The 135,588-nt window shown below is 35.5% G+C and overlaps 2 protein-coding genes and 1 long non-coding RNA gene across 3 annotated transcripts; 2 read left to right on the forward strand and 1 right to left on the reverse strand.

The window, feature by feature from the left end:
* Window positions 1–4,181: 4,181 nt before the first annotated feature.
* On the forward strand, window positions 4,182–5,441 carry LOC118192664 (TD and POZ domain-containing protein 1-like). The gene has a single exon (XM_035363667.2). The coding sequence runs from the start codon at window positions 4,182–4,184 to the stop codon at window positions 5,439–5,441; it is 1,260 nt and encodes a 419-aa protein (XP_035219558.2).
* A 2,581-nt stretch (window positions 5,442–8,022) lies between these two features.
* Window positions 8,023–104,204, reverse strand: LOC118192662 (uncharacterized). Its single transcript, XM_035363666.2, has 8 exons — window positions 104,051–104,204; window positions 77,052–77,208; window positions 57,416–57,483; window positions 48,312–48,484; window positions 29,121–29,292; window positions 19,967–20,058; window positions 10,767–11,147; window positions 8,023–9,371 (listed from the first exon to the last, which is right to left on the reverse strand). Exons 1-8 carry the CDS (start codon window positions 104,067–104,069, stop codon window positions 8,835–8,837), a joined length of 1,599 nt encoding a protein of 532 aa, XP_035219557.1. The 5' UTR covers window positions 104,070–104,204; the 3' UTR covers window positions 8,023–8,834.
* Window positions 72,648–89,358, forward strand: LOC146992813 (uncharacterized). Its single transcript, XR_015039041.1, has 2 exons — window positions 72,648–72,797; window positions 88,650–89,358. It is a non-coding gene; the product is annotated as an uncharacterized LOC146992813 (long non-coding RNA).
* Window positions 104,205–135,588: the final 31,384 nt, after the last annotated feature.

The raw sequence follows: 135,588 nt of genomic DNA on the forward strand, positions 1-135,588 counted from the left end.
GCAAGTGTAAGTTATTGATTTCCACAATCGATTACGGCATCGGTGGCACGGAAAAAGTCCCATCCAAGTATCATTTGATGACTACATTCAGGAAATACAAGGAATTTAAACGGCTTCTTAGTACCATTCAAATCAACTTTTAATACACAGCGTCCCGAGGCGGCTACAGGTTTACCACAGGCAGTTTTCAATACAGGTCCATTCTCAGCAAACACAGGAGCATTTAGCTGTCGACGTAACTCTTCGGATATGACAGAATAATTGGCACCCGAATCAACAAGGGCTCTCGCACACTGTCCGTTCACGGTGACAAAGATGTTATTCTTTTTCAACTTGGCTGTGGTGCACGTCGGAGGATTTTCTTCAACTGCGGCCTCACCTCCTGTACAGGTCGCTTGAGCTAGTTTTCCTCAATGATTCGCAGTGGGGAACGGCTGGAACTGCGATTGTCGGCGTTTGAGAGAGCGTCGCGGATAAGGTGAACTGCTCCTTATTCAGGAAGAACTAGGTTGTGCATATTCGTCGTCGAAGCTGTATGTAGATTCAGTATCCCTGTCCAGTCGAGGGTTGGACGTCTTTGCGGCTCTTGCATTTTCAAATATCTGGCGTCTCTCCATACAGTACCTCAGAAAATGTCCAGGGCGTCCGCAATGAAAAGAAAGAGGCACGTTATCGTCTGTCCTCCACAGATCTGTCCTACGTTGTGGAGCAGTTCTCTGGCTGGCTTCCCATCTTGGCTCCGACCTAACTGGAAATGAACGTTGGGTAGTGTTTTTGCTTCTCCTTGCTCCTGTGAGTGGTGCCAGTGCCTCTGTAAGCTCTTCCCGGACCACAGATGTTATGTCATTCGGTGCTATGGGTACTATTTCCGTGTAGCCCTGAACTTGCGGCAGGATCTTCTGAATCTCTTCCCTGACGATGGCGCGCACTATAGACCTTAGTTCAACGGCGTCCGCATCGGCTGACACCGCGGAGACATTAGGCAGCCTCTGCAATCGTGATCGAGCGATACGTCTTCGTCGAAGACTTTCTATGCGACGGCAGCGTTTCACGAAGGCATCGACGTTGTCATAGTCCTGGGACGACAGGACCTGGTACAAGTCTTCAGCAATACCTTTCGTGAGATAGGCCACTTTCTCGTCTTCAGACATGGATGGATTTGCTTTTCGGCAGAGAGCGAGAACATCTTGAATGTAAGCTTCAGACGTCTCATCGATTTGCTGGGCACGTGTGAGTAGTACCCGTTCAGCTTGGCGCTTTACATCAGCTGCTCGGGAAAAGGTGTTCTTAAGAGCAGTCCTGAAAACTGTCCAACTGGTAAATATGTCTTCATTATTATCGAAACACTGTGGAGCGGTTCCGCCAAGGTAAAAAATGACGTTCGCCAGACACATTTTTGATCATCCCAGTGGTTATAGTTGGCAATTCGATCAAAGTCCTTGAGCCATCTATTAGTATCTTCTTGGCTGTCCCCGGTAAATATACACGGGCTTCTGGGTAGTTGGTACGTCAGGATCGGTATTGGTGCTATATTACTCGAAGCGGAACTAGCTGCTGCTGAAGGATTCTGCTCCGCTTCCTTCTCATCAACCAACTTTCTCGATCTTTTACGCGAATCCTGTAAGAGCCCAAACTCAGGAGAAAGTCCTCGAATCCGCAGGCTTCTGCGTAACTCTGGCGTAGTAGCTGAGTGATATCCGGCGCCTCCACCAAACTGTCGCGTAGATGAAGGGATACTACAAATGAACAGGCAAGTACTCAAGTCTAAACTCAAGACTTTTTATTAACTCGAACTGAATGAAGAGATACTTATATACAGCTAGTGAACATGCTGGAACATTCCAAACTGGAAATGTTCTGGAAGGAAATTTACACAAATAAGATAACATTAACAAGAAGGAAATTTACATAAAATCCAATTATCAGGCATCTTGCCGTTGATGGGTTTCGAGTCCTGCGTCTTCTCCGCTAGGCTATGAGGAGCTCGGTCGAAAAGAACAATTTTCGCTACAATATATTGCATAATACGTTTTTTTAGTAATGTGTGGAATAATAGTAAGTGTATAGTTGTATAATAGTAAGTCAGTATGATGTATAACTGCAGGCTTGAAATTCCAGTGTTAGTCTTGAATTTTACTGTTTTTGTTTTACCCTAACCAGTTTTGTATCAATGCAGCTCTATACTTCTAAGTATTTTTTTTTTTAATCTATGCAATCAAGAATGTCATATGTATTCAAGGTAGTCCTTTGTATCCCCTATCTAGATGTGACTCTGTAATCTTTTTATTATTATTATTATTTTTTTTATTTAGACTCAATAAATGCTGTTATGGATTCTGCAGGGCGGTCATCATACTCCAAGGGCTTTTTCCCGGTCAGTAGTCCTCCTTAGCAGTGTAAAAGTAAAAGTTTTAGCACCACCACTATATTTTACAGTGATTATTGGTCGATTTCTCAAGAGAAATATTAAAAAATATATATATTTTGTCATTTGAGCAATCTATTGGATATTTGTATTAAATATGCATACATAAAAAGCATATTAGATTAAAGATCGGTTGCCATTTTAATTATCGAAATTTAAGTTATAATACTTTAATTCTAAAATTTACTATGAAATGTGGGCCTGTTTAAAAGAGATCATTTTCTTTATGTCTGGTCTTATTTCACTTAGAACTTATTTAACCGCAAATGAGGATCCACTTTTAATTTTGTTGTGTATTTATTTTTCAAATATAACATGGAAGAAAATATGGCGAGTTCTCTCTCTATATATTTTACTGTGCAAAGTAGTGAAGCTTTTCATTAATTATGAGACGTATTTTTCTGGTATAACTCAGGACTGAGCCCTAATACACTTGAAGGCAACTGTACTGCCTGGCAAATTTCTGAGGATGTCAGTCTTTGCGTAAAGCATTTTACCGACGCAAGGCTTTTTTACGTCTAGTGCAATCTCTGCTTTCCTAAATTCTGTCTTACAACAATCTGCCTAAATTCTAAGTATTTTGGCCGCTTTTAAATTCTCCCCTTTCCCCTTTTTCCAGCCGTACAGGTTCTGGTGGATGATTTGGTCAGAAGTCATCGTTATTCAAAAAGCTGGAATTTTTTGCTTTTCACTTTTTTTTGGTGCGTTGTAAATCAAAGAAGCCCAGAAAATTTGTCACATAGGGATCCATACGGTCAAATTGCGCCATTGATTAGGTCAAATTGCGCCAAGTCTAAAAACGTGCAAGACATACAAATGACCCGGAATGCTAAAGCCGTGAAACGCTGGTAGCTCGATCCGGCTTTTGGACCCGGCTGTGAAATAGTGCGGTTTTTCTTATTTGTAATGGAAATGTTACCAATTGTCCCATAAAAAATATTCCACGAAAGTATTCTTTCCTTTGCCCTTGACCGGCACCGGTGGCGTGGTGTTGTAATCCAGCTGCTTTGGAGGTCTGGGCTGATGGAGTGCGCGAGGCTGGGAGCTCTGTTTTCTTTCCTTTGCCCTGAAAGGGCCCTATGTGATTTGCCATAATGAATTAACTGCAGAATCAACTTATCTTTGACAAACTTGCTTTTAGAGCTAAAATCTGGAAATCCTACTGAGAAGGCTTAGTAATCCATTCTTAGAAATGCTTGTTGCTCTTTTTTAAGTTCTCTTACCGCCTCTCCAGTATATATCTTATTCTTTGTTCATTCAATTTAAGCAAAAATGAAATTTGAAGTTCTTTTATTTGATTATTTGTAAAGGCACAAAAAGAAAATAATTTTTCCCCTATAATTTAAACATACTGTTATTTCAATTTGATAAATACATTCATTAAATCTCCTAACGAATTCAGGAAGCATTCAAAAATATTCTGGTATCTAGAGCCAGTTTGTTAACGAAGACTGACAAATTGGCAAGATGCCAACACACAAATAGGACACACCAAGAAGAGCGTTAACATACTTTTATAAACGAAACCTAAAGCTGTTATCAGTTGCTCGTAGTACTTGAAATGTTATCTGAGAGCGGAATCAGTTTCTTTTATCGCTAGTAAATGTGCAAGGGTGTATTTTTTACAGATAAAGTAGTCTTTCATTGGTAAATCAATGATAGCAGTGTCGCTACAACGTTTAACTCTTTAAGTCATTCGGTATTCTGTAAATTTTCTATTACTTTTTAAAACTAGTTACAAAAATCCTTTGCTATGATGTCTGGAAGTGAAAAGCTATTGAACGTTTCAATCTCGCAAGATGCGGATACTTACGGCAATAGTAAAGTGAAGAAAAGTGAGAATGTTTATGAATGGAGAGTTGAAAATTTTGGTCTCTTCCTTAGCAGGAAATATGAAATACCGAGTCCAGTCTTCATCGCCGATCCATCTGAAGGCACAAAATGGAGATTAATTTTGCTTTCCGAGAACTGCTATCCTAAAGGTCTTCACGTAGGTGTGAGTTTGGTTAGGATGTCTGAGGGTAGTAGACAACCACTTAGTGTAAAATATAAAATTTTAATCACAACCAAGCAAAGTGGTCACATTTGTCTCTTGTCAAGCGAAAAGGTATTTAAAAGCATATCAGATTATGACACAGGTCTACTTATTAGTCATGCCGAATTAAGAGAGAAGAAATTGCTTATAGATACCACCTTAATATTACGTTGTGAAATGGATGTTATAAGAACAGAGAATTCAGATACATACGAAGATTCAACATCCGGCAAGGAAAGCCAAGAAATCGATGATATTAATTCATTATCGGCAGCATTTAATTCTTTAGCACAAAAAGAAAAGAGTTCTTTTTGTGCCAAAGACATTCATAGAGGACCAAAAACATTCATAGAGGACAAATTTAATATTTTGAGCGATTTGCAATTTGGCAGTGTAAATCAGCTGACAGTTTCGAAGTCTATGCATGTTCAAGAGTCTTTAAATCAATTATGCAATGATTTTAAGTCTCTTTATATGAGCAAAAATCTTGCTGATACTATCATAAGTGTGGAAGGCGCTGAAATACGGGCACATAAAGCCGTTCTGGCCGCTCGATCTGAATATTTCAGAATCTGGGAAAGTACTGGGAATAGCAAATTAGTTATTCATGGAATCAAAAGTGCTGTCATGGAAGCAGTTCTCTATTACATATATACAGGGCAAATGCGTGAAATGAGATTGGAAATTGCATTGGATATGTTGACAGCTTCCAGAAAGTTTCATATTCCACATCTTGAATTAATGATTATCGAATTCCTTCAGGATAATATTGATGCCGATAATGTTACCGACATCCTTCTGTGGTCCGAAGAATTGAACCTGAAGGATCTTAAACAAACGGCTTTAAAATTTGTCTCGTCCAATTATTCTGAAGTGGTAAAATCAGATAAGTGGAATGTGATGCTGAGGCTTAATCCTCATATTGCTAGAGAGATTTTAATAGAATCGCCATCTGTTAGAAAAAATAAATTTAACTTTTAAGTCTGGTGGCCTTGTCGATATATATTAGTGTCATTTCAAGTATGCCTTCCTCTTTTCGGTAAGGTATTACGTTTTATAAACTGTTTTATCTTTATAGTTTAAAATGATTTTACAAAATACATTTTGCTATCAGAGTGTAGAAATATCCTTTTCGTTGTTGAGATTGTACTTTTTTTCCTTCAGTTCTTATTGATATACATATTGTGTAAAACATTTATCAAAATAGGTGTATATAGAAAAATTCTTCCTTTTCTGCAGAACTGAGCAGTGGATAAAAGTGAAATTATATCATAATTATATACAACATAATGTGTTAAATGCTACGATAAATGACTTGTAGCTAACAATTATATTGAATAAATAGTAATTATTGAATAATTTATATAAATCTGACATTTTTCACATACTCTTTTAGCATAAAATGAATCGTTAATTCAATGAAAATATTTTATCAGTGATTTACAGTTTCTGATATTTATTTAAAGCCAATCTCAATGATGTTGAATGATATTTGATATTAATGAATGAAAACATGGTATATGATTTTTAAAATTTACATGCAGTAAATAGAAGTAATTATTTTTGTGAAACCATCTGAAGTAAACCTGAATATATATTGAATAACATGCCTATATAAATATGAATATTAAAGCTTACTTTAATGATCGAAATGCATTTCCGAGTTTACATTAGTGCTTTATCTCTTACAAACTTTCAACTAATATATTGATGGAATATTATTTTCACAGACTATTACGCTTACATGCTTAATATGCTTATACTTAACTGCCAGTAGCTAAATAACTAGAAATTTTTAAGTATTTAAATTCACATGTAAACATTCTGATCAGCCACTAAAGATTTATGACCTTATAGTATAGAGCAAAAAAGGCTAAATTTTCAGAAACTCAAATCAGAAATTCAAAAAACATTTTTTATTGATTGTTTTCATATACACCATGCAAAAGTTAAGTTCAATTAGTTTATTGTAACTTGATTAAGTTTCTGGATATTTAAGAAATGGAACTTTGTATGTACACCCAACTGTTGCAATGATAATTTTTAAAAGAATAACTCAAGCGTTTTTCTGATGCACGAACAAGCCCAAGTTATGTTTTACAGTTAGTAGTGCATTCATAAGAATAATTAGAGCTTATTATTGAACTATTGTTCTTAGAATACTGTACTGTAACAATAAGACCACTTATTAGGTTATTAGAAACGTTTGTTTCGGCTGAAAGTAGTTGCTGGAAATTATGATATAAGAAGAATGTTATTCGAGGAATATCGGAAGCTATTCGCTACCATCGCCTAGATTAAAAAATGTTTTGTAAATATTTCATCCTTAAAGTGGCCACGATACACCATTTTTAACTGGGTGATTCAAAGGTCAGGCGATTAGGTTTGCCAGCTTTGACGAAGTCAAAACTGGTAAATTTAATTGCCTAACTTGTGATGTAGAAATTTCTAATATTGTCAAAATCGTGTGAGTTGACCACTTTAACAAGGAATTGCTGTTTTGTGATATACTAATTTAATACCTTATCATTTAAATATTTCTGCTTTTCAAAGGAGACATCCCTAAAAACGTAGCTACCTTTGCTATTAGCGTCATTAACTTACATTTTATTTAAATCGAAAGGGCACTTAGCAGATATGAAATCAAATTCAGAAAATAGCTGTCTGTTTTAAAAGAATCATAATGAAATCAAATTCAGAAAATAGCTGCCTCTTTTGAAGAATCATTACGCATTATTAAATATTAATCTTGTTTATATTAAAATGCAGAAATTACACTTCAGAGACTAAGTTTTTAATGATAATAGGAAGTGTTTAAAATTAATTCTTATAGTTTTATGAAATAACACCATGCAAAAAGCAAGTAAAGTATATCACTGCTATGTTGGACACATATGAAATTTATAGGTAGTAAATGTTACGTTTACTTCAAAATAAAAAGAAAATACATCAAGTAAAAACTTAGAGAAGGAAATACTCACGTAAACTAAATTAAGCAGTAATAATAAACATAACTAAATTTTAAAACAATAATAATAATAATAATAATAATACTAATACTAATAATGCAATCTTAAGTTATTCAATTATGGACCAAAATTATTTCCCTTTCTTTCTTTTTAAGTTCATCTTAGATCTGTTATTTTTTTATATAAATTAATCAAAATCTTATTCATTTGATTTTATAAAACTAAACTAAGAAGATGTCAATCTTTTTCTTTTCATAAAAATATGTAAATGTGAAGTATGTTGCTAAAGAGAAATAAAAAGATTTTGAGACCTACACTTAGAAGTTATAGAAGGCATACTGCTTATGCCTATCACTCATGAAAAATTTGTTTGAAATAATCAGTATTTCCAGTTTTGGTCTAAATTTGTAGAACTGAAAGAAAATCTTTTGTTAGTATTTTTTATTTGTAACCGATATGAAATAATTTTAAGAATAAATGTACAAAAGGTATATATTTTCTAAATTTCAAGTAAAGTAAATTACAAGTATTTAAAGTTTTTTTTTAAGATTCAGTGCATTAATAATGAAAATAATAATAATTAAAAAAATACGAACAATTTAATAATGTTTATTTACTTTTATTCGACAACTTTTCGCATAGAAGTACTTTTGTAAGTAATTTTATGCGTAATTTGGCCTTAATTTGGCATGAAAAAAAGATAAAAGATCTCGATACTTTAAGAAAGGTAAACTGAAGATGTCTCTTTTCGTTGATAGCAATGCGTACTCTTGTTCAGTAGCTTGAAAAATATAAAAATGTATAGCGCCATCTCTTGAGGAAATATAAGAGGAAAGGAAAAGAACTAAAAATTACTTTTCAAGACTATTAACACTTTATTTTTTAATTATTTATGCTCTTCATTTTTGATTAGACAAATTTCATGAAACGCAATAAGCCTTTACCTTTAAAACAACGCCAAACTAAGGCAGAATTTTCCAAATTTTAATCCTTTAAGATTTAAAAGGGAATACAACCTTTTTCGCATTCAAATTAATATTTTTAACATAAGCAGACATTATCAGTTAGAACTCAGTGATTTTCAGGTATAATGGAATAAGAGTACATGATATGTACAATGCAGTTATACGTTTGATACTCGTAAAAATACAAAACTTTTATATGATATATTAAGAAGTATGACAAAATATTGCAGAATGATGCCTCAATCAGATAATGAGTTAATATAATAGTATTTCCCAAGCTGCGACATACATAAGTCTTGAGGTATAGAGTCGCATAGAAATACTACTATAGCAAACTGATGACTATAACTCAGCCATTATGACTTTTAAGTACGTCTTTCTGCCTTGAGATTCTCTTATCTAACTTCTGTATGGCAATTTGTTCAGAGTCTAGAATTTTACTACTGTAAGGATAACGGACAAACTGATGTCAGTGCTTCATCACTATCACTTTTCTTAAGGCTGTCTGTTTTATTTTGGGCAGCTGATGTTTCAACATTATTTGCATGATCCTCAGCTTCTTTAACTACTACATCGATTTTCTCTATAGCATTTTGTTCAGCCTCACGGTCCTCAACTTCCTTTTCTGTCATCTTTTTATTTATCGTCTCGTCTTTTGTTGTGGTTGAACCATCACATGAAGTTGATACGTTATTTTCGGTACAAGTTTCTACCGATCCTTTGCCATTTTGCTCTTCAATATCTTCATTTTCATTAAGCAATCGTTTCAGTTTGGCATCCACGTCAAAATCTGCGAGTTTATTCGTACCATTAGCGATATCAGTTGTAGGAGTTTTGGCAGCCTTATTATCACTCTTCTTCGTGCCATTTTTAAATTTCGTAGGTATAATAACATTATCTACAGTGTCAGTCATTGTTTGGCAGGTACTGTCCCGTCTTAAAAATTTTCTTACTTCTGGCGGTGGTTTCGCATCTATCTGTAAAAGATAATAGAATTTAATTTGTAAACGGTAACATATTAATACTTTGTGAAAGGAAAGAATATTGATTTGTTCTTATTTCTACTTAAGTAGAATCTAGACATTTGTATCATATTTCGATATACAATTCATTAATTTCATGTAAAACAATGGTAAAGAGTTGACTATTTCGGAGAATTTTGAGTGAAATTTTCTGTCTAAAGGCTTTGAATTGTCTTAATGATCAGTTTCTGTTTTATACACCTGAATTTATACATATGGAAAGAATTTCTACTTTATATATCTGATCATTAATTCTTAAGATCAAGTTTTATTAGCTGACACAAAGTTTAGCAGCTGTGATATTTTGTGAATGCCAATATTTGCAAAATATTTGCCTCAGCTATTAAAAGTTTGAAAATCGTTATCAAGAAATACAGCCAACACTCTTTAAAAATCAACAAGAAAAAATTAATTTAAAAGGAATAACTATCTACTGCAATAAAACAGTACTTAACTCACGGAGTTTTGGCATTCGTTTGTAATTCCTTGAAGCAAATTAGTTTTAAGCTATCCCCGGCCCACCATGGTCTACTGAATGAAAACTACTGAAAGTGGTATTTCGATTCAGGTTTGACTGAACTAGCTGCATGGACGATTTCATCACCTCCCCATGTGTGTAACCCGCATACAAGCCACAGCTTTCCTCAGAAAGCCTTTAAAGACAATATCCCTCTCACTTGAGGGAAAAAAAAATTAAACCCCTCTCATGAGAGGAATGTAACCTAGTCTATCTCAACTACGGCTCGTCAAATAGCATGACTTCGTTGGTTACTTAGATTATGACAAAGAACTCAAGAGTTATCTGCGTAAAATAGATGAAATTTTTTGGAAGATTATTGAAGAAATGTGGCTGGCTTTCATATTACATATGGGATAAACCATAAAATCCGTGCAGCCAGCCCGTTCGACAGAATCTGAAACTGGATTGAATTACCAATGTTCGGTGATAATTAGTTAAATGATAATATGCTGATTCTTATGCTATATTTACTTTTATTATATTTTATATTATGAATAATATGCTGATTCTGAATGGAGCGAGCAATAGAGGTGAAAATAAAAAATAGATCGAATAAAAAATTTAAAAAATAACTATTCGCGAAATAAAATCTGTCAAACTTATTATTACCTAAAAATGGATGAAATGAACAATTTGCTATATTTATTTAAATTTTCTGTACAGTATAAGTAGTAAAATATTAATTATTTCATATCATTTGAATCTACATCAATTGATTTGGAGCAATAAAAAATTCAAAAAGAAGCTAAATCTTTCGCAAAATGTTAATTTTCTCAAGCATATCTACAGAAACACTGAAAAGTAAGTAATATTTAAATCAGCTATCTTACCTGACTTCCATTTTGAATTTGAGCTAAGGACATCTTTCTGAGCTCAGGATTATTTTGAATCTGAGCTAAAGACATCTTTCTCAGCTCCGGATTCTTTTGAAGCTGAGCTAATGATAATCTTCTCAATTCAGGATTATTTTGAATCTGAGCTAATGACAACTTTCTAAGATCAGGCATTTGATCTTCTGTTGGTTCGGGCTCGGGATTAGAATGAGTCTCGATGACAATTAACAATGAGTACTCCTGTGCTTCATTGAAAAAGGTGAAAAAGAAACAGCAGAAGAAAAATACGAGAATCCATTCTGTGATTGCACTCGAAATATATGATCCACTTGTATCGATAGGCAGTTTCAAGCTAGCTCCCATCGTCGGAGGGTAAGCCTGGAATATGAATGACGTTTGAGTTCATATTTCTAAAATTTTACCTTAAATAGATGTATTTTAGAATGTTCATATTTTTAATTGTCTCTAGCCTTCTCTCTGAGAACGACTTTTAATTTGGAATTAATATAATATTTGTATGAGGAGTCGTCCAAAGGTGTAAGATCCTTGAACACTGGTGGGTACTCATTGGTTCAATTCTAGATGATAGAAAGTGTTGGATCAAATACCCTTTCCTTCTTTCTTTCTTTCTTTCTTTTTTTTCTTTTCTTTTCTTTTTTTTTTTTTTTGGTTTCATTTTTTTATTTTGGCTCATGTATAGTAATATGGAAATAAGAAAAATGTAATACGAAAAACATTTCTGTAGAAAACCCTTATAAATTCATCCTTTCTAAGGCTTGAGTGTCCGCGAGTGTGTTTTTTTATAATAAAATAATAACCAAATAAAAAATATGTTTTTACATTTCATTTGACTTCAGATTATAAAGTATATATTTTTTCATTAATACTATACATAAGACTTGATGTGAATGACTGAGATGAAATGAATATCGAGTTACTAAAAAATGCTATATTATTGTTTATAATTAGATTAAAGAATTTAGAATGTAAGTAATAATAACAGTAGCACTCTGACTTACCAAAGCATTAGAATGGAAAGTGTCTACTATCATATCCTTAGCAGAGGGTAACGTACCCAAATAAAAATTGTAAACAAGCGAACATTCGGCTTCTCGAAAATGTACCGCGATTAACATAAACAAGTAAATATTGTGGCCTCAGACACCTTAATATTGGAAGTATTGTCACCTAAAGACAGAGGAGCTCATCTGTCTTTGAAATGGCAATATATGTTTTCAAGCGCAGCCATATGAAAGTTCAATCAATACGGTCGACAATAAATAGGTATAAAAGCTCCCACACAGCAAATGTCGATCCCCTGCGTGCCAGACAGATGAAGTCGGCATACGTCTAATCCTTGTGGAGATCGACTGAAGGGAAAAAGTAGCCCATAGGGCAAAATAGGGCCCATAGGGCACTGAAGGGCAAAAGTAGTTTCATATCGAAACTAATACAAAAGTCTAAAATCACCGTCAGAGATGGTAAAGTGCAAATTGCAAGCACTGAGCTATAGAAGCGGATGATTTCCTTTATGTGCCATTGATTGCCATACTTTATAGAGAACTCCGCTCTGGTTAGTGACAAGAATATCAAAACTGGATTTCTTCGGAGTGGTGCCAAGTGGCGTTATTAAGTTAATCCTATTCCCATGAATTGTATTAGTGACAGGAAAGGAAAGCAGGTCGATGATATGAAGTAACAATTCCATCCAAACTACTGCCCAGACGGTATAGTGGTTAGGAGAGCCGACTGCAATACCGAAGGGCCCGGGTTCGAATACCGGAGAAGGCATGGATGTTAATTGTCTGTACCCTCATAGGAGGCAATGGTGGCCACCTATTAGGTGCTTCAACAATAAAATGGCCACCGCTTCTGGCCACTTTGGAGTGGCCAATGATAGAGAGGCAAGCGCCCGATTAAAAAAACTTCCATACAAACTAGTTGGCTTTCTTCAGGGCGGTGGTGGTTTTGCAATAATGTAGGCAGCCTTCTCATTAAATGCATTGTTGTCGCGCGCTGCCTGGTTAGTGGATTCTTAAATTCTGCATCTGCATGTATCGTCCTGCATGGCGTCCTACTTGAGACTTACTAAATGTACGTAAGGGACGCAGTTGAGCAAAACATGAACTCGTTGGATTCGGAATGAACATATAAGGAGTAATTATGGACAATGTTGTAATAATGTAACAATGTAGCATGCAATTCCATTGGCAACCTTGCCTTGTAGAATTCAGGATAACATTTGTGATAGAGAACCTACATATTGTTAGTGTTACATAGAACCAACCAGGGAAAAAGTAAGCGGCAGAGACATATATTAATACAAGACCACACTTATTGACGGCACAGCGCAGAATACAGAACTCCTAAACACAGAATGAACAACTTGTATTTATACATACGCTTACTCAGCTTTGAACCTTATGGAAGCCAAATAGCGCCGGATTTGTCGTGAGCTTAAAGATATCGTTAACATACTGGGGCTCGATGGCCTTTCAAAACATCAAATATTATAGCATTACATGAAATAAAATATACTCACCTATGTAGTTTTACAAATCATTAAATACAGCACTTATACAAACTCAGCGTAGTGAATGAGCGTTTTCCGCATAAATCAGTAATGTAGAAATAATCTAAATTACAAAACAAAACTTAATTGAAATCGCAATAAAGAAATGAAGTAACACATAGTTCAGTTCTCAGACATTAGCAGTACCAGTTTGTGTATTGGTCTAATTAGTTCACCACCGGCAGTTTTGAATTTGACAACTCGAATCTTTTCATTACTGCCGGGATAAACTTGTATAATTCGAGCCACTCTCCATTTTAAGGGAGATAGGTTGTCCTCCTTAATCAAGACTAAATCAAAACTTTTTATGTTAGTCATGAATTTCCTCCATTTATTTCTCAATTGTAACTGTGTTAGATACTCCTTAGATCATTTTTTTCCCCAAAAGGCTTGAGAAAGTTGTATCACCAGCTTCAATCGCTCGCGTATGGTAAGTTTTTCATCTATAATATTAGGTTCAGGCATTCGCTTTATTTTAGTACCAGTGATGAAATGTGCTGGGGTGAGTGCCGATAGATCATCGGACGTTGGAATGAGGGGTCATGAGTTCATTACAGCCTCTATTTCGGCAAGATATGTATTGAACTCCTCGATGGTTAATATCTATGAGCCAATCATTCTTTTCATATGGAATTTCTTGGGTTTTACTGCAGCCTCCCAGAGACGCCAAAATGAGGGGCGGAAGGAGCATTAAGTTTACACTCAACATTTTCACCTGCTAAGAAACGCCCAAAGTTTTTGAAGTCCACATTTCCAATTCATTTTGTGCACGAACATAATTTGATTCAGTCATTATAAATTATTTGTGATGTTCCTCTACATGCAACAAACCGTTTTAGAGCACCAATAAACCCATTGGAACTCAAGTCACTGACAGCTTCCAGACGAACAGCTTTCGTAATGAAGCACACAAACACCTCTGTGGTCGTATTCCTCCGCCACGTTTATGGCAAACTTGAAATGGGCCGGAAAAATCGGTCCCGGTCCGTGAAAACAGTCTTCTTACATTTACTCTAGATGCAGGAAGGTCACTCATAAGTTGTAGAGACAGTTCCCCGCGATATCGAATTCAAATTATACAGTTTTTTTTATAATTCTACGAATTACTGATCATGCTTCAATAATCCAATAATTTTGATGAAGGGCAGAATGTATCAACTGGAAACCTGAGTGTAGATACTTCAAATGATAAGGATTTACAAGTAAGTTCGCTACGTGATTGCGTTTTGGTAGAATAATTGGTTGCTTCGTTTCTTCTGGCAAATTTGCATTTTTTTAATCTTCGGTCAACTCTCAGAAGTCCGTCTTTATCCAAAAAAGAGCTTAAATGATATAACTTATTTGACACATTCAAGGAACTATGGCTTTCTAACTTAGCAATTTCATCGCGAAATTCAGAACTTTGAACTGTTTTAGTGATAATTTTGTGAACCTGATTGAGTTCTCTTACGTCAAGGTAGGGTGTCAGAATTTTAGATTTCCTGGCATTACCGGTAAACCTTAAACACCAAGCTACAACTCTAAGCTATCGATTCCACGAAGGAAATATGTTCCATAATTCTTCAACTAAGCGTAACCTCACCACCAGGCTGTTAACTGTAATCCCTGTTTCCTCCTTTTCCACAATAGCCTTATCTAACTGAGGTCCATTCAACTGTATAGGCCAACATTCTTTACTTTTTGGTAGCCAATAAGGTCTATAAAACCACTTTTCACACGAAATTAAGCCTCCAACTGATATCCTTTTGTCACTAAATCTGCCGGATTATCTTCAGACCTGCAGTGAAACCAACTTTTAGGATCTGTTCTTTTTTTTTTATTTCCCCCCCCCCTGAACTTCCAAAACACGATTAGCGACAAAACTGTTTCCAACATTTAGCACTTTCCTTAACCCAATATAAATCTATTTTCGAGTCAGTCCAATATACCTGGTTAGTGATCAAATCTCCATAAAGACTGAAAATATACTTACCAACTCGAGTACCGATTAAAATTTCCATTAATTTTAAACGAGGCAATGTAATGTACTTCAGAGGAGCAATTTTATTTTTGACATAACAAATGACACCTTTATATTACCACAACTATCCTGATAAGGAAAATAAGCAACGGCTCCATACGCATCTGGAGCCGCATCACAAAATACACGCAATTCAACTTCGGCATCCTGACGATTCACATACCCCCAACAAACAATGCCTTTGTAACTTTATTTGCCCTAACCCTTTTATTTCTGAAGACAACGTTAACCACTTTTCTATGAGATCACCTGATAAATTTTCATCCCAACTTATACCTTTCTTCCAAATCTCTTGCAAAAAACGTTTTATTCTGACCACAAACGGAGCTGAAAGACCAAATAGGTCAAAAACCATGGTAGCTACTTGCAGAACACCACATTTATTACTCTTCACGGAACTCAATTTATTTAACAACGGTTTAACATCAAGGAAAAGGATGTCGTTCTCAAGAATCGAATTCTCACCCAGCACTTTCACCTACCTTTTACCGGAAATAAGCAAGGCCAGATTAAGACTTATAGAACTTAAAAGATTTTGGTGCCTCCACGTACATTTACGTTTGTTCCCTCCCTCTCATTTTTCTGTTGTTTCAGTCTTGGTTAGCCAATACTTTATAGCGTATGGTATGCTTAGAAGGCATACACTAACGAGCTCCAAATGGACTGTAGAAGAATTATCTTCAAGTCTTATGATAGAAACAAAAGTCGGAAGAAGGGTGTGTAAGACCTTTTTGTTCAAACACAAAGACCTTCACAGTTGGCCCCAAGTTGGGCTTACATAAGCCAACACTTCTGGCTAAACTTAAATAAGTAATGGAATTAAAATCAAATATAGTTAGATTAGCCTAACGGCTCATAGGATAAAGTAACACGCAGGAAGGCTGTGGTTTGTAAAAACTGGCGATTGAAGCCTTATGGCTAGAAGCACTTAACGCCACACATAATCACAACGCTATTAGTCATACGAACAACTTGGCATGAAAAGCGTGGGTGAAAAAGAGAGCGACAGAAAAGTTAAGTAACTTTTGTTAGCAAGTGTTAAGTAACACAAAATTTACTATTAGTCAAAAATCTATAAGTAAATCCTCACAACCTTTTAGATAGTTAAATCTAGTCTAGATAGTATTAAACGCAGGCCATGGTAATTGGTTCGCCAAGACCTCTCAAAAGAAAACCTGTAATTAAATTACAGGTGACCTCAATCAAAATAGTCGAACATATGAGGTATTTAGGCCTTGTAATTGATACACGGTTCTCCTGGATACCCCATCTAAAATGTGTCAAAAACAAAATAGGAGCCCTGAATAACAACATGAAGAGAACGGCTGCAACAAAATGGGTAGTCTTCCCGAAATTGCTCAAAGTATGGTACAACACAGTAACAGTGCGGATCGCTCTCTATGGCTCAAGTATTTGGGATTCTTCGCTCACTCAGCATGAACGAAGAGTACTTGTATCAATCAATTCAGCGATCTCATCTGCTACTAATTAGCAAGGAATACCGTGCCACACCCACCACAGCTCTGCAAGTGCTCACTGGTATTCTGCCTTTTGACTTGGTCGCAGAGCAGAAGTATACACTCACCTGTGTTTTGCGTCTTGGGAAAGATACGACTCTATGGAACAGAACATATTTGCATACTAATTAGGAAGGGAAAATACACAGTTATCTCTACGATCCCTTCAAGTAATAATCTTAAGGACAATATTAGATCAAAATTTTCAACAACAACAAATTGTGGGATTACGATATATACTGACGGCTCCAAGACGGAAACCGGAAGTGGCAATGGCCTGTATGTTATGAAAGATGGCGTCTCCATACACAAATGGCGATGAAGGCTGCATCCAAACAAATCAGTCTTCCAAGCGGAGTTAACGCCCTTAAAAAGGCGATTAACCTATCCAGCCGCTTTAATGCACTTGTACAAATTTTGAGCGACTCGAACTCAAGTCTGGAAGCCATTGGCGGTACCAAGTGCAGGAACCCACTTGTTTTTGCAATACAAAAACAACTGCTTCAAATTTCGTCCGACATAAGGCCGGGTTTCAGCGCACACTGGTATTATCGGTAACGAAATTGCAGACGAACTTGCTAAGGAAGCAGCATTGAGTACTTACCTACAAGAACATCCACAATTGTTCCCAAATTCCTACCTCAAGAAGACTACATATGCTCAGCTAATTTCCAAACTGCAAACCATATGGAATAAATCAAGCACCGGAAGACGAACTTTTCGTTTCCTACCGCACCTTTCCACAGATTATCTTCGTTTTCACCAGCGCTAACTACCTTACTCACTGGCCACGGCCCATTTCCGACGTATCTGCACCGTTCTGGAATTGCTGAAAGCGATACATGCGAGTGTGGACAGGAAGGCAATCCTGACCACTGCGCATTCTCCTGCGATTTTACAAAGAGACACCACCTGTCCAAGCTTTCAGAATCATACTGGAAAGAGTGGATATTGCATTTGATGATGCATAAAGGTGAACTCAATAAATTAATCAATATATTTCAGTACTGCAGTACATATCACTGTTAATGTACAATTTCATGAGCGTATATTCTGAATAGTTCATTCCATTTTCATCCTACAATCGTTGTAACTTACTATTTCAAAATTATTATTGTATTTTTGTAAAATTTTTCATTATACCGTATTTAGTAGTATCGGTAATGCTGAATACATGCAACATCAGTACTTATATTCTGCTTATGTACTGTTTTTATGCTAGGTATACCGAATGTGTATATTGTTATACTATGTATTGTTCTTATACTATACAATTATGTTCAAACATGTCTGTATTTAGATACTTAATTTTAATTTATACTTTAGTTTAAGTATTATCTGTTATAACCTAAAGTATTACTGAGGCTACCCATATTAATTTGTTAATAACTGTGGCATGTATCCCATGGAAAGGCCATTGATAATGTATATAATCTATGTGCAGTAACCAAGTTATGTGATAGGTATGCTTAATAGCATAACGGTTTAGTAACGTCTGATCATTGTGTATTATTCTTAGGAATAATTCCACGGAAATATCCACAAAGGCACGATGGTATTTTCCTAGAACTTTGGACTCTCCACTTTTACTTTTACTATGACTATGGACTCATTTAGTGATTCAAACACGATGGCATATTATTGTGAAAAGTAATTCCCCCCACGAATAATCGTAGCATTCCTATGCAAGGTGACTAAGCAACAATAACCTATCATATCCATGAAACTCTTCAGTGAAAACGAATAGCTACGTCCTGCCCTGAGATTCTTCCACCGAACAGTGTAAGTCTGTTCCATGCGGATCCATGCGGCAGTGTAAGAGATCCAGCCGCATGGATCTCTGGGACGAAAGCCGGCTCCGTGGCGTACAGTCTAGATAGTATTCGAGATGGTGTTGGTTTAGTTGTACCATCCCGTTATAAAACTGGCAATAGAAATTTTTTATGGTGCCCCCTTTCCTTGAGTTCCTAATGAACTTTTTGGTTGCCCCTTTGCTTGATGGCCTAAGCTTATGCTTAGTTTGCTTAATAGTTAATCCAGCTCTGGTTATAAGATTTCAAATTTTTGTTCAGAACTCTTTCTGCTGTCTCAGTTTTCTTTCTTATGTATAACATTTATTAATATGAACAAATAAAAAATTTATTCTTGGGTAGGTACACATTTAAACAATTATTAAAATAATTTTTTGCATAACTTAATTATGTTTACTATTTCTTGATTTATATATGCAGTTTTAGTTTGAAAAGCTGCATGGTATTTTTGAGAGTAACTTTTAAAATAACTGCGCTTCCAAAATTAAAAAAAAAAGTTAGATATTTAGAAATAATTAGTACTTTATGTTTGATTGCAATTTAGTAGTTAACTATGAATTATTAAGTATCTGATATAATAGGGATGGTCCATATAACTTGTTTTGCTAGCACGATTTAGACACAGTATATACAAATGACTACAATACGCAGGAGGATTTGACATAAAATAATGTGTTTATAAGGAATTACCATATGCCACCCTTGTTGTCATGGTGTAAGTGGTAAAAATGTCTACCTAGCAAGGGGAAGATCGTGTGGGTATTGATTTTTCTCGTTTCTCTCTCCAAATAATCTAATTTTCTTTTCTGTGGTGCCCTAATTCAAATGTGGCGGATGATAATTCATCAACACCTGGATCTCCAAGTCTGCATATCTTCCTAGTCACCTTTTAAATGGGAGAGATTATAAATAATTATCCCATCCTTATACCTGTGTTTTTGTTGTGTGAACGGTCAGTGGAAGGTCTCGAATGTAGGATTAAAGTGGAAATACCTGGCAAGGAAGTAGTTAATTTTTTTTACGTTTCTTCCTTCGAAAATCCTGGTATTCTCTACATATTATCAAATAATAATAAAAAAAATCAGTTTTGTGTAATTGGAAAGAACATTTATTTTGAGATATCCTGTACTTTCTGTAACGTACATGTTTTAATAAGGATGTGATTTTTTTTAACTTTTTATTTAACAATTTTTCTCTCCAATTTTCTCCTAGTATATATATTATTTGCATACAGTATAAATATTTAAAATTATGTAAGTATGCTAAAAACAGCTTACCATTAGGCCTGTGTAGTTCAATTCATTTTCTGTGCGGTTCACATAATATAGATGTGAAATTCCACCAAAGTTGTCAGGAACTGTTATCATATCTGTGTTGACATCTGTTAAGGATGGTAATATAAGCATAAAATATCACCGACAATTTTTGCTTTAAGAGGGTAAAATAAAGGGTTGAATAAAAGCAGAGGTTCACAAAGCCTTTTTTTGCATAGGTACATATATCATTTGGTTAAGAAAAAGACTAAAAAAATTTTAAAACAATGTGAAACTAAAACACCATGTGAAATTACACGGATAGCATTACTTTAATGGTTTTCTAAATGCCTCTGATGATGATGGAGATGGGCTAACGAACATTCAAATCCTTCAATTAAACACATTTTATTTTAAAACATCACTATGTACACAAAAACGAGACGCATAATCAATGAGCAACCCTCCAGTATGTGGCTTACTGGCGAATTGACTGGGATTAACTTCGCTCAGGGAAAACGAGCATGCTACGCCCACTATCACCCAAATGTTTTTCACTTATTGGGTGGCGCCATTTATTGATATTTTGGTGAACAAATTGATTTTCAGAATGTCCATTGCATGAGTATGTATCCCCTCAGGGAGAGAATTTAGTGAAGAAATGACAGTATGATAGAGCTAATGAGTTGATTGCTATGGAAAATAACTATAAACCTTTTGTTTCGTACATGAGAGTCGGTCACTGAGTATGCTCCAGAAAGCAGATTTTGATTACGTACATGAAAATATAATATGAAAAGAGTATGCAATATGCATTTGACCATTCACTGGACTAAAATGAACACGGAAAAAACCCTAATAATCTGGGGAGGGAAAAAATGATGAAAAACTACCCCGAAGATGATGAACGTACAAAATAATGATGAATCTTCAAAATAAGAAGTAAATGAAAGTATTATGGCAATTGATCATGGAAATAACACTGTTCTACTTTTACTGCTAAAACTGTTCATGCAAAAGTCTGCATTACATGATCTCTGTGATCACTCTTACTAAACTCCATCACTCGACCTGATCGTGTGGTCTTATTTTGTGTACTTTCTGAATTATCAGCTATTTTAGCTGAAGGATCGTTGTGAGGAACGTTTGGTTCATGCGTATAATTAAAAGTAAAAGCTGGTTTAACTCTATACAATGAAACGCAACATATCCTTCCATTTATACCAATTTTCACGGTTTTGTCGCTTCGTGACAGCATTTCATGTGGACCAGTCTATGGCTGAGCTAAGGGTGGAATAATGTTGACTACACGAAGAAAAGCACGTGTGTAGGTTTTTAATTCAGAATGCATAAATACCTTTTCCTTAGCACATACTGTAGGCAAGGTTTTATGCAACTCATCCTTTCTCGCAGCTGTTGAACAATTTTAGAAGTTCAAACAGGTTGTTGCCTAGCTTGTGCATAAAAATCAACTGGAAGTCGTAGAGACAGTCCATACGCTAGGTCAGCACTTGACGCCTCAAAGTCTGTTTTGAAGGCAGCTCCACGTCTCAGAAGAATTACTGGAAAACTTTCTGTCCACCTGGGAATTTCATGAGCTTTAACCAGCTCTTTAAACACTTGGTGGAATCGTTCCACCAAACCATTTGCTTGTGGATGAAAAGCGGCGGTTCTCATTCTCGTGGTGCCCATGAGCTGGGTCAGCTCTAGAGGGAAGACTCAAACTGTCTCCCTGATCCTTGGTTATACTGACAGGGTATTCAAAGTGAGATATCCAACCATTAAGCAGTGCCATTAAGCAGAATTGTTTCTGCGGGAATATCAGAAACAGGTACTATTTCTAGCTATCTTGTATATCTGTCGATGATCGTTAGATAATATGTGCAGGTGAAAGAATCTGGCTTCAGGTGCCGCAAAGGTGTTGTATGTCTATGAATTTTCGATCGTTGACAGGCACTGCAAATTTTGACTCACTCTTGATGTTCTTTCTCATGTTTGACCACATATACGTGGAATAGATCAATAGATCAACCCGATGCACCAGGATGTGAAAGACCATGAAAATGTTCAACCGCAGTCCTTCGGAAGGTTGCAGGCACAAATGGTCTAGGTGATCCCAGCGAGATATCATAGAGAAGTTCTGAAGTTGTTCGGCTTGGCACTGGTTTTATGTCCAATGATCTCTGGCGTTTTAACGCTCCCTTCAACTCTGGATCATATCACTGAACACCACTAAATGCCTCGAAGTCTAGAGCTGTCGAGTTAGAAATAGGACTGATTTCTATTATGGAATGTGCATCCCCTACTATGCTGTTTACTCCACTTATGTGGCGAATATCGGGACTGAATTGAGAGAGGAAACCCAGTTGCCTTGTGCTGCCTTTGTCTAATATTTTCTGAAATGCATAAACCAGAGTTTTTTTGGTAGGTGTAAAATGGTAAAATTCCGACCTTCAAGTATGTGTCGAAATCTCTTTATTACAGTATATATTGATAATAGTTCTCGATAGTATGTGGAGAATCTCCGTTGTCTGCTTGTGAGTTTTACTGACCGGAAGGCAATTGGTTCCCAGTTGTTTTCGCTCAGCTGTATTAAGGAACCATCCACAGCAAAGTCACTAGCATCAACCCATACACTAAGTCTGTGTCCAGGTATAGGGTGTTTAAGAAGGATTGGTCCTGCTAAAGCATTATTGGAATCCGTAAATGCCTGCTCAGCAGTCTCAGTCCACTGAAATGTATCTCGCGGATCTTTGTGTTTGTTGTCTGGATTTTTTTTATTCTGAATTTCCTAAAAATATTTGCTTCAGGGCGCTAGGATGTGTGCAGCGTTTGACACAAACCGAAGGTAGAAATTAAAAAGGCCAGGAAAACGTCTTAGTAGTGTGATGGTGGTAGGTTTTTGAAAACTTAAAAGGCAATCTAATCTGTCTTTTAAGGATTCGATACTATGCTCAGATACTTTGAATCTTAAAAATATTATGAATGAAAATCCGGATGGGCATTTAGGGAGTTTTTATCTCAGATAATAGTTCTGTTGGCGTTGAAATAAAATTTTAAGATGCTCTGTGTGCAGTGGAGATTTGGAAGCTACTAATATGTCATCGAAGAATGCATAAACAAATTTTAGACCTCGAATTACCTCCTCAACGAACCACCGGAAAGTATCTGCAGCATTGCAAAGGCCAAATTGCATGTTGGTTCTTTAGCATAGAAGAATGTTGGTTTGGCATTCTTATGTATATCATCTGAATTTATTGACATCTCATAATAAGCGTTTATACGATCTATATGAGAAAATACTTCTGAGTCGTGTAATTCCGAAGTGAAATCTGAAGTGTTAGGAACTTCATAGTTCTTAACTGTCTAGGCATTAAGAGCTTCTTACTGGTCTCTGTTCTGTGGTATCTTTTATCTGAACTATATGCAGGGAAGACGCATGATTACTCTTTGAAGGACGCATATGACCTTATTCGATCATATTTTGAAATTCGCCCTTAGCAATGCCTAGATGGTCCAGTGCGAGTCGGTGTGCCTTGCTAGTTACAAGAGGCCCATCAGTCAGGATGTGGTCGACTACAGAATGTTTTACTTCCGAAGCACGTATATATACGTTCTTGAAAATTTCCCAAAGCTACTATGAGAAAAAATTAATTTTTTAAAATTTTAATATAAAAACTCTCCTTGAATTTCATACTTGGATTTGTGTACTTTTGATATATTGCCTTAATTTCTTTGACATATTTTAATATGCACGTATATATACGTTCTTACAGATATCACAAAAAATATTCTAGGCCGTATATATTCAGCCTTGTCACTTAGAGGGTTAACAGTTTGTTGTCATTACTGTGAGCTGATACTGTTTTTATCAAGTGAATCTCAGTTTTGTGCAGTGTACAATGACAGCCAATATTAGTAGTAATATCAATTTTCGTACGAAAAGGTTTGGCATTGATTATACAAAAAATCTGCACTTATAACTGGTGTTGCGACATTTCCATCTAGTAAAGTCCACTTAAAAATTTTTCTCAGCGGTCTAAAGAGAGTCAAAGAGGTCAGGTCTAAAGAGAGATTTTGAGTTGTGAATGGTTGTGTGGCAACTGAAAGGGTCATCTGAATAGTTGCATTTGAGAAGCAGGAATTATTGATACAACTGATCTAATGTCAATTAGAAAATTTACGTTTGTTCGACGATGACGAACAAATAGGCGACGTGAGTCTAGCCATTTGTTGCATGTGCCCCTCGTGTATGTCGTTTTTTGAAAATTTACATGGGGAGTGCATTTCTTTGCTTTCTGGACAAATTTGTGATAATACCAGCAGGTATCATGTTTTTGATTTTGTTTTTCTGCGATTCCGCTCGCCAAGACTACGATCTTGATTCTTCCATCTACACCCGAAATGTAATCTATTCTAACACGTAATTTCTGAATTTCAGAAAATAAATGCTTTTCCATGGAGATTGAGGAAACTGAACGGGCTCACACCGTTACAGGTGTGACTTACATCACTCGGTCTGCTACTTCCGCCGTCTTGTCGAGGATTAAGGGTGTTATTGCTGCTAAAATTGTTTGCACTTATGTAAGGAGATGCTGTAAAAATATTTCCAATATTAATTGCTTCGGAGTTTTGTATGATTTTGCCTCCTGCCGCATGACGCGTAGGAGTTCGCTCGGCCGCTGATCTCCCAATTGCTCACCGCCTAGAAGCTTTTTTATTTCTTGGTGTGATGACTCGCCACAGTATTTTATCAATTATGTTTTCACATTGTTTTAAATCCGTTTGATTAAGGTTGGCGATAGCCTCCCTTATGTTTGGGCTGTTTTGGGAGGAAGGTGAGATATGATGTAATTATATTTGGTGCGACTCTCCTTGACAGGCCTTGGGATACCTAATTCAAAAGTCGTTTCGCGCGTCAAAAAACATAATGCTGCATCGGCGAAATTGTAGGGTCGAAACTTAACTGCGCTGACTTGCGTCATGTTCGGAGACTACGTGCGTCGAGAAAAATATACACTTTAAAGCAGTCAAAAAAATAATTGCGTTGATCAACTCCTGTTCGTATAACTCTCCATGGGTCACCATTAGTAACTGTTTCTGATGATAATGGAGATGGACTGATGAAGATTCAAATCCTTACACTAAACATACTTTATTTCAAAACATCACTATGTATAATATACAAAAATCGGACGCACATTCAGTAAGCAACTTCCTGCCACGTGGCTGACGGAAAAACTGACTGTGAAAAACTTTCCTCGGGAAAAACGAGCATGCTACGCTCTCTATCGCCAAAAGTTTGTTCACTTATTTGGTGGTGCTATGTATTGACGTTATGGTGAACAACTTGATCTTCAGAATAACTGCTACAGGTTAAAAGATATCTTAGTACGGCCAATCTTTGCCTGTACATGTTTGTACTGAGTTCAGTTTTTTGTACGCGTTTATGATAAAAATTCTTTTCGGTTGCATGTCTGAGCAATGAATTCAAAGCAAACGTCTATGTTTTAAACATTTATTGCGCAGATGTTCATTTTCTAGTTTTTCTTAAAACCATTTACACTCTGAGCCTCTTCAAATCACTGTGATATTAGTAAGGATGATATGAGTGCTGTGAATGAGAAGAAGACAGAAAGCTGAGGATGATCATTCCTTACATCTACTAACAAATCAAAATGGACTCCCCCAAAAAAACGGATTTTGGTTGAAACCAAAGCTTTGAAAAAATACGAAAGAATTTTTTCCAGTTCGTAGTTGACTACATCGCGGAAAACTTATTTACACAATGCAATCCTTAGACTTATCTTGCTTACAAGTCAAATGAAGTACTCAGTCATAATATTGCAGTAATAAAACCGACAAGAACTAGTCGTAGCTTAGAGAGAAATATGCTGGAAATGTGCTCTACGATTTACTTGTTCTCTGAGAAAAGTGAATATTTTAATTATTGCATGTGTATAAATCTTCTATAACAGATTATACACATTGTGCATGTGTATAAGCTGGACTGGTATTCGAAACTAGGACCAGCGTTTTGTGCAGATATGTATTTGATCACCCTATTACCAAATGCAAGAACAGGCTTCATATATTAAATTCTGCTTGAAAATGAAAATTGGTATACGATTTTTGTAATAAGCTTAATCGAAGTTTAAGTGTTAACTAAAACGATGACTGAGCGCTAGGGAGAAATATCCTTATCGACGACTTTAAAGAATTATTTTACATAAATATTACTAGAAAGTAACTGGGAAAAATCTAGAAACCAAATTACTTGGCTAAAAAATTATGGTGCTGTTAAGTGTATGGTACTTTATTATGTTTTCGATTTAAATACGTGTTTTTTTCAAACACGGCGAGTAGCAGTGGATATCTTTTGTTAGCTTTTACTGTAACTCGTAGCAAATAAATATTTTAGCTTTTGTGAGTTTCAGCTCTTGTGGAGTTATATCAAGTTTAGATATAAACTAGCTAATTGCAGCGCAGAATCGTCTCTTCAGCGGAGGCATAGCTGCCCTCTTTTGCCGTGTTCAAATAATCCTAATAACGAAAAGGTATGGAATAAAAATATGTTTAGGCAGATTAAACCTTATTAATATAAGGTTCCCAAAAATTTCGATTAAGGGAGTCTTGGGTATTTCTGATCTTATAAAAATGATATTTTTTTATATTTATGAGACTATGAAAAATATTGTCGTCGTTCTGTTCTTTTAGAGCAGCTGATGTAAAAATTTTAAGTATAGATAAATTTTCCTAAAAGGTATTGGCGTGACCAAAAGTGTTACAGTCTCAAAAACCTGCCTCATTAATTTCATTATTAAAAGAACCTATTGTGACCACAGGTTTTTTTAACTAGAATCATAAGCTACAACCCGCCATTCAAGAGATGCTCCTTGCAGATTTCAGGAAATAAGTCATGCAAACATTAAGAGCCAACATGTAGGTTTTTTTTTTTACTTATAAATCACTTGTCTTATTATTTTTCCTGCATTATCACTTTCATCGGCTCCCACCAGAATGCAAATTAATGTATATAAAATTAGAGTTTTTGATCTTAGCAAGAGAGCTTTTGCCAGACTGTTTCAATACTATTTTCGCCAGCTTCAAATGTTTACTTGTATCGACTTTTGCTAGCCGTGTTTGCCAGCGTGAGTGGAGGGCTGACTCAAGCTAGCTTATAGGCGGACGTTTCCTTGTGAAATTCATATTCTAATATATGTAAGGTTTGCTTAATCATTTGTATGTATGAAGCTACTGGCTAGAATCTGTACCTAGGCAGTCTCGGCCACGGCGGTATGCAAATTACGAACCTAGTGGTTCTGGAGGCCCCGGAAATGTTATTTTATTGGCAGGCCTGTGGGCCTGGAACGTACTAGAGCAGATGGCTCTAGTGGCACGGGAGATAGCGCCCTGGGTTTGCTGAGTAATGTCCTTCTGCAACTGGCAGTCCAAGAGACTGGCAGGTAGCAAATCATAGACAACGATCAGTGTCGCATAAGCGACTCGTCCCTCTCTCCAACGTGACAGAGCAGGAGTTGAACCCCTGTGCCTGGTTCTGCGGGGTGAGGGGACTCTTAGTGCCATGAGGCGGAAAGAAGAATGCCCATATCGCTAAACTTTATCATTTGTGTTCTGTTAGTGCCGCAAATAGTGGAGCTTTCTGTTATTACACGAGTTATATCAGTTGTTAACCTGAAGATCCAATAAAGCAGGTTTATTAAAACCTTCTTCCAAGCTGTTACTACTTTACTAGAAGATATAGGACAGGGTGATAAGTCACCTGGGTGTCTTTTCGGAGCTAGAATTTAACATTTGAAATAATTAGCTTCCGTTCAATTCTATAAAATAAGCACATATAGTATATATTTATATGCATTCACCGTGAAAAATGATTTTAATCTATATTTGCGATTAGCTTTCTTGATATTTATAAGGTTTACTTGACTTTTCTAATCAGTTTCTATTTCAAGCTCACTTTTCTAGCCTTTCTTCAACTCGCATTCAATGTCTTCTTCGAAAGTAATGTGAATTTTGTAAACAAGGTAATATATAAAATTACCCGTAGAAAAGCAACAATTATGAAATGAATTTCAATAGAGCGAAGCAGTTTAGCGATCGATTTTTCTGCTCTGATAGCCGTTTTACGAAGTGTTTGCTGTAATTGCTAAGAGTAGCTTCAACTGCTGGTACAATTCATGAAAATTAGCAAGGGTTTAGTTTGATGTATGATAAATTCTATTCAGTTTGGATTTAATATTGAGAATCTTAATTAGGTTGAGAGTTAAGACGCTCACTTTTTTTTTTTTTTTTTTTTTTTTTTTTTTTTTTTTTTAGCATTTTGGGTTCTTGCCTCCTCTAAAACAGTTTGAAGACGGAACTAATCACGCTTTTTTAATTTTTCGGTTGTATTTTACGATCTCAGATTTTTTTTATTGTTGAAACGATATCAGAGGAGAAAGGGATCATTGGGGCGTTAGCCTCCCGGAAATCGAGAGGCTTTAGTGACAGACACAGTACAGATCGCTTAAATCCCTTGTAATGTCATTCTTGTAATGACAAGTGGAGCCGTAATTGAACGAACTATTATGCTCCTGCAATGCCAGAGCTTGTCGTCTTACACCAAGTAAGAGCTCGAATATTGCAACCAGTGGAGGACCGCACATATGGAATTTCTTATGTTTGTGTAGTTCATCGATCGCAGTAGCATTTTTACTGTTCCTGCTACTTTTAATGCTTGGCAACTTTTGCGGAATATGCATACGCATCTAGCAAAAGGACTAGATAAACATTATTTGCAGTTGCTAAATGTATTGTTTTAGCAATTCGCTGCTGAAATTATAAAATGCGACAATATGGGAATCTCTTTCTTACATTGTGGAGTATAGACGCACATGACATGAATACACAAAACAATTTCTTTTACGAATTTGCAGAAGGTAAAATGACACCGAATAATAAAATCCTGTAAATCACCAAGACTGCATCAAGGCGAATTTAACTATTCCTTTTGTACATGCCAGTTTATAGAAGATGCTATATATCTAAGTAAACTGCTTATCTTTTCAACTGTCAAATAAGCTATGACCCTTTTGTGTGCTGCAAGAAATGAGGATTAATTTTGCTCCTTCTTATTTGGAACGCCCTGTTTGTGTAGAATGATATAATAAAAGGATACGGTATACGAAAGCGGCAGTACAGATGAAGAGCAATGCAACTCGAACGAAAAGTGTCATCTGATTCTTAGTCTTCAGGAAAAGGGTGAGAACACATTGTAAGGCAATGTAGAGGAGACCCATAGCAAACAGCATAACCCCGCCAATCATATGAGGTAAACCGACGTCCATCAGCTGAAATGATTTTGATACATTAATTAGCACCTATACAAAAAGAATGCATCAGAATATAATAAACAATTAATTTTTCCATTTTTTATACAATGTCACATTTCAGAGACACCAGGTTATTTCGAAGCAAAAGACCCGAAAAATGAGCAATGCTCTCGCCGGGACTCGAACCTTGGACCTTTCGAATACGCGCCGAGTGTGCTGACCACTACACCACAAAAGCATGCTAAGAAGGCGGGAGAAATACTTTACAACATAAAAACTGTTAGTTCTTACAATTCTACAATTCAGTTCTTCACGTGTAATCCGACAGGAAAAAGAAAGATTATGTTCCCTGGTTCATTTATGTTTAGCATATTATATGAACGTAACTGTTCCGCATTATCTGATTCGTTGAAGTACTGAGATGCCTTCATAACAGTACTGCGTCATAAAGGTGCCCGCAACCTTATACAGATTCTGCGCAATTCGAAAAGGCAGAAACCTTCGCAAAGATGAGTGCGCCCATATGAAGATTAATTTCTAATATGACAAGATCGAGATCCTTAAGGACACAAGAACCTCGCAGTCTCACCATATTCGTTCACATTACGATTTTTGTTCTTTAAATATGACCTTTCACAAGGGACTTGCATTACCCCCGAAAAGTGGTCATGTCCTTATGCACGTTGCTTTTAGAAAGTGTTCTTTGTAAGTGTCCACACACTTTTATAGTGAGGCCGTTTTATGAAGATGCCAATCTTTTCGAATAGCGGTTGACCTGCATAACTGTGCGGGAACCTTTATTAAAGCGGCATCATTATGAAGCGGTATCCCCCTCATAATTCAGAAAATGTAATGAAATAAAATCATGTTTAGTCTAAAATAATTGTTGTACAAAATATGAAGAAATTGTAATTACTCTATCAGTATTGCTCCTACGTCGCCCTCATCCCATGCATTTATTACGTATCAACGAAATGAAGAAACTGTTCTAGGTGATCAAAGCGAATGTGCTTGTTTGTAACATGTATAGTTACTATAATAACGTTAAATGGAGTGGGAAAAAAACAGTTTCATTTATCCTTTAAGTTTTATCATCGCATGAGTCGCAAACAAGCTATTCACTGTCGACTTCTTCTTGGAAAAACATTCCCAAGGTCGTTCATATGCAGAATTTTAAACAGGGTGACAAGGAGGATTTTTTTCTAATTACTACATAAAGCTACGCTTCACAGCAGAATAACTGCTGTATTAAAAAAAAAAAAAGGTTAACACAAGACATGTCAGAACCAACCAGCGGCGTGGTTAGAGCTTCTGCCGTCCGTGGTGGTTCCTAAATATGCCGTCTCTCCTGATATACAAAAAAGAAAAAAAAGGGGGAGGGTTGAAAAAACTAAAAGGTTTCAGATTTTAAATTACGTCCAAAGAGGTGTTTATTTAACATTTTGTGCGTTATATTTATTTATTAAACATCACGTAAACTTATCATTTAACATCACTTAACACCATTAACATCACTTTATCACTTAAACGATAAAATTCAATTCAACAGCAATATCGCAAAATAGTTTTAAACTGAGCATACCTTTAGAATTTTCCGATGCAGACGCTCATGCGCTGGAGATACTGTTTTTTCTGTACAACGTTGCCATTGCTCGCTTTGAAATCCTTCAGTTTGTTAATCAAAATTCGTTAAAGTTTTACAAAATAGGAAATCGATAATAATAAAACAATTTCCAAATTTCAAATTTGGTCTTCCACATGCCCATATTCTATGGAAGATTAGTCAAATTTTGATGGTTCTAGGTACCGTTGTTTTATCACAATGCGAGAAACATATATACATTTATGCAGATTCTTCATTATTTAATTTTTTCAGATATAATACAGGGCGATAAAATTTGGTGGTAACAGTTTGAAAGGTGATTCGCCATTTCTAGTGAATCGACGCAAAATCATATAAAGAAAACAATAGTCCTTAGTCCTTCAGGGACAAAGTCCCTTTAGACTTAAAAAAGATTTTAAAAAAACTAAAAAGGGGTAAAAATGAAGGAAATAAATTTTAATTATTTTTTTTGTGAAAAGCTTTAATTCTAGCATTTTAAAGTTATTATAGTATTATTCTGTGTATTTTATTGTTGTTCGCAAAACTCTCAATAACTTTGCAGAGGTCTAATTGATTGCTCCAATTGCTGTTATGTAAACAGCATAAAGAGACGTCTCTTTATGCTGTCTACAAAACAGCACAGAGACAAATAAATGCAAAAATGAACATTTATTGGTCTCTACTTCTTAATTAATTATTTTCTTAGAAAGTTCTTCTTACAACTATTAACACTTAGTACTACAAATGCTAGCAACATTTATAGTGTTACACAATTGAGAGGAAAGTTCGCATTAGTATTAAAATATGTGGAACTTTTTTCCTAGAAATCTTATTTTAAAATAAACAGTTAAAATTAAAAGAGATGTTCTTTCTAAGCTCCTGTTTGGTTTTTCATAGGAATAATAGAAATAAAACCCTGAGGTACTTCTCTTTTAACGAGGAATGCTTCCTTATTAATGTCCATGTTTTCGACTGTAACCGCAAAAAATATGCCGCTCGGGGCGAATCGCCCTCTCAGCTCCCCCTCTTACTACACCACTACACTATAATTCAGCTAATATTGTTTTTAATTATTCTGCTTCTCAGAATACTTATATCTGTCAAAAATGTAATGCTTTTATTGCTTACTTAAGTACATCATCCATTCACACGCAGTGTATTTTGGTTTTTCACCACGTGAATTGATTTCAGTATTTTTTTGTGTGTGCTTCATTTCACATGGCTTCTTATTTCACTGCGTGAAATGGTTTCAGAATGTGTCGATAATACCAAAGTTTCTACTATATTGGCTTACTTATTATCTATTTTTAATGTAATTTATTTTGTTAGTTCAAAGGGGTAATTTACCCTGAAGGACTATTGTTTTCGTTTTGCGATTTTGCGTTGAAACCTTTAAAAGGCTGTATCACTTTTCAAATCGTTGCCATCAAATTTTATCGCCCTGTATTATATCTGAAGAAATTAAATAATGAAGAATCTGCATAAATGTATACATGTTTCTCGCATTGTGATAAAACAAAGGTACCTAGAGCCATCAAAATTTGACTAACATAATCTTCCATAGAATATGGGCATGTGGAAGCTCTAATTTGAATTTGAAATTTGTTTTATTATCGATTTCCTATTTTGTAACAATTCAACGAATTTTTGATTAACAAACTAAACGATTTCAAAACGAGAAATGGCAACGTTGTACAGAAAAAAACATTTTTATCTCCAGCGCGTGAGACTGCGTATCGGAAATTCTAAAGATACGCTCAGTTTAAAATTATTTTGCGATATTGATAACTGAATTTTATGGTTTAAGTGTGAAGAACATGATATTTAATAAATAAAGGTAACACACAAAATCTTAAAAAAACGCCCCTTTGGAGGTAATTTAAAATCTGAAACATTTCAGATTTTCTTTTTTCTTTTTTTCTTTTTCTTTTTTTTTTCTTTTTTTTTTTTTTCCATATTAATTTCATAGTATTTTTGCTTGCTCTGCAAATCTTAACATAGCAGTAAGTGGACGGAAAAATTTATTCGAATACAGCCGAATGTCAAAGCATTAATGAACAGTATGTAAACTCCACTTATAATAATTCTGCGCGAAATAGATGCTTATTCCATAAATTACGTAAAGAACTGCTGTATCTGTAGAGTTCACACATATGCATATACATCTTTCTAAGTAAGATTCCTAATTTTAAACGTCCGAATGCGAAATTGGTGAATAAAGCTTTCATCTTTTATCCTTAATATATGCTCGGAACATTCTTATGGAGTCAGCAGGAGCTGGGATTGCAACTGCCATCAATTTCGCAGGAAGAAAAGGTATAGCCTTTTTTATGCTTTCATGAATTTTGAACTGGCTGCCAAAAGTTGAATAGCAATTTGTGTTTAAAAATATATGAAACTCTGCATTAATAAAGAATTTCTTATATTCTATAAAATTGTTTATAGTGTTATCGTATTTCATATAATAGTACCAGACGAAAATATGAATAAATATTTCTCTATGAAGTAAATGAAATAGTATTTGATAATTAGTTACCGATAACCAAAAACTATAAATCGAGTCATTAAGTATTTAAAAATTAACTCTAAGAATTAGTCTAATCTAACGATGGTTATAGAATAGTTGAAAGATCACAATAATTAATAAAATGCGTAAGCGGTAATAGCAAGGCTTTAAGTGCTATAAAAATTTATTGAGTATTACAAGCACATATGATTTTATTTTATTGCGAGTACCTTTCTCCAGAAATTACAAAATAAAGCCCTGTGAAAGATAATATCTGTGAAAGAACATTCGCCTTCACTACCAAAGATTTAGTTTACATGAAAATTCTTTTACTAAAGGGGATTTTTTTTTTAATATCAAAATTGAATTTTTCTCGTGAAATCGTCTTCTATACAATTTTGCATCCAAATAAAGTATCTTTGTAATCACAAAAACCACACTTACATTTTTATGATTTTATTTGAGTACCTTTACACTACTGCACAGTGATAACTGTCTACTTTTGGTGAAAGAAACTAAAAGCGAACCCAAAACAGCATGATGAACGAGAATTAGAAAATCTAATTATATCGATATTAAAAATACATGAAAACAGGCTCAAGAAGGAATGGAAATGTTATCAGGGTCTTTGTTCCTTCTTACCTTCTTCGGGAACATACAAGGACCTGACTCGGAACAGAGAGCTTACTAAAGCTATGTTCACTAATTGTGGTAAGTAGACAGGATACAGACGAAGGGTATACAAAACCCTTTATTTTTCTCTATATACAATAACTTCCGTACTTCGGAATACACCGACCCGCTACTCGGGGTCTAACGTAAAAGTATAAAAATAAAACTAAACTCTAATTTAACTTTAGAATAATAAACGTGGAAGATTGGCCTTATATTAACAGGAAGGCGTATGTAGTACAGATAACTGAGAACACTACAATACGTTTAAAAGTTTATCAAGAGGATTAAAACCTCTGGCCTGGAAGGCAAACAGCAACTGCGTAACTTCTAAGGTAAGCGGCCTGCTTTGACTCTCAACTGCTTCCTCTCTCTCGCTTGGCAAAAGGCCACAACTTAAATACTTGGCGTTCGCCAGACAACTTTGCATAAAAACCTTAACGCTTATAATTCTGGCCGGAAGTAGAAAATAAGAAGTGATAGTAAAGATTTAAAATAAAATAAACGTTAGTAAAACTTAAGATTCTTACATACTTCCCGCCAGAGTTAATTAGTTTGAAACTGAGGTCTAAAACGACCTTGTTGAAAACTTTTAGCTGTAGAATCTAACGCGAGGCCAACCTTTTACAAACACAACTTAGCTAGAAACTAGAAAATTTAAAAGAAAGAAATATGTTTTTTTTTTTTTTTTTTTTTTTTTTTTTTTTTACAATAGCAGCTTCCAGGATATACAACAATTTTTTTTCATCTGTACTGCATCTAAACAGGAGCTTTTATTCAATTCTGGTTCCTTCCAGAGATCTGGAAGGAAAGCTAGTTTAATGAAATGTTACACAATGAAATGGCAAGTAACATATACAATTATACTTCTCTTAACATTCTTATTTCATTCATGACTATTTTAATTATCTTTCCCCGTGCTCTCTGACATGTGTTGTAAAAGAACACCAAACACGAATGTGTTTCTGTCTACGTGTTCCACACTTCCTCCTACAATCAAAACACTAACGTGTTAAAATTCAACATAACAAGACCTCTTAACACACCCTAATTTCAACTCTAAACCCTGAGGTACTATTCTGAAAGTGTCTAACTCTAAAGTGTAGCGTCAGAGAGCCTAACTACATCATTCAACCTTTAACACATATTCGCCATGCTTTAGTCTTTTTACAGTCACACGAATAAAAAAATTTTAACATTCACTTTTACCATATCACGGTATTTCTTAACATTTAAAATAACAGTTCACACTGTATATAAGAACATATCAACATGCCGTTAATTTTACACATTTGAAAACATACATTAGTAGTACATTTTTAACTTCTATTCTTTTCAAAGCAAGTGCCAATTCTTTCTACATTGAAATACTACATTTCAAAAAGTCTTTCAGACTAAAACTTTTCTCTTGCTAGAATGTTTTAAATAAAATTTATACAATAACTTTTTTTTTCAATATTTAAGTCTTTACACAACGCTATTATACATCAACTTTAGTTTTACGCGCGAGTAATTTAAAAACATAATACGAAAATCGGTAACAACTCATTTCTCGCCCTTTTGGCGATAAAGGTAGACCTCGCATGAGGTAAAACTTCTTGAAATCTGCCACTTGCAGTAAGAATGAAAGATTAACTTAAGTTTGCAAAGTAACATAAAATTTTACTTATCTTTGTGATATTCGGACATCCTTTTCTGGGCCCAGTCTTTAAAGGTATTGCAGATAGTAGTTTGATTTATCCTCCTTCTTGTACGGGCTCGCCCTTCAGTGCTTTCCTCTGGAAGCTTCCTTTTTTCACCAGTTCGGTCACCCTTGAATACCTTCTTTTTCTCCTCTGCTTGTGGTCTTGGCCGTTCGATGGCAGCTGGTCTTGGCGGAACCGGGAAACTTCTGTCGTGTTCCTGCTTGGACCTCGTTGTGGCCGTTCAAATTTTCCTTGTAACTTTTCCTCCGCCGCTGATGGCCCTTCCGCAGTTCGGCTACATTTACTGCGGAGAGTCCTGTCGGATGAGTAAATCTTCCGTTTTAGAGCCGGGTTATAGTTGCCGTCATTTCTCCTGGTTCTCTTCACATACGTCGTCCTTCTCCCTTCTTCATTCTGGGGGTGTTCGTGAACTCTTTTTTCTGGACGGTGGAACGGCTTCTTTTTCTTGCTACCTTCAATTTTTCCGCGGGGCAATTTTCTTTTCACTTGCTCCTGCCTCTTATTGGCTTGCCCTTGTACTTGTCGTTTTTCCACCTCTGGAGCTTGTGCCTGCGGTGTCTGCCGTGCCGGATCCTGCAAAAGATCTGAAAATATTTGCATTTTATTACGATCGAAGTAGGGCTTGATTTGATCAATGTTTGCGGAACAGGTTTCACCATTTCTGGCTTTTAACACTACTACAGCGTGAGTTATTTTTTCTATAACATATGGTCCTTCAAATCGTGGAAAAAATTTGGCAGTTTTATCTTCTGGTGCTGAAGAAAGTGAATGCTTAAATTTTAAAACTTCATCCCCTACTTTATAAGTTACTCCCCGTCGTTTCAAATCATAATAGAGCTTCTGTTTTCTTTGTGCTACTTCCGTATTCTTCTTTGCTTCCTTAATTAGTTTTTCTATATCACCCATTTTAAATTCTGGGGCTCTTTGTTGCACATAAAATAATTTATCTAACGGTGTTATAATCTTTCTGCCTAGAAATAACTCAGCAGGAGTTTTGCCCGTTGTATCATGTTTTGCGGTCCTAAGGGCGAAAGCAAATTCATTGACATAGTTATCCCAGCTTTTATGAAAATTTTTAACATAATTACGGATAATTTTCACTATATTTCTATTGACCCGTTTAGCTATATTTGATTGCGGCCGATACGAGACCATTTTTAAATGACGTATGCCCAGTTTTTGGCACATGTCTTCAAATATATTACTTACAAATTGAGGACCATTATCCGATATAACTTTTAGGGCCGCCCCGTATTTTAAAATATATTTATTTAAAATAGAATCAGTAACTAATTTCGCGGAGGCTCGTTTTATGGGAACAATTTCGGTCCATTTACTAAAATGATCAACCATAACAAGGAGATAGCGACTTTTATTTAACTGACATTTTGGGAAAGGGCCCAATAAATCGATGCCAATTATTTCATTTGGAAATTCGGATTTAATACTATTTAGAAACCCGGCCGGGCGGAAATTAATATAATTAACTGCTTGACATGTTGGCAGGACTGGACATACGCCCTTGTTAACTTTTGCAGTTCAGGAAAGTAGACTGCCTCGCGTACGCGTTGGATAGTTTTTCGAATACCAGCATGAGAAGCTAAAGGGCTGTCATGGAGCTCCTGCAGGATATTTAATCTAAGACTAGCTGGGATAACAGGTCGAAATTCGTTGTTGGAATTCGTAGTTTTTGTATAAAATAATAGACCATCTATTAGTTCGTAATGGGCCGCCCTATTTCTTATCGCCACAATATCTTGGTGGCTAAAATTTTCAGGATCCTTCAAATACTCATAAATGCTTCCAAACTCAGAATCCTTACCCAGTTCAGTTATTACAGTTTCTCGGGAATTTATTGTACATGCTGTGAGCATTGCCACCTTTACGGTATTCCCTTGTTCATCTATTTTAATTCTTGATAGGGCATCTGCTACGATATTTTCCTTTCCGGGGGTATGCTTGATTACCAGATTATATTCTTGCAGCTTGAGTGCCCATCTTATTAACCTTGGGGATAAATTTTTTCCTGAGTACAATCTAGTTACCGCCGCATGATCAGAGTACACTGTTATCGGCGCCTTTCCAAAATAGACTCGGAACTTTTGCACTGCTAACAGAACTGCAAGTGCCTCTCTCTCGGTCGCGGAATAGTTTCTTTGTGTTTGATTTAAAGTTCGGCTAAAAAATGCCACGGGCTGCTGATTTTGCGAAAGTACCGCTCCTACCGCATAATCCGAAGCATCCGCTTAAATTTCTAAATTCTCGTCCTTTTCAGGAAATTTCAACACAGGGGCTTGCGTTAATGCTTGTTTTAATTTTTCGAAAGCACTATTGGCTTCGGCCGTCCACGAGAATCTTGCCTTTTTCCTTTTTAATTTTAACAATGGTTCAGCAATAACTGCAAAATTTTTTATAAAGGACCTATAATATGAACAAAGTCCTAGAAAAGAAGAGAGCTTCTTTGCCGTGTTTGGAGTCGGATACTTTTGTACAGCGATTATTTTTGATTCATCTGTCTCGATCCCTTTTTGAGATATTTTGTAACCTAAATATTTTAATTCAGGGGCTGCAAATTTGCACTTTTCGACATTAACTTTTAGACCGGCCTCATTTAATAAAGAAAACACCTGTCTTAAATCCTGTACATGTTGGTCGAGATTATCACTAGTAATAATGATATCGTCTAAATAGATAAATGTGGACTTTCCAAGAAGAGGTCTTAACACAATGTCCATGCATCGCTGAAATGTTGCCGGGGCCCCTGAAAGGCCAAACGGCATACGCAAAAATGCATAAGTGCCAGACTTGGTTATAAAAGCAGTCTTAGGCACGTCCTCAGGCCTCACCCCTATTTGAAAATAACCAGTCGTTAAGTCTAAAGTCGTCATAAATTTGGTTGATTTTATGTTCCTTAAAATTTCTTCTATGATCGGTAACGGATATACCGGATATTTCGTTATGGAATTTAATTTACGGTAATCAATAGCGAATCTCCACCTCTTTGGATGCTCCAAAGGATAGTCATTATTTTTCTTACATAAAACCTAGCATAACTACTTGAGATGGGCGTTATGATCTTTTTACGTAGCATATCGGTAATATACCATTCTATAATTTTTTCCTTATTCTTATCATACCGGTATGGTTTTTGACGAACTGGCATTGCATCTCCGGTGCCAATACTATGGTTAGTAACCTGAGTAAATCCTGGAATATCACTAAATAACGAAGCAAATTCACTTACCACTTGTCGGATTCTTCCTTGCTCGTCATTAGGGAGGTGGTCAATTTTTAACATCGGCGGTTCAGCGTTTTCTGTACGAACTGGTTTCATTGTCAGCTTCAGCGACGCTTCATTAAAATCCAGCGTAGCTTGGGCTTCTGAAAGAAAATCTATTCCTAAAATTAAATGTGCTTGCAGATTCTTTACTATAAAAAACATCACCTTTATTTGTTCGTCCTTGATACGGATATACAAAGGTACTTTACCTACGCACTTACATTTTTCTCCTTGCGCCGCTAACACTGTCGTATTATCCGCATTATATATGCGGTATTTGCGAAAATACTTCCTAAAAAACTCTTCTGCCACACAGGAACACTGCGCGCCGGTATCCAGGAGTGCGGTGGCTGGGATATTATTCACCAACACTTCAATCTTCGGAAGAGTCAAATTTTTCACCATTACTGTATTTAACTTGTAGGAAGAGGGGTTTTCGTGGCCTTCGGATTTCCGCACCCTCTCGTCAGCAGAAATCCGTTTTAGTTTAAATTATTTTTCCTTTCCGTGCTTTCCTTCTTTTTCCACTGGCCTTGAGACTTTTTTCCTGGGTTGCTAGGCCCACCAGCGGCCGAGCGGTAAAGTCGCTGAACACTGGTAGTTCGGTCCGAGGTTCGAATCCCGCGAACGGGCTGGCTGCATGGGCGTTTTCGTGGTTTTCCCCATGTGTAACGTGTATACGAGCCAGTTTCCCTTAGAAAGTCCTCCACGAAAGGCATCCCTCCCCTCAGGCAGATAGCCCTCGTGTGCTTTGCCATAATTAAATACACCAACACCTGGGTTGCTATTGAACTGTCGACGTTCGCCGGCTGTTTTTGAATGCTCGGGTTTCCTTGCCCACTGATTCGCTTTTTCTCCGTAGCCATGTGCTTGAGTTTGCTGTAGTCTTGGCGTACCAAATTGGTTTCGCTGTTGATACTGGCGTCTTCTTTCGACGTCCGCCGTTCTTCTACTTTCAAACTGGATTGCTAGCTCAAATAACTTTTCCAGTGTAGTCGGATTTCTTAATTCAATAAAGTCTTGCACTTGGGGTAGTAACCTCGGCAAAATCACTTGAATTATTTCAGGATCCGGACGGTTTCCATACAAGAGCTTGAAAACGTGAATTTTTCTTAAAATAAAGCTCGAGAGGTTTTCAATTCGTTGTTGATATATACTGAAAAGTTCCGTTTCTAATTTCGCACGATCCCTTACAACAGGGAAGGCTCTTAGTAGGGCAGTCTTGAAATTTTCGTAAGTATAGGTGGGACTTCCTGCTTGACCCAAGAGACTTCTGCCTATACATTTGAACCAGTTAAGCGCTTGGCCCCTCAAAGCGCTGGTAGCTAAGGTAACTTTTTGAAACTCGTGCACGGGGTAGAGCATGAAGTGGTCATCCAATTTTTCCAAAAAACTGGTTACCGGTGAGTTTCCATTAAATGATGCTTCTGGTTTCATCGAAGCGCGCATGGTCTGGACGATGTAACCAAATCCTTCCAGGGCGGCAGCTGGCATTTCTGGATTCTGAGCCGTTTCTGCAGGCAGCACAGGTTCTTCTTGAAACTCGGCCATGATTATTATTCTTCGTTGGGCGCCACTATCGGGGTCTTTGTTCCTTCTTACCTTCTTCGGGAACATACAAGGACCTGACTCGGAACAGAGAGCTTACTAAAGCTATGTTCACTAATTGTGGTAAGTAGACAGGATACAGACGAAGGGTATACAAAACCCTTTATTTTTCTCTATATACAATAACTTCCGTACTTCGGAATACACCGACCCGCTACTCGGGGTCTAACGTAAAAGTATAAAAATAAAACTAAACTCTAATTTAACTTTAGAATAATAAACGTGGAAGATTGGCCTTATATTAACAGGAAGGCGTATGTAGTACAGATAACTGAGAACACTACAATACGTTTAAAAGTTTATCAAGAGGATTAAAACCTCTGGCCTGGAAGGCAAACAGCAACTGCGTAACTTCTAAGGTAAGCGGCCTGCTTTGACTCAACTGCTTCCTCTCTCTCGCTTGGGAAAAGGCCACAACTTAAATACTTGGCGTACGCCAGACAACTTTGCATAAAAACCTTAACGCTTATAATTCTGGCCGGAAGTAGAAAATAAGAAGTGATAGTAAAGATTTAAAATAAAAGTAAACGTTAGTAAAACTTAAGATCCTTACAATATAAGTGGGGGAACAAAGAAACAATTAACTCAACATTGCTTTATTAGAGCTTCTAATTTAAATAACTTCACTTATGAAAACTTACAGCACTTCCGAAAGTTTCTTCGTATGAAAAGAGCTTTAACATTTGATTCATATAATTGTCCTCAAAGAAATCTTAGGAGATTTTGGTTTGCTATTCTAAAATACATTTTATTCACTACAGCTACTTAAGCTGTCTTATTTGAATTTTTTTTTAATTCTGGAGGGGGGAGGGCAACCTTAGATTGGCATTGATTTTGAATAAAATTCTTCGGACCTTAAGACCAATGGGTCATAAGCCTCTGAAGAAGTTTGACCACTTTCGAAACCTACGGAGTTTTATTCAATTTAAGGTTCGTTTTTCTATAATTTTAAATTTTACGTCTGTGCATTTTTCCCGCAATTACTTTGCTTGTAAGACGAAAAATCAAGTTGTGTTTTAGGGCTGAAAACAGGTGAGTTATTGAAACGAAAGGCAAGGAAAAATCATCGCGGTATAAAATATTTTGATCGAAATAATGCGGCGACAAATCTTTGCAATCGTAAAACATCATCGAACAATACGTCATGGTGTAAAGCAACTTACAAAACCACAGATATGCGTTTTCAAATTAAAAATATTTCAGCTGTATATTCGCTATTTGCAATGCGCAATGATTTGTGAACGTTAGAAGAAAGAAAAGGTATTTTTCCTCGAAATGAATATGAAATGAAGAAATGAAGAATATTTTTTTATTAATTATTTTACATTTTTTTAGTCGACTAATAATTTTCAACTGAAAAATAAAAAAAGGAAACTTAATCATAAAAACTCGGAAAATGAATTTTTGCTTCCTTTAATTGATATATTTTCTCGACTTTTGTTTCAGCAAACCAGCATTAATTTCCACCAAAATGATCACCTTTTCATAACCCAAACGGACGGCCCACCACCGGCCGAGCGGTAAAGTCGCTGAACACTGGTAGTTCGGTCCGAGGTTCGAATCCCGCGAACGGGCTGGCTGCATGGGTGTTTTCGTGGTTTTCCCCATGTGTAACGTGTATACGAGCCAGTTTCCCTTAGAAAGTCCTCCACGAAGGCATCCCTCCCTTTAGGCAGATAGCCCTAGCGAGCTTTGCCATAATTAAATACGCACATAACCCAAACGGATGTCAGAACCTATCTTCATCACAATCTGTTCCAAAAAGGGTTATTGATGCACCTCACTGAACTACACCGTCACCAGTACGCTGTTCGTCAACATAAGCAAATGAATCCTTAAAATAATTATTTTCTTTTTACTTCTTCATAATATTATGCAGCAAATGTTGTTTTATATGATAAATGAAATGTATAATTCTGTGTCACATAGGCTGTAAAATTTCTTGCTCAACGTTTCTTATACATTTCATTCGAAATAAAATCGAATAACCATAATAAAATTTTTTAATAACGTACAGATTCTAAACTTTATATTCATTTTTTTTGTTTCATTCAAACACATTTTTTTTTTTTTTTTTTAAATTTTTGATGTCTTTCTTTTTGTACCAATTGCCTTCAGAAAAAAATGCAGTTTTGAAACTAAAATTCTTTTTAACTGATTTTAATTTTTATTTACTAGCAAAGTTTTATGAACTGCCAATAACAGATATTATTTTTATTTAAAAATAAAAATTAAGTATTTGTGTGACTTTTTAATACCTGAATTTTTTAATTTTAATTTTATATTATAAATTCTTAAGACTACAATCTGAGCTTCCTGAGACTACAAGTTAATTTCTTTTTCTTCTCCTAAGCTCACCTCAAACAAGAATAAGGCACTCAGGGACACATTAATTTTTATTTATTTAAATGAGCTAGCGTAGAGGCCATCTATTATGAAGGTTAAAGTTTTTTAACAGAAGAAAGGCATAAAAATGTTTCATTGCTCATTCGATTAATTTTTAATTATATTTAATCATAAATTTTGCTGATCCGCTACTGCTTGGGTGGGTAAATCAGCGGAATTTTGGTAGCTCGCCTCGTGTTCGATTCCCAATGAATGAAAAGTCGGCACATTGTGCCTGCGTTTATCTATCTTATGGGATGTAAATACCTCCATATTCTCCCTTGAAAATTCTTCTTATGACAGATAGTTCAAGGGTGTTTGTAAAATTCCTTTTTATTTATTATATCCTCAGTCATTAGGCTCTACATGGAAAGGGATAGATGCCGCGTGGAGGATTTTTAAGGAAAACTATCTCGTATCCACTTTACACATGGGAAAAACGACGAAAACGTTCGTACAGCCAGCCCATTCGCCAGGACTCGAATTCCGAACCGAACTACCACTGTTCAGCGACTTTTACCGCTCGGCCTCTGGTGGGCTTGTAATATCACTGAACACCGGTATTTCGAAGGATTTTAATCATGGCAGTGGTCTGTCTGCCTGTGAGTTTTCGTGGCTTTTCTCACGTGTAATACAAATATGAGTCAGTTATCCTTAAAGAGAATTTCTCGAAGGCATTTCTCACTTTGGGCAAACAGCCCTCGAGTTCTTTGTCGCGACCCGAATAATCATAATCATAAGCTCGAGTTTTCTGCCGTTATTAATCAAACTACCAAAAATTTTCCAATTAAATATTGTGGTTAAAACTGTTGTCTTCGTAATTTGTTTTCTTTTAATTTTGGAGGAAAAATTTCTGTTTTTTAAACTAAGTTTTTGAAATACTAGTAAGGCAAAAGAAGGATCTAAAAAAGAATTCGGCCAAATAATGGAATCAAATGATGTAATATTTAAGGAAACTTAAAAAAAATTGCAAAGACAAAATTTAATAAACATGATCTTTAGTCACTCCCTGTCTACTATAATCTAAAAAATTTTAAATCTAGGCACTGATGAACAAGAAATATAGAAAATCTTCCCGTTTTAACATGTTTAAGTTAGTCATAATAATAATGCTGCATGCGTACGGGCTCGTAATCGACTGAATACACACAGAACGACGATAACTTGATAAAATTTATTTCACCAAAAGAAACACCAAAAGAAACTAGAATTTTTCACAAAAATACCCGTACAGCTCTTCTCGGTATCACAGAGAGCAGTGAGTAGTTACACTTCAGACTATTAAGAAGGTTAAACACAGCGCAATGCAAAGCGCATTTAAAAGGCGAACACCTCACGGATATCTCAGTACTCCGAATGTCGAACGTGTCATACAAGAATTTCAAGATGTTTTCTCTCGCTTATCTTCTAACATAGGTCGAAACAGTTTGACACAGTATAGAATTGATACAGGGGATCGTCCAGCAATCAAGCGACATCCAAGACGTCGACCGATTGCTAAACAAGATAAGGTAGGAAAACTTCTAAAGAACATGCAAGAAAGCAACGTATCGATCCTTCAACAAGTCTTTGGGCCTCTCCAATCGCCCTGGTCAGTAGAAGGATAATTCAACCAAATTTTGCGTTGACGACATTCTGAACACTCTGGAAACAAGTGTGCTTCGATGCTTGACTTAGAGTGGATATTGGCAGGTAGAGGCACACCCTAATGACTGAGAAAAGACTGCATTTATTATCGAACAAGCACTTTGGCTGTGTGATGCCGATTGTATTATGTAATGCGTTGGCAACATTCGAACGCCTTATGGAGACCGGGTTTGAGAGATCTTTCCTAGGAAACCCCTCTGACATTCCTGAATGACAAAATCATCGTCGAGAAAACAGAAAACTTTTGAAGAACATTTAAAAAATCTCAGAAAGTGAAACAAGCCAATAAGTACCGCCAAATGGAAATTATTCAGAAAGGAAATGCCTTACCACGCACATGTCATATCTGCAGAAGGTGTGCTTACGGATCCAGAAAACGTGTCAGTAGTTAAAGACTGGAGACGCCCCGAAAATGTCGATCAACTGAGAAGTTTACAGGGGGTTTGCAGCTACAATAGGAGATTTGTGAAGGACTTTTCTTCCATCGCAAGACCCCCTTTACAAGCTGATAGGAAGCAAACAAAAGTTCTTGTGAACAAAAGAATGTGAGGATGCATTTAACAAACTGAAGGAAGCCTTATCATCTGCGACAATCCTGATGTATCCTTATCTCGACAAACAATTTATTCTTGATATAGATGCAATGAGAGAGTCGGTGCTGTTTTGTCTCAAGAAATAAACAGTTGAGAACGTATCGTAGCACACTGGAGCAAGTGTCTTTCTAAACCGGAGAAGAATTATTGTCACTAGAAAAGAGTTACTCGCCATAGTTAAAGCCGTATAACATTTCCATCATTAACTGTAAGGCAGAAAATTCCTGCTCCGCACAAATCATGCATCGTTGATGTGGCTTTCAAATTTCAAGAATACCGATGGCCAAATAACCAGATAGATACAGAGACTCCAGTGGTATGACATCATTATCTGTCATCGAAAGAGATCATCACATGTAAATGCCAATGCCCTAACTAGAAGACCCTGCTGAGAAAGCTGCTGATATTGTTCCAATGTCGAAGGAAAAAATACGAGCTGCTTAATCAGGCTGTAGATCAGGTTACGAATTCAATCTTGTCTGATCCAAACCCATGGAATAACGAAGAAATCAGGAAAGACCAGTTAGAAGGCGGCGACATTAAACCCATAATTGACTTAATGGAATTTTCAAATAGGAAACCTACCTGGAAGGACATTTCGATCTATAAATCTGCGACGAAATAGTATTGGACTCTCTGGAACTCACTCCATATTCGAAAGGGCGTATATACCAGATGTTCGAATCAGATGATGCAGAGGCATTCCAATGGCAGCTGATACTTCCAAGATCCCTGTTTTCGGACGTTCTTAAAGAACTAATTTCATAGCAGCCCGACAGGAGGCCACTTAGGAATAATGAAGATTTTGCATAGAGTTCGAGAGCGCTTCTACTAGAGTAATGCAAGGGCTGACGTGGAAAATTGGTGTGCCAATCCTTCGATGCATGTACGAGTCAAAAAATACCGAAGAAATGCAGCCGAGGGAAGCTGGAACGTTACAATATATATGAGCACCTTTTGAACGCATCGCCTTTGATATCCTAGTACTTCTGCCTCGAATTGCTGATGGCAATAAACACTTCCCTGTTGTCGCTGATTACTTCACGAAGTGGCCTGATGCGTATTCTATCCCGATCAAGAAGTTGTCACGGTAGCAGAGGTAATGATACAGCACAGTATTTTTAGGTTCGGAGTGTCTTTTCTGTTTCATTGCGGTCAAGGAAGAAAATTTACCTCGGCTTAATTAAAGAACATCGACCGACCCAAAAGACACTCTTACATCCCCAGTCAGACGGCATGGTAGAGAGGTTTAATCGAACTATCCTTAACAACTTCTCGCTGGTGGTATCCAGAAACCAACAGGACTGGGAACAGAAGTTACCTCAGTTCTTACTGGCCTATCGCAACGCTGTCTACGAGACTACCAGCTATTTTCTATCTTCGATGCTGTTCCGTAAGTGACCTTCGTCTGCCTTGTTATCTCTTGTTTCGTCGCATCCTGATGCCCCTTCATCGCCTGAAGTATCTCCAGTCACAGTTTCCAAGTGATGTACAATTTTGCTCGAGAGCGAGTGAACTTAGCAACGGAGAAGATTAAGACCCGATACGATACGAGAGCTACAGGACATCAGTTCAACGAAGGTTACAAGGTATTGTTATGGAATCCTATTCGCTTCTTATTTGGAAGTGCGTACGGGGGAAAAGAGTGCTGCTTTAAAAATAAAATCACAAATTAAAGAAAAAAGTATGCTTTATTTTGGAGAAATAACATAGTATCGTTTTTTTAATTTTGTTTAAATGTTTCAAGCAAATTATTTATTTAGCCTAGTTTATCCACCACCGATAAGTGAAAACGATTCACTAATATATCATAAAACTTTTAACTACTACAATTAAGAGCTTGCTAGACATAGTGAATAAACTGAGTTATTGTAGTTACTTGCCACTGTCGATTCTTATTCCACAATATTGTGGCAATTGGCTTGCAGTATGGAAATGTTTCGTGACTGTCACGCATAACTCATATACTCTCCCAAGGCGAACAACTGTCAAAAGTTTTACAATAGTAAGGTACCTAAACATATTTACTTATTTTCCCAATAATAAATCAACAGATGAAATCATCTTTTGGGTGTATAAGAATTTTTAAAATTTCAGCAATCACAGCTTCCTACGAGATAATCCACAGTAGAAGCTTCGGTAACTATTCTTATAAAGAGCTACAGCATTCAACATGAAATTCCACAGATGTTAAATTACTTATACCTTGTGTATGTTTAAATCTTAAATGTGAGGATGTAAATGACATACTTTATTAAACATGTAGACTATTAATAAAATTTCCTAGCCTCAGGAATCCCAGGTTTCCAGCATAACAATGTACTTTGGTTAAGTAACTTGCGAAACATTTAGTCGGGTGATCTAGGGAGAATTCTATTGACAAATCGAATGAGAAATCTTTAAAAAATATATATAAATAATAAAAATAATTAAAAAATCCTCTTTAAGGATAAATTAAGCTCGATTGAAACATTCATAGTAATTTAAAATTTCCGGTTGTAAAATAATGAATTTCAGAATACATATTAAAGAACTTCACATTAAATAAAAGGGCTGTATGGCACACCTCCTTTTCGCGTGCCTTCGTGGTGTAACTGGATAACACGTTCAACTAGCAGTCGGGAGGTCCAGTGTTCGAATCTAGGTGAAGGTATTGCACATTTTTCACGTCTGCTGCATCGATATAAAATAATGGTATCTACAATGCCATTACACAATTTTTCTCCTTCTAAACATTTTATTCTGGACTCCATTATTACTAACTCATGTCTGTATGATGCAAAAGTTTCTGTCAATATTTTTACTAAGGGCAGCTGCATTTGTCTGTGTGAATTGAAAATATTGACACAAACTTTTATAACATATAAAAGCGCGTCAGTAAAAATGTACTCAAGAATAATTGCATATAATATGTAATTAAGTCAAAAAGATATCACATCATAAGTTGAAAGGGACTACGATGTTGTGGTCAAGAATATTGACTACAATAGTAGAACTCTGAAGTATTTACTTACCGTAATTTAACTGAAAAACTTACCCAGACGTCTCTGTTCCTGTAGAAGTTTACAGGATATCCCGTGACTAAAGTAATTCCAAGCATTGATGTGATGCCAGCAAAGAGACTGAGTTTGTTGACAATAGTTACCACGTTACTCTTCTCTCGATTCTGCTCTAGGACAATCATATACCTCAGAATCATAAAAGCAACACCTATAGAATCATAAAATGTAATTCTAGTATAGTTCATATGACATTCCAAAAGCTGTAAATAAGATACTTAACAGTAATTACTTATTCAAATGGGTGGATATTTTAAATAAGTTACTTTAATTTAGGAGGCAGCATTTAAGCAAGCAAGTTCTTGTCTACCTACCCCCCGAAAAAAGAGACATAAAAGTTATATTGTGATCTTACGTAAAAAAATTCTTTCTTTCTTAAAGCTTTACGTTAACCAATAGTTAGTATTAAATATTAATATTTATATATGTTTACTTAATATTACTGCATCATTACAATATTTTCTTTTAGAACTTTCCTCCCCCACAGCAACTATATACTCTGGGCCATGAGACTACATAATTTGGTTGATACTGCTGCCTGGAACTGAGCTGCTTTTCTTTCTTTAATAAAAATTTATACGTCATATTCTAATTATTCTAAAATTCTATATTCATGCAGCTTATTACTCAGGTTATCATTTATTACAGGCTCCGTCATTAAGCATTACATGATAAGGAGGGATGCTCCGTGGAGGGCGTTTTAAGAGAAACTGGTTCATATCCACGTTCCACATCGGGAAAACCACAAAACCGTCCATGCAGCCAGGCCGTTCTCGCCAGGACTCGAGCCCCGAACCGACTGACTAGTGTTTAGCGGTTTTTACCGCTCCGCCGCTGATGGACTATTATTCATCTTTGAAAATAATATAAGAGTGAAAATTGAAACATTTAAAAAAGCTTAACTGGGCGTATATCCTAATGAAATCTTTAACGTAAGCTTTCAAGCTTAAACTCCTATTAGTCTAAAACAAATAGTTGAACCCTAAAGGATTAGAAATTTTAACACTCAAAACGTTTGGAGAAATGATTCTTCCTGTGCTTCCATATCTCAGAAGACGTTCAGAGACGTTTTTATATGCTTAGAAAAATTAGTATGCAAAATAAAGGCAAGAGAGAAAGAAATTCACATAATTATTATTAATAATAATGCAATACCATACTTTGAGAAGCTTATTAGTAAGTATAAGTCTCTTCGTTAAATTTGCTAAAATTTACCCTTTTCTGAGCAGATGCATAATGTTATATGAGGGAATCTTTTGACAAACAGAGTGCTAGTATTTCATCACGAAGTCATGAAATATGACACATGTGATTATTTCAACTGTAAAGTAAATTTTTGCAGAACGTGCTTAAGAGTCGTTTTGTCGAATTCGATTTTGCTAAGCTATAATCTTGAAGAGCACCAAATGAATGATCCTCTAAATCAATGTATATAGCAGTAAATATTATGAAACAGAAACTGGAAATGATTTGAAGTTATGGAAAATAATGACTAAGAAGGCAAATTTCCTAAACTTTAAAGAAATAAATAAAAATTCTGGCTATCATTGAGTTCGGAGATTCCGCTGACCTACGATTCCTCAAATTTTGTATGTAAACAGGGGGTGAAATAGCTATTCCACTGCATATTATTGATAAAGCTTGTTCGTAGATATGTAGAAAAATGACAACAAGTAAATTCATAGGCATGGTGTTTGGTGTATTTAATTATGGCAAAGCACACTAGGGCTATCTGCCTAAGAGGAGGGATGCCTTTCGTGGAGGACTTTCTAAGGGAAACTGGCTCGTATACACGTTACACATGGGGAAAACCACGAAAACACCCATGCAGCCAGCCCGTTCGCGGGATTCGAATCTCGGACCGAACTACCAGTGTTCAGCGACTTTACCGCTCGGCCGCTGGTGGGCGCTCATAGGCATGGAAACAATGGTTTATCTTAATATAATTGCCTAATAGTATGACTTATAAAATAACTTATGTCATATTATAAATCATACTATTAAATAAGTGTATTAAAATGACTTAGGTCTTATAATATGACTAATGTCTTCTGTAAAAACTTAAGTGACAAGTTAACTCTGAGTTTTTATTTAAAAAACAGAAGTATATATACAGCGTTCGACAGAGAGGTTCAGAGGAGTGATAGCACGCATCAAAAGGATGAAAAATCGCCATATAACAGGGGATTACAAAATAACGTTTAGTGGGAGAAAATCACAAAACTACACTCATGTCCATAAATTACGGATAATGCAAAATCAAGCAAAGGAAGAGTTAGAAGCAAAACAAATTTGACTTATTTGTAAAGCTTATTTATTAAACAAAAAGTAAAGAGCAAAAAAAGGTGCTATATGTTTGATATTATTAAAATAATTAGCGATTTTTTCTCCCTGGAGCAAATTAAAAAAAAAAAAAAAAAAAAAAAAAAAAAACCCTATTTACAAAAAACCAACATTACATGGTTGGTATGATTGTTAATACATTGTATGTCTCCCAGACGATGCAATACAGTCCGTACAACGCCTAGGAATGCTGAGTATCAAATTATTATCGATCTGATCTTGGGGGATATTACACCACTCAAAAAGCAGTGCTCTCCGAAGTTCCGGTAGACATGTAGGAGGAGATTGACGGGCTGCAACTCGTCGGCCAAGCATGTCCCACACGTGCTCTACTGGAATCAAGTCCGGTGAGAATGCTGGACAGTCCATACGGGTGATATCCTCCGATTGAAAGCATTCGCTTACGATGTTTGCACGGTGAGGACGGGCGTTGTCCTCCATAAACACAAATTGTGCGCCCATGGCGCCCCGAAACAAACGTGCATGTTGTTCCAGAATGACGTCCCGATAGATTTGGCTTGTCATGGTTCCAATTTAAACATGCAGGTCAGTTCTGGAACCTAGAATAACTCCACCCCAAACGAGCATTCCTGCACCACCGTAACGGTGTCGTCCAATGATATTTTCTTGGTGGTAACGGGTACCTGGAGATCTCCATATAAAAGTCCGGCGAGAATAAGACAGCAAGCTAAACCTGGACTCTTCGGAAAACATCACACAAGCCCACTGTTGCGGTATACACAATGCATGCTCTCTACTCCAGGCTAACCGCAGGCGACAGTGAGTTGCAGTAAGTGGAACGCATCTGACAGGTCTGCGACCATGTAGACCAATCTGCCCTAAGCGTCTGTATACGGTCTGCCTTGAAATTGTCGTACAAGTGGCTGAAGAGAGCTGACGAGACAGGCCCGAGGCTGTGCTCCGCCTGTTTCTTTTGGCAGTAACTGTCAAATACCGGTCCTCATTCGGCGTTGTAACTCTGGGGCGACCTATGCTGTAACGTCTACTCACATTACCATCATCTTGGAATCGTTGCCAAAGCCTGGAAATGACACTCTGGGCAATTCCAAGTTCGTCTGATACTTCCAGTTGGGTACGCCCACATTCCAGCCAGCCGATAATTCTACCACGTAAAAAATCATCCAAATGCATCCTTTGTGTCATAACTATTCGGTTATTTCACTGAAATGCTTATTTAGCGCCTGCGAACAATTTTACTTCTTTGCCTGTATTCCTTATATATCACTCTCTTACACTCTCGTCATTTTGACGTACCATCGGTGTCATCTGGTTACTTCCTGAAAATCGCATATGATTCTTGAAGATGTGTGTAGTGATTTTACAGGTGATATATTTATTTTAGAGTTCGGTTCCGCGTTTCTTAATTTATGGATATGAGTGTAGTTATGAAGGTGAATTGACGTCGATTGGGACAAAAAGGGCCAATAATAAGTAGAAAAACATTTAGTTGATCATAAAGCAGGATTGCGGTGCATCACATTTCACCGTTAGGAAAGAGAAGATATTTTTATAGGAATTGTTCTAAACTGAGGGCGCAAAAGTCATTGCACAGCCGTAACGGAAGGAAGAATTACCGGACGCGTTTCAAACATACTTGGTTGTACTGGCGATGTCTGCTGAAGCGATCCGAGCCGTTAGATCCTCCCGTGCAGCCACAGGCATCTGATATACTACCGATTTCAGATGGCCCTAGAAGGAGAAATCCAAGAGCTTGAGATCCAGTTAGCGTGGACGCCAAGCAACAGGTCCGCCGCGTCCAATCCACGGCCCGAGATATGTAGCATCGAGGTGTTTACGCACCGCAATCGCAAAATGTGTTGGTGCACCATCATGCATGACCCATATGCTTGGGCGCCCAATGACCTGCATTCCCTGCGTCAAATCCGGGAGGAGGACGTGCTGTAGAGGAGCAAGGGAAACCAGGAAATTTGCTTCATTGAGGCGTTCGGGTAGAGGGCATGGTTCCAGCAGATGATATCCGAGAATCCCTGCCTGATGTTAATACCAAACTTGTGTTGCGCTTTCGACGAGATGTTGCTGTGAGGATTTTCGGGCATCCATATACGCGTATTGTGCGGCTGCATTTGAAAATAAAACAATGGGGGGAACTTAATTATTCTGTGTGGCATCAAGCATTCAGCATATGAACTGTACCCGAAAAAGGTAATGGGCATCGCCTAGGAGCTAAACCTTCTGCAGGTGAAAGGAATGTATGTTTTCCTCAAGCAAAACCTTCCACACCATTTTGTGCTGTATAACCAGTTTAGCTGCAATTGATCGTGTGATAATCGATGGAGAAATGGTAAACCGTTGCAATACTCGGTTTTATGTTTCAGCTATGCGAATACTACGTTCTTACTCTGCATTACGTCTTGTTATTTAGAAAGATTCCGGTCTCCTGCAGCCGTCGATCGATGTTTGTTAAGGTGGTGTGGTGCGGACAACACCTCCTTGGGCTACTGCTCTTGGTACTTCCTCTGTGTTAGGCGTTCATTGCCTCCTGCTGAGCCGATCAAATGCATATCCACGTATTTCTTGTTAGTGTAATATGACATGAGCTAACAGGTGAAACTCAAAGACGGTCCAGCAAGTGAAATAAACGAGGGGAGACCATTATCTCCTTTACTGCATATGTGCCAGTCTAAGGGAAAGCGGCGAGAGACAAAAGTCACGCCACGCAAGGAAACAAGTAAACGTTGGCAGTCAAAGTTAGGTTACGAATTTGTGATATTTAAGTATCTGAATAGCAAATGGTCTGGTAAAATTATCTTCAGGAATTATTCAGTACTTAAGAACTTCTGAAAAATTTGCAGCATCGCGGCGAAGTCCAGTTTTGAAGAAACGCTTATCAAGTTTAGTAATGTGATCCACTACAGGGTCGATTTTAAAATCGTCAGGAATCCGTTTGTTCCTAATCGGGTAATGGGCATTTACAATTCTTTTTAGAATCTTATTTTGTACTATCTGAAGTTTGTAGAAGTCTGTCTTTGAGGCTGTCGCCTAGGCTGCAGATGCGTAACATAGAATTGCCCTTATAATGTATATGTATAGCCATCTCTTTTTGTTGAGAGACAATCCAGAGTAATTTCCGAGGACTGCAGGTGGGCGATAAGAGAGGCTTTTCCTATGATATGCTTAATATTACAAGTCGATGTGAGCTTTTGGTTAGAGATAACTCCTAGAAAATTTACATTATTTACACAATTCACAACTTGTATAATAAGCACAGGTTTTCAATGCTATATTCCGAATCTTGCGTCTCCTTATCAATAGAAGCTTAGATTTATGCTGATTCTCCATTTTTTACACCAGTCCTCAATATCCAAAATAAAGTCCTGAAGGTAGGAGATGGTATTATTGGGTTGGATAGAGCTCACGACTATCGCGTAATGTTGGCATAGCAATCTAACATAGAGTTATGATCCAGTTTATCTCTGGGAAAATCGATTACGAAATCGAAAAAGATAGAGGATGGGCGCGCGACAAGAACCATGAGGCACTCCTGCAGTGACGTTTCTGAAGCCTGAACAGACATTTCCGTGACTGACACTAAAAGTTCAACCGGTAAGGAAGGAATTGAGGAAAAGAATAATTTTCCTATTAAAGTTCATCTTTGATCATCTTAGTTTGTAGATCAATCCCTTATGCCAGACAAGGTCATACGCTTTCGCCACATCCTTCGTAAGGAGTGACGTATATTTCTATTGGTGCAGAGCTGCCGCTATAAATTTACCTAGTCTGACTGGTTGCTTCGAAGTAGATAGTTGCTTTGAGGAAAGTAGCTGAAAATATGAAGTCATTGTTTTTGAGATAACGCGTTCGTAAATTTTGCGGAGACTGGAAAGAAAACTTATGTGGCGAAAATTCTCTACTTTGGAGGTGTTTCTTTGAGGCTTGGCGAGAACAAAGACTGGCACTCTTCCAAGGATCGGGAAAATAACTTAGGTTAGGCAGGCATTGGAAATTTCAGTGAATTTGGCGATAGTGCTGGAAAGTAAATTCTGTAACATGTTGTTAGTATGTCCGTCAAGACCCGAGGCCTTCTTAATGTCCAACTTATGTATCACATTTTGAGTTTCACCAGGAGTAATGAGGTCAGGTATAGGGTTTTATGAGGGGGCACAGATCCAAGAATCAACAAATTCTCCAACTTGTGTGATACACTCTGGGTCTACCTGTCATATCAGGGGTGAATTTCTGTTCTAGGTGTTCAGAGAAAACTCTCATTTTGTCAATAGCTGTGTATGCAGTAGAGTTCGCCGCAATAATAGACTGATTACACTTATACTTGTTCTTTGCATAAGTGTAGAGATTTGAGATATTTCCAGGAGGATTCATCCTTTAGCTCTACATCTGTAATTTTTTCTTCCTACTTTTAAGTACGGAATTTCTGAAGTTCTTTTTTAAACATCTTGCTACAGCGATTTAACTCTGTTTTGATTGCCCGATCCAACGTAAGCTGCCATGTGCTGCGTAGGTAGTTTCTTATTGTAATAAGTTGCTTAATGTTTGGGGCAAGTTTCCCTTCAAAATTCTTTACAGTTACAATGTTGGTGGCTTCGTGATAAGCATCGTTTAAGCACGTGGTAAATTTTTCAATTGTTTTATCGATATCAAATTTATTTAAGAGACCTTTGCTTTTAGGTGAGTTTTTCTTGAGGATATTATGAAAAAGCAACCACTCTGTACGAGCTTTGCCCTTGGGCGATTTGATTTTTGAGATACTCAAAACACCTGCGCCAGAAAGTGGTCCGAAGTGAGCTCTACCATAGTATCTATTGCAATATGGATGTCAGAGTTAGTAAGTATTAAGACGAGAATGTCAGATTGTCTTCCTAGGTTCTTGGGTGAAATTGTCTGTACGTAACTTCTTTAGGGGTATACATTGAGATGGGATTGTTTCAGGTGAGATGAACTCGTGCAAGGCTTTGCCGTTTATATTAGAGCTTTTCCAACCCAAAGTGTTCTTTGCATTCAGATCTACGCCAACAATGATTGGCAAGCTGTCGGGGAAATGGAGGAGCGGACACTTTCAGTAAGCCTGTTATGACTACGTGAGTAGTTGTCCTTTTTTGCATTTTTTGCTTTAACTTTTTCATCACCTATCGGGATGCCATCATACGGATTTGGTACAGAAACGTTATACTTAGGCATCAGGCTTCTTGGGCTTTTATTGTTGCTCTGCGTTGCTTCATCTTCAATGTGCGCTTGGCTTTTCGTCATCAGATTTGGGAAGTGGTGAAAGTAGCACAGGGAACACAGGCATGGGTTAATTCTCTGAAGGAAGGAACGATCGTCTGTTCAGTAGGTGTTCCAGTATGCTGTCGGTTAAATTCTAAATTAATGAATCCTTTCATTTATTCAGTATGTCCAGTTCGACAGTTTCTTTTACTGTGAAGGTTCCATTTTCCTCCTGCCCCGATTGGATTCTCTAAACTTTCTTTGCGATAAAGTCCAAAATTCGTTCCATAATCCAAATCCATGGAATTTCAGTAGCAGATAGTAAAATGATACAAGTGCCGAAGCACATTATACTCATAAGGTCGCTTTGCACCACGCTTGAACCAAAGTTCCGCGTGCCAACCTTTGATGAGCAATCAATATAAATACGCAGGGTAGAAATAATATCTAGCACCACGTCTAAGATTCTCAGGTACACGCTAACAGAAGACCGCTTTTCTGAAACCAGACTTCAGCTCCTGGAAGCTATCGAAATCACATCACCAAAATCTGCTCAAATAATGGTCCTTCATCCTTGATCATCACTTTATAAGTGGTCTACGATCTTCTGGTCCCATAATTAATACTTGGCCCCTGGTTTTATTTCCCCATACGCATGAGAAATGTGCATACAAGAAGGTTTCTTTTTATCGACCTTTGCTTTTATTTTTCCCATTGGAAATTTGCATATGAGAAGATTTCTTCTTTCGAAGTACTTCTAATTCTCGCATCTGTTTGGCCACTCTCTTCGTTAAGCTCATTGTCCTCTCGACGTATGTTCTTGCGATTTTCACCGAACTAAATGTGGTTTGCGACTGAATATTCTATGGTAATTTTTCTTCCTGTTGATGCCTATTATCACCCTTCTGGATTTGCAACTCGAATTCGACAACATCCTGTACATATACACACACAATTCTCTTAAGATAATAAATGATATCTATGTGAAAATGAGAAAGAAAATGATATGCCAAGTAAAACTGAGTGTATAAAAACACAACGTTGATTGACATAGATTTAGTCAACGCTGAGTTTTTTTTTTTAATATTCAGATGACAGTTATAGTTAAAGAGCAGTATGCCTTTACTGTGAGAAAGATACTAAAGCTAAAACTAAAGCTCACTGTGCATACTTTTGAGAATTCTGATCGGAATTTGTTACCATATCTAATAGTTTTAATAATGTGGTCTGATGTGCAGTTTATTTGAAGAATAATAATATTTTCTTTGTTCCATGATTTGATTGGAGAAGTAAAACTTAACATTCAGAATTTCCCGATTTCGCAGAATTTTTTAATTTGTTACTTTTAATTTTATTTTACAGTTTTATTTTATACAACTAAATTTTATTCTTGACTGTTCATAAATTCGAGTTAAAGTGTATCTATAATATTGTGATAAAATAACCTGCAATCTTTTGTTACGGGATCTAAATTAAGTAATGAAGCTTAATCAAAGGCCTGGCCGGAGATTATCACGGAAATTTAAAAATTACATACCAAACATTCCTCCTATGCAAACCAAAGTTCCGAAAAGGCCATTTTGAGGAGGTGAGCCAGCAGCGTCACTGCAAAATAAAATAACATTATTGTCATGGCACTTAAGTAGATTTAAACTATATTAATAGATTAGTTTCAAATATTCTGAACAGTCCAACCCCATTTGTTTTATTTTTCATTTAGGAATAAATTTCAGCAGTTTTATGTGCATATTTCCCCCCCTTTTCCCTCATTTCTTATGTCTCCCAATGAACTCAAACAATTTTTTTTATCCTTAAATTATTTGGTATCAATTTTGTAATAAAAAATTTAAACAAATTTTCTGATTAATGAAGTTGATTGTGTAGGGTTTCCCTTATTTTGAATAACAAATTTATTTTAAGTTTGATATCTTTAATGAACTTCTCAACTTCCCCTCACATTCTCTCACCAGGATGTGAATTTAAAGTTAAGTGAAGTTGGTGAATCTCTGAGTTTATCCAGAGCATGTTTTCGCTAGCCAGCGCACGTTTCGTTGTTAGCCCCTTGGCCATTTCGGATTTATCATGCTAAAGGTTTTGTGAACCGTTAGGTTTCTGTGAGTTAGCTTGTTAGGCGTAACTTGCTTGCTATCCAGCACTATTTATTTTAGATTTTGACTTAAATTATATTCATTATTTTTAGTTTCACCGCAAGTTTGACGGTGCCATTGTAACACACGAAGTTCCTGCCTTTCTGTTAAGTATTTTGAATCAATAATGGGTTATTTTCACCCTTCTTCTATTCTAGTATTTATTCAGGCCTGTGCGAAAATTCGCCAGGTTCATTGTAGGATCAAATTTAGTTTATGTGGAAAAACAGAGAACGACCCTACAATTGTAAGAAATGTAAAGAAAATATTTATAACTAAAAGTGTGTGAAACTCGCTTTAAGTTAAGTTCCTTTTAAGCCCTCACCCCATCCTCGAAAAAAAAAAAAAAAAAAGATAGAAAGAAAAAAGAGAGGTGAGTTGTTAGGAAAGGTTTACTAAAATTTTTAATGTTTCCTAGCTGCGAATTATTGCGTATAAAATTAATAAACGTTATTTATGGAACGTTATGTTTTACTAATTTTCAAAATATAAGGTATTATTCCACCTTCCTTGGCATGCCTTCGTAGAGTGGTGGTCTGCACGCTGGGCGCGTATTCCAGAGGTCCGCGGTTCTATTCCCGGCGAAGGCGGTTGCTCAATTTTCATCTCTCCGGCTTTTCCAACTAACCTAATATCTCTACAAAAATGCTTAGAGTTCTGCACTATTTTCACTAGTTCGATCAATATAATTCAATTTTTGTAAAATTTATGCAATTTGTCTGGTGTTTGTTGCTGTAATAACACCACTCGTGCTATTAGAATCAATTACTTGTGAATACTATTTGCTGTTTTTCATTAATCACTTAATGGCAAACTGGCTCATAATTTACGACAATAATATTCCCGTGTTTGTGATATGGTACGCAGTGTGTGAAAGGAAGGTCTTAGCCAAAAATGCATCAGTTAGAAGAATTTTGTAGAAAACGAAGAGCAGTTATCAAACAATGAAGTTCTGATGCAAACGTCACGTATCATTTTCTTGGAAAAGTATACTTAAAAATTAAACAAAATCAAATACATAAGGGAAGATATTTTACCAGCAGTTAGATATATTTAGGCCCTCTTCCTCTAACTGGTTGGTTGGTCATTAAATTACGGCAAAAAGAGTAAGTCTGCTTCCCTAGGAACGAATTAATTCCTGGAGAAATTTCTGGAAAAAAGTGGCACGTATTAGCCTAATGGATGAGGAAGTACACGAACCAAATGGAAGAGATCAACCAATCAGACGAACGTTCTGCTTCTGAAGGATCACGAGATACCAATCTGAGCGATAATCTATTACTGTTTAGTAAGTAAAAATTTTAACCCAGCTACGTAGGTTTCGTAGAAATGTACGGGTTCTGAGAAATGTCCCTTTCGACGTCAGATCCCGCGTAGAGGAAACACATGTGATAGGGTCTTTAAATAGCAAGCAGACCCACTGAACCAGAGTCACAACTTCCCTCAACTGCCTATCTCAAGGTGACTGGTGGATACCTTTCGCACCCTCTATAGGTAGGTTGTCAATATATTGCACTATATTTACTCAGTCACTCATTCTTTTCACACATGTTCCATAAGGCCTGGTTTGAAAAACTCGCATTCTATTACCATTTCAAAATATTGATCGCGTCAATTTGCATATTCCATATTCCTAGAGTTGAGCTTCATTGCATAGAGGAATAATAATGCCCTCTACATGGCAGCCCTAGATTTGCATGTATTCGAGTGAAAACTTCGGAGGCCTTTTTCCATGTCTAAGTTTGGGCATAAAGGAGATGCATGTTGATCGTGTATTAATCGTTTAATAAAATCTCAGAGTACATGGAAAATTTTGAGCTTTTACCACACGTGATGCAAATCCGTCTTTAATCATATTTGTGCAAACACATTCTGCAATTTATTTATAATCTATGATACATAACTGATCATTTATTGTGTGTTTATACTTCATTAGATGTCGACAACATACTACATGAGATATTAGATATTGGATGTTCATACTGTTGCGTGTATGTGCGTACGGTTTCGCAATATATTGAATGCAGAAGTACGATGAAAAGTGAATAAAAATTATTATTATCACAACAAATAAAACAAAATGCTTAAATTTCCTCAGATATTAGTAAAATATTTCAATATCTCGCAGTAGTTATCTTTTAAACTACCAAAATGTTCAACAGAACTAATTAAAAATAGAGAAAGCTAATTCGATTTCACCGCTAATTCGCTACAATAAACAACAACAGTTTTCTAAAGAAACTCATAAAACAACTGAGCTGAGATGCCCCTTCTCTGGCTTTTATGAGCTTTTTAATCAGCACAAGCATAGTCTGGTATTTTCTCCATTTTTCCCGAAAAGCAAAAGCGTACAATTACGAGATATCTATTTATTAAATGCGCGTGCTCCTGTATTTTTAATTTTCCCGACATAGCTTTCTCTTCAAATAAGTCGCGTGCAGCATTGTACAGGGAAATGAAACAATTTAATAACAATTCTATTAAAAATATCAAACTAAATAAATCAATACAGAAAACCTAACAATACTAAATATCGGATGTTGATAGTCGATATTGGATGCGATTGGCAACTAGGTAATAGTAATCAATTTCGCAACTTAATTTTTTGGCTACCTCCCCCTTCGTTACTAAATTTAATTTAATAACCTCTTTAAATTCCTAGATGGGACGTTGCAATCGCTTTTATTCGAATAGTTATGCCCAGTTTACGAGACCTAAATTTAACGTGTACAGTCCGAGTTTTTCAATGGTGCATTTTCATATCATGCTTTGTTTAGTGACACATAATTATTTTCTATTAAAATTACTTAACTTTTAGGGGAAAATTCCTTGATTCTGGTGAAAAAGACGATACCTGCCATTTCGGCACTTCTGAAATCTTAGTAATCGATGGAGAAGATAAGAAATGCAAAATATTTCAAGATAAACAGAGCAAAATTGATCATGAAGCTTTAAAAAAAAAAAAAAAAAAAAAAAACTAGAGCAGGTTAAGAACATGACGGTAAAAATGAGGCAGCATTTTTTTGGTACTTTATCGTAATTTGGCAACAATTGAAGTTCCAGGCAGCGGATAATATGGAAGTCTCTTTTTATAAATACATACTTACATACGTATATAAGGTAAAAACATATAAACTAAAATTCTTACTTTAATTTCCAAACATCTCTTGGCTGAAATCCTGAGAACTGCTTATAATAAATCACCCTAAACTGCGTAATTTCAAAATTAATTCGGTTCACGCGATTCCTATATAACTCTCACGACTCAGATACTTACACAACGTTTCAGCCAATAATAATTCCAAATTTGCGAACCGAAACTTAAAATTAATCAATCAGAATAAAGCTGAACTAAAACTAAATCCTACTAAACAGGGTTTTCATCTTAGACACGTCCCATACTTTCACAGGCTTCTCTTATATCACCTCGCTTGCCACCTACTATTCTTTCCTTGATCGAAATTAGCTTATAAAGATGTAGAAAAAGCACATATGTAATCAAGAACGGACTCGCACAATGTGCCCATTACATCGTATAAGTCATGTAACGAAAATTCTTCTCAAGAATAAAAAAGTGAGTGTTAAATCGGACACAACATTTATTGTTTATACACCAAGCTCCGTCATTCTGTAAATCATGCTCTCTTCTTCACTTTTGAATTATATATATATATATATATATATATATTCTCTCTTTTTTTGGGTTCCCTCTTTTTTGATACTTCTAGTAAATTTATATTAGGAAATAATATAATCAATATTTCTTTAGTAAATAAATTATTATTATCTTACTTTGCAGCTATTGCGCAAGTATGCTTTCGAACTAAATTAATTTAAGATCATTCACACACACACACACACACACACATATATATATATATATAGTACAAAATAAATATTTTATATCAATAAGAAGGTAAGGGAATTATAACCTCTTAATTGGGTTTAACACATGTCTAATTTCGTCAATGAATGTAAAAATGCGGGAATTTATTGTTTATATGTACTTTCAGTGTAATTAAAGGTGAACAAAACCTGTAACTTGCGTCAAAACTTCACGATAATAATGGATATTCAACTCAGATACACTAGCTATTAACTGTCAATACTGTAAAATTGATTTAAAATGGTTTCATGACGAAATTAATGTCAATCATTCGAATCAAAAGTTCTTGAGTTCACTTGGAACCTTCGTTGTTTTGAAAACTCACATGATTTCATTTATTGCGAGCATCTCATTAAAACAGTAACTGACTTTCGCTTTAGTAATTTCTCTCCACTCAAACAAGTTTATTATGTCACAAGACTGGTTCCAATTACATGTTTGCATTGCAGACAGGTTCTATAAAGCTTATTATCATTTCTTTTTTTTTTTACCTTTCTTTTCTTTTTTTAAGTGCTTTCACTGACGATCCATGTAAATCACTTGACTAAGTTTTTTCATGTTATACATGATTTTTTTTAACTTCAGCGTACTTAAAAAAAGTTGTAATCGTTTATAAAGTTAACGCTTTGAAGCAGTTGTTCAAATTTCAATGCAAAACAAGGTTCTGCTTTTTAGCATTGCAAATTTCAGCACTTGGATTCCAGTTTAAAAAACTGAAACAATCAAGGAAATTGATTTCCAGTTCCAATTTACTCAATAGTGGATTGTAAACAAATTGGAATTAACATAATCTAAACTGACTAACTTTGCAGTCAAATGAGGATTCTACTCTATCGAACAATTCAGCCATATTTTTTAATGTAAGCTAAGGTCTAGAGAAATTTTCAATTGCTTTAAAGCTTAACTGAGCAATTGTGTTTCACTTCAAAGTCATTCAAACACGTTCAGATTCTTCATTTCCATTAATTTCAATATATATATCAGTTGCTTAAGGACAGTGAATTCTTTGATCTCCTGCATTATACTAGTTTTTTTAAATGGAGCTGTATTATATAATCTACCTTATAATACTTACCTTGCTTCGTTATACGTTATAATGTAACCTGCAGCTTATAGATAACCAGTAGCTGGAAAACAAATTTACGTATAAAATTCTTTCTACTATATTTTTGGTTGTTTATCTCAATATGGCAAAGAATAGGAGGGCTGTTTGCCTAAGGAGAAAGATGCCTTTCCACTTTTTCATTAGAAAGTGTTAGTGAGAGAAATTGGCTAAAAACTCTAAGAGAAATTGGCTCAAATTTACGCGGAAAACTTCTAACACGGAGAAACACAAAAAGCTCGAGAAAAACCAAGAAAACATCTACCCAGCCACACCCCGTTCGCCAGGTACAGAATTGGAATTGAACTATTAGTGTAGCATACGGTGGGCCTTTTTGTTATACCTTGTAGAAATAGGCAGATCTTTTTTTATCACTACATATTGCAACTGTTACAGAATGAAAATTAATAAGGAATCTTAAAAACTTCAAAGTTTGTAGAATTGTGGTTTGAATCAAGATTCACAAATTATTTTCAAGCTTACGTTTGGATGTAAAAGCCGTTGATTTACTGATTCTAACAAATCAAAAAGCTAGACTTTAATCGCGACTTCATTAAAAGCTGTAGGAAAAGTGACAATATTTACACATTTTAATGATATTTAACCATACATATATGTAAAGTCTTAAAATTATTTTTATATAAGAGAATATTTCAAAAACTGAGTTATCTAACTGGTTCTGTTCGGAAATATATTATTTCGCTTTATTTTGCAGCTAAAATTTAACAAGAAAAAGTAAAATACTTACCTATTTTAAGATGTGTAGTCAAAAGCTACAGAACTCGGGAATCCGCAAATAGTTTAACCCGTTCTGAGGAAAGGCAATGACACTTTATTCCAAAAATGCCAAATCTTGAAAATTTCCCACGTGAGCTCTTAAACAAACATATACTAAAATCATACAGCTGGGAATCACAAAGGAAAGATGCTTTCGAAATGTTTATCGTTGTCGAGAGTTCACCCCCCAAAAAAATCTACATATGAACGAAAATAGCAGGAAGAAGCGTCTAATCGTTACATCGAGTATAACTAACTTATTGACTCTTGGAAAGAAGCGCCCACCAGCGGCCGAGCGGTAAAATCGCTGAACACTGGTAGTTCGGTCCGAGGTTCGAATCCCGCGAACGGGCTGGCTGCATGGGCGTTTTCGTGGTTTTCCCCATGTGTAACGTGTGCATGAGCCAGTTTCTCTTAGAAAGTCCTCCACAAAGGCATCCATTCCCTTAGGCAGATAGCCATAGTGTGCTTTGCCGTATTCTCAATACACCACACACCTTGGAAAGAAGCATTATTTATTGATGAGAGAAAATTCAACCTTTATCGCCGAGGTGGCCGTAAAACTGCATTTTACATAAGAACCAGATTTGAAATAACGGGTAAAAATATAACTTCATTTACCCATTAGCCGCTGGTGTTGCGTTGACGCAACGGTCAAAATAAGTGCGTATATAAATATAACTACCAAAGATATTTTATACCAGCAGATGATTTTGTGTAGAGAATATGAAGATTATTTCTGTAAATAAATATTTGCCTTCAACAATCATTTTGTTTTTAATAATCTCATACTTTAAGCAAAATTTTCGACAGGGTATTTTTGCTGAAAATATTTAACGAAAGAATCGCCGTCTTTATAAGTGATCTATTTTTAGTCAAGGTCACCGTTTATCAGAACATTACATCAGTCAGATGTTTATATTTGTGTTGGGAAAGAAAGGAAAACAGGTGTTGCGTTGACGCAACGTCAGCAGGAAGCGGGTAGTTAATCTCCTTTTTCACTCATTCCTTTCGATGTTCTGGTTGTTTAAAAATGCCTAGAACGAGGTATCTTATATTAGAAGAAGCCCTTAAAAGATTTTTTGATGAAGAAACAGATGATGATAATGTTAATAATGACCAGAATGAAACTGATATTGTTGTTGTTCCCCCAGAAATTGCTGAGTCTAGTGACGAAGAAGAAAGGAATGGCAATGTTTTAAATAATGATAATGATATTTTATCAAATGATACTGCTGAGGAAGCTGAAATTCACGTAAGAAGTAAGTTTCAGCCTTGTAAAAGCAGTTATAGTCATACTAAAAAGTTTAAAAAGCAGAAGACTGAAATCTTGAAGTGGATACAAAAGAAACTGTTAGTTATGTCTCAGGAAGAACATGAAGAAAGAGATGGAAGAGAAATTATAAAAGACAAAACACAAGGTAAAACTAGTGCACAGATTTTCGATTTTCTTTTTGGTTGAGACATTTACTCTCTTCTCGTTGAACAGACAAATATATACGCACAGGAAAAAAAAAAAAAAAAAAAAAAAAAAAAAAAAAAGGCCCACAATTTATTGCATCTGAAGCCTATATGAGAAGATTTACTGGAATATTATTGCTTACAGGATATCATTCTTTGCCTCAAGAAAAAATGTATTGGTCTTTTGATAAGGACATTTCTGTTCCTGTTGTACGAGAATTGATATCATGTTTGCACTACAGGAATATGAAGGAGAATTTGCATTTGACAATAGTAAAATTGACAATACTGATAAATTATATGAGGTGAGACCGTATCTAAACTTACTAAATATCATCACGTTTTGCTACTGGAAATATAAAGTCTCTTTTAGATTTCAAACGCGAGAATGCATTATTCCTTTTGCAAACTCCTATTGAGAGTGTAGAATTAGCGAGAAATAGATCAGCAATAGGAAGACCTAGTAAATTCAGTATTCAAAAAACCATTGCATGGAGATGGTAGACATTTTACCGTCCGTAAAGTCCGTTGATAACAAAAGACTTTGTTGTAAAAAGTACCATAGCCAGACTGTTATAGATGCAAAGTATGTAATGTAGCTTTACATTATGATTGTAAACAAGCTTTTCATGCTTGAATCTTTCAAATGAAATAATCTGTATTTGTAAAAGAAATACAATGTATATTTTAATATTAAATTAATTACAAGTAAAGTGATTTGTAGATTTATAAAACGTTATACAGCTAAAAAGTAATCCTGCGCTCCACTCAAAAGAAACATCGCACGAGTACAGTCCTACTCACTAAACATCCGTAGTCTTATTCCGCTGACGTTGCGCGAACGCAACACTCGCTTTTTCCACAGGTAAGAGTATTTTTTTTTTTATTTTCAATGTAAATTTATGTTATAAACGCTTAATTTAATATTTGTTATTATTTTCATGAGAAAAGAAACATTCTTCGTAGTTTTGGCGGTTAATGGGTTAAAAGAAGTATACATTCAAGACCATATAGTTTTCTATATAAATTAAGGATTTGCTGCCTAAAAAAAAATGGGAACTGAAAGCATTTATTATTTCCTACAGGATAATGATTACATTATTCATATCACTCGAAAATGGACATTCCGTAAATTCAGAAAATATTAATTATATTTCTTCTGATACTAATGTCATCGACAAAGTGTAGCATATTCTAAACTTATAAATTCTTAAAGTATTTTATTATTAGTTCAAATATCCAACCGCTGACTGAGTTGGCAATTGTATTGAGTATTGGTAGTTCAATTCGAGTTCGAATCTTAGCAAACGTACTGGCTGCTTGGGCATTTTCGCGGTTTTCCCCAAGTTTTGCATTTTTGTTAAAAAGCTTGTAAAGACCTTATTTTGAACTAATTAATTAATTTTTATTTTAAGAAACTTTCCTTTCCCTTCTGATTTCAATTCCCTGCCACAATGCAAATTTAAATGACGTGTATGCAAATATCAATGAGTTCGGAAATGGTTTAAGTAGCAGAATTTAAGAGTTCGCAATAAAAGAGTTAGCTACGAGTTTATGCAGCGTGTTTGCAAGTAGCTCTGTTGCTGAATATTTTGTGCTAGCTACTTACTTTAATTTATACTGATATTTTAGATTCTGCTGTGTACGGCCAATAAAGTGGATTTAGATTGATGTAGGAGCCAGTCGTGTGGTTAAAATTTAATTTATTCTGATTGTACCTTCTATTTTGTGTTAAGTTGTGGGCTGAGCCACCAGTGGGGGTTAAATTGTGAGCACCGAAAGAGTGCATGTTCTGTTCAGTTAGTTAAAATGAAAAGGTTATTATAACTTTCTTCGGCAGTTATCTGTTTTTTCAAGACATAGTGAGAATTCGCTATTTTGTCTTCAGTAGGGTCTGCAATTTATGCTCCCTAAACGAGTAAAACTCTATATGCTCTCTAAGAAGGCCTCCTCCTGTAAGTAATTTTCTCCCTCCTTATCGCGCTTCTTTGTGATATAACTGGAAGCCGTTCGGCTAGCAATCGGAAGGTCTAGAATTTAATTAACAGCAAGGGCATTGCTGATATTTAATGTTTTCTCCTCCAGCAAATATCTAACGACTCTACAAAGGGCCCTCGAACTATAGAAAGATGGCGAACGAAATTTCGCGAGTTTGTGGGGAAGAATATAAGGGATTTTATTCGAGGTATAAGCACATCCATCTAGCAATAGAGAGGTCCGGAGTTAGAATCCCGGCAAGGGCGTTGCCCTTTTTGGATGTTTCCTACTCCGAGATAAACTTAATGACTCTACACTCAGGCAGATAGCAACTGATTAAATAAATACCAGCACAAATACGCTAGAATCTGAGGTCCCAACTGAGCAGTCAAAAATTGCGAATGAAACAATGAATTAAAAACTTGTTATTCAATGAACAACATATTATCTCTATATTGCTCCTCTAATTAAAGACACTTCAGGCTTCTTCATATAAGGCAGGAAAAGTGTGTCCTTCAAAAGCCTAGATAGCCCTAAATGATGATCGATACTCTGGCCCGACGCCTACCTATATCTACCTGTTGCCAGAGAGAAGGCCACCTTAACACACCTTATAGGTTAGGAAGATATCCTATGAGGTGTGCTAGGATGGACTTCTCTCTTGCATCTCAACACACCTCATAGGATAGCGAGGTGACAGACTGGTTCACCTCGCTACCTTCCTGGAGAAATGAGAACTAAAGAACACTGAACTTGTATTTTATACCCGTAGAGTCGATACTGCTAGAGTATGGACCTATCCAGTACAAAAACGACACCGGGGAATGTTGTTTCTGTGAAGGAAAGAAAGTGGAAGCTATTATTGATGCCAATGGATAACTTAGTAAATTACAATAATTTTGTAAACAACTGAGAAGCATATAAGTATGCAGATTTCTGTGTTCCCCTAAAGTGTAAAGTCCTCCACGAAGGCATCCCTCCCCTTAGGCAGATAGCCCTAGTGTGCCATAATTAAATACACCACACACACACCACCCCTAAAATGTTTTTTCGTATTTTGTTACCATTCAAATATTATTTTACAATTTTCTCTTCAGCAAACGGTTTCTATAGAGCAAAAAACAAATTTTATTATTTATTTTTGTATTATTTTTATTATTTATTTATTCCATCTCAAGATGCATTGTGATATTAAAACGGTTGTTGTGAACACAGCTTACTCATTTTCCTCCTCTAATTCATTCTTGAAATAATACAGTACAAATTCCGAGATCCGGACTCATCGAGACTTCGACGATTCCGAATTTGGAATTTTTCCTGATATTAGATCATCGGTTTAAATCTAGTAAGATGGCAGGCGAAAGTTATAAAATTACAAATATAAAACCGTGATTTATGAAAAAATGAGCATTTATGATCTGAAGGATATCAAAATTAAAAAAAAAATACTTAATATTTATTTGTTTACTTTGTTAAACATTTCTTTCAATGTAAGTAGTTTAAGTTGCTTGTTTTTTTTTTTTTTTTTTTTTTTTTTTTTTTTTTTTTTTTTTTTTTTTGCTAATACTTTCTTTTTAATTCTATAAACAGACATCATTCCTGTTCAGTTACAAACTTCCACTATTCAAGTCCTGTAATTGCTGTGTCGAGAATTCCAACTAAATTGTCAATCGAAATTTTTTTCGTCTTCAATAAGGATAGCGGTAGCGGTATTTTCTGTATCTAGAACTATACTACAGATTAATTAATTGATGATTGGAGCACTGTCATCGCATTTCAAAACTTCTGTCATATCATCTTCATCACCTCTTTTCCACATTTCTTTATAAAATCCATTAATTTGAAAATTTCACTTGTGGTTTGCGACTACCGAAAGCCTTCGAATTGTCGGCTACCATCTTCATTATCCTCACCACGAAATAAGGTAGCTAGCCATAAATTATGCCAAGCTTTTTTAAAATTATATGGAAACACATCCCTCCATGATCTTGCGATGCTCCACACAACAGATTTTATGCTAAAATATTTCAAAAATTCTTGAACAGTCTCGCCATTGTTCAAGAAATTTAGCATGGATTTTAAAAATGCTACTTTATATTTGCATTTAAGCGAGCGCACTATTCCGTTATTCATAGGCTGCATGATGGACGTACAATTTTGGAGGGAAAAATAGGTACTTTTCCATTTCACCGAGCATTCATCTCGCCAAGCAGACTTTATTGGCGACAACACACAGTATACACATAAAAAATTTTGACAAATGCTAGTTCTAATAATTTTTTATTTTGAAGGCATAAACATTTTAATATAGTTTAAAATTTTGTAAAAAGATAATAAATAAAAACAATAAATTTGTAAAAAGACATTAATTTAAGAATTTACTATGCTTTCATGGTACAACATACTGATTCACCGTTTCATATCACGTGACCTCAAGTGACCTCATTTCACGTAAACTACTCTACAAAAATCTAATTGTCTCAGTAATTATCTACAATAATTTGAAGTTAAATTTTAATTTGGAATAAAAATTTAAATGCAAGAATTATTTCAATTCGTGCGAATAGCTTACTCAGAAATTATGTATAACCGTAGTGCTTTATTACTTCGCTAGTGCATTCTCATTAGAATGGATGAATTTAACCCTTGACTTTGCGTTTTCTATATTTTCACCTTCGGCTGAGCGGTGTTATTGCATCCTAATTGACTTAATTACCGTGAATGGCTTTAGGGCATAAAATTGAATTATCTGGTAAAAATTATATGTAATTGAATGCCAGTATTGAAAGAAACAATCAATCTGATAAAAATGGCTGCGACTTATTTTGAAAATTGTAAAAGGTTACCAGCGAGGATATTCCGTTTGTCATCGGTTGTACCCTTTTTGGAGACTTTATCGCCTGATCCGGCAAAATGGAAAAGTACCGAAAAATAATACACATATTATTATCTTTCACTAAAACATTAACTGATGTATGAGCCGAACAGTTAGGAAAATTTTTGCGACATCAGGTAAACCAACGGAATTCAAATGTTGCCGAGCCTCGGGTATAAAACGATTTTCAAACCAATCATTGATTAACTTTCTATGTCTTCCGTGCTCTTTTATTTTCAATATATATAAGAGGAAAAATCGTTACTCTTTTAAATTCTCGAGGTCGAGTATTTTTTTCGATTACGAAAAGTCTGCACTTGTGCGTTCCTGCAGCATCTGCGCATGCTAAAATTATTAGTCTCGCTTTGGAATCTTTGACACCAGTTTTGAGCCTTTCTTGTTGAGGTTTCCAAGGTATTTTATGATACATATTGCCAGAAAAGACCAGTTTCATTAGATTTGTAAATTTGTTCTAGAGATAATATTTTACTAGTAATGAGTTCAATGAATTCATCTGCAAATAGTTCAGCAGCTTCAGTATCAGCTGAAGGTTTTCACATGAAATTTTTAATTGCCTCATACCATGGCGATTTTTAAATTTGGTTAACCAACCTGTCGAATACGTGCACTCAGATTTTAAGTTCATTATTTCATGAAATATTTTGGCTTGAGCCATTAGCATTGGACCCCTTAATGGCAAGCCCTCTCTGCTACGTTGTCTGATCCATTCAATCATCATTTTGTCATGATCGTCACTTTTAGCATAATGAACAATATTTCTGTTATTAATTGCGAGTGTGGTGTCGGAATCCACAAAAAATTCAAAAAGTTCCTTTTTCTCTTCTCTTATGTCATACGCAGTTGACTTTCTAGTGCCATACTCATCGCGTAATTTTGAGACAGATATGCCTTAAATTAAAAGATTAAGGAACAGAGTAATCTCTTCCATCAACTGAAATTCCTTAGAATCAGTAACGTATAATTTTAGCCTAGCATAATAGTGTCCGCTATATATTATTGGCTATGTGATATGAGATTAGCGACGAAAGACAAGTTGTTCCGCTAAATTTTGTCTTGCTTCTATCGCGTACTGAGACAATTAAGCCTGAATTGTATTAGTTATTTATTATACCTTACGTCTATTTCTTGCTCCTGCTTAAGGCTAATCTGAGTATTGAATAAACTCCAGCATATACTTAAGGCTTATCGAGGGCCGGCGCTAGATACCACCTGATATAGTCTTTGCGGGTTCTGCTACAAAGTACTTCCATAAGTTCTAAATTTTTGCCGCCCTAAACTTTGGATCCCGGTACTTTCTCTAAATTATAAAAATCTGCCGCTCGGTGCTTCTATAAATTCTAAAAAATTTTTGTCTTCCCTAAATTCTGCTATCCGGTGCTGCCATACGAGTTCTGACGCTGGTTCTGGGTTTATGTGAATAACATATCGGTTATTCTTAATTCAATTAGCACTAAATGTAATCTTTTCGCCCATGAGTTTCATTAACAAAATCTATGTTTAGCATACGAAAAGAAATTTTTGTTAAATTTTTTCTCGTCAGTATTTCTTAGCGCATTTAACTTAAATCTGTAATCATCGTCAAGTGGTGATGTTAGAATAAAAGGTTGCCATACTCTTTGCTATTGAATTACTAATATAAAAAATGTTTAGACATCGCTGCATGAGTCATTATTCGAGTTGTAATGTGGTGATAAATATGCGGTGATGAAAGCAAAATATAATAAATAATGATTTTCTAAGCTGGGCGTCAGGGATATAAAATACTAATTAGTAGGTATAAAATCAACGATGTTCCTATGTAGAATGTTTCAGTTTGAGATGTATATCAAGCAGATACGCAGCTACAAAGCCAAATTATTGATCTCACAAATTTATGCTAAAATGATTGCTTCTTCAATAATGAGGTGTTTTATTTAGTGCTTAAGTGAAATCAAGAATCCGGACTCTCCGCATGTTTTATTATTGGAAGAAAAAATCATAATACGCATGCGTAAAGTATACAAAAAAAAAGTGTTGTGGCTTTGATCCAGATTTTAGATCATTTCGGATATTGGATGTCCGGATCTCGGACTTTATACTATAATTTCTAAATGATATATCCGTTTCGATGCAATCCTATAAATTTTCTAAATAATTCCTTTACTAATATGCATATCCCATACCGGGCTAAGTAATACTATATTCCCTGAACCAATCGCATTATAATAATTTACATCCCAATTAAAAATATTTGCTCTTAGCGTTTAATCGCAAGAAACTAAAGAAAATTTTATTGGCTGCGATGTAACTTCATTTCTTTAAATAGTTACATCCTTTTTTAACACTTTTTAATAGATTAAGACTTGTTTCATTTATTTATGCATTTATTTCAACTAGAAACTTCTTTACGATAGTCATTTTACTCTTGTATTCACTAACTTGCTATTTACTTAACCTTTGACCACATTCCTGTTGACAGAAGATAATACGTTTACTCTTAGGAATTCCTGCGAGTTGTTTCAAAATAAAGACGAATATGTGAAAGTCGCTTTCGTGCAGCAGCCCTTTTTAGAAATTTGGCTGGCTTTTAAAGAAAACGTATGCGTTTTATACTTGTATGCATTTTATTTTATAAATGTTTGGAAGAACCTTTCGAATTATCTGAATTAGCACCGATTCTCCCAGCAGGAAAAGGTATGTTTATCAGTTTATTATTTTTTAAAATTAGGCATAAATGCTATATCTTATATTTTCCGGTTTATTTTCAACTAAATTTGAATTTTAGTTCAGAGTACTTCTCTTCAGAATATCATTACTGTTATTCCAAACTGATGTGTGCTAGGTTTGTTTCTATGCTATGTTGTTTTCATTCTGTTAAAAAGTCATTCATTTGTTATTATGAGAAACAAATTCTGTCGCTCTTTTGCCTCATCTAACAATGAATCGTCATATTAAGTATTCTCAAGTATATTATTAAACCCTTGCATGCGTTTTCTTTTATTTCAAGTATGATAACAATGTATAATATCATAACATGTATTTGTCCATATAATATGTCTATGTAATATCCATGTATTTATCTGGATGGAACAGTCGGTGCAAGGCAAATTACTGAAAAAAATTGGCCTCTTGAATATGTTTTGTACTTGCACTCAAAAGGTATTCAGAACAACCCACTAGTAGATCTTAAAAAAATTCTTCTACCACTAGTTTACATTAAAATAAGAGCAATGAAACAAAAATTTTAGTTACAGATAATGGTTGTTTTAAACGTCCTTATAATAAGTTTTCTTCTGCAACTGATGCCAAAATTAAAGACGGAATTTTCTGTGCGTGTAACATGTATTTGTCCACATAATATGTCTATGTAATATCCATGTATTTATATGGATGGAACAGTCGGTGCAAGGCGAATTACTGAGAAAAATTGGCCTCTTGAATATGTTTTGTACTTGCACTCAAAAAGTATTCAGAACAACCCACTAGTAGATCTTAAAAAAATTCTTCTACCACTAGTTTACATTAAAATAAGAGCAATGAAACAAAAATTTTAGATACAGATAATAGTTGTTTTAAACGTCCTTATAATAAGTTTTCTTCTGCAACTGATGTCAAAATTAAAGACGGAATTTTCTATGCGTCTTAGATTCGGAAGCTGGGTTCAGATAATATGTTTCGGGATACAGTGAAAAAAACTGTTCACATTATAAAAAGAGGTATGAAAAAAATTTGAAGGTTTTAGGAATAAGAAAAAGAAAGAAAAAAGAAAAATACAAAACATTTATGGAAGGTATGCTATAGAAGTTAAGACTTCTTGATGGAAGCTAAAGACTGATATACTTCTCCAAATACTTTTTAAAGCTGCATTCTAGCTTAACCCGGCCTTTGTTTCAGCAAGAGTGTGAAGCTGTACCTTTTTGCCTTTACACAGTACTTAGAACTTTTCAGAAAGTCTTGGGTTAATTGAAAAAAGTAATAAAACAGCAGGTTAAAAACGTGGCAGATTTTTGTTGGACATTAACTATGAAGCTCAAGTAGACTTAAATCAACAAATAATAAATTCCGCCACATTACATTAGGACTCAAAAGTTTGCAACTCAATTCGGTGCATAGTCATGCATGTTTACTTCATTTTTGTTATTTATAGTATTTTTGTGATTAACTACGTTTTAAGATCATTTGGAAATAAAGAGAAATATATGAAATATCTCAGTATATGTCTGTATGATATGTATCTGCATATTTTTTACCTCAGTATATGTCTCTATAGGAGGGGTCGGCAGCATTTTTTGGCCGCGGGTCAAAATCAAACAAAATGCGAGTATTAAAGAGACGTTTGGGTCAGAGATATTTTCGTATTAAAACAGCATTTTAATAAATAATAAGATATATTTTATTAAGAAAATAATTACAAACATAGTTGAATAAACTTTATTTATAAACTTTCTCTACGATATCAATGGCTCCCCTGATGTTGAACTTGTGACGTCAATTCAGTCAAGTCTGGTTTATAGTTAGTCGTTTTAAGTCGAACACAAGCATCTGAATTTTCAATAGTTAACCTGCTCCTGTTTTTACTTAAAATAAATTTCATTTGTGAAAATATTTGCTCACATTTATAAGTGGACTCGAATGTGGACAAAATGGCAAAGGCAATTTTTTTAATGATGAAAACCTCCTAGGAAGTGATGACTAACATGTTGATATCATGAGAAAATGATTATCTTCTGTATTTTCCAAATCGTTCCGCAATTTCTTGAATTTATCCGTCCATAATGTTGAACTTTTCAAATAAATCATTGCTAAACTAAAATTGTCAATTCTTAGATATTCAAAATACTGCAAATTTATAATATTTTCTTCTATTTCATCGGGCTTTATTATAAATGTAAACATTTCTCCATGTTTCTTAAGACTTTGAAACCGACTTTCATATTCACTTTTAATGACCGAAATCCAAGTTTCGAACATATTTAGATTGCGTTCATCGATATTTTCTTTTTCATGTTCCTTTTTTAACAAGGGAAAGAAATGAAATTTTTTAGTTTTCATGTCAGTTTCAAATAATATCAATTTTGAAGTAAAACTCTTCCATTCCTCATACACTTTCAAAATTGTGTGGTTATTTCCTTGGAGTCGTACGTTGAAATCATTATAATGGTTCATTATGTCTGTTAAGAACAAAAGTCTTAAAAACCATTGTTTATCATTGAGTTCGAGATCATTTTCACCGATTTCGTGAAGAAATATTTGTATATCATCGAAACACTCTACAACTCTATTAAGAACTTTGCCCCGACTTAACCATCGTATTTCAGAATGTAATAACAAATCTCCATATTTCGATTCAATTTCCTCCAAAAAAGCTTTAAAGCGTCTGTGTATTAATGCTGATCGCGCTATTATCATGTTTACGATCTTAACAACTTTTTCCATTACATCCTTAAGTTGTTGTATAGATGCCTTTGGAAATAAATTTTCTTCATGTATGATACAATGAAATGATAAAAGGGAACGGCCAAATTCATTTTCCATTAGTTTTACAAATCCAACAGTTTTTCCTCTCATACTTGGAGCACCTTCAGTTGTTATGGGAAACAATTTACTTTTTAAATCCAATACTTGCCCATTTTTGAAATTTGTAAACTTGACGAAAAATATCAGTGCCTTCGGTGGTGTCATTCATTGAAGCAAGAACGCATAATTCTTCTTTGACATTCGAGCTATTTATTGATGCAAATCTAATAATTATTGCAAGCCTACCAATACTATTTATGTCGGTACTTTCGTCAACTGCAATGCTAATTATGTCACAAGATAACAAATCATTTTTGACCTGTTCATCAATATTCTTGGCCATATCTTCAACGCGACGCTGGACTGTTCTAGCTGACAATGGCATTTCTTTGATTCTCTCAATTATTTGTTTTTTTATTTGCGAAGTCATTAAATAAGTATTCGGAATAATTTATGAATGCGTTTTTCAAAAACTCGCCGTCTATAAATGGTTTTTCGTTGGTACCAACGCTAAGAGCTGCAACAAAGCTGGCAGACGTAGCGTGATTGTTGCTGGTAACAAAACTCTTTAATAATTTATTGTTTTCCAAAATTTAATACACGTTTAGCAATGTATTCAGATTTATCTTCATTTGCCATTTCACTCACATCTTTATGTTTTGAAGGAAAGTGTCGCTCAATATTATAAGTCCTGGCGGTAATTATATCTGTACATAAAGTACATATCAATTTGTCACCATTTTCTGTACACCCATACTTTTCTGTCCACACACCTTGAAATAATCTCTTTTTTGCTTTTTGTTTGTTCATGGTAATTTTTTTAAATAATAATATTTATTTCACTAGGTCACTAGATCAATATTATTGTGCTACTGTACTACACGTCCTATAACTGTGACATACAAGTGAGATAACGACGCGCGCGTCCAGGAATGGTACAATTTGTTCAGACAATGTCGCTACATTCCGCATACTATCGGCCGATTCCATATCCAGTCAGGTGGGGGTGGGGCTTTAACTGATATTTTTATGTTATACTGGTTCATAACTTTGCGACAAAAATTTTTTGGGAAAAAGAAAAAAATGTTTGTATATCTTATACTTTATTTTCGGAACTAAAGTGGGTCACTTGAAATTACCAAATGGGTCACTCGGTGACCCACGGGTCATTGTTTGCCGACCTCTGCTCTATAGCATTACTATTTTTACTTATCAATATAGCATAACACATTACTTATCATAAAAATTTCACAATTCGCGAAAATATTTTGGTTAGTTTTAAATATCATTTTTGGAATCAGCATAAAAAAATAAACGTCAATTACTTTTAAATATTTAGCAAGTTTTCGTAAAATGATGAGGGTGAGTATCAAAGAATTTATGTTCGAACAATTTATACTTGCTACTTAACTTAAAAGTTGTTTCACATACCTTATAAGAGGTAAGAAGGGATCGACATTTCCCCTTGCAACAGCTACCACGTAAGCTGTGATGCAACCAAGGAGCATAAAGCCACCGAAAGCTATAGCAAGGTAACCGCCTTGGTTCAAACTCCATTCCGTCACCTTCGTCATCTTCAGAAGTGCATCTGGAAAAAATGCTTTTTGTTACATAAATTTCAAATGAACTTGATACTTTCATTACACACCTGGGAAAAAATTTCTTCTGTGAAACGTTTAATGCTCAGTTTATTATACTTACATTTCAATACTGATATTTTGTACTACATTACAATTTTTAATCAGTCTTATTGAATTGACTTTGATATTACAGAGATAGCCGAAGTTATTCGCAAAATGTGACTCATAGCACTTAATTTTGTAGTATCGATCTCTAGAGACCATTAGGCATTCTGTTTTGGAGGTTTGGTTTCGTTTATGTGATTACGGCAAAGCCTTGAGGGCTATCTGCTTAAGGGGAGGAAGGACTTTCTAAGGGAAGCTGTCTTGTATACATATTACACACGGCGAAAACCACGAAAACCCCCATACAGCCAGCCATTCGCGGGATTCGAGCCTCGGACCGAATTACCAGTGTTCAGCGATTTTACCGCTCGGCCACTGGTGGTCTATGTATTGGAGGATTGAAATACTTTCTTCGGGACTCGAACTCCTTACCTAGTCGGATGTGATTTCCACCACGAAGATATGCAGCAGGGAGAATGAAAAGTTTTACAGATTTGCTTAGATAGCTTTGGTCTTGATAGTTAGCATTTTTTTAGCTTGATCTTTTCATAGATTCTGTGATTACTTAATTTAAGCAAAGCCACGAGAGCTAACTATTAGAAACTTATATACACGAAAAGCTTTTGTTAGTAGTTATTAACTAATGAAGTATAGTGCACAACAGTTCTGAAAATTAGTGTCTCGCTTTTAAGTATTAATACAATATATAATTTCCATCACATTTATTTTTATGAGTTGATAATCTGACGATTCAAATTTTTTACATTAAAAACAATCTGGAAAATATTACATTTCAGGCTTTTGTTTATACTGTTTGATAATACAATCAGATTTATGAAGAAATGTGATATATGCCAAGATTTTTCAACTTGAAACGACTTTTGATTGGGAACTGAGGGAATTAACCAGTTTGAAACTAGAAGTCCAATCCTTTCTCTGCCTCCACAGGGGAAAAGCCATTGAGATGGAGTAATCTCTCAGACACATCTGTGACCAAAGATTTCTGAGTTCGGTTATCAGACGAAGTAGGATCTTAACCTACACTGCATACACTTTACATTACATAATTCCATTTACGTAATATAAATCTGCTTGCATTTTAACCATGACAGGAAGCACGGCAACAGAGAAGAGAGGAATGAGACCAAGTTGGCAAAACCCAGAACGCGTTAAATAATCTCCCACTACATTTCAATCGGTGCCAGTATAGCTCTCTTCGGGTTTCAATGGGAAAAATCACCTATATTCTTACCGGAATTCGAACCACGGATTTTTCCGATTATTGACGTGACACCACGTGAATATGAATGGGGATCAGCTAATAGTTAATAGCTAATTAGCTAATAGATAATCCCTTATAGTTTCTCTCTTCCACACATTTAAAGGATGACTATGGAAATGTACGAGACCAACTTAATGGAATCCAAGTCTTGACGAGTTATCGTCTGCGACATTTTAGTCTGAGGACAATAGTCAGATCATTCGGTTTTTCGAAGCACGCAATGAGGAAAATCAGCTGTGCTCTGGAATTTGAAACCATGTATATTCCAATTACGTGACCATTTACACCACAACAATACTTGTTGAAGTGTGATAATTCCATCTAACATGTAAATATATGTATTATTTCTCACAAACTTCAATACTGAAGGTAGGCGGAAGTTGGATAAAATTTAAGTCATCATTCTGCTTCGTATATAGGTTAACACTGTGTTCTAAACTAAATATGTGTCTTATATAGAACTAATATTAGATATTATAATGCCTCATGAGAGCAACTGCACTATCATTCGCTGCAACAAACAGAAAACTGATACACAGTTTCTTGTATGGGGTATTCTGAGTGATATACGTATTTTTCTGCATTGTACTCTGTGTGCGTTATAGAGTCCTGTATATTTTGTGCACTTAATTAACATCTATACATGCATAGTAATTTGGTAGAGCGCGAAAAGTGTGATCGAATTGTAAAAAGAAACACTCTCCTATTGCCTGAGCTCAGTAATATATTTTGGCTATACTACGCTCTGTAGTAGCATTTGCTCGTGCAGTAATATGGAAGAAACTAGGAAACTCTTTCATCAGAACAGAAAGCCTTTTATAACCAGCACCCTCTAAATTATGCTCATTATGTGAAGTTGCTGCTGTAGACCACCTGACCTTGCTTTTAAGAATTAACACCTGGTCTATCATGCCAGTGTTGAGCGGAAGTTTGTCACTAATAGGACATAAAGGCTAGAAATGGCATGCGAGACAGTGCAGGGGCAGATGGTTTTGTTTCGTTTCGTTTATTTAACTATGGTAAAGCACACTAGGGCTATCTGCCTAAGGGAAGGGATGCCTTCGTGGAGGACTTTCTGAGGGAAACTGGCTCTTATACACTTTACACATGGGGAAAACCACGAAAACGTTCACGCAGCCAGCCCGTTCGCGGGATTCGAACCTTGGACCGAACTACCAGAGTTCAGCGACTTTACCGCTGGTAGGCCTAACAGGGGCAGATGGAGCCATTGAGAATTCGGGAAATTTTCCGATGCGGCGGTAAACCAAGTCCCCTTTTTCGCCTTGTAACGTAACGTCAATTTCTCTAAAAAGTGTTTCCACAAAATGACCAGTTGCTTTGTACAGATTGTCTTCAGTTCTTTGCTTTATTTAATTATCGAGCTAGCTTTCAAATAATTGGCAGTAGCACTTCACTAATGAATTATTCGTGCTATTTAAAAATTAGTAGAGTCACCACGGAGCACTGCAATTTGGGACATTTGGAATAATTTGCGTCTTGCAGTATAACTTCCCATATAGCAACTGCAGTTAAATGTTACAGTTATATTAATATTTTTGCTATATAATATGTAGTATGAACCATTATCTTTCACATTTATATCATATGGCTTAATGGGTGGCAACAATTTAGTCACAATGCAGTTCGGGTAAAAATGACATTCAAATTCCCTATTATGTGTAATTGCAAATTCTGAATAGTTTAATATTTTTGGTAATGCAAAGTAATTTTAATTACAGTTAAATAGCTTAGACTTAAATAAAACAACGCTTTTCCCCAAACTTGTTTTTGTTTCATGTTCTTATCCTAGAAATCAGAAGACACCTGAGTTAGACAATGTCAGTAGGATTTTATCCCGTTTCTAAATTATTAATTTTATTTTTGTAAGCGAAAACCAGCAGACATATATGGTTCTCGGCATATTTTTGATATCTCTGTCTTTTACTTCAAGGAAATGGTGAAATAAAATTAATTTTCCTAAAGATTGGACAATGACAATCCCGAATAATCATCGTGTGTTTCCCTATCACGCCTTTCCAACTGAAGAAATACGAACCTATAAAGGAAATTCTCATCAGCAAGGTCATCTTGCCTATAGACGATTGATATGTTTATATGTTACCTTTCCTTTGTTCTTCGTTCATCAACTCGCTAAGTGTCATATCTGCATAATTTTTTTTAAAGTGCAGTGTTTGCGGAACTTTTAATTTAAAAATGCTTACAGAAAATTGCAGTGGAAAACGAATTTGGTAAAAAATATATCATTATTGCATTTCTTATGTTATTAGGTTCCTTAGTACGGTAAAGCACGTTCGCGGGAACGCATTTAAATCGAAGTTATAATGATTCAGACAAGGAAATGGATATATCTTACATAATCAACACAGTTGTGTATCGTGAGCCTTTTAGGACGTGTTGTAGGAAATGATGATATTGAAACTGATGCATGAAAATGGAAATGCATTCATGGCCAGCTGATAGAATTACTTAATTACTACACATAGCAAAACTGGCGAAGGAGGCACGACAATTATTCAATATCTGTAAACATAATTTTTACATTTTTACATTTTCACAGGAATACAGTTGAAGGAAAAGAGAGACAGCGGATGTTACGTTAGCAGGCCAAAGGCAGGTGTGAGAAGAGGGAACATTATATTATTAAGGTACTTATTAAAGTACTTAAATCTAACTCAGTACTACCTAAATCTATTACCATACATATATATATATATGTGTGTGTGTGTGTGTGTAAGATACAAAACATGAAAGAAAATTACCAACAAAAATTACGAACTTTAGCAATAGTCCTTGTAATTCGTTTACGTCCACTTCTTGTATAAGAATAAAATGGTCCAACTGAAAATTAATACGTTTATGTAATCATGCCTGCAATGCGATGAAATCTCAGCCAATCAGATTAAACACATTTTTATTATAAATACCACTGACACTAACTGCACATTTTTTTCCCAGCATTGCTTATTGCTACCAAACGCACTTCGGGCCGCTCCGCTTTGTTCAGTGTTAAGATGTAAATTTCTGTTTGCAAAATTTGTGGGGTGCGTCACGTGCCCAAGAATGACGTGGATCGCAAGAATATTCACGAATAAATTAATGAGCTCTTTTCGTCAGATAAAAATATGAAAGCAAACTTCTAATTTTAATTGGCTATAACCTCTTTTATTTTTTATTTAATTTGGGGACATCATCTCTCTAGCTTAAAAATAGCGCTATAAGAGTTATATTTTTAGCGCAGTTAGCGCTAGCGTCATTCAAATTAATCATGCGATCCTACGTAAAGCTTAATGCAGATACCTCTTGCCCAATCAAATAATTCTAAACCAAAACATTTTAACCCAGAACTGAAACTTTTTGACTCCTTCCCTTCTTCCTCTGAATTGCTACGTCCTTTTTCGCTTACGCTTTCCTCCTAGCAAGGCGCTCCTTTCAAGATCTGCAGGTTGCTATGCCCACTTGCTTAAAATGACGTCGTACTTTAAAACCTGTGTACATGGAAATTATTGTATTCAACTATAATTGAAAATATCTGAACAGCAGAAAGATGATTTGATGTGAATTATCATGTAATAAAATCATGTTTCGAAATGGCCATATCTGGAAGTTTTTGGTTTATGCATTCATCCTTCCAACTATGGAATAAAATGTCTTCGGAGGCCAGAAATTAAAGTACCGGATACCTTCATCTACGCATTAAAACATGGCATATATATAGTATGCACACACACACATATACAGGGGTTGGACAAAAATATGGAAACACCTTTAAAAAACATGTTTCTATGCTTAATATGGTGTGGGATACCCGTTGGCATCCAAAACAGCTTGCAGTCTTCTCGGAATGGATAAATACAGTTCCTGTATGTTTGCCAAGGGAATATTATACCATTCTTTCTGCAAAACGGTGGCAAGTTCAGATAACGATGTTGGCGGTGGATAACGAGAACGCACTTTCCGTTCCAATGTAGACCACAAAGGTTCGATAATATTCAGGTCTGGTGACTGTGGTGGCCAGGGGAGATGGGACAACTCATTCTCGTACTCAGAAAACCTGTCCTGGATAATGTGAGCTGTGTGAACAGGGGCTTTGTCGTCTTGGAAGACACCATCGCCATCGGGGAACAAAGTTTGTACCATGGGATGAACTTGATCGGCCAAAATGTTCACATAAGTCTTGGCAGTCATGTGCCCTGACACAGTTATCATGGGGTTAGCAGAGAACCACGATATGGCTGCCCAAACCATAACAGAACCCCCGCATGTTTCACTCTTGGCAACAAGCAGTCTGTATTATAGGCTTGAGATGGCGATCTCCAGACGTAAACTCGGCCAGAAGTGGGAAACAATGTGAAAGAAGACTCGTCAGACCATATTACTCGCTTCCACTGCTCTATAGTCCAGGCTTTATGACTTAAACACCACCTTTTCCTGTTACGGGCATTAGCATCACTGATGAGTGGCTTCTCGATTGCAGCAATTCCATGTTTATGAAGCTCCCTTCTAATTGTTTTGGTACTCACAGGGTTCGGTAACACAACATTCATTTCAGCAGTAACTTTTGCAGCTGTGGTGTTCTTATTTTTCGTCACAATTGCCCTTAATGATCGTCTGTCACGATCACTCAGGACACACTTTCGTCCGCTCTGTGATTTAGCAGATGATGTTTTTCCGCTTTTCAAATATGCGGAATAAATCTTCGATACAGTACCTCTTGAAACACTAAACACCTCGGCTACCTTGCTTACGGAAGCACCTACCATACGTGCTCCAACAATTTGCCCACGTTCGAAGTCTGTTAGCTCTGACATAATGCAATGACAACCTCACATAACAGTACTCCGACAACAACTGAACTGTTTAGCACATTTACGAATTTGTATAGGTAATGCCAGTAGTCAAAAACGCCAACGCTACCTACATATTTCATTAAAATCAATCTTTCTTTTCAAACATGCATTTCACAAGGTGTTTCCATATTTTTGTCCATCCACTGTATATATATATACTTGTGTGCGTAGGATATAAAATCTGAAAGAAAATGACTAATAAATTACAAACTTAATTGGCATTATCCTTTTTAATTCCTATTTTTATTTTAGCTACGTGCCCTTTCAAAGAATTTATATAGCATCATTTACGTCATTATTTCATCTGTAGTGACCTGCAGTGCGAAAGCTCTCGGCCAATAGCTGTTCAAAATTCAAACAAAAGATTCAGAGCTTATTTCTAGGTCCTGCTGAAGTGCGCATTGGCCTTTTTTATCCCTCCCATCGCATAGTTAGCATCTGTTCTACGCTTTCGAGATTTAATATTGTTTAATTATGTGATTTCCTGACATAAAACTGTGAGCATTGCATCCCAGGTGTCGTACCAGTCAAGCTATGTGCAAACCCAGAACTGAGTTAAATTAAATCATAGAATGATGTAAATAAATGGTGTTTTAAATGTCAAGGATGAAACTATTCTTAGAATGTTAAGCTAGTTGTGCTTTCCAGGATCCATAATTCCACTCATCTAACACGTGGTTTGTGTTTCATCTCTGCAATCATCTAATTGTACAACCAAATCATTATGTATGTATATATGTGTGTGTGTGTAGGTGTATACTATATATGCAATAATATCTATCTATTTATAAATGTCCGTCCAGCATATGTGTGTGTAATATATATGATGATTTAGGATGCGATAGAAGATACAAATACTTCAATGATGGCCAATGTTTGTAGATGCTGATGGCGTGTAGAATGCATAATTTCGTAGTTGAAGCCAACCGCAGCCTTTGGAATGATTCAACATACTTTATTTCTAGACAAAACAATCCTTTTGGAGCATATTCTGATTCAGACATCACTATGGGCGCAATCTGCTAACATTCGTCATCGCATTTTGCAAGTTTTTTACATTTTACGGCAAATGTGATGGGTTTATAATTTTATCCACAACTGAGAAGCAGCATATCATCTACAGCATACTTGTCCAAGCTTCTGAAGTTTCGACACATCTTTGTTGGCTTCAACCTTTAGGAACGAGCAAAAATATTTCCATGATCGTACTATTGGATAAAAATATCGCATTAAATCTCATACACAATTTAATATTTATTAAAGATTCCAATGTAATCTATATTATTATTATGTCTGATGTATTTAATTTTTATCCGAAAGATGTTTATTGGTAAGAGACAGGAACATAATATTTTTAATGTGAAAATTCAGCCTGTCTTGTCTGAGAGACATAGCAGATACTGCAAAGGTAATATTCAAAATTTCGTTTGAAATTTTTGCTCCAGTTTATTTTTTAATGTGCTTCGCTTGAAAATGTTGTTTGAAAATGCACGTGCTTTCGAAAAAAAGACCTGATAAATGGGAAATGCTTATTAAAATTTCTAAATTTCTTCAGAGAGATGCCCTTATAAAGTGGATGTAAATAATATTTCTTATTTATGGTGCTCATGTTATTACAATGCTACATTCCGTTCTCATAGATAAATCTGGTATCAACTGAGAATGGAGTAGCTGATTCAGCTGATTAAATGCGATACTGAGGATTTTTTTGTTTTAAATTTGACTGCATTATCACCAATTCGGTATCAAGTACATTTGCAGTATTAAACCGTCCAGCTTGAACACCGTTACTTATAAAGAAAGCCTTTTTCAGTATAGTTTTAGAAACTTTAAAATGACAGTCTGAATTTTCAACTTCCAAATCAAATCATTCAGTGATTTATTTGGATTCTGTGCATATCCTCTTAAGAGCTTTTTTAGTAATAAAACAGCAAGCTAAATTTTTAAATAACCTTTAGCAGCATCCATTACAGACAATGGAGATGGAATTAAATATTAATGTTTGTATGATTGCATATTTCCGCAGAACCGTTTTTCAGCTCCGGGGGATAATTGAAGATTTTGCGCCTCCTCCTGTTTACAAAGAATGGAAAACATCTCATTTTAAAATTTCGTAACATCACTTTGGCGCCCCTTGTATGCTGCGCCAGGGGACAGATGTCCTCCTTTCTTTCCCTAGCAACGTCACGGAATTTCCGGGTGCCCACGTTTTTAGATATATACACCATGAATCCCCTTCTGTTGGTCGAAACCGATAAGTAATTTCCCCGTCAATGGGCGTTTTATGTTAAAATATTTGCTGTAGTTCTTTCGGACACTTTTACGAAATTGCAGTTTTTTTGATGAAATTTCCATAACAAGTTTCCCACTTATTTATTTCTTTATCTGTAAAGTGACTCTTTGCACTGAGAGTTTTATTGTCACCAAGATTCTTCTCTTTCATTTCTTGCTTTCGCTTTCTTAATCTAAAACATATTCCTCTCTGATAAGCGTTAGACATGGAGTTAGCAATAAAAATGAAAGCAGTATGCGACTGAAAACTTTCGAAACAACTCCGAGGTATAATTTAAAAAGACATCAGGTGATGATTTAAATGCCCCACCCTAGTAATATTTACTTCGGAACCACTTCTTTTACGTCATAATTTTTTATGGTTATAGTTGGAATATTTTGGCGTCATTTATTTTAAACGACTCAAATATGTCTGTAGTTTCTAAAAATGCCAATAAGTAAAATAAAATAAAATGAGTGATAGAAATGAGCAAAGAAAAGATCTAAAAGCCTTCAGATTTTAAAGATCGCTCAAAAGAGCTCTTTTAAAGTTTAATATGGTTTATCAGTAGATATTAGCGATAGAGATGGCCTAGATGGAATAGTGAAATATTTTATAGAAGACTAACATGGGAACGCTATGTCTTTTATATATTTTAAAAAATCAAAAAAAAATATGTAATGTAATTCTCTAAAAGTATTTAATATTTTTAATTAGCTGCATCGTATTAAATGCATTTTTATTTAAATAGATCAGATTAAAAAGTAAAAGAAAATAATATCATTAAGAATTGCATCTATTTCTTTCAAAAAGTTTAGTTTATTAATAATAGCAGACAGATTAAATTTGAAGGAAAAATCTGATTGGACACTACGACTTCCTTGTACAGCCTTGTACAGCCTAACAAAAAATTATACTAATTTTTTGCTACCCTACATTTAAACTTATTTCCTCGAATTATTCTAACTTGATTAACTGATTCCGTTGAGAAAGTTGAAAATGACTTCTAAAATTACAAATTTCGAAATTAAATATCCCTGTCAATTTTTTTATCAACGATCCCCCGACCTCCCTGTGACGGATTTCTGGTTTCCAAGTTATCTGAGACACGCGCATCAAATCTACAAGATATGTCAGAACTGAAAGATTAGACAGATAAAACATGAAGTTATACAGATTCTTTGTGTGATATTGGCTCGTCATTGTTGTCGCAAACTTCCGCATGCAATGCGTTATCCTCTGCGAAGGTGGTCAATTTAAGAACTTGTAATTAAAGCGTTTTCCCTCTCCTCTCTTGTGTTCTCAATAGTTCTTTTCAATGCTCTTTTTTACAAATGTTTTACGGCGGCAAATTTTCTCATACATGCATCGTTCCAATGCCTTTTACGGTTTTTTAGTTCGCTGATTAATTCGCGCAAGGAAAAGGTGGGTGTTGCCATTCGAAAATTTCTGATTCTTCTCACTGTAACCGTAACGCTGAGAGCCCATATTGTAAATCATCACAATCTCTAGCGCATACCTTCAAATAAAAATATCTGAAATTTTATTTCGATTAGTTGAACGGATCGGTGCTAGGGATTTATATATCGGGGAAGTTTTTATGACCACCCTGTTTATACATACATATGTAAGATAAAAATATATAGAAGCTAAATTATAATAATTATAATAACTTAAATTAATTTCCCTTCTTTATTCTAAAAATAGTAATATCTTTTTGCATTGCTTCATTTCTAGACTAATCCATGTCATATTATTCTTACCTAACACTGATAACGTAAATGGAACTAAATAAAACCAATAATAATTTTAAAGCAGTATTAATTATCCAATCAATACTGCACTTGCTTTCTGTACATCGGCCTAGATGGGCTGCTGCCTGCCGCTCTCTTCTTACTGCAAAGCTATCAAAAATATAAACATTTTGAAAATAGGCACAAGTATCGTGCCAAGTTGTTTGTGGTCTCAGCAGGTTTGCTGACATAAAAATGAAGATTTAATCTGCCTTCTTCTAATAAGCTTCGAGTTTCCTATTTATTATGGATGAACATTCTACGCAATCAAAATTCTTGCACTTCACTGTGGATTTACTGTCAACGTTTCTATGCCATCAGGAATTCAACGTACGTGTGCAATCAATTTTTCTACATCATTACTTCTAATTTTGCTTCATCCCAATGACAATCAAAATTCTTGCTGGTAATTACGGATTCAATTTTGGTACTACCCATCAATACTGCTTACTGTGTATATATATCTAATATCTAATATATATATATATATATATATATATATAACATAACACGTTTGGTACTGGTAGATACAGATGTCACGAAAAGGTACCTTCTGAATCCATTTTAAATCCACTTTAAAAACCGTTTTGGAAAAAAGGAGTCCTTTTACTTTTGTCCGTACGTACAGACGTCACTGAAAAATTCGACCAAATGGATTCGGGTATCGTCAAAATGGATATCTCCGCTGCAATATGATACCCGAATTTTTCCGCGATTGCAATACTTCCTTTACTTCGTACAAGGACGTAATAATGCCTTACAATTTTCCGAACAGTAACAGACCTTGAAAGTAAAGTGAAACAACGCAAAATCGTGTTTCGACGCTAATATACCTTTTGGGCTAAAAATAAATGAAATTCGAATTTTTGTAGATGTAAAGATTATCATTCCCCGTTTAAGTTATTATTTTTAGGGAGAGACTGTCGCAATTTCAATTTAGTAAATCCAAAGATTGTTACTATTTCAAACATAACTTATTTTTGTTCTTGGCTTTAAAGATACTTGTATTCATTTAAGAAAGCAGTTCAGACCTGCTAAAATTTTTTTATCCCTTTTCATTTAAAAAATTATCCAATCAACTAACAAAAATTCAACGTCACATGCGATTAACCTTTCATTCATTTTTCAGATATACGAAATAGGACACAAGCCGCAACCTGCTCTGAGGGCCACATGCGATCGGCAAGCTGCACACTGGGCACCCCTGATTTAAAGTTAGCAATTTAGACTCACTGTTGTTGAGCTAATCCATCAGAAAAGATTGTAAAATAAATTTCTAGAATTGCAGGTCTATGTTAACCAATGAAATTGCAAGTGGCATTCGACTTTTGTTTGAGATTAGACAAGCCATAATTTTAGAAAGCAGTAAACATACCAGATGAATGATATCATACTGCTTGCACTGTTATCCATACCACCTGTACTACATCTTTAGAAAACCTGGAATTAGTGGAAAGTTTCAATCCATTTAAAAAAATGCTATTCTGGGGACAACGAGAGTTCCCAGAAATACCGGCTCCTGAAGGACATAGAAGAGAAATACTGATTAACTAAAAGATATGAAAATACGCAAAAAAAAAAAAAAAAAAAAAAAAAAAAAATAACTTTATCATCCAAGAAATATGAAGAGACGTGTTCTAACACTAAAGTAGTGTGCGTTTAGTAATACTTAAGGAGAAATTTTTAATATAAGAATTTAAAAAATGCTATTCTGGGGACAACGAGAGTTCCCAGAAATACCGGCTCCTGAAGGACATAGAAGAGAAATACTGATTAACTAAAAGATATGAAAATACGCAAAAAAAAAAAAAAAAAAAAAAAAAAAAAAAAAAAAATAACTTTATCATCCTATTATTTTTAAATGACCAAATAGAAATATTAAACAATATAACGAATTAAAAAGTTTCTACTCAAAGGTGCATTTTCAGTTGCGCATTCTTGTTAAATATGTTATTACTCAGAAAAAAAAGGAAAAAAGATTTTATGTTTAAAAAGAAATACTGTGTAGCGAGGTCGCGAATTAGACATAAAAGAGGCAAGGAAGCGATCTATGAGTCTGCGGTCAATTATTTTAACACGTTGAGGTCGGCGAAGTTTTTACCATCCATTCCAAACAAATTTATTTTTGTTTCTTTGTTTCAGAATATATTTTGTCAGTCTTTTATTTTTCAAGGTTGGTTTTGATGTGGTACGATTTGGAAAAATGCATACCTTTTCCTGGTATGTAATTTTTTTTTATCATAACCTTTATTGGACTACAAGAAAACAACCATTCACTCACTAGTATGCATCGAATTTTTCTTTCACTGAGATCATATTCATTCTGAATCTATTCGCCATATATAAACGGCCTCTCTCTTGACATACTTCTCTTTTGAGAAGCCATACCCTTACAATCAGGCATGTTTTTCGTATCGCATATCATAAAAATATTCCTTGGGGAGCATCCAACCCATCTGGTAATTTTTTGTGTGATAATTCATTTCCGTGCATCGTTAAAATAATTTATAAATCTTTCCTATCATTATGTTTCCCCTTACCTACTTTCTTCTGTATAATTTGCGTAAAAAAACAATCGTTTGAGGAAACTTTCAGAGTTGAGCAGAAAGAATAACATAATTTTAAATCATTTATTTTTTATCGAAAAGTGGCAAATGCTATTTTTTTAAAGTGTTTCTCTTTGGTCCGATGCATTTTTTGGACTCTTCAGAGGAAAATTTGCTGATACGAAAATACTCCAATAATCGGTGATGATACTTACAGAATCTATAAATTATGCCACTAGCGTCCAAAAATAGACAATAGACATAAATTGAAGAAGTCAAAAATGACATTTTTCTTAAATTTTCAAAAATATAAAAGATTTCAGTTTTTTAAACCGTAGTTGTATTTAAATATCCCCCTTCCCCCAAAAAACTAAATGCATGAAAATAAAAATATTTACGTAATTTATAGATATTAAACAAAAGACAATAAGTATTTTACTATTTGAACAGTGCTTTTCACTTCCAATCGCCGCACCTCTTACAATAATAGCTGTCATACAAGTCCAAACTGCAACTTCTATGTTTCCGTTCTACATGTGAGACTTTATAAATGAATACGTTAGCATAGTATGGAATGACTATCAGCATCATATTTGGTTTCGGACTATACGTTATTACTGTAAATATTTAAAGTGCACCTAAAGCCAAATACGAGTACATTGGTATCGAAAATCATCTTTACGTGCCCAAAAGCCCTGATTGTCCAACTCGGTTTCTTAAGCTTTAGTGAAATAAATAACAAATTAAATAACATTATAATACTAAATTACTGAATTAAATGTCTAATATGAATGCATTTGATACAAAATTCTACTACAAAACAAATAAAACTGAAAATGATGTATGCTAACAAAATTTAGGAAAATGTAAGTAGCACAGAAACAAAAACAGACTTCTTACATTAGTAAGGAATGCGATCTTTCCTAACTCAAAAGTACATACTACAACAGAAATAAGTTTTGTGCTTTAAAGTAAGATGGTTTACTGGAGTTTGTAAGATAAGTTCGACCTTTGCATTAGTCTGGTCTTTCAGGCACTGAGATATCTAGTAAGAGAATGTCGCCATGCAACATTTCTTCATTAATGGTCATGAAATATTCCAAGAATGCTACAATCCCATGAAGTTTTCCGAAAGTTTCGTATGGAATTCAAATCAGCAAATTCATCTGAACAGACTTGCTTATTGCTTTCAGTTTCAAGAAATACGTCAACCATGTTTATATAGTATTGTAACCAAACCTATGTTCTCGCTATCCTATCCTATGTAAAAATTGCTACGTAGGATTGTAAGATTTTATCTCAATATCTATCAGCATGCACGGATAATTTTTCGAACGCTCTGCACCGAAGTATCAGTAATATTCCCTAATATAAGTTGGAATATTTCGTGTATCTAGTTCAATCTGATGGAAAGGGAATGGGAATTCGCCGTCGCCGTTTCGCTGTGGCCGTTTCACCGTCGGGAAGAAAGGTTTTGAATAATATATAAAATGTTTTGTATACAATATTATACAAACGCATCGTTACGCGTGACATATTAATTTTAAGAGATTAATGTGCTGACAAGATTCCAAGGTAATTCCATTTTCAATTCAGATTTCATAAAAATGCAAATTTCCTTTTTGCAGGAGTGATTTCCCTGAAGTAGCCGATTAAAAGTTCGAGAAATTTTGACGAATCATGTAAATATTGTACTTGCATAATTTTAAAATCGATGATATAACTTATGTTGTATCAGAGGTTTAGCCCCGTTCTCTTTGATACTGACAAATTATTCTAACTAACTATGGGTAATTTCTTTATATCTCATATTTGTAAACAACTATACATATGATAAGCAACCTTTATTACGTATACAAAAGGAAAACAGAATTATTATTAAACGAAATAAATTTAATACGAGTATAAAACGGCAAGATATAATACAGTCATGTAAAGAAAAATATGTAAATAAACGGCCATGGTGAAATGGCCACGGTGAAATGGCGACGGCGAAAAATCCTAGACCCGATGAAAATGTATTACGAATTAGTATTGAAATGAACATTGACTTGCGCTTAAGAGAACGGAACCTGTTATTGCAGACCCAAGCTTTTATGTTCCCTACATCAATTCAAGCGGGCCCTCTTTTATTATGACCCGAATGGAACATAGAAACCTTCAGCTGTCTTTCTAATTCTATAATTGTTTGTGCTACTTTTAAACTGTCAGCAGCTCTTCACTTCAAAGATTAGTTCAAAGGCGTTATTAAGATACTGTTTTGACTCGTTGGTAAAACTGAGTTGAAGAAGGAGAGGCGTTTACACATTTTATGGAAAAATAAGTCAGGTTGATTTGTTATATCCAAAAATACGTATGATTATTTTTATTAGTATAAAAACAGTTCTGCATCAATACTAAAAAACGGCGAAATATTGCAGTGCAACCCTCTGGTCGTAATCCAGGGTACTCTTCTGAAAATTGAGGCTCAGCTGTACTGTTAGTACAGTGAAACTGTACCTATACGAGCAAAGATGAAATTCAGATGTTCAGCCCACTTGTACATTATCTGTATTTTGGTTCAATATCAGTACAGCCACTAGAACTAGGTATCTTAATGAAACTTACGTGAAATTAGAACGTACAGTTTAGTAAATACCCAATTTTACGAACAACCTCAAATTGATCCCCAAAAGTTTTTCTTTCTTTCTTTCCGTCCCCGGTGCTTTTTCTATTTACGGCGGGAACAAACTGCTGCCTCTACGAGTTTCTAAAAACGAAAGTGGTTAACGCACAGTAGTACCCTGATTAAAATGGTATGTCACCGGAATCGAGCCAACAGTCTCATGACACACTATCATGGTAGCATGAAAATCTTGCCTAACGCAATTACCTGTTAAAGCACTCTTACGAAATCATGTTCAGTAAAATAATAAACAACAGAAACAGTTATAGTTTCAATTCACCAAGTAGTGGTTTTTTGAAGTAAAAGAAGTTAAAAGTTGTATTAGAAGATAAAATCATAAAATTTAGTAGAATTCGAATTGCTTAAATTTAATTTGGTAGCTGAATATTTAATTCAGCTGCTTTCAAAAAATGATAATAGATGTTTGAATAAAGCTCGATCTTTTCCATCTTGTCTAATAATTTTCTGGCAATCGCTTCGTCAAAAAATGTCGGCTGTTTTCGGATCTGCGTTAGGTGTCAAGATCAGCAACAAACAATATTCTTGTTGTAATTGAGAAATAATTCAAGTTCTTGCTCAGTTGTCTTGTTAGTTTCTAGCTTAGCTGTAGAACTTACTTTTTAAATAATGCGGAACGCTAAAAAAATTGTATCATTCACAGTGAATTATTTCAATTACAAAAGTTATTTTAACTGATTAAACATTCGCTTCAACCGACAACCAGTACTATTTTACTCATTTGAACTTACTGATTGCCTCTCAATTATCTATTAAATATTTACGTTAAGCAGAAATTTCCTGTAGTTTCTATTTTGAAATCTTGTAGTTCTATGATGACTGCACATCTAATTTTAAAATATGTAAAAACGTGAAGCATGTAATCACTTGCAGTGGTTTTCTTTAAAGTGAACAATACTGCTTTATAAATGTGTCAGGAAATAGGAAAAAGACCAGGAGTTTTGATTTCGGGGAGCAGAACTAATGACCTAATTTTTACATGATATTTTAATAAGATTAAATATAATTTATTCTACATCTTAAGTATACCACAGGCTAACCAGCGGTTGAGGATCGCTGAATGGAGATAGTTCGACCGAGTTTCAAATCCCGGCGAACGGAGCTGGTTCCACGAGCTGATGCGTAACGTAGATTATGAGCCAGTTTCTCTAGAATGTCCTCCACGAAGGTTTCTTTGCTTTAGGAAAATAGATTTCACAATTGAAACAAACCAATCAATATATTTCATAAAGAATATCATCACTCTTCGCGTTCCTTCCGAATATCATGGTCATTAAAACAAGATCTTAACTACTTTATATCAAATAGAGGCAAAACAAAATAATTGTATCAGATAGCTGAAAGTAGACATTGACATTTACAACTTCTATCATTAAATGATACAATCTAATCCCACTTGTCATCTGACTGATTAAACGTTGAAATTTTATTATTACCACTAGTAAAATTTTATTATTACTGCTATCATGCCTGCATGTATTTAATATTTTCATTATAAAAAAAATAAAAGAAGGTACTAGGTTTTGGTGTTTCTGGGGAGATAAGCATATATTTATGCTGAGTAAATCGATCCTTTAAATATAATTAATTAATTTAATTATATATTAATATAAAATATTACTTGATTCATAAATATTCTTCTCTTTATATATACCAAATAATAAGAAAGAACAATTACACTATGAAAGAAATGTTTTCTCTTACAAATCCTATTTCAAAAATTCACTAATTATGGTATGAGAGCGCTCCTTCTAAGATATGCCGTAATGCATTCGAATCACAATATTGTCCCAATTCTTCTCAGTTATGTCTCTATCAACCAAAGCTTTGCTGCATTTTGAGCACGTAAAGCTAACCTGAACTCCATTACCTGCTTGTTTACACTATCATACACTATTAGAGCCTTCACGTGAAGGAAATGAAAGAATTGTAGTCAACAGCCTTCATAGCGAAAAGGATAACGAATGTCCCCAGAAATTTGATTCAACTACTGGTTTCGTCCTAACGCAAGTACATGTAAAAGAGTAATGTTCACGACTTCTCGTGTGAGCACGTTGCCTACAATGAAATCACGTTTAGTATTTCTCATTGTCATAGAATGATTACGGGCAATTTCGTTTCAAGATAAATGTTACTATATACGCTCTTCAAAAAATAATTTTTTTCTTTTGAATTCATGTATAATTCGTTTCGCAAATATCAAAAACCCGCATTTGATTTATAAAGTTTCACCAATGTGTTTTGATGGAGTAAAATAGTTTTAAAATCGGTCCAAAATGATATTTTAAGAAACACTTTCTTTCTTGTTCCCAGTGCAAAATAAAAGGAAAGGACACATTATTGAAACTCAAAATAAATTTATCAAAACAGCACATTTAAGGAAAATTATCATTGTACAAGAAGCTTTTGTATTTATTAGAAATATTTTATTGGGTTAGGAAAAAATAATTAATATCTTTTAAATAACTTAAAAATGATGAAATCCATATATGCTAATTAAAAGAAATATTATTTTTAGTTAAAGGTACGGCTTTCAAATGATTTTATTCTTTCTAAATTTATATTGAACTCTTATAAAGATTTAAACAAATTATACAGCTCATAAATGTGCTTTATATATGTTTCCTTATTCGCACCCTTTCCTAAAAAAGTGTCCTGAAATAGCAAAGAAAATAAAATTTACAGCAATAAATTTTTTTCCATTTCTAAAGCCATAGTAATATTACATTAAATCTCTGATTTAAGAGAAATGATAAATAATTTCACAAATACATGTGTAAAATTCAGTATTAATATCCATTCTGTACTAAATAAAATACTGCAAATCTTAATGCATATACAAACAATTTTCAAAGCAGCAGCAGTTTCCTGTGCTAATTCCAGGTGATTATGATTGACGAAAATTCAAAAATAAATAAACTGATTTACGTTAATGGAGGAACAAACAAAAAAGGAACTGTAAAGAATAATTATAATGCGGATGTGACGATTCCTAAATTTTCTTGAATCCGAACCCGAAACGTTTCTCGGAACCTTCACATAAGAATAAGAACCTCTCTCCCCCCCCCAAAAAAAACAGAGTTCTGAAGATTCTAATATCCCGTCTCTAGCAATAACTCAGTAAACATATAATCGATTGGAATAACATTTGACAAAAAGTGGTTTTATCTCAAGTTAGGACTAATTATTCTGGTTTATATAAATACTCATTAGGTTAAAATGTCATTCTTGCAGCTCAAACATACGCTAACAGTTCCAAAACGGTCACTTATATGATAAGGAAAATTTGCTTCTGGTGATATGACATCACCATCTTCATGAATCTCCATTTCTAAGATTTATTGAAATTTTTCATTGTTTTATATATTACTGAATTTTCCGCATTAACTCTACCTAATCTGCTTTTCCATTCAATAAGAAACCACCTTTACTGAACTAAAATAATTCATCGAAGCTTCTCGAATTAATTCTTTTATCTGAAAGCTCATCACTTTTTTCAAGTATCTTTTCTGTTTTATCTGAAATTTGAGAACTATTTCCCTGTTAAAATTTCTTTATTACTGCTTCATTTGCATCGATTAGAGAACAATAGCTTTCCATTTGAATTATTTTTGTTCACGACTTTACTTTTCTATTTTGCTCTACCTTTTTTTTAAATAATTTTTGTTCAGCCTCTTAAGCGCTATTATTAATCGGGCAATTAATCAGCCTCAGCCTGGAAAGATAAGTATTTACAAGAACATGAAATGAATGTTGATAAATTTGACAATGCGTAACTGACACCCCATAAGTTAAATTATCTCCATGGTTTATATTTTACTGTATTACGCAAATATACAGAAGCTGTATTTCCCTTTGTTTTTTTCAAATGTGGGAGGGGGGACAAATAGCTTTGGAAATTTAAAGAATATGGAACAATTCTGCCATTTCTAATTCATACTGTATTTCGCTTTAATTACTAGTTTTACAGTTTTTATTGCACTTTAAGGTTTATAGGATTCAAATGAGAATAGCACAAAGTACCCATTAAATTACTCTCAGGAATTTCGTCTTCCAGGAACACCGAAATTCCAAAACTTAGATAAATTGAAATGCTGTGTTCCATAGTCAGTTAGACAAATGATTTGGAATTTATGTGTGTTATGTTTTGACATCCAGTCCCCTATACGAACACACATGGATAAAACTGTCTGATGTTTCTCATTCAGGATAATTCAAACCAGTAAGAGCTGATGGTGCTCCATACTTAAATAAATGTGAAACACAAAACGCCGAATTGTATACGAAAAGGATAGCTTTCTTGAAAATTAAATAAAGGTAACATTTATAAAGTTTCCTACATCTAAAACGAATGCTTTTTTTTGAAAATTACTTTAAATATGGTTGTCACAGATAATAACAACTACAACTGGAGTTAACGTCTGTCTGGATTGGATTATTTAATTATGGCAAAGCACACGAGGGCTATCTGCCTAAATGGAGGGATACCTTCGTGGAGGACTTTCTAAGGGAAACTGGCTCGATACACGTTACTCATGGGGAAAAGCACGAAAACGCCCATGCAGCCAGCCCGTCCGCGGGATTCGAACCTCAGACCGAACTACCAGCGTTCAGCGTCTTTACCGCTCGACCGCTGGTGGGCTGGCTAACGTCTGTCTGGAAAAGTTTCTTTAAATAAAGATAAAGCATGGAACCATTAATTACATTTAGAGAAATAGATTTTAATGAAATTTTTTTAAATGGGAATGAAAAAGATGGCTGCATTTAGAAATTATGCTTTTCTTGGAAATTCCTTCAAATAAAGATAAAACATGTAAGCACTAATTATGTTTTCAGTATTCGCCTTTTTTGGAACTTTTTCTATTGAGATTTGTTTGTATACATGTTATGGTGGGAATGTTTTAGAACTTTCTTTTAACCTTTTTATTCCGTCCACAATAAAAAATGAAACGAAAGCTACGAATGTTAAGAATTTTAAGTTCTTTTCCATGGCACGCTTCTTGGAAAGATAAGTGAAAAAAACCAGTTTTAACAAGCGAAACAAGATTGATATTTCAATTATTCCTCAGCAATAAAATAATTGACGAGCACTGAATTATAGTAGAAACTTTAAAAGTCTAATCACAAAACAAACCAATCGAACAGATCAGTCCCTTACATTCCGATCCCATTAACTACTTGATTAATAACATTTTCAAACCAAGCTGCGATTCCTTCCCGCTGTATGGGATGGCAAGGTTTTTACTATTTGCCCTCTTGCCAAAAGGGCAGAGAATACGAATCGATTCACCTTAGAAGATCCTTAGGAAAAGGCATCTCAAGCCTGTTCCTTTTAACCTCATCGCTCTCAACGCCTCACAAATACAGTTTAATTTCCCTCCGTGGGTCCACCTTAACAAATGCGACACGGGAGCGAAGTCTCACCAATGGGCCACCGTATCATATTTGATATGCTGAAACAGAACATTTTATTTTAAATTTTAAACGCACATTAATTATGTCAGAATACTGCGAAAGCTTTCGGAATTAAACTTCTAGCTTGTTAGCGTTGTTGTGGTGAATATTATCTGTCATTTTATTATACGAAAGTAAAACCCTCGACCCTAACAACGCGCGTTCCTAATTTAGAAAAGTTTCACTCAGTGCCTGCAGTTTAAAATTTTTGTAGGTAAAATATGGCACTAGATACAATAGACACTGATACTTAATTCTTAAGTTTTTTACTTCATTATTCTGCAGAAGTAATTTAAATATGGGAATATAATCATTATTACTAATATTGCACTTTAAATGCCATAAATACAGGTATAGCTCCTAAAACAGGCAATCCTTTAAGTACTACGTCATCATAAATTACATACTTTTATTTTTGCTGGAAACTACAAATATTGCTTTACTGAACTTTATATACTATTTGAAAAATGTATTCAAAATAAAACAAGCTGTTTGGATAATTAACTGGTACTTGATGATCATAAATTACCTCTTCTTACTTTTGCTGGAAACTACAAATATTAATTGCTAAAGTTAGTTTTATATTTGAAGAAATTTTCGTAAAATAAAGTTGTTTATTTTGGTAATTAATTTATAAAAAAAAACTAAATCTTAAGTACCTTCTAGCTTTATAAGCTACTTTGATGTTATATTTATGAAACTATAGGAAACTGGTAAATTACTACGGCAAAATATTTCATTCATTTTAAGTCCAAAATAATAATACAATAAGGAACATTAAAATATAAGTCAGTACGTTTAAATTACTTACATAGTTTTGTATTTATGGAGAACTTCCTAACGTAATTGATTCATATTTATATTACATATCACAGAGTCGGCTCCAGAACCAATGCAAACGGGCACTAGGCGGCAAAAGTTTTAGAATTTAGAGAAGAATCGAGCAGCTAAATTTAGGGATAGCAAAATTTTTAGAATTTAGAGAAGAATCGAGCGACAAAACTGAGGGATGGCAAAATTTTTAGATTTTAGGGGAAGCACTAGGAAGCAGAGTTTGGCGCAAAAGTTTTAGAATTTAAGGAGACACCGGTCAAGAATAGAGTTTCGGATTCGCAAAGATTTTTTTTTTTTTTTTTTTTGTTTTTTCATCGGGCGGTAAAATGCCTAGCGCTGCCCTACGACACTTGTGGAAAAGTATGGAAACATTATTTAGCCAGCCTTGAAGCATCAAAGCTAGTGGAATAAAATTTCTGCTTTTTTTCCCTATTTGTTCGTTGCTAGCCATTTTTGGAACCTGAAGGAAGGATTAATTCGACTGAGTAGACAAACAGTGTATACGTAAAGTTAGTATGCAAACTAAAACCGCAGAGCTAAAAAAAATTGAAGAATATTGAATATTGCAAAAAATTGCAAAATCAGATATCAGGAAAACTGATCAAAATAAATGTTTCCTTTTAAATAAAATAATCTTTCCTTCTATGATGGCATCCATCTTCTCAGGCCTATGTTCTAATGTTCTTTTAATGAATTAACAGACTGTCCTTTTTGAGTTGAGAAAACAAGAATTTTTTTAAACTTTAAATATCCAACTCCTTTAAACAATCTCGCCATAAAGATGCCGCCAGGTGGTTCATAATATTTCATTACAGCGAAAATCATATATATCATCGTTTATTCCAAATCAGATGCTGATACACCGTCATCTTAAGATTTTCAAATGAAGTAAGCATTAATTGAACAAATAAAAATATAACCAATAGCTGCACTTAAAATCATTTTGGACCCAAAATAATAACTTAACAAGGGGCAATAAAACGTAACTAAGTGCGTTTAACATTACTTTCGTTAATTTTCAAAATCTCCAGATTTTAAAATACAATAAAATCTCTCTTCGAAATACTTATTCAGAAAGTCTTATGCAGTCTTGAAACAGAGTATTATACTTGAAACAGAGTGCAGTCTTACTTCGAAATCTTTCTTCATTTCGAAATCTTTCAACTTACATTATTAAAATTATTCATTGTATGATTGTAAAGAGAGAAAGAGAACTATGTGCATATGCACGCAGGTGTTTTCATTTTATTGTCATTAGAAGAATCCATTTTGTAAATGAAGAATTTGTCCGTGTTCGAGATAGCAAATTATTTAAGTCGTCTCGTCAACTTTGATAACGATCCTGATGCATTGCATTAATTTGACTGTAGGACCATGTGGATTACTTTCTTTCATTAAAAAAAAATCAACAAAAGTTAAATTAAATGATGGAGGAGTTTTATTGGTACAATCTCCACACACTAAGCACAACACATCGATAACAACTGACAGATAGACAGTCTCTCTCTTAACTTCAAAGTTACAGTTAAGAAAACAGAGTGAAAAGTTAGGAACTTGCTAACAAAAATTTTAAAATATATAAAAAAACACTTAACAAATTAATTTGCAATATTTACAATCACACAGTATTTTTTACTTTTCAATTAATCATTACTTTATAATTTAAAGTTCAGAATTCTAATATTTTTTGGTAACAGTTCAAAAGAAGCGGCATATTACGCATCCGATAAGTTAAACTAAAAAGAAAACGTTTTCCAGTAAGTCAGGAATTAACTCATAAGGAATTCTCGCTTTTCAGACTCTATGCACTCGCGGTGCAAATGACAGCACGTTCGGCTAGCAGCGAAAGTTCCGGCGTTTGAATTCCTACGAACACATATCTGATGTTTCATATTTCTTGCTCCTAAAACCTACTAGTTCTACAAACTCACTTATCAGTTATTCGATAATTCATGAATTTTACTTAATATTTATATAAAACTATCCTTTATAATTAACACGCCTTAATTAATCTTTTCACATATATTTTAGATTATGGTTCTAAAACATATTTATAAACAGAAGTGCGATTTATAACATATATAGCAACAGCTCATAGTAAATGAAGACGCAAGAGAAGACAGAATGTTTCTTCAGAGTACTTATTGCGAATGTAAAACAGAAAGTTTAAAAGCAATAAAAATTAATGCATGTTGGATAGAAAGATTGTTTGGAATGCAACAAATTAGTTTTCTGTTCGAAATGATATTAAAATCAAATGTTATTGTATTCTAAAAATGTTGTTAACTAGTGGTATTCTGATGTTTTTAGATAATTGAATAAAAGATAAAATTAGATAGTATACATTCCTGATTACATTTAAGTAACGTCAGAATCAGTGAAATGTACTGCACATTATCTGAGTTTAGTTATATTTCATGAGTAATTAAAATAACTAATGAAAGCTTTTCAGGTGAAAGGTAATATTGCAAAGGAAAAAATAATTTCAAATTCATATTTATTTTCTATAAAAAATCTTAATTTTGGTACCTGTAAAGCATTTTTGTTGAATATATATTGTAATTCAAATATACTGACGGCTAAATATCAAATTCTTAGACTGACATTTCTTTCAAATGACTCTAACGTGTTTTATTAATCATTAAACTATTTGCTTTAGTTTTAAACTAAAAATAAGCAAATTATAAAAAATTTCTAAGTTTTCAGAGAAATTATACCAAGTGGGACAAATCTTGAGAATAAATAATGACAACCTAATCACTTTTTGTTATTTATCAAATTCTTCTTTGACGCATAAATAAAAATGCGTATGTTCGTACGCAAATAATTATAAATTAATATATTTCTTACTACCGCTTGATATTTGATGGCATTTTGATTGTTATAAAGTTGGAGAGAAATTTTTTGAAACTATCTTCATCGCGGATTGTAGATGCTTATCGGTCAATCACGTTTTTTTCTTCTTTCAACTGTGGGAAAAAAAATCGCTCTTCATATATAAACGTATTCCGAAACAAAACAATTATTCTTAGGGCAAACATTCGTAACTAAGCTTATTTATTTTACGACAAGTATGAATAGAAGCTAATAAAGATCTTCCGATTTTTAATAAGGTTTATATACCATTGTAAACTAATTAATTCCAATTATAGATTTTCTGTTGTGTTATTTGTGTTCATTTTTGACGGAAATGAAAATAATGAAAATTCGGACTTCAAGTCAATACAATCTTGAAATCTTTGCAACACAGTATTTGCAACAAATATATAACTGAAATGTCTTAGCGGGTGCATAAAAGTGCTTTGGGGGCCACCATTTTGAGATGCAAAAAATCACTTAACAGTTCCTTTTGGGTGTGGTTCCCAATGAACTGTCTTGCTACATGTTTGCAAGTTGAATATGAGCCAGTTTCCCTTAGAAAGTCCTCCATGAGAGAGAATATCGATAGCTCTTATATGCTATATCACAATCAAGCGAATGTAATTTTCTTTGTCTGTGCTCGAAAATAAACTTTTCTGAATCAATTTACTCATGCAATTCTTCAGAAATTAAAACCGGACACGACCATTCTTTAATATTACAAATCGAAACTGATATAAGACCTGCACGTCAACTTAAAATGTAATGAAGCCAAAGATCAAACAAAATTTAGTTTTAATTTCAGTAGCAAAGATTTGAGAACATTTTGAGAAGGCCGTTCATAGTCCTTTTTTAAGTTAATATTTGGTGTAGCCGAAACTCGTTATCGTGTGGGCTTTGAAGAATTCGAGAAAACAAAAATTATTTAGATGACAATGCTAAATGCCTTAGCATGTCATATTGTACCTTTCATCTCTGAAAACAAGGATGTAGAACAATAATACTCACATTATAGATAAATAGAAAAATCTCAGCTGATAGTCAACAGTTCGCTTGTTTGATTTATAGCAAATCAGGTGAAAACTATTTGTCTAAGGAGAAGAAAGAAGGTGAAATTCCCTTAGGAAGTCCTCCACGAAGAGAGAAATCTTCGTGGAGAACTTTCTAATGAAATTTCGCTCTCGGTGAAGTTGCACACGAGGAAAATTGGGATAATTTCCATCTAGTTTGTCTATTTACTAGGATTTAAGTTTGAGTCAATTCACCAGTGTCGATAAGCTTAATTAATCAATTGTAGGGCCAATAGTCAGCAACCGCCTGTCTTCATGAATTGTTACAACGCAATGATGAATCAACAAGGGAAGATTAATTTCCAATTCTTCTGAAGCGGTAATTGAGACAGATGCATTAATCTTTAACATGTGTCTAGACTGCAGAATATTATTTATTGATGTTACAAATCGCGTAAACGTGTACGCATTCATTGTCATATTCTAAAGCACGGCTGCTGATACTTTTTAAAAGGTCCTTTTTTGCATATTCATATGTATGCTTTGTGCCTTCTTGCCTTTTTCACCCGTGCAATCTAAATACTACTGACTATGCCGTTGATGAATTTCAGTAATACAAATTTTATGTTAGTTTTCCTGTACGTACAGTTTCCTTTATTTATGCTTTTCATTTCTCACAAGGTGTCATGAATCTTCTTAATACGTAAACTTATAATACTTTAAAAACTTGAGCGTTAAATGAATATCATCTGTACCATTTTGAACTAAATGTGCGTACAAAATAACATTATACCAGCACGTTATACTGAAATAATTAACACTTATTTACCGGCAATGTGAAATAATGGCTGTAAACTATGCTTCCATAAATACACATTTACCGCCAATGTGAAATACTGGCTCTAAACTATACTTCCATAATTTTCAGAATTCATTTAGAACTTGAAAGAAAGAAATCCAGATAATAATTTCTATGTTTAATATTAATAATACTACGTAAATGGAAATATGAATAGAAGCTCGACTTTATTTATGCTCATGCAAGATCATGTAGTGTGAGTGAAGTGTTGATAATTATTCACTACTTAAGTTAATAATTATCTAAGCATTATTAATATCGATAGTTATCATAAATGCTACTCACCATTGCCTTTGCTCTCCATGCTTGTGTGAGACAGACTTAATCCTGAACTATGCAATGAAAGGGTTGTTGCAGTACTGAGAAGGAAAAAATGAAGATCGGTCACAAGGCCGTTGGTATGAGATAGGGAAAAGAAACCTGTTTCGTTTTTCCCCAGGCAAGGCCGGGAAAAGCGATTGGTGTGCTCGTATTTACAATAATTTTCTATCAAGTCAATTTGAAGACCTTTAAATCAGCAAGGTCGGGATAGCATCTCCTTTCGTTGATTTGCTGTGTTTACGTATGGAAAGAAACTCTTAATCACAATATACTGCCTTTCCTTATTAGATGAACGAAAGTAGTAGTATATCGGATTTAATTAGAAAGCTGATTTTCAATTGAAATTTCCTGAAAACCATGAGACGAAGAATAAGTATTTGGACAGCACTCAAGAAATGAGCAACACGGGGTTGAAGACATTCATGGATTCTTAGTGTAGTTTGTGTCTTTAGCAACTGACACGGCCCTTCAAAACCAAAGGAAGTGCTATAATTCCAAGACAGTTAAAATAAGATTGTAGATTTTTTTTAACTATGCAACAATAAGTTTGATAAAGTTATTTTATCGATTTAATCAGCTGAGTGCTTATATCTTAGAAAAATTTCGTTACCTAGATTTAATTTAAAGTTGAAACTTCATACTTTTTAATTTAATTAAGTTTAATTTGACTTTTTCATTCTCTGTGTTAGGAATTTAACTGCACTGGTAAGTACTATAAATATCGAAAATAAGCAATTACTTGCTACTAAACAAACGCTTTGCGATTGCTTCTTACGCCTTGACTGCACCTTTTGCTTATTCAACATTTTCTTTGCCGAATTCACAAAAATCATATGTATCAGGAAAGATATTCTAAATTTTGAATCTTCTTGCGGATTCCCCTCATCGGACTCTGATCACTGAATTCATCCACAAAGATAAGTTTTGTCTCTTTGTAGGGACGCAGATAGCCCTGAATTTGGAGGAGTTCCCCATTTGCAGTAACGTAATTTCTCCAAAACAGATTAAATTTTTGCGAAATAAAGTACCTTATTTGAGTTCAAGCTTGTGAAGGAAAAAAAAATTGGGCGTTTTAAACATACATATATCTTTCAAAGTAATACACTCATGTTCGTATTCTGAAGGCAGGTATTAAACACTGCCACTGCATATGTAAACATATTTTACGATTTTGCTGCAATTTTTATTGAGCTGAATACTTCAAGAATCTATAGAAATTAAACGTTAAATTAAAAAAAACATTGAAGGAAATTCAAGTCAAAAAAGTATGATGATGATGATGATGATCCTCAGAAATGATTTAAGAAATTTTTAACTTATTAATTTCTGTTATTTGGGTTCCTCTTCAAAAACCTGTCTCAAAATCGTTATTAATGACCACAAAGTTGAGCTTTGATTATATATTTCTTTAAATGAATTAATGATAAATTAAATTTACGGTATTAATTACATATTACTTTCTAAGGCCTTGTTTAGTTTTACTAACTAATTATTTTATGTTAATTTTCTTTTCTGTCCTTCTTGTTTCCCATTTTCCTGCCAGAATGTAAATTTCTAGCTCAAATGAGAGAGAAGGGAAACATAATTTAAAGAAAGGTTTTAGAGGGTAGAATTAGAGTGTGTTCCGCCTGCTAAAGCAAAGTTGCTAATTTGATCCTCTTAAGAGCTGTATGATGCGGAGTTCCGTTAGTCTTGCTATTAGGCTTGTTACTACTTTTTACAAAACTACTTTTCCAAAGCACCAGTTACTATTTATTCTGATCATGCCGCTTCCAGGGACTTTATACCCAGGAAAGAATTTACGGCATAAATTTAGTAGATGGGCCCTTGAACTTCAAAAATTCAACTTAATTATTAAACGTACTTTCCGGGAAGGAAAATACGATTACCGATGCACTCTCAAGAATTAAGTTGAATAAGGAAGGGAATAGAGTAAAATGTGCTATGCTTACTGGAAAAATCCTTGAGTCAAGGAAGACTACTGTACAAGAATTAGAAAGAAACCCACGAATTTAGAAACCTCTATTCTTATTTGAAATATCCGTATCGTTTCTTGCTATTATCCGTATCATCGTAATCACCGGAACATTACGGTCATCGGAAATAGATCCAAGAACTAGGAAGTTATCCATAATCTTTTATTTTATGAAAAAGCAACAAATTAAAATTATAAGCTTAGACCGGTTATGCAAGCAAATTTAAGGTTAAACATTCTAAATGAATTACACACGTTTGTCATTTCTGCTTACCTGGGAATAACTAAAATAATACAACGAGTTCACGAGGCGGTATATGTTCTGCAGTTGCTAAAGTTTGTAAGCGCGTGTGTCAGGTCGTGCCATACTTGTCAGTTGCATAACGATGTTAATTATAACCGGGCGGGTACTTAAATAGTACGAAGGCTGCGTTTCCAAATTACTTAGTTTGAATAGATTTATTATGCCCACACGCACGTAGTGAAGTTAATAAATATAGATACTTACTTTCGTTATTTTACACCTTTTCTCTAAGTGGGTAGAAATAGCCCCATAAAAAGGGCCTCTGCTAAAATATTTGCAGATTCCTTCTTAAATAAATATATTTTTAAATACGAAGCTCCATTAAAAGCAATATAGGATAACGAAAAACAGTTTGCTAGCAAACTATTTGAGAACCTATATGTAGGACTTCATATGCGACATCTAAAAATGGTGCCTTATCTGCCGTACTCAAACATAGCGGAGCGGATCAATAAGAACATAGTTAAAATTCGACGTTGCTATGTGAAAAACTGTGATAAGCGCTGTGATAGCGATGTCTATGAGTTACCATTTGCCTTAAGATCAGCTAAGCCTGACATGCCAGGAAAGACTCCAGCAGAACTATTAGGCCAAAAACTAATAAATGCCGCTGGATAAATTATTCTTTGTGGAGAAGCGAGCTCCAAACGACAGATATGCAGGAAACAATAAACGAAGCAGTGAAAATTTTGGATATGGCAAGGGAAAAACGAAAATTGTACTCTGATAGAAAAAGGTAAGAAACAAATTATAAAGTGAGAGACCAAGTACTGAAAGCAAAACACTCTTTAACATGTAATGTGGAAGACAGGGTAGCTAAATTTTGTCCACTATTTGAAGGGCCATACGTAATTGAAAGAATTCGAGAAACGGTAGTTTACTTAAAAGATAGAAATGGGGAAAAGACAATGGCGAACGCATACCAGATTAAGCCATGTTATGATTGTACTGAGAAGCAAATCTTCAGAGGTTTCTTACAAGAAGGAAAAAAAAAATCTGAGCAAGCGAGGAATAGAGGCAGAGCACAGTTGACTTCGAAAGTGCAAGTTGATGATAGGAAAATACGGGGAACCAACATTTCGGATGAAAGTCAAAAAGAATAAGCAAGGAATCAGAATCTAGAAAGGACAAGACGCCAAGAAAACAGCCGAAAAAAATGAGTCCAGAAGCGCACGAGAGCGTCCAAAAGATATTCAACTTACATTCGGAATTTGAAAATATATATATATATATATATATATATATATATATATATGTGTGTGTGTGTGTGTGTGTAAAATATAAAAAAAATACGATGGCTTTGCTCTTTGCGAACCAGCAACCTTTAATTAATTTTCTGCAATTCAGCATCTCCCCTTAGACCATTACCTTCTAGAACATTCGCGCCTATTACATAACCTCCTCATATAAATGCTGCGTCATAAGTTTTTCTACATTTTTCTAGAAGCTACTCTGTTACATAACCTTTCATATAAATGCTGCGTCATAAGTTCTCCTACACAGATGCCTTCTCGCCTTCGTTCTGCTAACGCTTCCGTTATGCTCCTCTTTCTTTGTTAGAACGTTATGACGTCTTAAAATTTAAAGTCGTATGTAATAGTTCAATTACTGAATAAGTTTATGTGTCACTAATTGCCGCGTGAAGCGGACAGCACGCAAATATATGATTTTGATATAAAATATAAAAAAGGATCTAGTAATGTTGAAGCTGACATGCTCTCTAGAAATCCTATGTGTCAACATTTAAGATTGCAAGTTAATTTATTATCATTAGAAGAAATAAAAGAATATCAAAATTTAGATAATGTTTGTAATACTAAGTATAGGAAAATGAATGATGTCTTAACTATCAAAAAACAGGGATTGTACAAAATTGTGATACCCATGTCTCTACGTACGAAATTACTTGAAAAGGCCCATATATGTAGAATTTGGTCATATTGGTGTATCATCTATGCTAAATTTGTTATCTCCACAATATTACTGGCCAGGAATTGTTCAAGATGTTAGAAATTATTGTAAACATTGTGAAGTATGTGATTGTGAAGTATGTTTAATAAGAAAAGTAAACAAAAGAAATTTGGTTTAATGCAAAATTTACCATCAGTTAGTGAACCTTTTGAAATATTATCTATTGATACTGTAGGTGGTTTAAATTATTATAATTCTACTAAAATGTATATTCACATAATTATTGATCATGCAACTAGATATATCTGGACTTTTGCTTCTAAAAGTGTAACTACAGATACTTATATAAATTGCTTAAAACAAATTTTCCAAATTCAGGTCCCTAAAAAGATTTTAAGTGATAGGAACGCTGCTTTTACATCTTCAAAATTTTAAGCACTTTTTAAGGAATCATAATGTAAAACAATTGCTAACTACTGCAAATAGACCCCAAACTAATGGTAAAATTGAACGTGTTAATCAAACTACGTAGCGTATTCGGAAACTAAGTACCGTTTCATTCTAGCGCCGTCGCCGCGCCGTGGTAGGCGTCCCGCGCATGCGCACTAGTCTTTCTTGTTCACTGACTTTCAATTGTCGCCATTTTGGTTGCTCTATGTTGTGTTTTCAGTTTGCTGTGCACATTCAAAATGTTTAAGACAATTAGTTCTCCCGCTGACTGTGAGATTCGTGCCGTGATTAAATTTTTGAACGCGAGGAATGTTAAACCGGCCGAAATTTATCGTCAAGTGACACAGGTTTACGGTGAATACGCGATAAGTGATGAAATGGTGAGAAAGTGGGTAAGAATGTTTAATGCAGGTCGAACAAATGTCCACGCCGAGGCTCGGAGTGGTCGGCCTTCTGTTGTCACCGATGATTTGGTAAGGAAAGTTGATGAAGCAATTCATGAGAACAGACGCTTCACAATGACAACTCTTTCAGAGGCATTTTCACAAATTTCACGTACTGTTTTGTTCGAAATTGTGTCTGACCGCTCGAATTATCGCAAACTGTGTTTCCGATGGGTTCCAAAAATGCTCACTGATGTTCACAAAACAAAGCGACTTGGTAGTGCCCTGACATTTCTCACGCGGTACAGTGATGAGGGAGAAAACTTTTTAAACTAAATTGTGACAGGTGATGAAACTGGGGTGTGTCATTTCACACCAGAATCGAAACAACAATCGATGGAGTGGAGACACACTCATTCACCGAAAAGTGTGGAGTCGTGGTTATCGAAACTGGCGGGAAGTTTCTTTGACGATGGTATACAAAAGCTGGTCACCCGCTATGACAAGTGTTTGATCATTGGCGGAAACTATGTTGAAAAATAGTTTAAGACATGTATTTTCATGTAAAAATAAAATTGGATTCGAAAAAATTGTTTTACTACTTTTTTTTTTCAAAACGGTACTTAGTTTCCGAATACGCCTCGTATTATAACTAGATTAAAATGTAAACTAAATTCTTATCAAGGTAATATAGCATGGACAAAATTATTACCCCAAGTAACTGAAGAGTATAATAATACCCCTCATTCTGTAACAAAGTTCCCTCCATCATATTTAATGTATGGAAAATTACCTTATGATTCCTTAATTCAAAATCAAGAATTGTATCCGTCAATAGAAGAAGCTAGAAAAATAGCTCAAAAGAGATCTGATGATTATCATAATGTAAATAAAGAAAGATATGATATTCATTTTAAACCTAGTAATTTTAAAATTGGTGATTTAGTAATGTATGAAGAATTTCAATACCCTAATATACGTAAATTATCTCCTCCATTCTCAGGACCTTATAAAATTTTAAAACAATATTCTGAAGCTACTTATGAAATTGATAAACCTAATCCTTTAACTAAAAATAAATCAGAAATTGTTCATTCAACTAGATTAAGACCTTTTAATCCAGCAAATGAGTTTAAGTTAACTGTCAGAAATAGTAAAATTCCTATCTCTGTTCAAAATTAAAGTTAATTTTTTCAAAATTCTCTATTAAAAATCTTTCTGATTATGACTTTTAATACCTGATTTAGACTTAAACCCTAATTATGACAATTATTTTCCCGACTATGACAAATTATTCTCCTGATCTTGACCTTTTATATTTTTCACATAATTTGAATTATTTTGTAGCAAAAATTTTCTTCTTATTGTAGGATAATATTTGTTTCTAATTTACAAAATTATAAAAAAGACTTTAACTTGATTATACAAGTTATCTGTCTTATAATTTTGATTTTATATGATCTTTTATTTTTCTAAAACCACTTTGAGGTAATGTACAATGCCAAAAACCAGTTACCTTGTATTAGGCAACGGAGGTTTTTCGATATTTGTACCTAGCACCCCCCAACCATCAGCAAGTAGTCACGCTGATCTGTTGGCGAGGACATGCCATAGTTTTAAAGTCAAAGTGTTCATGTTCTAGTGTATAATTGTATTATTTATATCGAATTGTTTTTTGAATAATTATAATATTTTGTATTGAAGTGTAAAATATGGAAATATCAACATGCATCATATTTGTGGACTATCTGGCATTTAGAGATTTTACCTGATATTTTCATTCTATTCGAACTCTTTTTATGAAAAGGACTTTCAAAAAACAAAATGGACATTTTTAACAAAATTGAGGACTTTTGTAATTATAACTTATTTCTTTATCACTTATCTTTATCACTTCCTTTTCATATTTATTATGTTATAGTTTTAAAATTAGTCATATATTGTATATTTATTTATAACTCATAGTTTTAATGTTCAAAATTTCATATGCTATAAAGTCAAAATTTTATATGAGAAAGTCATGAACTATGATAGGCCATAGTTAAAGCTTGTACGCTATGTTCTGGATGTTTTCATGTCTTTTTTCATACTTTTGCTTTACTCCTGTATTAATGCTTTTCTCACCCCGGCCTCTCTTTTCGACGGGGGGGGGGAAGATGTAAAATATAAAAAAAAATACGATGGCTTTGCTCTTTGCGAACCAGCAACCTTTAATTAATTTTCTGCAATTCAGCATCTCCCCTTAGACCATTACCTTCTAGAACATTCGCGCCTATTACATAACCTCCTCATATAAATGCTGCGTCATAAGTTTTCTACATTTTTCTAGAAGCTACTCTGTTACATAACCTTTCATATAAATACTGCGTCATAAGTTCTCCTACACAGATGCCTTCTCGCCTTCGTTCTTCTAACGCTTCCGCTATGCTTCTCTTTCTTTGTTAGAACGTTATGACGTCTTAAAGTCGTATGTAATAGTTCAATTACTGAATAAGTTATTTGATTAACTCCATCTGGAAAAAGTCATCTGCTCTAAAGTAAAATAAAGATATGCTTGCTGTTAAAAGTGAAAAGTTCTGAGTCGTCATTTTTCTCCGTGCTTCAATCATTATAGCTTCGTCAACCATCTGCCAGAACGTGTAATGGAATAGCCTCACCATTCGCCCACGATGTGTTGGAATAACTGAAAACATTACATATATATATACCGCCGTAACCCAAGTAAGTGCAAGAATTATGGAGGTAGGAAGTAGATCCTTTCTTACCTCCATGCCAGGAATCGACACGAACGTTTCTCGCAACAAACGGCCAGCTGAGGAACCGTCAACAACGCAGAGAATACCCGTGGAAATTCAGCGTTCTCGGTTTGCCTAGCTGCGGCCCAGCGCAATCTTCAAGGCCCAGCGGACACGGAGAGATCATTGAAGAAAGGTGCTGAGAGTTCTAGAAACGTCCCAGAAAAGGAAAGCCGAGCCGCACGAGGAGACTCAAACCCGAAGAAGTTTTCGTGTAGGGCAAGCCAATGCTTTTTCCACGTGGCAAGAGCTTGTGAGCAAAAAAATGGAGCACTTCAGGAAAACAAAAAGCTAAGTTAAAATTTATTTTCTTCTTAGTAAGATTCAGTTTTAGGTCCAAAAGTAGAATAGCTGCTATTCCATTTTGAATTTTGATTCAAATAAGGTTATTTTAGTTGTTTTAAGTAACAAGAAGTTCGGAAGTTAAATTGCAAATATTTGTACTCATTCTCATTTAGATTCGAAACAAGAACTCCATTTTAGTCAAGACTAATGTGAGGAGAAGTTAGCAAAAAGATAAAGAAATTCTAAGCAACTTGTGTGTTTTCATGTAAAGTGCAAGCTGAATTTTCTTAATTTAATATATCTTAAATGTCTCATTTAATGTAATATATCTAATGTTTTTCGATAGTAAATGTTTAAATTATTGTTAAATATATGTGTTTAAGTAAATTTAAACTTGCGTATTTGTAAGAATAAAATACTGCATCAATGAGACGTTTAAATGCAAGCTAGCAAATTAAGAGGAAATTTAAGTTAAAAGCAAAAATTTAGCTGTGTGCATTTAAGTTTAAGGTTAGGCAGTATAAGCAACACAAAAGTTTAAACCACGCTCTTGTCAGGACAATAGGTGCGGTTTTGAAAGTAATGTGTTTTTAGGGTTTAGTGAGTTCGAATTTCTAATATGTAGGTTATAAGTTATGGGGTAGAGTTTGTGCCATTTATACCCCCCCCCCCAAAAAAAAAAAAACTGGCATATTTACTGGAGAGCAGTGGGGAAGAGATTTTTTGATAGAATACATGAGTGGTATGAAACTTCGGCTAAATTTAAATAAATTGTTTAAATAAGAAAAAGATTTAGAAGAGATAACTTAAACTGAAGTAATGTACTATGTTTTGAATTTTTTTTTCTAACGTCTTTTTCTTTCCAGGTATCTGGAAGGAGTTCAGCAGCTGAAATACTGTAAATGAAAGAAATATGTGCAAGATCTAGGCCTTTGCTATATAAGTGTAAAATTTAATTAGTTTAGTTTACTTTCTATGTTACTGTAAGGAGCTGGCTCAGAGGTAGTTAGAATTTACATTCTTAAGTAGAACCTCGATTCTAAGCATTTAAATTCTAACAGAGAAAAGATATAAGGATTCATTTGGTTTCACTAATCAGTTATTTTATGTTTATTTATTTATTTATTTATTTATTATTTTTTTTTTCCTTCTCGTTTCTCATTTCCAAGCCAGAATATAAATTTCTAGCCTGCGTTTAGTCAAGTGAAGTAGAATGGCAGTAGTATTTGAAAGAAGGTTTCATAGGGTAGAATCAGGGCGTATTGCATCTGCTGAAGGACACATGGCGAATTTGATTCTCTTGAGAGCTGTATTCTGCTGCGTTAAGTTATTCGTGTCATTAGGCTTGTTACGCCGACTTACGTCAGAGCCAGCTTGCGCCTTTCTCTATCTGTATAGCCGTTGAGCTAAGTTTACAATTACTTAGTTAAGTCAATTTCATTATTTTTGATTTCAGCCATAAAAGCTGGCTATACTTCCAGAAATAGCTGTGCTTTCTGTTAACGTTTATTTGCGTTAAATTAAAGGGTCTTTTACACTCTTTCGCAGTCTCTGTGGTACTTTACAAGACAATGGGATAAGTCGCTTGAGGTCTTTGAGTTCTCGTCTATGCTACCTGTTTTGGCCTCCTCGGTGATTGCGGTGATTTGTGCCCAGAGGGCGCACCGCACAAAAAGTTAGTTGCGTTACAGAACGTAAGGGAAGCGGACACGCCAAAATGTCGGGCGTATTACCGCTAATTGAGGTAATTGCATCGTATCTGTCAGGTGGCAGAAAACTAATATGATGTATCAATTCACATGCCAGGTGGCAGAATATGTCTATCATGTACATGCCAGGAGGCATAACGCTTGTAAACATGCCAGGTGGCATACGACTTGTAAATAAATTGTAAATAAATGTACAGTAAAATATCTTGGTGCAATAGATCAAGGAACAAGCATCAACAACCTTCTGATCATTTGGATACGTACACTACCAAAGAAGACGAGAATCCACAAGCTTCTGGTTCATCCCTCCCATAGATAGAATGATTTTTTTTGTTTTGTTTTGTTTTTGTTTTTGTTTTTTTGTACTTGTTGATTACACTTTACTTATTGATGCATTGATTTTTTTTATACTTATTTTATGTAAAAATGTTACTAGATTTGCATTTATTTTTTAAAAGTTTTACTGTACAATAAACCCTTTCAAAGTGAGTAGATCTGTGGCAGCTGTTAAAAACACCCTTGAAGTTGATGAATTTTTAAAAGTTTAGCGCTAGGTTAGCGTTCTAAAAAGACTCAGCTAGTGTAAAATTTCACCTGACAGTAATTTTAAGCAGTTTTTTGACAAATTTTTCTGAGATAAAGGGTATAATTTTCCAAATGAAGTGTTACTTTTTTGGTCCCCCCCCACCGAAATTATTAAATTATATTAAACAATTTTTTTTATTTACTAATTTTTTTTATTTACTTACTTTATTTACTTACTTTATTTTTTTTAATTTTTTTTATTTTTACTTTCCAATGATGTGTAATTATATGATCCCTCAAAACAGCAAAAGCACTGCCTGTGTTTTCATTAATTTTCGAAGCGTCTGTGTATATTTCAATTTGAGAAGGTAGAGCTGTAGTATCTGGATGGACTTGGATGCGAATACCAACGCCTTTAAATGATGGATGGGTACGCAGATCAGGAGCCAGTATTTCATACTCTTCTGGAAGGAAATATTCATCAGAGAAGGAAGCTGGTCGCCGTAACTGTTTGATGAGTTGGCTGACAACCTCTTCTTCAACCCATAAGTAGTAGGGTAGTAATTCCGCTAAAACAATAATGGCATTAGAAGCTGTTGTGCGATAAACACAAGTTAGGTTTAGATCAAAGGGTCTCTGGATTGCTGACAGATTTCTAATTTTACGACCCTGCATAGGAAATGCCCTCACAGCTGCTGCATACGTAATAATCTTTTTGATCACTCACTGTCTTGAATAAAAATTTCTGAGTATGTGGATTAAGGCCCCATTTATGCCCCTGCAGCTGCTTCAACCGTCTGGCAATGATTGATGTTCTGGTCTTGAGATCAATTACGTGAGGTATCCAGGTCATTTTTTCATCAAAAATAAGACCCAGATATCTCACTTCTTTAACAATTTGAATCCTTTGTTCATTGAGCATAATATGTGGTCTCCGTACCAGTGACTCTCCTTTTTTTTAGAAATAAGCAGCACTCTAGATTTTCGATCGGCTATAGTTAGCTTTAGTGATGTACACAGAGAGTGGAAGAACGTGCATGCTTCATTGCAATTGGATTGCAATTCTTCGCAAGATCTTCCTCGCACTATCAAGGCCATATCATCAGCGTAGATATTTGTATGTGCTGGCCACTCAGCTGTTAAAACGCTGTTGAATGTTATATTCCACAAATAAGGGCAAGCACAAGAACCCTGTGCACAGCCGATAGTTTGTTGACGTTCTATATAGCCATTATTATGAACAACTAAGAGCTTGCGATCAGAGAGGTAGTGACATAAAGTCCGATAGATGTTAATTGTACAGTTAGTATCCCTGAGCGCTTTCCTAATAGCTGGCCACCAAAGGTTATCGAAAGCACTCTCGAGTGCAGTGTGGTAGCTATTGTTTCTATTCTCTAGAATAGACTCTCGTATGTCATAAAGCACATATGTAGTTGAAAAGCCAGTCCTAAAGCCATATTGTCTCGGGCTAAGTTCGTTATGGCTCTGCAGATGGAAACGGAGTCTGTTTATTAAGTGTTTCTCAAATACTTTGCCCATTGCTGATAATAAACAGATAGGACGGAAAGAATATAGATCTGCTGGGTCCCGATTCTTTTTCAAAAATAAAACTACCTGTCCTATCTTGAAGTGCTTGGGAAAGGTGCCTATGCTAAAAAGTTTATTGAAATACACGACAAAAAATGCTGGAGCTGCGTTTATAATAACTTTTACTATTACGTAATCTACGTCATCTGGCCCTGACGCTTTTCTATGTGGTAACCGTCTGAGAACTTGTAATAGTTTTTGTTGCTTAAAATCCAAATCTGGACTGACATATGTTGTGCAATCATTCCTAACTAAAGTATGATATGCTGTGTCATCATTAGCAGAGTCCAGACTAAAGACCAAGTCTAAGATTTGTTAGATGTTTTCTTCTGTATAGTTAGTAGTGGTGGGTAGAGTAGTGGGGACATGAAGATGTGCCGGCTTGATGTGCTGGCAGTATCATTTTCTTATAAATTGCGCGCTCTCGTTGAGAGCGTTGTACTGTTTCTGTTTGTAAATTGAGTCGTCTGCCTTGTTTTAATTTACGGCGAAGGGCTCGACATTTGCTTTGTTGCGTGCGGAAAGCTCCCATCCGCCAATTAACTGGAGTTGTTTGGTACTACGTAGTGGAAGAGATTCATCACATGCCTCTTTGATAGCGTTCTGTAGTGAATCTGTAAATGCTTCCAGATTTTCCTGAGATTGAGTCTGCATTAAATTCGGTTCTAATTCTCTGAGGAGGCTGCAAATCTTACTGGTGAATGAACTGATTTTCTGTCCTGGCAGTTTATAACGTTTGATTATTGGTACTGATGTAATCTTGTCTATTGTGAAAGTTATAAATTTGTGGTTTGATAAACTTCAGGGAGGAAAGAGAAGGCACGGATAAAAATTTAAATCCATCAGAATTGCTCCCTGCCGTCGCTACGAATTTCTTTAAGGCATCAACTTCTGTTACCTAATGCCGTCAATAAACTTCGGGAGATATCCACGAGACTTTGTTTTATGAATAACTTTATTGAATGAACACGAGACTTTTAACGTATTAATGTTTTAATGACGCGAGTTTTATGTATCCTTTTTTTTGTGGATGGCATCAGCTTTCGGAGTTGCCATGCACGTTCTGATCCGTGTTTGCTTAGTGATATATGTGTTCTATGAGTTTAATGTTGATATGAATTGAATTATATTATATTGTATTTTTGTTCTATTTATTGAATAATATCCTAGGTCCTGCTTTAATTCAAGGAAACTGTGAAAATGCTGATGTCAAGTATTAATAAAATTGTTTATTCGTCAAGAAGCATGTGCAGAATCCAAGTAGATAAGATTATTTTCTTTTTCTATAAATACTGAAATTGTAAACAAATATTCTAATAGTAGACTCACTGTGTCTAATTATTATTAAAGTTTATATACTCACTGTGTCTAATTATAGGTGTCTAATTATTATTAAAGTTTATATACTCACTGTGTCTAATTATAGGTGTCTAATTATTTATTAAGGTTATTAAGAACCTGTGCAGAACAACCGTTGGCGGGTAGTCTAGGCGTAGTTCTGATTTTTTGGTATTTTGATAAAATTTTCGTTACAACTTCCTTGGCGACCGAAGAAACCCTGTCGTCAATTTGTTGTTGAACGGCAGAAACTCTTTCTCGAATTTCTCCAACTCTGTTTTCAATCGTGTCAATTCTGTCTTCCATAGCTTCAAATTTGTGTTCTATTATACATGTGACTTCTCTTTTCATTTCCTCTTGGCCCACATTCATTTTTTCTTTAACAACTTCCATCTTTTTTGAAAGGCTTTCATTTCAGGGAAGGTGTTGCTCATTTTTCAAATCTCCCGATTCCAAAAAATTACTTAATGTCTCTACTAAAGGAACCCGAACTAAAAGGGTTGTGGATGATGTTTCTCCACACCCAGGGATTTGGCGACTGGGTCCCCTAAAAACTCAGTCCCTCATTAAAGGGGGAGTGTATAAGGTATTTATTTATTTATTTATTTTTATTTTACAAATGGCGGGCACTTACCTATAATGGCATTGGCCACTACTAAGGCCAGAGGCGGTGACCATTTTAATGTGGAGGCATCTAATAGGTGGCCACCGTTACCTCCTATGAAGGGACAGACAATTTTACATCCATGCCTTCTCCGGGATTCGAACCTAGGCCCTTTGGTATCGCAGACAGAACCACTCATTCCCAAGGTCAAGACAACAATCCAAACTAATAGCAATTACATGACATATTTCCTCACTGGTCATGGACCCTTTCCTTCATACCTCTGCCGCTTTGGCTTGAGAGAGAATGGTAACTGTGAATGTGGGGAGGAGGGTCATCCAGATTATTTTGTGTTCTCCTGCCCACACACAGCACTTAACAGCCTCAAGCAACCAAGGGCCAGATTCTGGCCAAATTGGTTCCAGAATCTACAAAGTAACAGAGTTGCCCAGCGGAAACTGAAAACAATAATTGACTTACTAGCAATTACTCTTCTGACACTGGAAGATAGTAGTCATAAAAGTCTATATAAGCTAGTTCAAGATGTCAGCAACAGAGTATGTGATATGTATGTACAATATGTAATTTTGTATTTATGCTGTGCCAGGTTTTGATACATAAAGTTCGTACTGTATCTGAATGATGTAATGTATCTGTACATGTTTATATCTTTTATTTATGGTACCTAATTTATACTAAGGATCACGCGTACCTCAATGGCATGCTTCTTGTAAACTTTAACTATCATGATAACGTATACGTATGGGTGTATATATTAATATGAGTGAGAGTATGTATACTTATATTTGCTCCAGAATATCTATGTATGTAAGTGTGTATATATCTTGTAGGGTTTATATTTATTTTAACTAACATTTATTTTAAGTTTAAACTATCTTTCCTGTCAAGCGTTACTTTCCCCTGGAACTGCCAATGCCAGAATATGTAAATTTTAGTAGAACGCGCAAGGATTCAAATTATCAGCGGAAGTATTCTGATTTAAATAGAAGGAAACGAGTTCGGTGTGATATTCTTACTGCACGAGCGCGGAGGTAGTTAGCGAGAATTGAAGAACCCCGCGTTGCGGCCTATGTGCTTGGCGGGAAGTAGTGGTAATCGTTCCAGTGAGCTTCAAGTCTCCTGAATTAGCAGCGGTATTGTAAAACGCGGTGAGTTAGTTATTTTAGAGAGCCTCGTAGTTAGAATCTTGTCTTTAGTTTCTTTTCAGGTTATTATTTTTATTTGACTGCCGAGTTGGCACCGTCTGTAAGCGTCAAGAGCACGCAGTTGTAATTTATTACGTTGAATAAAAAGGGACTTAACTCCTTCACAAGGCTCTATCTTTTATACAAGTTTTCACAGTCACCTCTTGGTTGCGTGCAAGTTGGAGGCGCGCAACGTTATATTGGCGCCCGAACACTTATCGAACTGAAATGGCCGAAAATTGGATGGAAGCCGCTGGACAACACCAAGAAATGACAAGTCAGTTAGATACGAGATTTGGATACTCGTAGATTTGGATACCTGGTCCAGACTTTGAGAGCATCAATCAAGCCAAACGTCCATTTCGACGGAAAAAATTCGGTGGCGGTATTTTTAGAAGGTCTAGAAAACCACTTTCAGCTCTACCCTGTGCCTGAAAGACAAAATGTTGCCATCGCCACATCAGCACTAAGAGGACAGGCCGCGCTATGGTGGAAAAACATAGGAAAATTTCTACTAGGTGAATTTGGAAGCCCGACGTATACATTTAAAAATTTCAAAAAATCGTTAGTAAAGGCCTTTCCCATAGTGAAAGATCGCGCACGGCTGGAAGCCGAACTATATAGTTTCTATCAACGGGATACAGCACAACTGACGGACTTTATTTTGCGAAAAATCAAGCTAACGGATATGCTGTATGGAAAAAAACCCGATGCGGAGATAATTGAAATAATATTACCAAGATTGTTACCCGCTGTCCAAGACTACTTTGAAATTAGAAACCCAAGCACATTGCAGGAACTTTTCGAATTGGCGGTGAAGTTTCAAAATCGCAGAATAGCGGAAAAAGCGAGAGGGGAAACATATTCTCAAAGTACCCGAAGGAAGGAGGAAACCAGAAATGGAAATCGCTCTTATGGGGGTAAGAACTATCAAGCTAACGCATCGAAACTCGAAGGTCAAGGCCCAAAAAGAAAATTTGAAAATAAACATCCGCGTACCCAGAAGACACAGATTGAAAGGAAAGCTTTAAACGAGTAGAGGGGCCTGTGAAAGGGAGGGTCCAGACCCCGGAAGTTTTAGAAAAACCCTCAAATAGACATTTAAACACGGTCATTGTAAAAAACTCACAGCTACCAATTATACAAGTCCTGGTTGGCGATGTACCAGTAGAAGCCCTCATAGATACAGGAGCAGAAGGAAATTTTATGAGTGAAAATTTCTTCAAAAAGAATTTTTATAGGATACGACTATTTAAAATCAGAAATACGGAAATTATAGCAGCGCAAGGAAAAACATGTCACTGCATCGGGAAATTATCATTAAACTTACAGGTAAAAGAGGAAAATCTCAAAGTATTAATTTTTGTGGTGAAAGACCTGCAACACTCTCTTATTTTAGGTATGGACTTTCTAAGGGCCGCGAGGGCCAAATTAAATTTTCAAGATAGTTCCGTGGTGTTGGAGATGGACCAGAGGGTGGTGGAACCTGTGGAGACACCTGAAGTGGACCTTAGCCATCTGAATGACCATAAAGTAAAGCAATACAGCAAGTGGTGAGTAATTTTTCTCATTTGTTTTCAGAAAAACCAGGAAACTGCCAGATAGTAACTCACAAGATTCAATTAAATGCTGAAAAACCTTGTAGGACTAAACCGTATCGTTATGATAAACAAAAAGACCTAATCATCGAAGAACATATTCAGGAGATGTTAAAGAATAAAATAATAACGCCCATAAATAGTGAGTACGCGAGTCCAGTCGTACTATGTAGGAAAAAGAACGAGTTTCCTCCTTCGGATAAAAGGGCTTGGAGGTTTGCTATTGATTACAGAAAACTAAATAGTATTACTAAATTTCCAGTTTACCCTTTGCCGGTTATAGACGAGATCATTAGACAAATCAAATCGACAAGATATATGTCTACTTTGGACTTAACGTCTGGCTACTATCAAATAGCTATGAGACCCGAAGATATACACAAAACCGCGTTTATAACAAAATCGGGCACTTATGCATTTTTACGCATGCCCTTTGGGTTCTGTGGGGCCCCATCAACATTCCAGAGAGCTATGGACATTGTTCTAAAGCCTGTCCTAGGAAAATCAACTTTAATTTATCTAGATGATATAATTATAACGAGTAGTACGTTGGAACAACACATTAATGACTTCGAACAAGTTTTTAAATTATTAAAAGAGGCCGGTCTTACAATTAACGCCTCAAAATGCAAGTTCGCAACTAAAGAACTTAAATATCTCGGTTATAAAATTTCGCAAAAGGGTATAGAAACGCAAGATTCAAAAATAAAAGCTATTTAGAATTTCCCACCGCCCAACACCGCCAAGAAACTTTCTTCGTTCCTTGGGTTATGTTCTTACTATCGATCTTTCATAAAAGATTTCGCTAATATTGTTGAACCACTCTTAGTAATCAAAAGAAAAAGGGCTAAATTTACGTGGACAGCGGAAGCTAACACAGCTTTTGAAAGATTAAAAGAAGCGCTTATTAATGCCCCTGTTTTAAAATTCCCTGAGGGGGACGAAAACCTGGAAATTGCAGCAGATGAGTCAGACTATGCGGTGGGTGCGGTTCTTATGCAAAATAACCATCCGCTGGCATTTTTTAGTAAAACATTGAATCAGACACAAAGGAATTATACAGCTACAGAAAGAGAAACATTAGCCGTATTAATGGCTGTACACAAATTTCGAGTTTATTTCGGCAAATCGCCAGTAACAGTCTTTTCGGATCATGCGGCTGTTGGTAGACTTTACTCGGGGAAAAATCTAACGCCCAGGTTAATAAGATGGGCTTTAAAACTCCAAGAATATAATATCACAATAAAATATAAACCGGGTAAGGAAAACAATGTAGCTGACGCACTTTCTCGTATAAAACTGGACGATGAAGGAAATGAACTTAAATGCGCTGTGTTGACTTCAAAAATTTTAGATTCTAGAGATACGGTTATTACTGAACTGAAAGCTGATCCTGAATTTGGAAATATCCATGCTTATTTGAAAGACCCCGAAAGCTTTGAGCATACAGATATCGATGCGATAAGAAATAGAGCAAAAAACTATGAAATAATAGATAATTTATTATTCTATACGAAAACAACAAACGAAAATCTTGAGTATAAGCCAGTCATCCCAGCCTCGCTTCGATTAAGCATTTTGAAGGAGTTGCACGAAGAAAAAACAGCGGGCCACCTCGGGGTCAGAAAGACTATAAAAAGGGTACGCGAGGCGGTATATTTCCCGCAATTATACAAAATAGTAACGGCGTATGTCAGGTCCTGCAATCAATGTCAGTTAATAAATGATATTAATTACAGCCCGGCCGGGTACTTAAATAGCATTCGCGCTACATTTCCGAATGAAATTTTAGGCATAGATCTCCTTGGTCCCTTCCCCCAGAGCGAGTTAAATAAAAATCGTTTTCTTTTAGTAATAGTAGATCATTTTTCAAAATGGATAGAAATTGTTCCACTTAAACGCGCGTCAGCCAAAACAGTCGCAGATGCATTCTTACACAGATACATTTTAAAATACGGTGCACCGATAAAAGTCATTAGCGATAACGGAAAACAATTCATTAGTCAAATATTTGAAAACATATGCAATGGACTTGGCATACGCCATATCAAAATGGTTCCGTATAGACCACAGGCTAACATAGCAGAAAGAGTTAATAAAAATATAGTAAAAATAATTCGCAGTTACGTGAGCACACATCACAAGCGCTGGGATGGCTACATAAATGAATTAGCTTATGCTTTAAGAACGGCACATCATGATACTACGGGAAAAACTCCAGCAGAATTATTTTTAGGCAGAAAGTTAATTACGCCTTTAGATAAATTGTTCTTTGTGCAACAAAGAAAGCAGGAGTTTAAACAAAAAGATGTGCAAAAGCTAATTGATCAGGCACTTAAAACCTCGGATACGGCAAGAAATAGGCAAAAACTATATTACGATAGAAAACGCCGTGAAGCAGATTTTAAAGTTGGGGATAAAGTATTGAAGCGGAAATTTTCTTTATCAAGTGCCCCAGGCAATTTTATGGCAAAGCTAGCTCCAAAGTTTGAAGGCCCCTATGTAATTCAGGAAATCAAAGGAGTAGTCTTATATCTTAAGAACGAGAGAGGGGAAATCTGTAAAGCAAGTCCCGACCAGGTGAAAAAATACTATAATCCAAATGATTTTGAAATCCTTAAAAGTTTCTTGCAGGACTCAAGTCTAAACGAAATAGAAGGGCCAGAGACTACAACAACTATTCCACCACCCAAGAAACAGAGAACTGAAGAGAGACCTAACACTTCTACAACCCGGACGTCGGTATCAAAAAGAAAAAATAATTTTCAAACTCCAGCGTTTAAGAAAAACAAAAATACAGATGCACCGGGTAAAGAAACCGTGGTAAAGAGAAAAACACCACCTACAAAGGATGGCAGGAGAAATTACACATCAAGGAGAACGCGCACACGGCCACAGAGTCAGGTGCCAGCAAGGCCGCCGTTCCGGAAACTGAAACGCCAACAGGAGGCACAAAAATACGAGGAACAGAAGAAATTCAAAAAGGACTCCAGACCGGAGGACGTCAAGACCAGCCGTCCCAGGGAGAAACGGAAAGGACAACAACCAGACGATTACTCCGCCAAGAGGCCAGCATGTAGAGGACGCAAAAGAAAAAGCAACGTGGACGACACTCGGAGATCAATAAGGAGAAGATTGACATCCATGAAACCTCTAACTTGGGATCAATTTTGCCAAAAACGGATGACGGAGTTTCAAGCATCGAAAACTCAAAGATAAGTTAAAACCTTCTATAAATTTTTTTCTCTTTTGTTCCGAAATGTTATGCATAAGTACGAAGTTCTATGTTTTGACGAAAGTCAATATGTATCGGTTGAGACTTAGTTTTGTTTTACTTTATTTAGCTAAGGCAAAAGTATTATTTTCTTTAAGTGTAAAAGCTAAAAACAAGCATTTTCTGTTGGTCGAAAGACTAATTCTGTTATGTTAAAGCCAAAATTTGGCCGAAGATAAAAATAACTTCGTATTCTTGTATTAATAAGAATTTTACTTTCAGTGCCGCCAGCTTGGCGAAGAATGAGTAAAGTAAAAATTTATTTTCTCTTATTCATTTTATGGTAAATTGTAAAAAGCATATGTATTAAACTTTTGTAAATGTATGTAAATTCTTGAATGTTATGTAAAAGTAGAATTTAGTCTAGAAGCATAAAATTGTAGATGCTAAAAGTGAATGCTTAAAAGCAATGAAGTCAAAATTTAAGTATTAAACTGTAAAGTCATGCTTTAGAGCGAAAGCCTGCATGTTTAAAGATGAATGAGGGGGAAGTTAGAATGAATGTGTTTTGTAGGGTTCTCCACCTACATTTGAATTTTTAAGAATATTAAAGTAGCTCATTGAGTTGTAGAATGTCGAGTAAGGTGTGTCTATTTGGTCGTTGAATTCTAACAAATCATGGTGGTTAGGGGAAGTGTTGTAAGACTAAAACACGAATATTCCCGTTTGACACCACACACGGTGGAGAGCCAGGGTAAAGTTAAATTAATGCTTGAAAAATTGAATGAATGTGAAGTAAGCAATAACTAAGAAAAACGAATCGTTTAAAAACAAAAATTTATTGTGTCAAGAAAGTGTAAATTATAATGTATGTAGAAAGATACTGATACTTATTCCTTCCAGATGCTGGAAGGAAAGACCAAGATTGATTGATGAAGTCCAGGAAAAGTTGCTGTAAGAAGAAAGTTATAACGAGCAACAGAATTTTAGTAACAATTTAACAAACTTTATAACAAATGGTTTTTAACCTTTATAACAAATGGTTACATAAGATATTTTTTTTTTGTGTGTAAACGAGGTTCTCGCCAATTAGTTCAGAATTAGAGAAACTTACAACAGGTCGTTTGTAGGACCTGCTTCCAAGTTTTCCAAATTCTGGCAGCGGCAAATGTAGGGTTTATATTTATTTTAACTAACATTTATTTTAAGTTTAAACTATCTTTCCTGTCAAGCCTTACTTTCCCCTGGAACTGCCAATGCCAGAATATGTAAATTTTAGTAGAACGCGCAAGGATTCAAATTATCAGCGGAAGTATTCTGATTTAAATAGAAGGAAACGAGTTCGGTGTGATATTCTTACTGCACGAGCGCGGAGGTAGTTAGCGAGAATTGAAGAACCCCGCGTTGCGGCCTATGTGCTTGGCGGGAAGTAGTGGTAATCGTTCCAGTGAGCTTCAAGTCTGCTGAATTAGCAGCGGTATTGTAAAACGCGGTGAGTTAGTTATTTTAGAGAGCCTCGTAGTTAGAATCTTGTCTTTAGTTTCTTTTCAGGTTATTATTTTTATTTGACTGCCGAGTTGGCACCGTCTGTAAGCGTCAAGAGCACGCAATTGTAATTTATTACGTTGAATAAAAAGGGACTTAACCCCTTCACAAGCTTCTATCTTTTATACAAGTTTTCACAGTCACCTCTTGGTTGCGTGCAAGTTGGAGGCGCGCAACGTTATAATCTGTATATGAGTTTGTATTTATATGTATATACATATATTTTAATTGTGCTCTTCTTCAAGTGCCTTGTATGCATATGTATATCTCTTTTTTGCATTTTATAAATGTCGTCTTCTCAGCCGAGGCTGCCCAGGGATGCGGCCTGGTAGTAGTGGTTGACTCCCGCTGAGTTGGTAACCAATTATGCATGGATATATCTATACCTGGGTCAGAAGCCAACTCAGCGGTTTACCTTCCCTAACCACTATACCGTCTGGACGGCAATTTACGAATTCGGTATATAAGGTATTTCCACAGCCTTCTTAGCGTGCCTTCGCGGTGTAGTGGTCTGCAAGCTAGGCGCGTATTCCAGAGGTCCGTGGTTCTATTCCCGTCGAAGGTGTTGCTCATTTTCATCTTGCCTGCTTCTAAAATACCTAATGTCTCTACAATTTGACCAGCTCCATCATTTCTTAGCCATCTTCCAACTGTTTTTGAACGGCTTTCATATCTCCTTTAACAGATTCTTGGCCTGCTTTCATCTCTGCTTTAAATGAAGCAATGGCTGCAATCAACTGTCTTAACTACTCTTCCATCGCTCTTGTGATTGACATTCAAATCTCACTTGTGACACCAAAAAGTGTTGCGTGCAAACGGATATAATTATTTAAAATATAACTACTGTGAGATATCGCAATATCTCACAGTAGTTATATTTTAAACTACTAAAAAGTTTAACAGAACTCAATTCAAAACAGAGAAAGCTAATCCTATCTTGCCGCGAATTTGCTTCAATAAACTACAAGAATTAAGTAAACAATGAACAACAATTGTATTGAGATGTGCTCCTCTAGCTTTTATAATCTTTTTAATCCTGCACGAGAATACTCTGGTATTTTCTCGATTTTTCTGGATAGCAAAAGAGTACAATTAGAAGATATCGATTTGTTAAAATGTTAAATGCGCGTCCTCCTGTATTTTAATTTTTCCGGCGTAGCTCTGCATTGCACGGGAATATAAAACAACTTTAATTACAAATTCTACTAAAAATAGCTAAATAAATACAAAATCCGTAACAGTATTGATTCACCTTTAAGATATTCATTAATTCACCTGTAATGTAACTGCTATTTGGGAGAGCTTTGAGCTGTCTCAAATAGCAGTTCTTCATAACATAACCAATACATCCATAACATAACCAATATATGCCAATAATAGTGCTTCATTACCATGTATAGTTTAACTCATCCAACTGTATGGGAAAAAAGTTCGTTTGCAGATAATTACACAAAAGCTTTCAGTATCATCACTCACTTCATCAATACGTCTATGAAGTTTGTTGTTTGCTCATCGAAATTCTTTCAAGTGCCTTACATGACTTTTGTGTTTTGTATAGTTTTTAAAACCCTCTTCAGTGGCTGTCAAAATTATCCGTTCTGAGACAGTATGTGGCTCTTCTGATTTTGCCATAAATTTTGAGATATTGTAAAGACGTCTTCAAACCATCGTCGTTTCTTTTTGACGTCGAATTGAACATATTTTCCACTGTAGTTCTTTTCTGAAGTTTTTCTCTCACTGTTTGAAAGTTTTTCAAATCTTTACCTGTTTTATCAGTGGGACCCCTTCCCAGGTGATTTTTTAAGCTTAGATGGTTTTATAAAGGCATTGCTTAAAACTTCGTTGCATAAAAGGCGCATGGGCAAATGTTTGTCCGACAACGATGGAATGAAACCGAACTTCAAATAATCAAAGTTATACTGGCTACATTTCTTTTTAGATTAAGCCATGTTTAACAGCAGTTATCTGTGGACAAAAATTAAGCTGTTTAAATTTGACAACACATAGCAATTCAAAACTGATTCCCGGTGTAAAACTTTATTTTGCTCTCAAATTAATGTTCAGGGTGGTTTTTATAAATTAAAGCCTTATTTTTATCATGTTGTAGTACTCACTAAATAGTTACTCTACAGAATTTACCTTATACAAAAGTGATGATAAAAATTTAAATTCCCACCTTATATCCACTACAAATGTTTTAATCCATTCGAAAGCAAACATAACTACTTGCTCAATCTGAAACTGGGTTATACTTGTTCTAACACAAAATATTGTACTGTTTTCAAAGGGGTCTGCGAATTGTTAACGTTTGTTACTCCACAAAATGTAAACAATTCGTTACTATTATTTTTAACAAACTACCGTTACTATTATTTTTAAACGCGTCCGCTTTAAATTTTAGACTGGTAGTTCGGTCCGAGGTTCGAATCCCGCGAACGGGCTGTCTGCATGGGCGTTTTCGTGGTTTTTCCCATGTTTAACGTGTATACGAGCCAGTTTCCCTTAGAAAGTCCTCCACGAAGGCATCCCTCCCCTTAGGCAGATAGCCCTCGAGACTTTGCCATATTCACACACACACACACACATTACATTTTAGAAGTTACGCGGGACTGCAAACATAAAATTGGCAACTACGCAATCGGAGGAGCTACAAAAAGAATATTTTATTGCAAAAAAAAGTAAATCTCTTTACTTTTCTCTAAGAAAATGAATCTGATTCATTTTAACTTGTATTGCCAAATTACCAATTTATATTTTTGAAAATTAACTTGTATGGGCCAAATTACCTATTTATATTTTTGAAAATTAACATGTATCTGTCAAATTACCTATTTATATTTTTGAAAATATCTGCTTATTTTTTTCCTTCTTAAATTTCATAAAAACAAATAAGTGCTTATCTCAGACATTTGTATTTATAGTTGACTAAATAAGCACAAGTCCGGGCAAGTGCAAATGATACAAGTCTGCGCCGTCCTTGCAAAGCTTTGGTACATGTCTGAGCAAGCATTGCTCCTAAGGGGATGCGAACAGTGTGTTCTACTACATACCGTTCACATTTGCAAACTGTGATCATAAAACGAATATGTCCCTACTTACACAAGTTTATGAAATGTGCTTAATAAATACACAGTAGTTCGTTCACATGGCTGTCATATAAGTAAGTATTATGTAAGTATATATGTAAAAATATGTTTAGGAGCATTTCGGCATTTACGGAATGCCTAAATTTTGGTGATAAACTGCTTAAATTGAATCTAGTCTTGTGGTCCAGTCTTAATTGAATCCAGTCTTGTTTACATCCCATGCACCCCTCAGGGTTTTTTTTTTCTTTCGTTGACATCGATGGACCCCCTGCAGGTTGAAATAGATCCCTGGGGCTCAATAGACCACGTTTGGAATCTATGATCTAAACAAATCGGGTCTACAAACGGTGTCAGTGTGTTATCGGCTTTGTAACGTATGTGATTTTGAATTTTTCAAGATCTCCTTAAATAAAAAATGCCGAATAAAGACAAAAGAATCGAACATTTATTTCAGCATAAGACGGTAACAGTTTACAAATGAAATGGAAAATAGCTAAAAATAGCCCACAGAGATGCGACATGTAACGCCGAAATCAGTGAGACGATAACATCAAACTCTTTGTTAGAGCGCAGATAAAGTCACTAGGTACTAAGCATATCACCCTAAACGAACTCTTAATTGATTGCTAGACACTTAGTGTAGCCTATTATTTATATTATAATAAAGAATGTCTGATCATTGTTAACCGAATCTTCTAAAAATATTTGTACTAAATTTTCGAAAACGTGCTTTCTGGAAACTTTCAAAATGTCGCTTTCAAATGTTATCGTTCTTACCCCATATTTTTTGTTTCCCTTAAACTAAATATACAAACTCATTCATTAAGAATTACAGTGAAACCTCAATTATCCGACGTAACTGCGCCACAATTATCCGAGGTCTGGAGGCACAATAACATTGGATAATCTAAAACTTGCTTAAGAAAGGTTAAATTTTAAATAATACCAATCTTTTTATTTCAACAAGATTTTCTGAAATGTTTTATTTCAAATTACAAAAGTAAGTACACGAGTGCAACTGTTCATATTTAAGTAAACTCCATATGAAACTTCTCTGTTTTTTAGCGTCTAAAAAAACCTCTGCTTCCATATAGAGAGTCCGGAGACTTGGTATTCCGGTAAAGTTACACCAACTCGGGAGGAGCTTTTAAAGAAACATTTTTATTAAAACTTCAGTCTACATATTTACTCAGTTATTTTAATAACAAAAGACCCCCTCCCTGTTTGCAGGATGAACAGAAAACAACTAAAGAATTAAGGAAATTTCATATTAAAATATAAAATTCACAAGACAAAGTTCACCCCTAAACTTTGACTTTGGCCTTCGACTTAAAGCAATCAAACACGGCTAGCAAGGCTAAAGCCAGTTCACTTGTGTAAACGCCCGCACTTCAAAGCTTATGACTTCAGCGTCAATTCAAGTCACAAGTTGGGCGAAAATAGTAGTGAGACAGGCAACAGCCAAAAGCTCTCTCCTAAAGGAACTTTGCGGTTATACTGGCTTTCAGCAGGAAATTAAAGTCCTGCTCTTGCCAGTTCCTGATGTGATCCCATGTGGGGCCTGACAGAGTAGAAACCTGAAAGAAATTTTCTCTCGTGGAGGTAGAAGTGTGCTGGAGAGAGAAAAAGAGAAAAAGAAGCACTTTGCTCCTGTACTGCTACATCTTGGATGGAATCCGCCAAGCAGGGGCCGGAGAAAGAAACCTCGGATGACCTGTGTAGGATAGCCCGAATACTAACTGTTCATTCGTCGGAGCCAGTCACGTGGGAGGTCACCCTCCCAGAAACTGACCCCGATTGATGCTGCTTGAAAACCAGAAAACTGGAACTTAGAATTCTGAACTCAAGAGGTGGGCGGCAAATGGGCGGAGGTTTTTGTCTTCAGCCAGGATTTCGTAGATAAGAATGTCCGTGAAATTAGCGGGATTCACATTGATAATATTATTAAAAAAGTTGTTGTTTATTCTGCTGAGGTAGTCCTGAATAGTATCTATTTTCAAGTCGGAGTGGAGAGTCCTATTCCGAACATAGTAAGGAGCTTTTGTGATGATTCTTAGCACCTTATTTTGAAGCACTTGGAGTTTGCTAATTTCGTTTGCTTTGTAGTTTGCCCAGGCTGGGGAAGCATACGTGAGAATGGGTCGGATTACAGTTTCATAAATCCTCTTTTTCAGTCTGAGGGTGAGGTTTTAATTCTTTAGGAGAGGAAAAAGCCTGAAAATGATCCCGTGTGCTTTTCCGCTTACTCTAAGCATATGATCCTTCCAATTGTAGTTCTTGTTAAGGGTAACTCCCAGGTAATTAGCTTTATCAACTGTAGGGATGATTTTGCCAAAACGTTTAACCTCAGTTCTGACCCGTTTCCTCTGTCTGCGATTTCGAATGAGTAGAATCTTGGACGTTTCTGGCTGAATGTACGTTTTCCAGCGACTGCACCACCCCTCAATAGCAGGGATTTTCGCCTGAATTCTTGACAAGGCATACTCTGGGTTTAGAGACTTGGTGGCTATCGCTGTATCATCAGCGTAGCTGGCTGCGAGAACATTTGTATCCTCGGAAAAGCAAGGGAAATCGTTGGTATAGATGATGTAAAAAAGCGGGCCTAAAATTGACCCTTGAGGAATACCTGCGTAAATATTTTTGACACATGAAGTTGCATTTCCAACTCCAACGGTGCAAGTTCTATTTTCAAGGAAGGACTTGATAATGAGTATCAGATTTCTGGGGAAACCGAGATGAATTAGCTTATAGATTAGCCCTGGATGCCAGACACGGTCAAAAGCCTTTGCCACGTCTAGCATCAGGATAGCAACACTCATTCTGTTGTGCATAGCCGCGCCGATGAACTCCGTGAGCCTGACTAACTGCGTTGTGGTCGAAAGTCCTTTCCGGAAACCGTGCTGGTGATCAACGAGAAAGTCCAAGTTTTCTTGCATTCTGAGATAAATAATACGTTCCAGAATCTTGCTTAAGGAGGACAGCAGGCTGATGGGTCTAAAGTTTACCGGGTAATCCTGTGTTTTGCCTGGCTTAGGAATCATCAGGATGCTTGCTTGCTTCCAGAAAAGCGGGAAATAATTTTGATACAAATATGCATTGAGAATGCCTGTTAATTTGCATACGGTCTTAAAAGGCATGTTTTTCAGCATCTGATTCGTGATCTTGTCCTTTCCTCGAGCTTTCTTTAATTTAAGTCCCTTAATAATGTTCTGCACTTCGTGCGGCGTGGTTAGTTTGATAGAAGGTTCCGCAGAAGGGGAGTGCAGCCATTGATCGTTAAGGTAATGAACTTGAATGTCCGAACTATGATCTGAGGGGAAGGAATTTGGAATGAACTGTTTAGAAAGGTGTTCCGCAAAAAGTTCCGCTTTGTCTTGATGGGAGTAAGCAAATCCGTTATCGCATTTAAGCGGTTTTCTGGCAGAGTAGGGACGTTTTAGTGTCCTTGTATGACGCCAGATGGCGCCAGGTTTGTCGTTGATCTTTTCCATCTTATCCTGCCATAAGCTAGAACGATGGTCCTGAATCTTTTGCTTGATTTTCCTATTAAGCCTGTTAATTTGAGTTTTGATAGCAGGATCCCAGGTGAGATTAAATTCCTTTCGGAGATGATTTCGAAAGCAGATTATTTCGCGAATATTGGCAGGAAGCGTGTGCTCATGTCTGACACGGTCAACCTCAGTCGTAGCTAGGGACTTAGCAGAATGCAGGTACGAAGTAAAGTCTGTTATAGCACGTTCAATATCCGAAGTTCTTTGTAACGAATCACAATTAAAATCAGTGGTCATCAAAGTATTATGATAAATATTCCAATCAGTATGCTTAATTGGCGGTAGGTTCTTAGCATTTTCCACTCCAAGGTAAGCAAGCACAGGTACATGATCAGAAGACATGTCACATGTTACCGTAATAGCAATAGGAATATTGAACGTCGTAATAAAAATATCCAGAATGTCAGGCCGATGGTTGAGTATATTTGGCCTATAGGTAGGCTCATCCGGCACATGCAGAAAGACAGTGTAATTACACACAAAATCATGCACTATGCGTCCATTATAATTCGAGTTGCGGCATCCCCAGTCGAGATGCTTGGCGTTTAAATCGCCACCTAGAAAGGTGGGGGAGTCTGAGTTAATAAGTCTATCCAGAATTTCAGCACTGAGCTTGTTCCCAGGGCGGTTATACTTCGCACAGAAAGTGACATCCCCAATGTTGGGTAGATTCACCATCACTTTAACACTTTCCATTCCATCACAATTTTCTGCACTTTTCAGATATGAATCAAATGTCCTTTTAACATAAATGAGCACTCCGCCACCACGGTGGTGGAGACTGTCACTACGGTAGCTGAAATAATTGGATATCCTTCAGGAGTGCGAAAGGTTAGCATGGGTTTCTGTAATTAAGCAGATGTCTACGTCATTTTGCTGGATAAATTCATGAAGTTCCGGTATCTTGGAGGTAACGTTCTGCGCGTTCCAGAGCAGGATCTTAATAGGAGAACTTTGCCGAGAGGTGGGATTATCCATGGTTGGGGGAAGCTGGCCTGACTGTGTCCTCTATCATAGAGGCGGTAGGAATTGCCTTCGCTACATCAGCAAACATAGAGATGGCTGTTGTGAGCTTTTGAATTACCGCATTAGCTTCGTCGAGCTTTGCTTGAAGCTCACTGAGTTGTGAGAAGTTTGCTTGTGGCGCCATCTGTGGGGGAGTAGCATTACTATTGTTGACTACTCTATCTGCATATGATATGCCTTTTTGCACAAAGGATGCGAGGCTTGGGGTAGAAAGAACAACCTTTAAAACTGGCAGTATGAGGAAGTCCGCAATGACAGCACTTTGGTGGCACATCCTTGGGCTTGGTGCAGTCACGAGACTCATGCCCCTGACCACATTTGACACACCGTGGTGCGTGACGGCATTGACTTTGAGCGTGGTAAAAGTCTTGGCATCGGAAGCACTGCGTGATACCGCGTCTACCTCTGTATCTTTCGCCTCATAAGATACTTTAGATTATTAAAAATGTCTTTGGTTTTCTCATTCCTTTCTAGCAAGATCAGGAATAGAGGCATGTAGGCAATTTCAGGACCTTTTCGGCGAGACATTTGTACAACCTTTTTAACAGCGTATCCTTCTGCAATGAGAGCATCTTGGATATCCGTAACTGGGGTGTCAATCGGAAGGCTACGAATGACGACTTTGATGTTTTTGTCTTACGCAAGCTGATATGAATGAAATTTAATCTTTTTGTTGTCAAGGAGGTCCGTGATGTTACGATAAGTCTCACTGGAATTGACTTTGATTTCAAATTCATCTACGGCTTTCATCTTTCCATTAAATTCACTGTAGCCGGAGTTATCCAATAGATCAGTAATATCCTTCCATTTCCAGTTTGAATCCTTAATGACAATCGGTGGAAGCTTCGAACTTCTTTTCGGAAACTTAAATTCTTCAGATACATGAGCATCACTTATTTGCCCAGCCGGGCACGTGACCTCATCTGTATTTCCGATAGGCCGCACCATGCTTTCCGTCAGGAGCGTACTTGCAGCCGGCTTCTCGGAGGATTCACTAGATGGCTCCACTTTAGCGTGGCTACTGGCCGCTACTTTAGATGGGTTTGTGGAGGAGATTTCATTCGGCTTTTTGGATGAATCATCAGCTTTTGCAGCCCTCGGTTTCATCCTGCGTTTTACTGCAACATCGCCTTGGGTAGTTGAGTGAGTACTTCGTTCAGTACCATGGGTATGAGCTTTTTCGGGAGGAAGCTGAGTTAGCACATGGTATTTGTTTTTCAAATCCAATTCGGCTGACTTTTCAAGGCTGAGCGGCCGTTTAACACTGTGGCTGGGGGTAATACATTCCATGCTTGAATCCACATCGTTAGAATGGTTAGACTCAGATTGAGAGGCCAAATCTCTTTCCGTGTTATGTATTATATCCATAAATCTGTTCAGGAATGCCAATTCAACTTGCTCATAGGGGGTCAGGCTATCATTCCTGAAAGTCAGTGCATGAAAGCGATCCACAATTTGCTGAATAATTGACATTTTCCAGATCAAGTCCAAGTCAAGAAAATTAGAGCTAGGCAAGAAATAGGGCACGCAAGGACTTTTTACCGTCCCCAGAACACAAGGTTCAACGGGAACAAACCTTCTGTATGTGCCAACAAGTGCAGAAATATGCGAGCAGTTAGCAGAGTAACGGCAATCAAGAGCGAGGAAAAACTCACCACCGCGAGCAAGCAGCAAATCACTACTCCACCACCAGCCCGGTACCTAATACGTCCGTGAATTCGCTCTCTCCTAACTTTAAGACTCTGTTTTTATACACATTAACTAATCTGCATTCTGGTAGCAGCAGACGAAAGTAAAAGTGATAGTACAGAAAACATAATAAGATAAGTGGTCAATAAACATAAATTACAATTCTTTTATTAATAGATAAAATGCGTTTCCTTGAATTAACAAATATTATATACAGGATTTTAGTTGTGAAAAAAATATTGTTGTCAAAAAATAAAATACGGTTCGGATTATTTGTAAAAACTAAAATAAGCGAACTCCTTCAATATTTATGCAAATTTTGAAGTTTTGTCACACTTCTTATGTGCGTTTTTATGAGATATGTTTTTCAATAATTATGACAGTCCTATAATTTTGTCACTTTCCGCATTAGCATGCCAGTTTTTTTATCAAAAAAAAAAAAAAAAAATTGATAGGAGAAGCATCAAGACGTTTCTTTAAATACTTTTTAATTCTTTAAGAGAGCTTTGCTCAATGCTTTAGGGTCTGTTAATGTCAAGCTGTAAAACAGCTTATAAGGTATTCCTCTCCCCTTCTTAGCATGCCTTCGTGGTGTAATGGCCAGCACGCTTGGCGCGCATTCGAGAGGTCCTTGGTTCGAGTCCCGGCGAGGGCATTGCTCATTTTTCATCCCTCCTTTTTGAAAATAACCTAATGACTCTACAAGCTGAATACTGATAGTT

This window comes from Stegodyphus dumicola, chromosome X2 (genome assembly GCF_044657685.1).
Source record: "Stegodyphus dumicola isolate Sdum_Otavi_A_Nest chromosome X2, ASM4465768v1".
NCBI lineage: Eukaryota > Metazoa > Arthropoda > Arachnida > Araneae > Eresidae > Stegodyphus > Stegodyphus dumicola.

Coding starts and splice junctions, on each gene's coding strand:
- LOC118192664 (XM_035363667.2), top strand. CDS start 4,182: ATGTCTGGAAGTGAAAAGCTATTGAACGTTTCAATCTCGCAAGATGCG.
- LOC118192662 (XM_035363666.2), bottom strand. Junction 57,484..77,051: donor CCCTTCTTACCTCTTATAAG/GTATGTGAAACA, acceptor TTTATTTTGCAG/TGACGCTGCTGGCTCACCTC. Junction 11,148..19,966: donor TGAACTACACAGGCCTAATG/GTAAGCTGTTTT, acceptor TTCATATTCCAG/GCTTACCCTCCGACGATGGG.